At 43.6% G+C, this 126,377-nt stretch overlaps 11 protein-coding genes across 15 annotated transcripts; 5 read left to right on the top strand and 6 right to left on the bottom strand.

The window, feature by feature from the left end:
* Positions 1 to 9,579: 9,579 nt before the first annotated feature.
* On the bottom strand, positions 9,580 to 23,379 carry ranbp3b (RAN binding protein 3b). 3 transcript variants are annotated; one of them, XM_030115561.1, is made up of 17 exons: positions 23,296 to 23,376; positions 20,275 to 20,330; positions 19,997 to 20,033; positions 19,833 to 19,910; positions 19,651 to 19,722; positions 17,075 to 17,140; positions 16,230 to 16,322; positions 15,465 to 15,565; positions 13,337 to 13,453; positions 12,626 to 12,726; positions 12,461 to 12,536; positions 12,271 to 12,367; positions 11,984 to 12,108; positions 11,770 to 11,890; positions 11,192 to 11,334; positions 10,893 to 11,088; positions 9,580 to 10,673 (listed from the first exon to the last, which is right to left on the bottom strand). In XM_030115561.1, the coding sequence occupies exons 1-17, from the start codon at positions 23,354 to 23,356 to the stop codon at positions 10,630 to 10,632; spliced, it is 1,584 nt and encodes a 527-aa protein (XP_029971421.1). In that variant the 5' UTR covers positions 23,357 to 23,376; the 3' UTR covers positions 9,580 to 10,629. The 3 variants fall into 3 exon arrangements, with proteins under 3 accessions (XP_029971421.1, XP_029971422.1, XP_029971423.1); XM_030115562.1 differs by having other exon boundaries at positions 20,275 to 20,288; positions 23,296 to 23,330; XM_030115563.1 differs by lacking the exon at positions 13,337 to 13,453 and having other exon boundaries at positions 23,296 to 23,379.
* Positions 23,380 to 40,894: 17,515 nt separating this feature from the next.
* Positions 40,895 to 42,587, top strand: ccl25a (chemokine (C-C motif) ligand 25a). The gene is made up of 5 exons (XM_030115611.1): positions 40,895 to 40,982; positions 41,402 to 41,473; positions 41,654 to 41,771; positions 41,859 to 41,970; positions 42,047 to 42,587. Exons 2-5 carry the CDS (start codon positions 41,410 to 41,412, stop codon positions 42,050 to 42,052), a joined length of 300 nt encoding a protein of 99 aa, XP_029971471.1. The 5' UTR covers positions 40,895 to 40,982; positions 41,402 to 41,409; the 3' UTR covers positions 42,053 to 42,587.
* Positions 42,588 to 44,980: 2,393 nt separating this feature from the next.
* LOC115405834 (serine/threonine-protein kinase NIM1-like) lies at positions 44,981 to 49,522 on the bottom strand. The gene is made up of 4 exons (XM_030115572.1): positions 49,248 to 49,522; positions 48,878 to 49,153; positions 47,836 to 48,104; positions 44,981 to 46,983 (listed from the first exon to the last, which is right to left on the bottom strand). Exons 1-4 carry the CDS (start codon positions 49,315 to 49,317, stop codon positions 46,228 to 46,230), a joined length of 1,371 nt encoding a protein of 456 aa, XP_029971432.1. The 5' UTR covers positions 49,318 to 49,522; the 3' UTR covers positions 44,981 to 46,227.
* Positions 49,523 to 52,760: 3,238 nt separating this feature from the next.
* On the top strand, positions 52,761 to 57,209 carry pnhd (pinhead). Its single transcript, XM_030115593.1, has 7 exons — positions 52,761 to 52,898; positions 53,393 to 53,488; positions 53,682 to 53,824; positions 54,047 to 54,323; positions 54,635 to 54,816; positions 55,504 to 55,562; positions 57,031 to 57,209. The coding sequence occupies exons 1-7, from the start codon at positions 52,838 to 52,840 to the stop codon at positions 57,179 to 57,181; spliced, it is 969 nt and encodes a 322-aa protein (XP_029971453.1). The 5' UTR covers positions 52,761 to 52,837; the 3' UTR covers positions 57,182 to 57,209.
* A 1,315-nt stretch (positions 57,210 to 58,524) lies between these two features.
* Positions 58,525 to 60,236, top strand: admp (anti-dorsalizing morphogenic protein). The gene is made up of 5 exons (XM_030115019.1): positions 58,525 to 58,795; positions 58,884 to 59,020; positions 59,108 to 59,230; positions 59,311 to 59,500; positions 59,827 to 60,236. The coding sequence occupies exons 1-5, from the start codon at positions 58,525 to 58,527 to the stop codon at positions 60,234 to 60,236; spliced, it is 1,131 nt and encodes a 376-aa protein (XP_029970879.1).
* A 987-nt stretch (positions 60,237 to 61,223) lies between these two features.
* On the top strand, positions 61,224 to 63,272 carry cib3 (calcium and integrin binding family member 3). The gene is made up of 6 exons (XM_030115609.1): positions 61,224 to 61,274; positions 61,809 to 61,843; positions 62,043 to 62,154; positions 62,579 to 62,726; positions 62,984 to 63,179; positions 63,251 to 63,272. Exons 1-6 carry the CDS (start codon positions 61,224 to 61,226, stop codon positions 63,270 to 63,272), a joined length of 564 nt encoding a protein of 187 aa, XP_029971469.1.
* A 1,770-nt stretch (positions 63,273 to 65,042) lies between these two features.
* Positions 65,043 to 69,069, bottom strand: LOC115405857 (ras-related protein Rab-8A). Its single transcript, XM_030115607.1, has 8 exons — positions 68,895 to 69,069; positions 68,320 to 68,380; positions 67,100 to 67,160; positions 66,925 to 67,002; positions 66,754 to 66,843; positions 66,611 to 66,676; positions 66,343 to 66,393; positions 65,043 to 66,011 (listed from the first exon to the last, which is right to left on the bottom strand). The coding sequence occupies exons 1-8, from the start codon at positions 69,016 to 69,018 to the stop codon at positions 65,922 to 65,924; spliced, it is 621 nt and encodes a 206-aa protein (XP_029971467.1). The 5' UTR covers positions 69,019 to 69,069; the 3' UTR covers positions 65,043 to 65,921.
* A 2,847-nt stretch (positions 69,070 to 71,916) lies between these two features.
* Positions 71,917 to 75,272, bottom strand: ube2v2 (ubiquitin-conjugating enzyme E2 variant 2). The gene is made up of 4 exons (XM_030115610.1): positions 75,226 to 75,272; positions 73,107 to 73,252; positions 72,792 to 72,914; positions 71,917 to 72,711 (listed from the first exon to the last, which is right to left on the bottom strand). The coding sequence occupies exons 1-4, from the start codon at positions 75,239 to 75,241 to the stop codon at positions 72,565 to 72,567; spliced, it is 432 nt and encodes a 143-aa protein (XP_029971470.1). The 5' UTR covers positions 75,242 to 75,272; the 3' UTR covers positions 71,917 to 72,564.
* Positions 75,273 to 75,948: 676 nt separating this feature from the next.
* On the bottom strand, positions 75,949 to 84,725 carry mcm4 (minichromosome maintenance complex component 4). Its single transcript, XM_030115553.1, has 17 exons — positions 84,635 to 84,725; positions 83,868 to 83,945; positions 83,408 to 83,569; positions 83,081 to 83,244; positions 82,849 to 82,947; positions 82,665 to 82,760; positions 82,471 to 82,566; positions 82,246 to 82,384; positions 81,940 to 82,160; positions 81,735 to 81,855; positions 78,536 to 78,795; positions 78,051 to 78,416; positions 77,392 to 77,519; positions 77,105 to 77,312; positions 76,775 to 77,003; positions 76,538 to 76,671; positions 75,949 to 76,348 (listed from the first exon to the last, which is right to left on the bottom strand). Exons 2-17 carry the CDS (start codon positions 83,929 to 83,931, stop codon positions 76,253 to 76,255), a joined length of 2,583 nt encoding a protein of 860 aa, XP_029971413.1. The 5' UTR covers positions 83,932 to 83,945; positions 84,635 to 84,725; the 3' UTR covers positions 75,949 to 76,252.
* Positions 84,726 to 87,743: 3,018 nt separating this feature from the next.
* Positions 87,744 to 89,105, top strand: cebpd (CCAAT enhancer binding protein delta). The gene has a single exon (XM_030115596.1). It carries the CDS (start codon positions 87,881 to 87,883, stop codon positions 88,772 to 88,774), a length of 894 nt encoding a protein of 297 aa, XP_029971456.1. The 5' UTR covers positions 87,744 to 87,880; the 3' UTR covers positions 88,775 to 89,105.
* A 589-nt stretch (positions 89,106 to 89,694) lies between these two features.
* Positions 89,695 to 126,144, bottom strand: spidr (scaffold protein involved in DNA repair). Of its 3 annotated transcripts, none has more exons than XM_030115550.1 (20): positions 125,979 to 126,144; positions 125,590 to 125,751; positions 125,082 to 125,145; positions 124,200 to 124,331; positions 123,577 to 123,725; positions 119,121 to 119,329; positions 118,460 to 118,563; positions 116,271 to 116,478; positions 107,619 to 107,820; positions 106,740 to 106,984; positions 98,915 to 99,073; positions 95,687 to 95,774; positions 95,421 to 95,561; positions 95,289 to 95,348; positions 94,276 to 94,483; positions 94,007 to 94,171; positions 92,950 to 93,043; positions 92,547 to 92,661; positions 91,463 to 91,519; positions 89,695 to 90,229 (listed from the first exon to the last, which is right to left on the bottom strand). In XM_030115550.1, the coding sequence occupies exons 1-20, from the start codon at positions 125,991 to 125,993 to the stop codon at positions 90,104 to 90,106; spliced, it is 2,703 nt and encodes a 900-aa protein (XP_029971410.1). In that variant the 5' UTR covers positions 125,994 to 126,144; the 3' UTR covers positions 89,695 to 90,103. The 3 variants fall into 3 exon arrangements, with proteins under 3 accessions (XP_029971410.1, XP_029971411.1, XP_029971412.1); XM_030115551.1 differs by having other exon boundaries at positions 92,553 to 92,661; XM_030115552.1 differs by lacking the exons at positions 123,577 to 123,725; positions 124,200 to 124,331; positions 125,082 to 125,145; positions 125,590 to 125,751; positions 125,979 to 126,144 and adding an exon at positions 119,916 to 120,041.
* Between the last annotated feature and the right edge of the window lie 233 nt (positions 126,145 to 126,377).

Genomic DNA, 126,377 nt, shown 5'->3' with positions numbered 1-126,377 from the left:
TCATGGTGTTTTCCTCAGCAAAGCATAAAAAAAGGAGAAAACTCAAAACTTGGATTCCCCTCAGGAATAATGGAGTATTTATCCATTGATGAAGAAGTTCCTGTGAATCTTGCTTAATCAAAACTCTGGCTACATCTTAAAGCAGATTTTGTTATTGTCTTCGTGTGGTTGTTGAATTTCCATAATTACAGCCAGATTTCTGGCTTGTATTCTTGTCGAAAGAGCCCTGGAGCCAGGATGAGCGCCGATTTTGACACCATCAAAAGTTTTATCACGTCCACTCATTGAGAGCTCATCCCACAAATGCAGGTTCCTCACAAAGGTGGCACCACTTTACAGACTTTTAACGGAATAACTGAATAAAATTAAATCCTAAGACTATTTGAAGCTATCTGGTTGCTATCAAACTAGCCTCAAAGCCATGCTGTCAGGAGAAAAACATGCAGGATGTATGTTTTGTTGACTTTCAGTGTCTGTTTACGCGACAACAGCGCTCTGAGCCAGAGAAAGAAAACAATTTCTTGAGAGCGCTCCCACTCCGTCTCCATGTCGGGGGACTTAATTTAGCAGCGCCGACTCAAAATAGGACTTGATGGCATCACTGTAGAAAATAACAGCAGCCGTTCTGCAGGCTGGCGTGAGTCCGTCCCGACAGAGCAGCTCCTGTTCTCCGACTGGGGTTTGTCCTCAGCTGGGAGTCACTGTCTTTCAGAGTCTTTCAGAGTCTTTCAGAGTCGCTGCTCGCCTCTTGGTCGAAGTGACTGATCTATGCTCGGTGCTGTTGGCGCACGGTGTAACACTCGTCTGTTCTGTTTTTGACAGCATGTGGAGATACGTCGGGGCTCTGCGCTGTAATCTCCGTTGTCCCATGCTTCCTTTTGTGGTGCGGTTTGTTGCTTTTCGTTGCTCTCAGCGTCTCGTGTGTGTCAGAATATTGAAATGTTGGAACCGCAGCCCTCCCAGTTCTTCCCACCAGGGCTCGGCAGTTCAAGCACGGGCACTGAGGAGGTGTTTTAAGTTAAAATGCTTTTGATTTGAGTCACATATGCCTTAAACAGGGCTGTGCGTGCTGGGGTGTTTATTTTCTCAGCGCCGGTGGGTGTGTGAGTGTTTGTAGTGTGTATGAGTGTTTGGTGGGGGCTTTGACGTAGGGCGATCCCTGGGTGTGGCGGGATTAGATGAAGAGGAGGCGGGGACGGCCAGAATAAGTAATGATAGAGCAGATCACCTCTGCCGTTCCTGGAAAATCCTTCATTTGTAATCATGGATTTTATTACACACCATGATGTCAATACTTACTCACACATCATTGTTTTAAACATAAACATGGGAGGTTTTGTAATTTTGAATATCTTGTTACTGGACACGTTTGATGGGAAACTGAAATCGAAAATGAAATCTGGAGAGAATCTACAGCTTTATCAACCTCAGTGACTCTTTATTACTGTTTAAATCCAGAGCTTACAGCTTAGAGAACGGATACAAGAATTGAATCAAATTTAGGGTAAAAAAAAAAACCTTGATTATTGAGAGCTGACAGCAGAATCACATGTTTCTGTGAGCTACCAGAACATAAATGAAAGCATCTTCTCGGCTGACTACTCCAAATATTTTAAAGATATTTTAGATATTAGGTATTTGGTTTGTTCTTTTCTCCACTACAGCTCCGCCTTGTGGATAGATGGAAAACACCAAGTGAAAAAGAAAGTGACCTCAGGTTACTGTGGGTCAGGAAGATGTCACCAGCTTTGAAAAAAGTTAATTAAAGATTTATTCCTATTATTAGACAGTAAAAAATATATTCATAAAAACAAGTATTGAGTATAAAATAAGTAATGCAGTAAAAAGATACAGAAGTCTTCAGACTCTTTCAAGATGAAAAGATTCTTGTTCTCTGTAATGTTTTTCCTCCTCATAAATCATAGATGTTAAAAATGGTAAATTCTTTAGATTAAAGCTATCTAGTAAGTCTTTATGTATATTCTGCAACTTTTGCAATTGTCTCAATAGTGATGCAAGAAAATCGAAAAGGAAATTTAAGACCCATTTATATGAGAATGCTTCAAGTGAAAATGCATCATTTTCATTTTCCAAAAGTCACTTTTACACAGATGTGTTTTGAAAATGATCTCTGTTCGCACAGAAAGATGCAATTTTCAAGTTGGGCCACGAGTGGGTGCTGGTGTTTGTTTTTGTGATAAAACCGAACACTGAAGAAGACTTTTAGAGCTTTTTTCAGCAGTTATTAAAAATAAGTTGATAAGGTATCTCGACAAACGAAATAAATAGGTACAAGCATGGCTAATTATTGATGTTTACTGTGTTTTACGACTGTTCTAAACGCAGTGTGTTATGTGAAAATCTTGATCCATTCAACCTTCCCATCCTCCTCCCATCCATTTTTACAATGCGCTTGGTGGTTTTGGCCCGCGGGCCTCAGGTTAGACCACCGTCTAACTGTGGTGTCGATGAATAGGATAAAGGTGTCATCTAATCCAGCCGCTGCAGAATGAAACTAGTTCTTACACGCACCGCATCCTATTATACCTGCTGTTAATAGCCGTGTTTAATAATTACAGCACACATATGAACATTACAGGTTTGTAATCGTTCTTTCTGTCCTCCACTTTTCCATGCTGGAGGAGGACGCATCTCTTAAATGCCTCATCAGTCACGTTGGAGTGATTTTTATTTTCCCAGCCCTCCCAGGAACGACTCGATTCCTTGTATGGGAAACCATGACACCTATAAAGAATCACACGGGCCTCTTTATGGAAGACGGCTGGGTTTGATTACTGTTGTTTATGTGGCACCTGATGTTTAACTAAGAAGATCGAGAAGACAATCGTAACATCGCCTGGATGGATATTCACTGATGTGAAACTGCAGCCACCCCTCCTTTCGAGAGAGCGTTCCTTAAATTCCCAATTAAGTATATTCATGACAATCTTTCATAAGCTTTAATCCTCTCTGACATGACTGTCCTGAAAGCACCACAGAGGCTTCCTCCGTGACTCATCCGCAGATCTTCCCCTTTGGAAACATACTTCAGCTCACAGGTGATAACAGGTCTTAAAAATGTGGCGTCCTGCTTCAAAGCGAGCGCTCTCCGGCCGCCGGTCGAGAAGAAGAGCAGCCGACGGAGAGTTTAGCAGGTGTAATTTGTTTTGGGAATTCTTAGAAGAAGCTCCTTGAGTCATGACATAAGAGGTCAATTCCTGGGCCTTGACTTTTTTAACAATGCATATTAGACGCTTCTCAGTCTGACATCATGGCATGTTCGGGCTTGAACGGCGTCCAAGTCGGCTGATATTCAGGAGCTGCTGCAACCGAGAGGGATCGCTTTACGACGGCTCCCACCTGCTCTCCAGGCACGGCCTTCTGCTGGACGCCATTTGCATTTAATGTGTGTAAAACCGCAGCCGGCCGTTGCAATTGAGCCAAACGTAATGCAAATGGATTCAGAAACACATGAGAGGATTTCAGAGGCAGCTCTCTGTCTGGTCAGAGTCCAGCGCCGGGTCAGGGACAGCTGGCACAGTCATTCCTCTTTCAGAAAAATATGTTTTTTATCATATTTGTTTAAAAAAAAATGTTGAGAAAGAAAGAAAAATGTCCCGACTGAACAGTCTAAGCTTTGTGAAACTTGAAAAAACTGAGGCTTTTTGGGGGAAGTTATTTATTTTGAGGGCATAAAGTATTCGCAGGCAACAGGCCAGAAGTCAGGAGGTCACTCAAATTATGACAGTTCTCTGTATAAACAGTGAGTCTGAAAGAAACTTTGGAACGAGGATGTCAAAGATAAGGCCTGTGGGCCAAAACAAGGCTTTAATCCAGCCTGACAAAATATATATGTTTTCATCACGTATACTCTACACCACAACAAAGTTAAAATTTAAAGGTTAAATGACCTTTCACCCCGGCTTTAGATGGTCGTCTAAAGAAAGCCCCACTGGGGATCCTTCATGTAGACATTAAGAGACTTCCTGTGTTTTCTATGACAAAATGTTAGTAACGATTTCTGGACGCCATCAATATTTACTATAACGTGTTGCCTAGCGTCCAGGACAACACGCCATGATTATACCATTACTGTGATGATTATTATCCCTTTACAGCCCCGACGCCTAAAGCACACAATAAAACGGAAAGACAAGATTCACAAAAACAGATATGTCGCAACATGCTTTTTTGCTCGGCGGCTACCACCTTTGATATTAACTCCACGTATTCCTGGTTTGTTTTTTCAGGGAATATCCTCCAGTGTCATAAATCAACAGAGATTGCAGGAGAGGGGAGTGTTTTCTTCTGTTTTTGGAGAAAGAAAAGCCTCCATTTGACCCCTAATATAATAGGTAAAGTAGGATTACTGCGCTGCATTCAGACTCACTTATACCTGGCTACATAATGTACAGAAGAGACGAGCAAATGATCATTTCATGAAGGTGTGATGACGCATGCCGATCTTTGAAATACACAACACTCAAAAAATTCAACTTTAATTAAAATTGTCACATTGACACATTAATAATTCATTCATTTCCATGACATCACTATTTGTCACGTCCGGTGGAAAAGCTGCTGCAGAGCTCATGAAACTGTTTCCTTAACTGAGCGATTTTGTTGGGAAAAAAACAGCTTTTGTGCTGCATGTTGTTTATATTCACGAATAAGTTTCTTCCAAGATTACAGAGCATCTTCCATCAAAACATTGCTACATCGTGATCGTGATCTTGATGAGTGAATTAATCCAATTTACTATCTCAAAGGGGACTTTAAATTCTAAAAATACAAAGGGAGAAACTTCCAGCGGACTCAGGCTCCATTTACACGACAGCGCTTCAGGTGAAAACGTTTCTTTTTTTGTATCACAATCGAAAAGTTTCGCACTTAAACACGTTTCGAAAATAAAATCCTTTTCCATGGAAACACAGAAAACAATGTAGTTTTCATTCACAACACTGATGTAATTGCCTATCTACTGCCTATCTATGTGTAGAGGAACTTTTTACTGTGGCTGTTTTAAAAAACTTTCATTCTACACCGTTTCAATGAAGACAGACTCGGAGCGTTTTTAGGATTTCAGTTTTTCCGAGCATCGTTGTCATGAAAACAAACACCCAATACACAACATTTTACGGAAACGAACCGTAAATTTATTTATTTATTCTTGAACCGTAAAATCCATTTAAGTTCCATATAAGCCAAATCATGCTTTATATTGGGCTAAGTAGGAGAGTGAAAATGTTTGTTACTTTACATAACAGCTCATTTACAGTCATTTTGAATACAGCAAAGTGCAATATTGTAATAAAAATGTTTTCTTGCTTTTTTTTGATTTTCTCTGTTAATTTTGTGAACTATGGGTCATAAAAAAAAATCCACTCTCGAACTATTTGGCCTGAGGACTAAAGAACTGAGCTGGATTGATGTTATTTCCACAACCATGTTCGGCTTTGACATTTCGGATATGCTTCTAAAAATGAATGAGGGGAAAATACAGGAGAATTAAGTTAATACGGGCGTATAAACATGTATCCTGTGATGTCTAAATTAGGGCGCTGCAGGCTAAAAGTGTGTTGAACCCCCGACTTCACACCAGCTCAGTCGCAAGGAGGAACACGCTGGATGCTGGATGGGAAATAAATGTGACACCTGTGGAGGATCAGCAGGTTCTCCACGAGGAACAGCTGCAGCGCTGAAACACGGTATTTACAAGGATGTGTTTGATTTCTGGAAGGCAGCAGAAATCACATGTTAATGTTTTATTTCTGCGCTCAGGTTATCAAAAAGAAAAACACAGCTGTGCATCGTGTGTGATTAGGTAAAGTTAGGCTTTGGGCACTTTGAAAAGTCTGGAAAAAAATGTCCTTCTGTCGAACAAACACTTCTTTTAACCCCTTACAGGACGCTCTTTAACATATTTGAAAAAAGACCATTTCAACAGCATTGTTAGGAAATACTTTTACATTTGTCATTTTTTTAGAGTCAGTCTTAAAAACACAACACAATTTTTTATCTATAACAAATAAAAAATATTCTGAGAGAGTTTTAACTGAATAAAAATTATGTTTTTGTCCTTTTGGGTTCAGATCATTTTTACTTTTAGAGATTCTGTTGGAAAAATGCAGCTCCTTTCAGTGCTGTCAAAATTATGTAGCTTAAATTGAGATAGTAAGTCACATTTAAATTTAAGAATATTATAGAAAGAGATTTCCAAATGTCTGAAATAATACTTCAGTATATAAATAAAGGGTGTGGGGTTCCCTTTGTTGCAGCATGAATACAACTAAAGCAACAACTAATATTATCAATAAAAAACAATCAACAGAGGTATGATACGAACCTGAAGTACATAAACTCATAGAATTCAGTTGCAGCATTTTTCAGTTTTCAACATATTTTTACAGTTTACTTTTTAAAAAAATTTTTCCCCCAATGGAGATGACATTTGGTTGCCTCGTTCCATAGGAAATGAAAACGTTTGAGCCTGTGTGAACTCACAGTGAAATGAGGCTATTTGCTGATGACACTACTTTCTACCAACTCATCTCTTTTCTCTGTAATTTTTCTGTCTTCTCCTCTTCCTGCAGGATCTCTGGTTGAGCAGCTGGAAGGTTGTGATCTGGACAAACTGACGTCCGTTTATCTGCTGCTTTTTGTGTCGAGTTTATTTCTTTTTTTTTTTTTTTTTTTAAATATATGTAATCTCTGAGTGCAGCTGATGTGAACAGGAAGTTTTTCAATCCGCAGAGGTTTGTAATGTTTTACTTTACTGCCGTGGCTGTGTTGGTGCAGAGAAAACCCACTGTGTCGCTTCATTTCAGTCTTCAGTCAGACAGAAAAATCCCAGTCAAAGCAGAACGTAGAGTGCCAAAATACAAAACAAAAGCTACAGTAACCAACCCATGTGTTCCACCTGCCCTCACCCCAACAAGGTCAGAATACATTTAGTTTTGACTTTGACTCCACAGCCGTGATCGTTTATCGGAAGACGACTTCCCGCAGAGTCGCCAGAGACCGTCAGATAAGGCCGGCGAGCCACGGCAGTTATGTTTCTGCTCTGGATGTTTGCGGCTGCGCTGAGAGGTACATGAATCAAATATTTATGACCTTGTGTCTGATGAATACTGTATATAAACAAGACTTAGTCTGATTCCTGTTGGGTGCAGTCGGGGAACAGCATACATCAACCTGCAGGCCACATTCAAGGCGAGAATACAAAACAGATGAACCACTCTCCACTTGTAAGCTCACTTCTGCCCAAGGTTGAAATTCACTCTCCACCAGGAGCTGTTCTCACTGCACTGGAGACAGAATTTCAATGCTTTCTTTTTTCTTGCCTTATTCTGGAGAAAAATTGACTGGTTCAGGAGATCAAGATTCTAATCACCTGTTAAAGCTCAAATATGCTAAACCCACAGATGGATGCTGATGGAACCTTCTGTTTCAACGCTGCGTTCAGGTACATCTACATGTTCCCTGGACATCAGGATGACGAAGCTTCAGATGACGATCCACCGGCATTGAATTGTCCCCCAAGATCAAATTTTAAATGCTGAAAATACTTCTTTAGAAATTGTTGAATAAATATTTTGTTCAGAAACATCACACAGGAAACCAGCAATGTATACTGCCCTCTACTGGATGTGCTGATTAACAACACATAAAAAAAAAAACACATTTGGTCCATTAGGATGCAGCGTCTGCTAACATCCAAGTCTGAAATTCAAGTGTCAGCAACGTCAGGAAGAAGAAAACAAAGGAACTCAAGAGGCACTCAACAAGAGGTAAAGCCCTGGTGTTGACAGGAACAGACGAATTCGATCTCGTGAACGGAGAAAATTCTAGATTGGTTCGGTTCTACGGAGAAAAAAAAAGAGAGTCTCTCTTTGGTCAGTAGGTGGCAGTATTGAGCTACTTCAGCTTCAGCTGATCCTTTGATTCTTTCCAGTTTTGGCTCATTGTCTTTTCGTTCCAGAGTTTAAGATGTGTATAACTGATCATCTCCAAATGCCTTAATCAGGAGTGACTCCATACACCACCTAGTGGTACAAACGTGTACTGCAGGGCCAAACCAGTAAAGCTACAGCAGCTGCAAAAGGTTCTGGTAGAAACACATCACAAAATGGATTTTCAAATTAAATCTGAACTGTTTCTTTGTTCTATTCTGTTCATTATTTCAACCTATATTGATTCATATTAAACAAAAACATTACAGCTATCTTACTTTATCTTGAACCCCAATTTAAGTGTGAAAACAAAGCTTAAACATATTTATGTATATACACAAACTAGAATAAATAATTATCTCCAAACTGCTTTAACACTATTTTTCTCCAAATCTGGAGTTTAAAATATCATTTGCAGTACAGAGGTGCTGAGTAGGCGACACAGATATAATTCAAAGTTTAGGTGACAAAAATACAATTAAAAGAAGACAGCTTTCATAGATTTTCAAACTGATTTATCTGTTCATATTGATTAATTCAAGCCACAACCTGGAGTATGCTTTCAGGAGGCGTGTCCCTCTTCCTCCGTTTGACCCTCATGATAATCCTTGTATATTTGCTCGGGATTCATGTCTCAGAGCTGCTCTAAACACCTATCAGATGGTGCGTTCGCGGCAGCACGATCGGTGCAGAAGTTTCTAAACATCTTGCATAACTGCTGAATCTCTCCGCCGAACAGTCTCAATAGTTGCAACCCCTTCCAACTGGCTTTCAGAACTGAGTCAACAGCACATCAGGGGAGTTTTGACCATTTGTTTTAGACTGATATATTTTAGGCACATGCTGAGATGACAGTGATTGTGATTAAGTGATGTTACAGATTATTTTCAGTTGGAGCTAGATTGGTTTTCAATGGCTCAGCCTATGGATCAATCCATTGATGCTTTGCAGTTTTACAGTGAGCATCGAAGCTGGATTCGTGAGCGTCTTATTTTTTACTTTTTCCATTTTGAGAGCTACCGTAACGTGACGATGTTATGCAACAGGCATGCACACGCAAAAAAAAAACTATCTGATGTGCCATTTACACGGACACCAATCTAATCAGATTAAAGTGTTCAGTTTTAATCTGATTAATTATGGTTCATGTGCATATTTCAGCTCGATGCAATCTCTCTCAGAAAAAAAAAAGATTTGTGTGACTCAGCGTAAACAAGAGTCCATAAAACTGAAATACCCACTACAGTGAAATACGGGCTTCACAAGCCGCTCACATTAAGTGAAACACTTTCTGGCAAAAATTCATTCACATTCACACAAATATGTGAACAAATCTGACATCTTGTATACAAATACGAAACTGTAAACAGCTCCACTTTCAGTATTAACACAATGAAAACTAAAATATTCAACTAAAATGTAGATTTTAGAATCACGTTTGAGAGGGAAAAATTGCAATCAGTCCAAAATGGTTTATTTTTGCAAAGGGGGGGGCAGTTGGAGATGAGAAAACATGGTGCGCTACTAAAATGATATATTCAAAATGTACATGACATTCACAGGGTATTACAGTTAGCACTCAAAATGTTCCACACATGAAGTTTAATCTTCATTCCAACATGTTTTTCCAAATGTAAATGAATAAAAAGTTCATATATTCTCAACATAAAAATATGTATCAACACAATAAACGCATGGGATGTCAAAAAGGAAAAAAAAAAAAAAGTTACATGCAGAATGTAGCCTGATGAGTTAATTCCTCTCAAATTTGGAAAAATAAAAGTACATGGTGAAGAAGAATACATCTTATTAATTTAGACAAAAAAAAAGTTGAGGCGAATCCTTCTGCCCTTTTGTCCTCAAATCACTCACATTTGCAGAAACCGTGTTGTTTCAGTCTTTTATTCACTATAATATAGGTCAATAGGAAATATAAGAAACTGCTATTAATGACAACTCGAGTGGTCTTGGCTAGCCATTACAAACAGCACATATGTGTTGAGATGCCTCATGAAAATGACAGCCCAAAATAAATTACAATTTGCCAAAAACCTAACACACGGACTGGTTGGGGGAAGGGCGAGGGGAGGGGGGACCGGGGGGGGGGGGGGGGGGGGGGGGGGGGGGGGGGGGGGGGGGGGCAGGGTGTGGATTGATGTAAGGACGACCGACTTGGATGACTAGTCAAATACAGTGTGGATGAAGCTCCTCTGGATGTGTGGCGTCCAGAGGCAACGTCTGTTGAGTGAGTATAAAGGTCCCAAAGTAGAAACTGCAGTCTTAACATGTGCCATACTTTAAAATGTAGAGGAGAACACCCTTACACTCATCAATATGATGAGCAGAAAAGTCCCAAACCAAAGCTTTGAAGTCTTTATTTTTGCTATCGGGGAGAGGAAAAAAAAAAAAAAAAAAAAAGTACTGAAAAAAAAAAATAAAACACAAAACAGGAGAGGGAAGGAAGAAACAACTCCAGATATTACGCTGAATGCAGAAGAAGATGAACTGCACAAGTTGGGTGAGACACTCCGGCACAGGGGGTTATTTCCTGGAGCTAGACTTCTAATATCCAAAAGTACTGGTCTGGGGGACCCATGTTGGTCACGGGGTGTCCATGGAGATGCCTACAGCAAAATGCTTCGACAGCAGCATCTTGGCAGGCTGTCCAACAGAGACGCTATGTGCTTCCCGCTGCCTGGCCCTCTCCGCCCTCTGAATTACCTGCGGGGACAGAGCGGAAGCAGGTTGGCAAAGGCGGCGCAGCCGAGCGGAGTGGGAACAAATCACACAGCAAAGCACATCACCTCTGAAACCGCCCTGCGTTTCTCTGGGACCCACAGAGAGAATATAATTCTGCTTTTATTGAAAAATAATTCAGGTTCCATCTTTTGCCGAGAGATCATTTTGGACATGGACTGAAGTGATAAAGAGAGCACTGACTTGTAGCAGGAGTGGAGGCTGAAGCGGAGGCCGAGGCGTTGTCTTCCTCGTCGCTGTCTTCCTCGTTGGACTGCGGTACCTCGGCTTCGGGGATGGTTGTCGCCGGGGCCTCGGGCTCCTGCTCCGCCCGGCTCTTCAGGGCTAGGATACGGTGGTGTAACGCTGCAGCCAGCTGACCTATGTCTTTAGAGCTACCCTGAAGGAAGGACGGGGGAGAGCGGACACCGTTCAGCCATGCCAGGACCCTCACTGGACCACCGTTCGGTATTCAGAAGCTACAAGACGAACGTCGCACACACCGATATTAGGAAGACCTTGACCCCCTGGTCCTCCGTGTCCATGGCAGTGATTCGTACACTCTTCTCGCTGGCCTTGTCCACCTGCATCTGGGGCCAGAGTTTAGTGTTGAGGATCAACCGGAGGCTGCCCTGGGTCCGCATCACTGCACAAACACAGGAAACCAGCAGTGAAACACAGCTTCAACAAACTGACTCGGTACCGACACAGAGCTGTATTATAGAAAGAATTCAAAATCAATTTATTTCCTGTTCAGTTTAATCCAATCCCAGGTTTTACTTCCTGCTACTTCACAGGCTTTGAAATTCAGGTAAGTTGACAAAAGTGCTGGGTAGAGGAATGGGCTCCCCCTTGTGTTCAAAGTCAGGTATTGTAAAAATAAAGAAAAAAAAGCAAACCAAAGACAGGACGTCATTTTTACTGAGAGAATCTCCCATCAACCCTTATCGGGTACAAACATCAACCTGGAATGTTTTTTCCAACCCAATCATGCATTGAGCTGTGAGAACAGGATCCATCTTGAAACCCACGCTGTTTATTTTCCTTTCCATCCCCGAGAAGCAGCTGCGACTTTACGTACCTAGACGGGACTGTAGCGTGCCGTCGTCTGTCGACGCCATGTCGTTCAGCCTCAGCGAACCTCGACCTCTCTCTATCCACGACTGAGCCGTCTTCTCAAACACGTATAACTTGCACTGCATCTGAAGCCGGAGGACGACACGCAGTGAGTCGGTCGGACATAAAAAACAACAAAAAAAAAAACGACACGGCAAGTCGGTTTCTGCGTCTCTCACCTGTAAAACGTTGCTTTCTGATTCCTCTCCGGTTTTCACGTCGACCTTCTCTAAGATGCACTTCTTGGCTGTGGCTTTGGTGTACGCTGCTGCAGACTCCTCCAAAGACTCCGACACGCTGTTCACTGGAGAGACGGAGCAGAGGTGAGGAGGCCGCTTCCACTCTGGCCCGAGTGTCGGAGAGGCCAGCGCCTCGTCGAGGGTCATTCAGGGCTTCGCGTACAGCTAGCGGCGTCCGAGCCAAACAGCAGGCACGATTCCAGAAGGCAGCGGGATTGTGTTCTTACCCTTCTCTGGGGTGGGTTCCTGTGATGACGGCTGTGAAGCAGGGGCAGCTGAAACCTCTTTACTCTCCTCTTTTGAAGACTCGCCCTTCGGGGGACTCTGCAGACACAACAAGCGCTGCTCGTCACCGGTTTTCTAAGCACGGCCCAAAAAGTGAGCGAAATACCACTTTGCAGATCGTTTTTAACTCACCAGAACTCGTTCAGACATATTCTGGCCAAAAACAAATTTTGATCCGCTGTCTGCGCTGTTCGTGGCATTTTTTGAGCTGAGGAGGAAAAACAAGCCGTACTTCAAACCAGACTTAAACAAAGGGAGAGTAAACAATGCGAGGAACGGCAACAACGGCGGCCTCACCTGGGGGTTGAGATGTACTGTAAGAAATAATTAGTGCCTTCTGATTGAGAGTCTGGAGGCACACTATCCTTTGAGTTGTCTTCTGTACTGTTCTCTTCCAACTGGAGGGAAAAATAAAAAACAGGAAGAGATTGTGAAATCAGACGAGACTCTTCCATTCTCCTGGATTATCCATTATCACAATCCAAAACTCTACTCTATTGCATTCCTATCCTGGAAAAACTGAAAATACACACATTTCTTTAGAAGAGTTCATCCTGCTCATGTGATTTCTTTTTGTATATTTACACAACGCAAGCTTTTTTTAAGTAAAAACTCCATGTTTCCCCCTCAAGCCCTCCCTCCAAGTGAGAGGAGTTTCACTTTATTCCCGGAAGTGGAATATCTCTCTCTTTAAACCGGATTAATCAGCTTCAGATTTAACCAGAGACGCAGGAAACTGTCACAAAATAAAGTCTATAATGAGGTGAGACATTATTCAGAGTGAAGCCTCAGAGCGAGGTGTTAAAGTCGCTCTGCTTGCTGCCACATTTTCCTCAAATCTAATGTTCCGCTTTCTGATTCAGTGAGTCCGTTTACATGACCATAAAAAGCTAATAACTCAGTAATCAGACGACTGCAGCACCATGATCCGATACGTTCACATGTATCTGAAAAATCTGGTTCAAACTTTTGGTTATCTGGTTCATTGTCCCCAGACAATCCACCCACCTTTGCTCTGTCTTTGATATTCTGACCAAACACAAATGATATTGCTACATCCGAGTCCTTCTCTCTTCTGCCTCCATCTTTGTTTCCACTCGCTCCGTCGTCCTCATTTTCATGTTTCTGAAAGGGGAAACCAAAGAAACGCAGCAGTCATTATTGCTGTAATGCGTCTTTTACGATCCAAAGCACAGCGCTGCAACAATGTATGGCTTTTATTAAGACGTTAAAGGAACTTTAATAAAACTAACTTGACTTCTGATGCGCTCCTTTTTTTAGATCGCACCGAGTTTCCCTGACATGCAACGCGGTTAATTATTGCGCACGGCGGGCAGATGACTGGGGCTGGAAATAAACGAAGGGGATCCAGCCACACGCCACAAACCCACAAAAACACACACGCAGTGCGACGTCAGCCGGTCCAACGGACAGCGTTCTTGTTCCTTGATTTGAGAACTTACAACTACAAGAGATTCCTTTAAGCTTCATCTTTTTTTTTTTTTTACTGTATGTCAACAAACGACGACTCGCCAAAGGTTGCATCAAACAATAAAGGATGCTGGTCACTGCTCCTCCATCAGGCCGGGACCTATTGTGATCGTGGTATGAATGCAATAATCTGAAATCCGTTTGTGCCTGTTTGCACACACCGAGAAGTCTGTGCCGGGACAGTTTGTGGGGAAAATAAATATTAGAAGTGTAAGCATCCACCAATGACGCAAGCATCAACCGACACGCACAACGTGGCCTCATTCCTTTGTGTGGCAGTTGGTGCAAGTTTATGCAAGCGAAAGCAGCATCTGTGCTTAACTATTCCTCAAAGTGATCACAATTAATCCGACACGTAATGTTCGTAATTCCAGAATTAATGCGGCAGAAATGTCTGCTGCGCTCACACAAACATTTTGCTAGGGAGTGACTCAGTGGTTTGGACGCTGGTGGGGTGCTGACAAGTCAGACCATAACTGCTATTTATTCATAATTAATATCTTACAAGCAGTAGCAGCAGGACTTTTTGTTTTGTCTGTACATATTCATTAAATAACTGCGGCTCCTCCTCGTCCTGATCACCGAGAGTCGGAGGAGGTAGAGACGCTGGCCTGTGCTTGTTAGTTAAATTGTAATGGTTATTCTCAATGACGCTGAAAGATTAGCTCATTTGAAAAATAATAGTAATCATGGACAAGCTGAGGTGTGAAATATATGGCCCGAGGGCCAAACCTGGCCCACTGGAGGGTCCAATTTGGCCCACTGGATGACAATAATAATGACGACTCAATCCTATTATTATCTTCAAAAAATGCAATGTCTGAGTTCTTTATTTATTTATTTTTTTAACATCAATGCTCACATGTACTGATGGTTAGAGGTTATTATGCCATCATTTCAAAAAAGAAGCCAAACTACACAAAGTTCAAGATCCTTGTGCTACAGTGATCTGATCCTAACAATGATAGAATAAAATAGAATGAATAACTTCATGAATCCCAGAGGGAAACTCTTTGAAAATAAAAATGAAAAGAATGTTTTATCTGCAATTTCTCATCTTATTGCTTGAATGAAATTTGTTGACAAAGTTCATACGCCGATATTATTTTGATTCATACACAAAAACAGAGAATCGTTTGAATGAAAACTGGCTGCGGTGGTTCACAGCTACAAAAACAAAACCTTTCATTTTCGATAAAACAATGCAATTTATTTAGTTTTACAAGGACTACTAGACAACACTGACATGAGAAACCTGAGCTAAGAGATGAGGGTTAGCAGGTAAAGCGAACTCCTCACTGCTAACGGGCAGTTTGTGAAATCAGGCAGATTTTAGCAGCATGGGCCTGAAAAGAAACGACTGCTATTGGCTGCTAGGATTACAGATCTTTACACAGATTTTGACAGATAAAACAAATCTCTAAGTTTGTTGCAATTTTGACTGCTTTTAAACATTTCTGTGCAACTTATAGGCAGAATGTTGAAACTGCACTCATCAACCTGTTCAGGCCTTTAAGTGTTTTTTTGATTTAAACTAGACCATTTTTTTTTTTTCCACAATGTACACCGCTGCTCTAAATCATGGCAGTACGATCAGAAAACACAGAAATTAGCAGTGCTGCGCTGAGAGCCGTGGCCTCCTCACCTGTGACTTGGCTGAGTGCTCTGTGTTGTTCAGAAACAGCGACTGGGTCGACGGCGCGCCGTCTGATGACTTTTTCACGCCGTTGGTTCCACAACTGGAATCTGAACGCACAAACACAAGGCAGGCTGATCATTTACTGCGATGCAGACATTAGATGAAGGAAGCGCGACGATCAGATGTTATTTATGCAGCACCTTTCATGCAGGTTGCTGCTATTTAAAGTACACAAGAAGGCTGCGGCGACAAAACGACGAAGCACAAGAAAACTGAAGTGAGAAGGATGTGCGGGGGAAGGCACAAGATAAAACATTACAGATAAAAGCAAGGTCAAACTAAAATAAACCTGATAAACATTTTAAAGCAGATAAAATATCAAAAATGAGAGATACGCGTCTCTAATGAACCATATTCAGGCATCTTTATTACAAATACCACATTATGTTGTAGAGAAATAGGACTCAGAAGTCTGTAGGTCGGTATTTTTGTGGGAGATATGGGGAAATATATGATTTTGTTCAGTTGTATTGTTTTCAAATATTGTAGTGGCTATAAAAACTATTATACAAATAATGAAATGTATTAACAGTCTCCAGGTTTGAAAATTCAAAGCCAATGAATTTTCTCTGAAGGGTTGGGACAAATATAAAATATACAAATGCAAGTAGTAAGGAAGGGGTGGGAGAAAAAAAATAACAAAAAGTAAGATAGAGATTGTAAAGGGCAGATAGAAGTATAAATAATATCAGGGAGACGAGCCGGACTTACTGGACTCTATATGTGATTTAGAGGCTGGTGCCTGGAGGACTGCAGGACGTAGTACACTGCGCTGCTGCTCCTTGGGTTTTTGACTCGGGACACCTGCAACAGATACTCACACTTTAAAACACCACCCGGAAAGAGTGTGTGTTTGTGTGTATGTACCATAATTTCCGGATTACAAGCCGCCGCTGCTACTCCCCCCCCCGTTTTGAAGCCTGCAGCCCATCTATGGATGTCTAAGTTGCATACTATTCACACGGGAGTCACCTGTCGACCTCTGGTACTTTGAATTTCCCCCAGACGTCTGTTTCTTTCACTGCATTCTCACGGGACAAGTCAACTCCGTCTTGCTGGAATTTACAGACATTTCAGCCAGATATGATCTCTGATGGACGTGTCCATTCTGGTCAAAAATATTGTTTTATTATATTTATTATTGATATTTAGTCGGCCAGGATAAGGCAGAAAAAGATACGAACTTAAAAAAAACTAAATCTAACTAGACCCCTCCAAGCACTGAGGTGATTTTGGTCTGGTGAATTATGGTAGGTAATTAGCGTTGGAATTACTACTCCGCTGAGTACTGACATGGCTCATTCAGACGGGACTAAAATCAGACGTCCTCCGTAATTATTACAAACCATCAGGGCTTTTCCCGACAATCCCCTCTGTTCACGAACCCTCACATAATAAATTACACATTAAAATACCTGCGGCTTATAGTCCAGTGCGGTTTGTCTTTGTACACATTGAGGAATTTCCTCTAAATTCAGCTGGTGCAGCTTATAAACAGGTGCGCTTCATAATCCGGAAATTACGGTGATGTGATTTTGCTGTAATCGGTGTCCGACCTGAACTGGGGGCCTGTCCGTGGATGAGAGTCGGTGGCTTTAAACGGAACCCCACAGGCTTCTCCTCTGTTGGAGTGGAGGGAAAGAAGCAGCAGACGTTAAAGAAATCTGATTTGCATCAATATTAAATGGATGTGATCTTCTTTTCTGACCACAGCAAACCATTCGGAGCAACAAGCAGTGGCGCTGAAACCCAGTTTTCCTGCAGGGGCCAGACAGGCTCGATCTATTCCTCCACCTCGGTGGCTTTATGAGCCCGGCCTGACCGGTCCTCTACGTCTCTGTCCTGCATGTTCACAACTAGAATCTAACTTTAAAGCATGTGGGAAAATGTGCATTACACAAGCACCGGGGGACGCCCAGCCTCTTATGATGCCTTTAAATATTTGGGGAAAGTTGTGCTTTTATTTCACTGGAGGGGAGAGGAGAAACTTGAAATTGAAAACAAACCAAATTGTTTCATTCTAAGCAGATGATTGTTGTGCACCTTTAACTAGTCTGGACACATGTTTTTTTCTTTTTTCTTTTTTTTGAAGAGCAAAAACAAACCTGAGTCTGATTTTTGTTTTACGATCGGCCCATTTTCAGGATATGAAGGGCAGACTCGGCCGTATTCAATGAGGAAAAACAACCGCACGAGCAATCAGACCTGGTTTTAGAAAGTCACATTTAACAATCCAGCCACCAGACCCGGCCACCCACTCACAGACTCTCAGCTCCGCCAGGCGTTTCACCACTCATCTCCCTTCCTTCTACTGTACACACTTCAACTTCCACATTCAAGCAAAAGCACCTTCCAATGTGAAATAGGTGGTTCGATTACAACTCTTCAAGTCTTTTTAACCTTCGACTTGCACCACTTCATTCCTTTATAGTGTCTCGCAGAAAAACGTTATTTCAGTTTCCCTTTGTAGCAACAGCCTCAGGAAGATTGAAAGGACATTTATTGGTAGAAGTATAAGACAGAGGACTAATTAAAACAAAAATTTAGTTTTATGTGTACACTAGGAATTGAAAAAAAAAAAAAAAAGATCTAACCACATCGAATGATGTAGTTCTGTCAACCTTATCAAAGTAAATTCACAGCTCTGAAATAAACATCAAAAGACTATTTGGTTCTGCCCGTTTCACAATTCACGCACCACAAAATAAACCAAAACCTGTCAAATTGAGACGCTGCTCTTAAACTATTTAGTTTCGTGTCAGATAAAGTCTGGCCCAGTGACAGACAGAAGTGACAGCTGCTGGCGTCTGCAGCAGAACCTCTACTGGAGACTCGGTGAGTCAGTGCGGAGCCAGGCCAAGCAGCTGGAGACCACAGAGCTCGCTATTCTTCATATTTGAGGGGGGAGAGCATTCTGAAGTGGAAGTTTGAAACATGTGACTCAGCTGCTTCCTCAATTCTGGCCAGTCCTTCGACAATCCTCTGAAGTTGCTTATATTTGAGCTATGAAAACTGAAGACGACCCACTTGATTATGCAAATCAGTTACGTAACCATAAAGAAAACACATAACAGGGCAAATTACTCAGTTCGCAGCCAACAGTTTTAATAATCAGGATTATCTAATCTCACACAGTAAGGAATGAAAAATGCTACAGAGGGAGGGAGCAGAGAGTCTGAACAACGGATCGCTTCAGAGCCAAAACGGTCCAGTTCACGTGTGAAACCTTATTTAACCTCACGGAGCAAACGACCACTGCAGAAGACCCGAGGGCAACACTCCTGTCAGCTGTTCTGTTTAGGTTGAAATAACAGCTTTTCTCTGAGTAGTTTCTCACACAGATTAAATATTAATTTCCCTAATGTTGATAATCACACTGATGAATACCCTCGACTTTTACCAGCGTCGGGCTCAACCTCACAAAACAAGCTTGGTCACCACAGGTGAACGGGATGTTGAGAAGCTTCTTTTTCAGTTGAACAGCAACTAGCTTCCCGGGTAAATGTAATAATAAGGTAATAATTTACTGAGTGAACTGCATGGCAAGTTAGCAGCAGATAGAACTAGCGAGCAGCTCATTGGTGCTGAACGAAAACAGAATGAGGAATCCTAAACCACCGAGTCAAGAAATACAAGGAACATTCAATACAACCCTGCTATATTGACTTAAATACTGCATTTTATTGTCAGTTCATTATATATTTGAACACATTCAGTGTTCAGTCACTTGTATTTAGTATTCCTAAAACAGAAAACTCGACTGACAGCGAGCTTCAACATTTTTTTTTTAATCCATGAATAATGTGAGTCTCCCACAGCAGAAACTTGAGGTACTGGCTAAAAGTAAAAAATAAATACCACATGGAAGTTAAACACAGTTGGTTACATTTGCAGGCACGGGATATGCAAGACATCACGAGAGTCTTATTGGCAGTAATGACTTAAGAAAATTAAGCCTCCAGTTAGACCAGCAGGCCCCTAAATGTTATTGTTTCCCGGTTTTAGCTAGCCTCCAGAGCTTATTGCCTCAAACTGTGGACATAATGACAAGTTTGACCTCTGAAACTCAACAGTTTTGCTGCAGGGGGCTTTGAGCTGTGGAGCTGAACTACTGGTGGTGGAGATAGCTCACCTGGCTCCGAGTCAGAGTTCCCAGTCGGGGACTGGCAGAAACTGGAGGGCATGAATACATTGTTCTTGGGAACTGCAAAGTAGCAGACAGGCATTGCGCTCAGCATACAAATCAATGTGTAAACCGCCAGAAAGAACCAAAGAAAATAAATGTCTGCTTAGTCACCACGTGTCCTTCCTTACCAGAATGTGGGGGTGGGAATGATGAGGTCCTTTCCCTTTTCACAGGGGGGCAATAGCTTCCCTCATCTTTATCTGAATCTGAAAGAGGTAAGAAAACATTAAGGCATGAAAAACTATTTAGAGTTAATAAGGACAAAACCGGCTGGTTGAGAAAGTTAATTTACCTTCTCCATCTTCTGCACTCGAGCCCTCTGCAGATCGCTGCAAAACAAGAAAAGTAGTGGTCGTGCAAATCATTCCACAATGAAGAAAAAGCTTAAAGCAATTTAAATAGTTTGTGCAGTGATTGTTCCAGTGATTGTTCCAGAGCCAACACTAACAAAATCTTTCAGAAACTAAATTTCAAGTAACTGTTTAGATTTTTTTTTTTTTTCATTTGTTTTTAGTGCAATCGGGAATTGCAAAATTTAAAGAAACAAACAGCGTCTTGATATGAACTTACCTTCTGTGCTTTATCTTTTTGGAAAACAAACACAGGAGGTGCTATGGCAGGCTTGTCTGTTAAGAGAAGATGTAGGCTGGTCATCCAAGTACTAACACGAGCCACAAAGCAATCGCTTCTGAACAATACTCATGATTTACTGTCAAAACAAGAGAAAAACCTTGCAAGACATGCGTTCCTCTTCAGTGCATGGAATGAATACAATCAAACACATTTTAATTCTGGGGCCACACACAGCCTAATCTCATCTTGAGAGGGCCACACAGGTAAAACAGTAACATAACCTTTAGATTCAAACTTTAAACTTTTTCTTTAATGTAGCACAGAACACGTGAAAATCTCTATATTTCTGGAAAAAAAAACAATAACTACAATCTCACATAAAGTCACAGTGAAATTTCCCAAACCTGTATCCCATCGCTGTGGAATTAAACATGTTTTTTTTACTAAACCCCCCCCCCCCCCCCCCCCCCGACAACATGGCTGTGAGGCGAGTTTGACAGTGATTAGGTAGTAAGCGTTCACAACAGCATCCCTGATTTCTCAGCTCCAGTGTTTTGTTCACTATGTCTAAGAAACCTGTTCAAAAAAAGTTATGTTTTTAAAAAAGTTTAACAATTTGCTTGGTGGTTTGGCAGACCGGACAGGAGCCTGCTGCGAGCTTTAGCCTTGAGTTTGACGCTGCTGATCTAACACCACTACGACGGTTGAAGTCTTCACAACACTAGAGCATTTGTTAATGTTACACTAGCAGAGCGTCTGTCTCATACGCTGTGTGTGTGTGTGTGTGTGTGTGTGTGTGTGTGTGTGTGTGTGTGTGTGTGTGTGTGTGTTTAAAGCACCACTCTTTTAGGTGAACTAAAGAGAAGATTTGAAAGGCAAATGTAGGGTTTTAGGTGTCGAGGAAGGAAATGGGAAAATAAACTGGCTCCAAGTGAAGGGCTGTGCTTGTCAACCATGCTCAGTTTCAATCAGTGTAAACCAATGAAAAGATGTCAGATTTTCTCTAAACAATCTTGGAAAAGTCAAATTAAAAGAACTGAAGGAATAAAATCACAGTATTTTCAACAATACAGAAACAGGTATTAGCAAAGGTGAGAACCACACAAACATACGATCTGTACTGGAGGGTCAAACTTTAACAGATTATAACACTCTGTATGGGAATTAGTGCTACTAATTCAATGTAAGGAAGTAACCAAATGGCTTTCATTCTGCTTTTGATAGCTTTCACTTAATGCATTTGAAAATAATTGAGGAATAATATCAGCAGGGTTCACATGCAGTTATTTTATCATCTTCCTTATATTAACATTACTGGAATTTATCTTGAGGCTTCAAAAAAGACAATAGTGAGGCCTTTATTAAGTCATAATATCTAAATCTTATAATAAAATTTCACCTCAAGGAAATCTGTACATCTGTCATCACAACTCATTTGTTTTATTTCATTTAATCACTATCAGGCATCTGCAAAAGCTCATCCACAAGACTGGAGCCTGCATTTTATCTAGATCCACATCTCACCCATCCTGACCTCTCCATACCTGTTGCTTTTAGACATGACTTCAGGCTATCGCTCCTTACATACGAAACTCTGAGATCAAATCTTTATTCTTCTGCTCTTTTTTAACTGTACATATTCCATCTACAAGGATGTGAAATTCTATTCATAAGAGTAACTGGAGGCTTTGTAATATAAGGTTGAGGCTGCAGAATCAATCTGTCTGAAGAGAACAAGCCAGCAAAGCCAATGGCACCTTTAACAAATAGTTTTTATACTTATGTGTGTACTGTAGGTTGTGCCTTGTCTTTTGATCATTATGATGGTATTTCAATTAAAGAAAATGCATGTTGTATGCATTTTTCATTATTATTATAATATACAAAAGACAGAAACCACCAGGGGAGAGTAAACAGGTAGGTGTCACCTCGGGCTGCCAAACATCTCTACCTTCAGAGTGTAACCTCTGTAAGAAGTGTAATCCTATAACGCAGGCAGACAAAGGTTTTCCTCTGTCTGGGTTGGGCCTATTACACTGAGCAGGTGTTAGCATCTCTGTCGGCGCATGAAAAGCATGCAACAACAGCCAAATTACATCCACCTCACAGCCAGAGCTGGTTCTTTAAAAAGCATTTCCCATCCGGACACAAACCCTCGGTTGTGCTTTGTATATGAAACCTCCTGGAGGAAGAAAAACGTGGGATTGCTGAGTGACCTATATTTAATTGGCACCACTGTGTCTATGTGCAGCTTGCAAACAGTGTTTCCTAGCAGGAGAGATCAAGAATGTAACGATATTATTCTCTTCAGATGTCCATGCATGTCACGATGTTGTGATAACCTGCCAGATCTTCCACTATCTGACCCTCTCCAGGAAATAGCCGCCTCCGCCGGTGTGTTTCGTTAAGCCGAGCACAGTTTAGCATTATGGCTATAGTTAGCATGAGTCATCCGGCTGACCAACAACGCTACAATATTTTTAATAGACGTCCCTGCAAAAAAATATCGTTACTATCCTGATTAGAGAAGAGTATAATAATCAGGAAGAATAAGGAAACAATGATTACAGTCTTTAGCTTGACGCTGTTCACTCTACGCGCCTAAATGAAGCAACGATGCAGCTAACTACATGAGAAGCCACTGTAAACATCTACTAGGACACCATTCCTACAGCGTGATAGTTCGCTCTGTTCGTTTAGCCACTATCCCCATGTGTTTGTGTTTGTACACATAAAGTTATTTAATGGACTATAAATAGCAGGGAGCTGGCGCTAGGAGGTAAGCCGGGCGTTCCGAAGCTTCTCAGGAATTAGCCGCCTCCACCACCGCTAGCATCGTTAGCCTTGTTGCTAACGCTGTAATCTTGTAAACGCAGCCGAGCTGGAAGTCGCTCGGAGTCGCCATTAACACACGGCCGAGTCGCTTCGTCGCACTGGTCAAATATGTCGGCAGCGGACATGTATCACAGACACGGACGCAGCAGATGCATTGTTTTTCTCACACTGCCACTCACTCACCTTCGTTTGCCAAGTCCGCCATTTTACTTCGACGCTCACACACCCACAACCCACCGCGCATTTAACACGAGCCGAGAAGCGCGAGAGGCAGCGTGCAGCGAGGGGGGGCGCGAGCCCTCTGCTGTGCCCCACACGTGCCCCAATATACTACCAGAACCCCAGTATACCCTCCTAAAGTACGCGCTACTCTACCTCCACTGCCCCAGTATACCCTCTAGTATCCCTGTATAACCCCATGCACCTCAATATAACATCATATACCCTCCTGTACCCCAAATATACCCTCTGCTGTGCCCCATGCAGTATACCCTCATGTACCCTCCTGTACCCCAATATACCCTCTAACCCTCCCAACAGTCCCTATAATTAAAAAAAATTCAACTCTTCAAGTTTGTTTCATTAAATTAAAATGCAGTTTCACCAGTGAAACAACTAACTATCCACATCAAAACCCACATCTCATTTTCTTCTGTGTGTCAGCAGTGCTACATTGATTTATATCTTAAGATTTCCTTTTCTGTCCAGTCAAAGGCCGGCGACCCACTTTTTGGGTCACGACCCACCAGTTGAGGTCAAATGGCGTCATTCAACATGGGGTCACGCAGGGTCTTTTAGCTGGGAGAAAGCGTGGTGCACCCTGAACACCACAGGACACACACACACACACACACACACACACACACACACACACACACACACACACACACACACACACACAAATGGGAAAATTACAGCCAAATTAGTTCAAAACATGTTTTGAAGTAACTGTAGAAAAACCCATGCATGCACAGGGAGATCATGCAGACTCCACAGGTCAGGACTTGTACCGGGGACCTTTAACTATGACACATGCTAACTACAACACACTACTGTGTGGTCCCTTACTGCAAATCATTACTGCTATATCACCTTATCTTAAAAACAAAACAAACAAAACAATCATGGCTTTTAATGAAGCTGTCTTGACATTAGGTATTGTTCTATTTTGTGAAATTCTTTTTAAAACTCTGCCATTGCACTGCCGTCTCTCCACTGCATCATATTCCTTGTATGAGTAACACAACTTGGTAATAAAAATTATTCTTATTCAGAAACAACTAACAGTAGCTAAGCTACACTGTATGTGCAGAGTGCTGCACATATATGTCTTTGCATGAAGTTAGTGAAATGGTCTTGGAAGTGGAAGGTCAGAGATTAAAATAGTTGAAGAGATAAGAAAGTTACACTTCATGCACAGACCACTTATCTATCTGATAATCATTTTCACTTGAGCAAGGTCCCTAAACCCTCCAGTGCTGTCTGTGCTTCTTTGTTGTGGATTAAATTCAAAAAACAAACTGAGAAAATCCTTGTTCCTTTTTTATTATTAATTTTTGTATATTAACTCAGATTTGTTTAATCGTACACAGAAAAAAAATAAATCAATTTCACTGTACAAGAAAACATGTTTGCTAATTGAGAGCAAACACACTTTAAATAGATTTTACAGATTCATGACAAAAGATAAAATAAGATATGAACAACGTCTAACGTGCATCCTGAAAACTTAGTTAGTTTTTTATTACAATTAAAACAAATAATTTCTTCAAAATGTAGCAGTTACTTTAAGTAGTTGAATAAAAAATAACTTTTACGTGGATTTTTATTAATTAAAATGCCCTAACTATGTGCTCATTTCTGTATTCAGAGTGCAATTTGTCTAAGAAACCAGAGGGAAACTTGTTTTCTTTGTTGTACGTGGAGTCAGTTGGTTCTAGGAGGATATAAACTTCACCTACACCAATTAGTTCATTAGGAAGATGCTCTGTAATCTGATTTAGCACCCTGCTGCTAAAAGAAGTGACACCGCAGTAACTCCTCGCTCTGACTGTGATTTACACACCTGACACCTGGAACGATTCATACGGCTCAGATGTCTGTTAAAAAGTCAGCAAACTGATCAACCTTCTGTCTGCGCCTATAAATAATAATTCATAATTGTCAAGGTGTGTTTTCAAAGGGCAAAGAAAAACAGACAGGCAACACGCATCAAATACATGTTTTGGGTCTGTGGAATAAAACATGCATGAAGAGAACATGCAAACTCCCTTCAGAGTCCCAGGAATGGACTCAAACTCAGGAGATTCTCAGCATGAAAGTTCAAACCACTGCACCGGCGTGCACTCTGGGAATAACATCTTTAACGACATGGATTGAAAATCTGTCAACAGGTCAGGATTATCATTATTATTTTTCGCTTTTGTGGAATTAGCTCTAAGGTGAATCTCTCTCTTTGTCCCTGGAGGTCTTGTCTAGTTTTATAAGCTCTCACTTTTCTGACTTCAGCAGCATTCTTGTCTTTTCTTTTGGAAAGTAGTCCCACTTATCTCTTTTTTTTTTCCTGATATAGTGTGTTATTTTTCATTTTTAAAGGGCTACAGATTAATCTGAGACATGGCTGCACTGTGTCTGACAGGAGATCCAAACAATGTCACGATTCTGATTTAAAAAAAAAAAAAAAAGAACTCTGCAGCTTGAAAACACACTTCACCGTGCTGCTTGTTTGTTTAATCACTCTCATCCTGACGCAGTTTAAAGGGGAACCACATGGCCACAAATTAGACTGGAAATCCTGTGTAGTTCGCTCCCGACACACGTCTCTGTTTACCTTTGGTATTCGTGTCTCCACACTGCAGGAGAAAGCGATAGTCAGTACTACCAGTAAAGAAAGTGAGGGTGAAGGAGAATATATTCATGCAGTGTGTCTGTTTCAATCATCATGATCATCAGCAAACACAAAAGCAGTTATTCAAATTTAGACTGAAAACCAAAACAAAAGGCATGCTCATGTTTCGCAGCTATGTCAAGAATGAGCACTTTCACTGAACATAAACAGTGAGAATAAGCCTGGCAAACATGCTGAATGAATTTCCAACCTCATGAAACGTTTGGAAAGCATTTTTTTCTCTGATTTGAAACCACAATTGTTTACACCAGCTTGTAATTGCTTTCTCTTCTTTTATTGGCGCATTGGTACCTTTTATGAAGGCCACATTCAGAGTGCTGTAAATCAAACATGAAAGCGTCCTGGGCTCTTCCGCCGTGTTGATTGGTTCCCAGAACTGTAAACAGAAAACCACAGTGCTCTGATTCAGCCCAGCAGGACCACTTGCTTTGGGGATTTGGGGACTCAAGTGAAAAGCAAACATGAATCTGAATTCTCACCATTCCCACCCTGTTTTTTTTTTTTTTTTTTTAATTTTATTCCTGGCTATTAAAATGGCTCCATGTGGATGCTTTTACGACTTGCTGTTTTGTACAGACTGTGAGACAATCTGCTGGTCTCCTGCCTCCCATGAGTCACTTCCCAGAGTGAGGTTGATGCAGTGCTCATCATCTGCCACCAGAGGGCAAACTCTCATTAAATCTGAAGCACCCACTGCAGCAGGGCTGACAAACACTGTCTTTTATTTCACATCCAGCGTGATTTCATCCGGAGTGGGCCCGACTGTTGGAATAGTGCCATAATCACCTTTACATTTAAACTATAAGGATTTTCTTTGTCGTGACTCAGAGTATACTTGATGAAAAGTTTTCCAAATCCGAGAAATTAGGACCAAAAATGGCTACAATCTCAAAATATAATCAAGTTTAATGATACTATGTGCTGTAAAATACAGTGGAATGTTAAAAAAAAAAGAAAAACTTCTCCTGTAGCTGTTGCATTATGTATATTTTTCCAAACTAACCCTGACAGCATGACTGAGGCGGGTTTGCATTTTCACAAATAAGGTCAGATTTGTTTCACAAATCTTTAATGGCAGCACCAGCAGTATCCTAACTCGGGTCTAAGTTGTGTTGTGTCCACTACTCTAAAGAAGTGTGTCCAAAAATGAATTTTTTCTTTTCTTTTTTCTTTTTTTTTTTATTCTTTACAATTTTCTTGTCATTTGGTAGGCACCAGATTGGAGCCTCTTGCAGGCCGGTTTTGGCCCACGGGCCTTCTGTTTGACACGCCTGCACTAAATAATCCATACCAGCTCCTGCATGATCTTGCGTATTCACTGTTTTTCAGACCAGGGCCTAGGAGCCATGAAGCCAATGATGCCTCAGCTCAGGAATGGGATCATTCCCACCTGCTCGATCCCAGCTCCCAGTATAAAGAGTCACATGACAAAAACAAACAACATGAAGAGCAGCTTTATGCTGTCAAAGTCCAGAAAAGAGATGCACAAGCTCTTTTAATTTATGCGTACTTTACTGTATAGGTTCCTCACAGATTTGTCTGATTTACTGAGGTGATGTAAGGGACTGTTAAAACTTATGAGTCCCAGAAATAAAACTTAGGCAGAGCGACTCATGAACTGCAACCATCTCTGAAGTTCCAAGTTTGAACACATCAGGATGTGCTTATCTCATGAGGGAGGGGGACCTGTCCCACCATGTCACAGACAAACACGCCAACATTCAGGATTAGTATCGATTCTCACCTCACACTTGTTTTCAGAGTCACAGATAAACTAATACTTCCACTAAAACGTGACGAGTCTCAGGTGAAGCCACGCGTTTGGCAGAAAACTGCCCGAATGGACGTAAGCGTAAAGCATTTGTTTGTTTTGTTGGTTTGACTTTGTTTGATAAAAGCTGGGCAAAAGCTCATTTCAGAGCCGTCTGAACTGAACCGGTGTTGACCAAAAGTTTTCAGAAAACTTCACGCTTCAGATTTCCCTTCAGGCTCAACTCAAACAAGCCGCTGCATGTGTTTATGCTGTCTGCCGCAGACAGGACTCATTTGTCAGAAGAGCTCGGCTCGGGCGTCGAGCCAGAACAGTTTCTCTTCCACCTCTAATCTGCGAGTGCAGCCGATGTCCATTGTGTATCTCAGTCAACATATTTGTGTTGGTCGCAGGCCGGTGGACTGGACCGCTCTGAAACTGTAATTACACTGCAGCTAAATGTGTGCACAGTTTTGTGGTGCCTGGCTTAGCGGTCGGTACAGACTTAAAATATTGTTCAAATGGTTAAAATAAGTGTATCACAGATAGAAAAACTGACATTTAGCTTCAGGATGTGTCCCAAAGACATGAAGTCTCTCAAGAATTCAGACATTTCTTACATAACAGACGTCTCTATTTCCATGTTATTGTAACAAACACCTAAAGACAAAATCAAACGAGGACACCACAAGAAAGCAGTAATTGTGATTATATAATGCCTCCCACAAAATCCAACATCATCCCTTAGTTTTGTGGTAATATACTCGTATTTCAGCTCATCACAGCGGCGCCATTTAAAGAACAAAGCTTTGGGAGCTGATAAAATCTAAGCAACTGATTATGTTAACGACATGGTAACAAATGAAGAAACGCCGCATGCACAGAAGTGCTTTGATGCAGCCGACAGTGTGAAGACATCACCAGAATATTCCCTGTGTGTGATCGAGTTAAGCTGGACAACAGATTTTTGGGTCACGATCAATCCAATCAAAGTAAAGCGAATCCTCATGCAAACACTGTTTGTCCTGATTATATATTTGTTTGTCTTTTTTTTTTGCAATTTGATTAAAGCATCAACACAGCGTGGACAAAACACTCCGATATTGACCGGAAAATGTTAAATCTGGTCTTTCACATTTGGTTGAACCTGAGCCGGAGAACGGGCGCCAGTGGCAAACAGGGTGTCAAACTAGGCCACACAGAGACGATAACACTGTTCTCTCATCTGAAACTTCGATTATACACCCACCCGGTTTTACTGACATGCATAAACATCTCATCTCGTGATTCACCGCCTATAAAAATGAATTACGACAATTGCTCCTCTGTATTTCTGATGCCATCATTTTACTTTTGTTTTTACTTTTCTGGCGAGCTGCGGTTTACAAGCGGACGGACGGCTGACACACGGGAGTGGATGTCGAATCGGCGTCATTATTCGGCCCACACTGCGTGAGCTCTCTTCCTCTCTGTTGCCAAAGATGGGATTCTGATGAATGGCCTCTTCGACATGTCTTGATGAAGGGATAAAGCAACATATCAGATGATCTGAAAGGCATGCAGGAGACAGTGCAGTGTATCGCCGCGCGGATCCAGTCCAAGTTCCCTTGGCAGTGGACCATCATCTTCTGTCAAATACGCACTGTCATTAATCTATCAGCACTTTCTTTTTTTCCGACCTCAAATACTCAGTCATAACCAGGAATAGAGATCAACACAGCCAAAAAAAAATTTTCTCAAGGAGTTACAGAATGTTTTGCCAAAAAATGTTCATTTTATTTGTAGTGTGATTAAAGCCACACAGCCAGCAGGAAGCAGTCACAGCGAACACTTTAGAAAACACTGAGGCAATCTGTGGATAAATCATGGCTGTAGCTCAGTGTACTTGAGCTCCTTTAGAGTCTGGGTGGTACAATAGGCTTTAGGCCTTGCATTGCTATTTCATTTTTTTTTTTTCAGTGTAAAGTAATTGCAATGTTTTTCGCTGAGGAGTCGTAAATATCCAAAGTGAGCAGCAGCGTCCTGCGGGTAAAGAAAACACAGAGAGCGGGCCAATGAAACGCCTCACCGGGTAAAGCTGATGTGAGAACAAGTGGAGAGTATAAACAGAGCACGGTGCTATCAGATGTCCGCCCAGGCACTCAGGACCCATTAGTATCTGTCACCCGGTGTTAAAAATAATCGTCGCCAATGCAACACGGCGGCCTGTTTTCGGGGAAAGCGTGGAGTGGATACGCTGCACGCACGGCTTCGGTACGCTTCAAGGAAGCACAGCCACAACTGACCCTGAACCGCCGACCGAGGTGCTTTCATCAGGCTCCTCTGGGAACGAGGAAAAGCAAAAGCAAACAGTGGATTTTCACCATGTGACACTTTGAGGGTTTAATTAGAGCCAAAATGGAAAAACCAGCTTGGATTCATAAAGGAGCTGCAGTATTTTCATCACATCAACTTATTCAAGTGCAACAGATTTACAAAAGTAATGTTTCCCAAGCTATGGGCCGGGACCAAGAGTAGATCACAGGCTGAATGTTTTGGGTCATCTTGTCTCCATGTCAGTGAAATCAGGATGAAATTTAGGAAATCTTACTGCTGCTGTGCAACTGTAAAAGAGATAACTTCAAATTACAGCAAACAGAGAAATAAATATGCCACAGCAGACAAACTGAACACTGTGTCTTAGAAACAGAAATAAAATAACAACACAAGCACCTTCCCATCACTTACAAATGCTTCTAAGTCCAACTAATATTACCCAATAATGTATTTACTGCCGGCGATGTACTTTGGACATTTTGAATGTAACAAATAGAACAATAACTTTTCAATAATGTCATAAAAAAGTGCTGAGTAACTACAGCATCCACTACTACACAATGCCTGCAAAAAGCCTCTATTACTACAACATTAACTGCTGTTTTAAACATTTGGATTTTTTAAAATGTAATCCTTAATGGGAAAAAATGCTATTACAGTGACAATTCAGATATCCTCATCACATCACTGGTAAGGAGCTACATGTGTGAATATTACATTTGTATTGTGAATAGTTTTCCTTCACCCTCCCCTGACTCGTCTCATATTAATTTTAAATTCATGGTTTGTTGTGTTATCAAAAAGTAGTTTATAAATTTGTAACTGATTCTCTGTTTTCCAGTCACTGTGGCAGTGGAAATAGATAACAGCTGAACATGGCTGATCCAAAGACATTGATAAAAAAAGGAATAATACTAACTGATTTCTTGCTGTCCATCCAGAGTGGAAACATACAGCACACTGTTTCCATCATCAAGATAAGCTGTTACATCTATGAACAGTATTGATAAATAACTTGATTAGTGTCTGAATATTTTGCTCATTTTTGCCATTCTTCTTGTTTCTAAGTCAACTGAACCGCATTGATTCAGACAAATAACTTTTAAATCACATTCAGATCATCTTAGTGACATTATACAGGTGCTCATTAAATGCATGTGAGTAAATGAATGTTGGTTATTAATGAAGAGTCTCTTTATTTCTTGAGCTTAGAAATACTGGAAGACATTGCCGCTTCAGCATGGAATGTTTCCTATAGACTGTTTTCCTCCTAACTACCTTTAATAAGTCTATTTTATTGATCATTTCTGTTTTATCTTTCTTTTGTTGCGTTACTGTTTTGATGTTTTCAACATTTTTCAAATCTGTTTTGAACGAGTTTTACCTTATTTAGTTCTCTTTAGTTTTTAATTCCATTTCTTTTTATTCTCTTCAGTTTTATATTTGCTTGTGAATAGTTCAATAAAGAAAGTTTCATTGACTGACTCCTTGATTGACATCAACTGAGTCAAATATGCAGCTAACATACATGTGCATATCTTTAAAGAAAAAAAAAATGAAATTGTGTGTTCCCTCCTGTCTCCTTTACTCTGAGGGGTGATATCGATCCTCTCTACTTTGTACTGTCCAGCTGTGGATTCATGATCAGCAGATAAAACCTTTATGGTTTGATTAAACCTGTCAGTGTTCCTTATGGGGGATTTCCACACTATTAAAAAGTAAATGAGCAACACTTACACCTCTATGCTGGGAATCATTATCCAAACCTCTCAACATAAGTCTTGTTGGTGTTCTACACAACTCAACATATTGTAGCATTAAACATTAAAAATGCTCCAAACAGTGTGATACTGCTGACATGAGCTTCTTAGTGATGACAGGTTAAAGAAACGCTTCTTATTAGCTGATTGAAAACTTTTTATTTTACATTAAATCTGTTTTTAATGGTAAAAGCATCTAATATACTTTATATTAAAAAAAAACAGCTTTAATAATGAAGAAATAAAATAATATAAGATTAGAGCGTAAGTCTTGGGCTTTTCAAATCTTTGTGCATGTTTAAAATGGTTGGATAAGTAAACAGTGTCACTTAATTCAGTGTTTTCAACCAGTTATAACAAAAATCGCAATCTGAAAATTGTTCACTGAAAGATATTGTAATGTATTCCTTCTTTTATTTCCAGCATTCAGCAAAATACATCAGTTCAGATTTCAGAATCGATTCGCTTGTGTTCACAAAGGAGTGGGGAAAAGAAAAACTTATTTCATGCCACCACCGCCCCCTGACCCCAATATGAAAATAAATGCTTCATCAGCATTTAGGTGACCTGCCAGCTGCCTTGAGGACCCCTGAAGTTCATCGATCATAGAGTCAGGGGCTTCAGATGCAAATACTGATCTACATAAATGAGTAATATCCTGTATGCATGATCGGTGTTTTGTCAGCACTGTGTGGTGTGAGTGAGTAACACACACTCACTCACACCACACAGTGCACACACTGAACATTCATGCCAACATATAGGCTACCGTGATATAACTACATATTATGCAACTTACTCTGTTGGTCCCTGATGCTCTTTATTCCATATTTTGTTACTCTGTCTTAACATCAATGCTCGGTGTAATTGTGTTAATCGGTGTCTGTTCCCATTCGCTGTCAATAAAAAAAACTGACTGAAACAATAATGTACTGTGTGTGTTTACAAGCACTTCGAGCTCTAAAACGATGAAGCGATGGCGCCATCAGTGTCGCTGAGCGTGCATTGTTCTTATCTTCAAAGATGCAATATCCTTAAGACCTTGACACTGTGCTGCAAAAAACACAAATGAATACTGAATGGCTGCAGCAGAGTTGCAGTTAATCTTACTAAAACCCTGTAAGAAAATAACAGATATATTGAGCACAACTTAAGACCTTGGCCTAATTTTTTCCATTCCCTGTTATCTGAAACTGTGGTGGTGAATATTCTAGATGAGAAGGTCCAGATTGAGTTTGCATATTCTCCTTCAGGATGAATGGAATTTCACTCACAGTCTGAAAACATGCACGTGAGTTTAAAGGTGCATTAAGGAGCTTTTCAACTTTAAAAATACTTATTTTCCACCATAAATATGTTACAAATGTTCAACGATGTGTAATGTGCCCTGTCATATTCATTGCAAGTACCGCTAACAGCGCTAACTTATCACTTGAATAGTTGCACTGCCGGTCCGGCAATTTGCATTTCTTGGGGAGAATTTGAGAGGATGTGACGTAATGCGCGCTCCCGCTGGCCTGACTTTTAGCTTTCGCTTTGTCCGCCATTAGATGATTAACAAGCAAAAACTGAGCAGTATTGAGGATGGATCTTCCAGAAAGTAAGAAAAGACTGGCTTCTAGCACTGCCACAGCTCCAGCACAGACCCCACCAGACAAAAGAAACTTGAATTTGACTGGAGTGCTACTAAAAGAGCGAGGAAGGAGTTCGCCTCTTCCGTGTACGTACATGGATGCAAGCCACAGGCAGGAGCGTTTCATTAAGCTGCAGTTACACCCAAGGCCTGCAGGGGCAGTTGTTTCGCATGAAACGTGCAAACTCCTTAATGCACCTTTAAGGCCCTATGTGCACGGTGAAAATGCTAAACTTTGTTGCATTCTGGGGGTTAGTTTACACGAAAACGGTGCTGGGAGCCACTGAACACTCCGCCACCTTCACATGACAGTTTTAGTTCCTTTTTAATTCCGAACATACCTTAATCCTGCTTTAAAATTATTTTGTGAACACTGTATTCCAAATAAAAACAATTGTACCAATCTACTTAATGAAAGTCAGTATGGCTTTCTCTAATTGATCTCATAGAGGAAGTGACTGATAAAATTGACAATAAATTGCATTCCATGGGCATCTTCGTCAATCTACAGAAAGTATTTGACACTATAGACCATGAAATACTGTTAAATAAACTACACAAATATGGGATCAGAGGGGTGGCATTTAAATGGGTAAAATCATATTTACATAACAGACAACAGTATGTGCAGTTGGGGGAACGTGCATCAGAATTAAAATTCATATCATGTGGTGTACCTCAAGGATCTGTTTTAGGGCCAAAACTTTTTCTGTTATACATTAATGACTTGTGTAACGCAACAACAAAATTAAAATTTATATTATTTGCAGATGATACAACAATTCTGGGTTCTGGCAAAGATCTGCAGCTATTACTGACAGAAATCACAGTAGAATTACATAAAATCAAAAAATGGTTTCATAGAAATAAACTATCATTAAATCTATTGAAAACAAAAGTGATGTTATTTGGGAAAGGTAGAAGAGAACACAAAATTCAAATCCATATTGACGATGTAAATATTGACTGTGTAAAGGAATATAAATTTCTGGGAGTGATCTTGTGTCACGACATTAGCTGGAGATCACATATTGCCAGTATATACCAGAAAATAGCAAAAAATATTGCAGTAATAGGGAAATGTAGATATATACTACATCAAAAAACCCTTGTTATGTTGTATTGTTCATTAATTCTGCCTTACATGACTTATTGTTCTGAGATCTGGGGAAATGCCTCTGTTAGCCACTTATCACCTCATATTAGATTACAAAAAAATGGCCATAAGGATTGTACACAACGTTGGCTTTAGGGAACATACTCACACACTGTTTCAAATATCCCAAATTCTAAAACTTAATGAGATTACAAAGCTGAAAACCCTACTAATTATTTGTAAGGCCGTTTATAGTAAACTTCCTGGAAACTTCCAAAACAGGTTCTTAGAAAGAGAAGGTGGATACAGTTTTTGGTGGAAACATAACCTTAAAGTCCAGTGTATGCATACAACCCTGAAGAGCCAATCACCAGAAAAGGCGTGCACTTATGGAATGAATTAGACAACACCTTAAAAACATCTAGTAGTGAATCACAATTCAAAAAACTATACAAAATATATGCACTTAAAGAATATGCTAAAGAGCAATGAGTGAACTATCCATCCATTTTCTTCCGCTTATCCGGGGCCGGGTCTCGGGGGTAACAGTCTCAGCAGGGATGCCCAAACTTCCCCGTCCCCAGACACTTCCTCCAGCTCCTCTGGGAGGATCCCGAGGTGTTCCCAGACCAGCCGAGAGACATAGTCTCTCCAGCGTGTCCTAGGTCTTCCCCGGGGTCTCCTCCCGGTGGGACATGCCTGGAACACCTCCCTAGGGAGGCGTCCAGGAGGCATCCTAACCAGATGCCCGAGCCACCTCAGCTGGCCCCTCTCCATGTGGAGGAGAAGCGGCTTCACTCTGAGCTCCTCCCTGGTGACTGAGCTCCTCACCCTATCTCTAAGGGAGCGCCCAGCCACCCTATGGAGGAAGCTCATTTCAGCCGCTTGTATCCGGGATCTTGTCCTTTCGGTCATGACCCAAAGTTCATGACCATAGGTGAGGGTAGGAACGTAGATTGACCGGTAAATCGAGAGCTTCGCCTTTCGGCTCAGCTCCCTCTTCACCACAACGGGACGATACAACGACTGCATCACTGCGGCCGCTGCACCGATCCGCCTGTCAATCTCACGCTCCATCCGTCCCTCACTCGTGAACAAGACCCCAAGATACTTAAACTCCTCCACTTGGGCCAGAGTCTCTCCACCGACCTGGAGAGGGCAAGCCACCTTCTTCCGGTCGAGGACCATGGCCTCGGATTTGGAGGTGCTGATCCTCACCCCTGTCGCTTCACACTCGGCTGCGAACCGCCCCAGTGCATGCTGTAGGTCCGGGTTCGATGAAGCCAACAGGACAACATCATCTGCAAAAAGCAGAGATGAAATCCTGTGGTTCCTGAACCGGACCCCCTCCGGCCCCTGGCTGCACCTAGAAATTCTGTCCATAAAGATTATAAACAGAATCGGTGACAAAGGGCAGCCCTGCCGAAGTCCAACATGCACCGGGAACAGGTCCGACTTACTGCCGGCAATGCGGACCAGACTCCTACTCCGGTCATACAAAGACCGGATGGCCCTTAACAAGGGGCCCCGGACTCCATATTCCCGGAGCACCCCTCACAAGACACCACGCGGGACGCGGTCGAACGCCTTTTCCAAGTCCACAAAACACATGTGAACTGGTTGGGCGAACTCCCAGGAACCCTCCAGCACCCTATGGAGGGTAAAGAGCTGGTCCACTGTTCCACGACCAGGACGAAAACCGCATTGTTCCTCCTGAATCCGAGGTTCGGCTATCGGTCGAATCCTCCTCTCCAGTACCCTGGAATAGACTTTCCCAGGGAGGCTGAGGAGTGTGATCCCCCCATAGTTGGAGCACACCCTCCGGTCCCCCTTTTTAAACAGGGGGACCACCACCCCGGTCTGCCAATCCAGAGGCACCGTCCCCGACCGCCACGCGATGTTGCAGAGACGTGTCAACCAAGACAGTCCCTGCACATCCAGAGACTTAAGATATTCAGGGCGAATCTCGTCCACCCCCGGTGCCTTGCCACCGAGGAGCTTACCAACCACCTCGGTGACTTCAGCTTGGGTGATGGACGAGTCCACCTCCGAGACCTCAGCCTCTGCTTCCTCCACGGAAGACGTGGCGACGGGATTGAGGAGGTCCTCGAAGTATTCCTTCCACCGACCAACAATATGCCTCGTTGAGGTCAGCAGCTCCCCACCTCCACTGTAAACAGTGTTAGCGGAGACCTGCTTTCCCCTCCTGAGGCGCCGGACGGTTTGCCAGAATTTCTTCGAGGCCAACCGATAGTCCTCCTCCATGGCCTCCTCGAACTCCTCCCAGACCCGAGTTTTTGCCTCCACAACCACTCGGGCTGCAGTTCGCTTGGCCTGCCGGTACCTGTCAGCTGCTTCGGGAGTCCCATGAGCCAACAGGGCTCGATAGGACTCCTTCTTCAGCTTGACGGCAGCCTTTACTTCCGGTGTCCACCACCGGGTTCGGGGGTTGCCGCCACGACAGGCACCGGAGACCTGACAACCACAGCTGCGGACAGCAGCTTCGACAATGGGGGTGGAGAACATGGTCCACTCGGACTCAATGTCCCCAGCCTCCCTCGGGACATGGGAGAAGCTCTCCCGGAGGTGGGAGTTGAAAACCATGCTGACAGAGGGTTCCACCAGACGTTCCCAGCAGACCCTCACAACACGTTTGGGTCTGCCAAGTCTGTCCGGTTTCCTCCTCCGCCAGCGAATCCAACTCACCACCAGGTGGTGATCTGTCGACAGCTCTGCTCCTCTCTTCACCCGAGTGTCCAACACACGCGGCCGGAGGTCAGACGACACGACAACAAATTCGATCGTCGACCTCCGACCTAGGGTGTCCTGGTGCCAAGTGCACTTATGGACACCCCCGTGCTCGAACATGGTGTTTGTTATGGACAAACTGTGGCTAGCACAGAAGTCCAATAACAGAACACCACTCAGGTTCAATGAGTGAACTAATTCCCAAAATAAGTAAATCCATCCATGAACAGACACTTATGCACTACAGTGTGTACATGGCTGGGATGGAAATTGTGGGATCTGGTTCTATGTTGTAGGTTCATGTGCATGTAAAATGTAAATATATTTTCAGTTGCAATTCTCACCTACGTCTTAGTACACATAGCAGCACTATGAGACTGTAATGACTGTAATGTCTGGGGTAGGCATATATAAGCAATAGCTTCAGCCTACTCCTTTTGAGTTATTTGACTTCTTTTCTTGTTTTCTTTTCTCGCTCTCTACTTTTTGTATCTTATTAGTTTTCGATTGTACAAGTTGGTTTAATCAAATATTCAAATGCTCAAATAAACCTAAACAAACAAACAAACAAACAAACAAACTTCATTCCAAATAAAGTGGCTGCTTTGGTTTTTCTAATTTTGGATCGATCTTTAAGTTAATTCCGGTCGTTCTGCTTCTTCTTTTGTTCTGTCACAGTGACACACAAATTCCAAGATGGCCGCCTGAAGCGAGTGTTGACCTCGGATATGATTTATTTAATGGGAGTCTTAGAAGACATGGATATAATGAAAAGAGCAGATGGACACTAGAATAAAAAAGTGAACCTATTTAAACCTGTAGCATCAAAGTTAATTGAGAAAGGAAAAAAACACAGGAACTGGAGTTTGTTTACTTCCAGTAGATGTAAATACGTCACTTTTGCCTGCTGACCAGAGATGAAGCAGAATTAAATAATAATAAACATGTTTTCCATGTAAAACCTCAATTCAGAATTACCATTCCCATCTAAACACGAAGGGCAAAACTTCAAACTCTTTGCCCCGTGACGGACTGGTGACCTCTCCTTGATGTCTCCTTCCTGTCAGTCAGCTGGTCCATATCAGTGACCTATGACCCTGAGATGAATCAAGCAATAAAAATCTGGATTAATGGATTATCTTCTGCCAATAAAACTATATGAGCTGCCTGAGTGTCCAGCCTGTTCGACTCCTCTTGGTTTATAACAGTATAAACCAGCCTCTCCACCACCGTGGCCAATCAGAATTGAGATTTGACAAGAACCACCGGGGTTATTGCTCATCTGCTTTTCAAGGTGTCTCTCCACACTCTTCCATTTCTCTCTGTTTATGCTTTAGCCTCGTAGTTAAAGACTTTTATCGAAAGCTGAAATAATGTTATCGGAAGTATCTGGACTTGTAAACCGGTTATGTAAATAAGGAAGTAAGAAACAGCCTCATTTAGGAGCCGCTGTAAAACACGGAGTATTTCTCAACCTGCCATCATCAAATCCTTGAACTCGTCAGGCTCCATAGACCAAAGGCAAAACAAGAGAGTATGATTGTAGAACTGTTAGCAGTTCTGAAGGTGGTGTTTCTCTTGGCCAGCAACTGCCGTGGGAGAGAAACACCGCCTTCAGAACTGCTAACAGTGAACTCTACAGCACAGCTCGAGGCGACCTGAAGAGAGGCATCAAAGAGGCCAAGGCAGAATACAGGAGGAGGATCGAGGTCAACCTGGACAGCAACAACAGTCGGCAGGTGTGGCAGGGCACCAACTTACTCCAGGCCCACGCCAGCACATTCCTCACCCGCGCCCTGCGGTCCATTAATCCAAGGAAAGCAGCGGGACCGGATGGCATCGCTGGACGTGTGCTGAGGGACTGTGCAGACCAACTGGCTGGAGTCTTCACCAGGATCTTCAACCTGCCTGAAGTCCTCCACCACTGTCCCCGCGCCCAAGAAGCCTCACATCTACAGCCTCAGTGACTACAGGCCAGTTGCACTCACCCCTGTGGTGATGAAGTGTTTTGAAAAGCTGGTCCAGAGTTATATCACAGCAGCCCTACCCCGCAGTCTGCACCCCCACCAGTTGGCTTACAGAGCGAACCGTTCCACTGAAGACGCAGTAGCCACAGCACTCCATCCCACCCTCACCCATCTGGAGCGGCAGGGGAGCTACGTGCGGATGCTCTTTATGGATTACAGCTCTGCATTCAACACCCTCCTCCCACATAAACTGGTGGTCAAGCTGGGAGACCTGGGGCTTCCTCGGGCAACGTGCACGTGGATTAGCAGCTTCCTCTCTGGCCGAAGACAGAGAGTCACGGTGGGCCATCACACATCCTCGGCCCTAAGCCTCAGTCCTGGCTCTCCCCGGGGCTGTGTGCTGAGGCCCCTGCTTTACTCTCTGTAAACATATGACTGCACCCCCCCCATCACAGCAACACCATTGTGAAGTTCCCAGACGACACCACAGTGGTGGGACTCATCTCGGGGGGTGACGAGTCTGCCTACAGAGACGAGGTGGTGCGGCTGTCGACATGGTGAACATCTGAACACCTCCAACACCAAAGAGCTGATCATAGACTTCAGGAGGAAGAAGACAGAGACTCCTCCTCTCACTATCAGCTGTGTGGAGAGGGTAGCTGACTTCCGATTCCTGGGAGTCCACATAAAGGAGAACCTGGCCTGGAGTGCTAACACCTCTGAGCTGCTGAAAAAGGCCCAGCAGAGACTGTATTTCCTGAGGATCCTCAGAAAAGAGAGCATCACAGAGACTGCTGGTGTCCTTCTACAGAGCCTTAATAGAAAGCATTCCAACATACTGCATATGCATCCGGTACAGTAGCTGCACAGTAGCTCAGAGGAACGCACTCCAGGGGGTCATCAACACCGCACAGAAAACCTGCACAGCTCCCGTTGCCAGAAGAAAGCTCAAAATATCACAAAAGACACTTCACACCCTGGTCACTCACTGTTTGAAATGCTGCCTTCTGGGGAACGTTACAGACAAATGAACACAAAGACAAACAGACTCAAACCTAACACCAACAACCATCCTCATCCAAACGAGGAAGTGACCTTGTTTTCTTCATGACTGTGTGTGTATGAAGTCCTGTGCTGATGTCTGCGTGAATGTGTCTAAATGTTTATTCTTTTGATTATGTCCTAAGTTTTCTGCTTTAAAAGTAACTTTTTAGGACTTTTAGCTTTTCATGAATGATGCGCTGACTGGAGAGCGCTTTAAATTTCGTTGTACCTGTGACAATGACAATGACAAATAAAGATCTATCTATCTAGAAGATGAAATGTAAATACCCAAAAAGAGAAAGCGAGTGAAGACACGCGTGTGGTCTCCCTCCTTCAAACATCTCCGAGTACAGATTTTGACGGTTCGCATCGTAAAATGTGAAGCGTCAACCAAACACATTAATCAAATGTCTTTTTTAATGATGCACTTGGGAAAAAAAGGGTTGAGAGAAAGTGACTGATGTGTTAAAACTAAAAAAAAAAAAAAAAAAAGTAAAAGAAAGATGACCTGAGGTACAAAGGTAGGCTGAGTCTGAAGAAATATGATTCTGGCGTTGGGCCAGACTGGCTGTATAAGAGCGTCTTGCTGCTGCAGGTAGGAAGACAGAAGACAGACAGAACAGTGGGAGCAACAGCTGCATCCTCCAGGTGAGTAATGGCTCATTGTTTCAGCACGAACTTCTTCTTTCAACGGCTTTTCATTCCGGACTGATTACTTGAATGTTTCTATAGGTGGTAGGAATGTATTTTCTGGACTTTATCGGGCCAATAGCAAGTTTTCTTAGAGGTTATTCCAAAAAGGTTTTGACATTTTTCCACAGAATTTTGAAAAAAATGCAATATGTTTGAATTATTGTAAGAAACCAACAGTCTGAATATCATATTAGAAGAAATAAAGGTTCATTCATTTAGAATCTGTTAGATGCATATAAACGGCTCTAAGATCTGCTCAGGGTCCAAAGTTTAAGGCGTGCGTGAGGGAGGAGCCGAGCTTTATTGACCTCTGAGCGATAAGGCCGAAAACAAAACGCTCACGGCTGTTTCTCCTCGTCTTTGTCCCTCTTCAGACTTCACCATGCGGTTCAGCGCGACTCTCTGCCTGCTCGTCCTCTCGTGTCTCTGCCTGGCACTGGCACAAGGTAAGGCAGCAGAAACACCTCACGTTCGAAACGGAAAGCCGTGTTAACACATATAAAAACAGAGATTATGATGCTTTATTTTGTGTGGGCAGAAAAATTGCTGCTTCCTCATTGCCTTCTCTCGTGATCATCCTGCACGTGATGTTGAGCTGCATCGATGTTTTGCTCTTTTTTTTTCAGTGTCCTACCCTGACTGCTGCCTGAAATACGTGACAAAGATGTCCCACCGGATCAAGAAGCACGCTGTCGACTACACAGACCAGAGGCTGACCGGAGAATGCAACATCGCCGCTGTCATGTGAGTTTCCTCGAGGACGCAGCTTCCAGTTCGTCTTCTCATGATCTTTGTGTTGATCGTCACCTGACTGTTTCCATGAACCTTCAGCTTCACCATGAGGAGGGGCCGCAAGGTCTGCACCGACCCCCGAGAACAGTGGGTACAGAAGCTGAAGAAGAAGATCGACGACTGGAAGGAAAGAAATTCCAGACACGGGAAGGTAAAGCCAAGGCTTTTCACTGGCATTGTGAAGGAGAATAGTGACGTGACACTAAAAGAGATTTTGTTCTTCACAGAATTAACTGTCGTAAACTGGGAGTGAGGCTTCCGCAACTCTTCCCTCCGTCCCCTGCAATCTTATCAAGAAGAAGATTTATGGCTGCTTTATGCTGTCTTACAGGAAAGCAAGCGAATTCTACCATCGAGGCAGCTTTGCAGCGATACTTTTGCTTTCTCTCTCGACTGACTTGAGGGTCCGACGCTCGTGTGCAGCGTTGCACCAGGAAGCATTTTGGTTTTTCAGGCTTGGACCCTCGAAGCTGAGTGGCGACCGCACACAGAAACCCTTCAGTGTGCTTTGATGAAAGTGTCTTCTTGCCTTCACTGAGCTGTTTAACCGTGTAATAGGTAATGGAGTGTATAATATAACCTCTACATGTAGCATTTGGAAAAGTTATTTCTTCTGAGAATTTTTCTGTAAAGTGTAAAAGTTTTAGTTTTCATGTAAATAGCAAAGAAAAAACCGGTGATTTCTGAAATCTCTGAGAAAGCTGATCTTTGCTTACATTAGAGGGTTTATCAACATACATTTGTGTTAATAAAAAAATTTCAACTTTGCATTGTGGAAAACATTTGTTTTTGCACTGTCACTTACTGGTAAGAAAGTCTTCGGTTTGAGTCCATGTTGGGCTTGTGCAGTTTGCATGTTCTCCATCCATCTAAATACTCCACAGGTGAACCCTACCTTCACCCGTCGTTAGCTGGGACTTGACCCAATGTCCCTCCGACTGGATAGACGGATTGATTCTAGTTTCACAGGATTGATCATCTTTTTTTTTTTAAGCAGGAAAAAAGAGAATTGCTCCGATCGCTCCCTAAAGTTGTATTTGTTCTTTTGCTGTTGTTTCCATTAAATTCACTCATCTTATATAAATATCGTTGCAATGTCATTTCTCTGTATTTTTTTTTTGCACCACCCAACCAGAACAAATTCCTGGTATTATGTGAAGTGCACTTGGCAATAAATCTGTTTCTGATCTTTTCTATGCAGTTTCACAAATGTGGATATAATAAAGAACTGCAAGCTTCCTAAAAATCATTAGAAAAGTCTAGGGTTGTGCTCTCATACGCCTGACATAAAACTACATATGAAAGCAATTGTTTTAATATGGAGCTTCAGATAGTCTTTCTTAAAGAGGCTTAATGAGCTGCTCTTAAAACCGCTTAAATCCTTTCATTCCAAAATAATCAATAAAATAGCACAATTAGTGCATCTGGATATCTGATGAGTTACACTACATTTGTGGAGTTAAAAGGTTTAGATTTAAGTGACATTTCACTACTTCATTGCACCCTTTGTGAGGCTGCTTTTTAGTTTTTTTTACTGTTAAAATCAGATCTGCCCACTGCTGTGACTTTCATGTGACTTTCAAAAAAAGCTGATTGCAAAAATAAAGATTGCAAAATTTCAGCTTAGGTGTGCTACAACTGTGCAGAAAGAAAGAAATACTGGGATGAGGGAAGCTGTAAAAGTGATTTGAGAGCCTGTCAGGGCTGACAGACACACTGCGCCGGATGCAGACTGAGATCTGTGTGTTTCTCCGTCTCATCTCCTCGGACCTCCACAGGAACTGCCGGGGCTTGCAGCTGATAAAAATCTCCTGGTGACTAGCACGGTTTGACTTTTTTTTTTTTTTAAACATGATTAATGGCTTTCAGACACGGGTGACTTCCTAAAGTTTCATCTGTGCAAACCTTTTGCAGTCTGTCATCTGAGGCTTTGCACTCCAAATGCCCAAACATTGTTTTTTTTTTTCCCGTAAATGTACTTAATCCAATTTTCCGGAAAGTAGTGTAATCGAGGTTGAAACACAGACAATGCACATATCAAAAGTGTTTTCATACGGTGCCAAATTTGCTCAGAGGCAAAAGTGAGTCAATCTGACAAATACTTTAATAATCACCAAGACATTAATAGCAAAATAAGTACTGATGATCATCCAAAATCAGCAAAGGTAATAATACCAATCCACCTTCCAAGGTCAGAAAAGTAGGTTGCAGAAGGGTTTTGAAGAGAAAGCTTTGTTTCTGTTGCTGAGAAATGCGCAGTGTTCTTTGTGTTTTGCAGACGACTGCAGGAAGAACATGTCAGATTGGCAGCTGGAGCCGAGAGTTCAGACTCGGTTTTCATCAAAACTTAGACACTACAGGAGAGAAAAGCTTTAAATGCACACAAAAAGACTGGAGAAGGAGAAAAGACAGGCAGAAAAGTATTACACAAGCTTCAAAAAACAAGATTAATAAAGTAAGGACAGAAGATTGTATCTTTCCAGGTTCTGTTCAGTGCCAGTGATTTATGAGCATGATTGATTATACATCTTGGTTGCTAGGAAAGTGGTTAAAAACCTAAGTGAATAAAAAAGACAGATGAAAGCCGTTGTTCAACAGGGCGCTTCACAAAGTTATTTAGAAATGACACATTTATTGCTGACATGAAACATTATATTAATGCAAAGACCTGCCTGGACATAGCTACTCGTTTTCACCCCGAGCAGTGAGCGCAGTCAAGTTAATCTTTAAAACAGCACCAGATATGCCCACAGGTACGCTTTAACATTACTGAGTGTCATTATTTATTTTGAGACAGGACACTTTATCACTGGCTCATTTAGTCCTTCAGTTAAAAGGGAAAAAAAACCTTTTTTTCACATTTTAAAGCTATATGGACAGAATTCATAATGAGATATTGTATAAAATTATTCATTTGTTCTTCAAAATTCCCAATTCAGTGTAAATCATAAGCAAAGAATTCAATCTTTTCCTCATATTTATAGTTTTAGTCCTCCTTTGAGAGAACGCCCTCGGGTTTACTTTGGAAAATGACTACAATCTCAACATAAAGCCAATTGTAATGAAACTTTCTGCTACAAAATGCAGTGAAATGTCCCAAAAAATGTCAGTTGCTGAACTATTTATGTTTTTACAAAGTCACCCTTACAGTGTGGCTTTGAAGCCGACTTTCACGGCAGCGTCAACAATTTCACAGCTCAGGTCTCCGTGTTGTTGCTCCCATTAAGAAACTTCCTTAAAAGAAAAAAAAAAAGAGAACATTTTCATTGAAATGTTTGCTTGATCGCTTGACAGACCTGATCGGAGCCTCATGCGTCACAGTTTTGGCACACAGGCCTTATGTTTTACAGCCCTGATGTAAAATATAACGCAAATGAAAAACGAGAGTATTACAGCAGCCGTTGCTTTATTTCTCTGTTACACACGGTTCATGCTTTTGGATGTATTTTACACACCTTTCCGGTATTAATAGACCGAACCAACATCAGACAAAACCTGCATATAAATACGACTTAAAAAAGATAAACACTCATGTTGTGCAAAAATCCAGCAGAAGTTGTGGATCAGCAGCAGTTTGTGCATTCACCCGTTAATATTTTACTGTCAAGAAAGAAGTCGACTGCTCTGTTCACACATTACGAAACATGTTATCATTAGTTAAGAAAAAAACAATCCAGCTTTAATTATACTTTGCACATCTCAGGGTCATTACAGAACTCGGCAAAAAAGTTGAAGTACGCAAATTGTTGGATCATGTTTTATCTTTTGACACGTTAATAAGAAAACGTGGTTTTGGTGTTTTCCCGTCGCCCTCATTGCACGGATAGAACGTCAGTCGTCACGGGGAGTTTCTGTCACTTGGTCTGAATGCAGCCCAGGCAGCAAAAACACTGGGTGTTATTTCAGTGGAATAGAGAGTGCCAAGAATGGTCACAGATTGCGCTCCAACAGATTAGGTTGCATGACACGTGGCTTTTCGCAGCCAGATTTTAACTCAAAACTGTGTTTTACACTTCTGGAAACCCCATGTGACAACAAAACGGCTCTTACACAATGCCATTTTCCAAAAACTTTTGATCGCACGGCTGTGTAGCGATTACACAACTTGGCTTGTGAACGTGTTGAAGTGAGGTGAATGATTCCTGGCGTCACTGCACCAGTGATGCTTCAACTCTCAGGACGGATCCCTGTGCTAACCTGCAGAGATAAAGGTACATGCATGGAAATATGTGCAGGTTACAAGCAGTCCCGGTTTTACCGTTCACACCACGTTTATTGGGAAAACACATTGTTTTTGCATCACATTCTGCAGAGAACAATATGCTATCATGAGAACAGACCCTGAGAGAAACAGCTGCCATGAGCTGGTTATTTTCATCACACGGTTGCGGCTTCAGGCTGAACTCCATCACATGATGATACAAACCACAGTGTGCTGTGTGTTCAGGAGGCCGTCGGAGCCCGCCCTCCACCTGGCTCTGTTCTGGGACTCTCCGTTGCAGGTCTGGACGTAGCCCACAGCCTCCACCGACCGCCTCTTCTGGATCCGGTGGAGCAGGATCCGATAGGTCCCGGTGACGGGACTCCTCAGGTCCAGGTTGTTGTTGAGGAGGTGTATCTCGGCGATGCCGAGGTCCTCCAGCACGGCCTTCACGTTCAGCTCCTCCGAGGTGAGAACGTAGTCGGGTTGGGTCAGGTGAGAGGGCGTGGGCCGGCAGGCCGGGTAGGCCTGGGGGTACTCGATGCCTCTCATCCAGTCGCTGGCCATGATCTGCGACATGGAGAGGCGGTCGACGGGAACCGGCCTCAGGAGGCCCTTGATGATCTCCTGGCAGGACTGGGGCACGTACGGAGGGATGGAGTAGGAGCCCTGCAGGATGCAGCACTTCAGCCTGCCTGTGTTGGTGGCTTTGAACGGCATGGTGGCCGTCACCATGAAGTACAGCAAGATCCCCATGGCCCAGATGTCTGCGTACTGACCCACGTAGCCTTTGTCCTTGAAGAGCTCGGGGGCCGCGTAGGGCGGAGAGCCGCAGAAGGTGGAGAGGACGTCACTGGGGCAGCAGCATGTGCTAAAGCCAAAATCACCCACTTTGATGCAGTACGTGCTGGTGTAGAAGACATTTTCTGCCTTCAGGTCCCTGTGGACGATATTACTATCATGCTGCAAGAAAGAAAAAGCACAGGTGTTCGATTAGTGTTCCTTTGTTTCACATAATTATTTAAAATTGTGCTTTAATCGCTGATGAGCTTCGTCATGTGACGTGTATCGCAATGAAAAGTGGTGATTTTAGAAGAGGTTTTATTTAAAAACTGTTTTATTTTGCACTGTGAGTCAGTTTAGCTGTCCATAGGCCCCTTTTTAAATCTGCTGTATAAATAAAGCTGACACTGATAGTGAAATGCGGTGCTTCAATAAATCAGTCATTACTATAGCAGTTTCTATCATTTGGAAACAAAATGTAATGTTCATAATACTCCCGCAAAACCTCATTGCTAAATTTCTGGCACATCTTTTAAGTCACTATGATCAAGTGCAGACGTGAAGAAAAGCCAATCAGTTCCCACACTTTAATAATTACTGATTTCAGACATAATGTAAGAACAATCAAGCAGACGAAGCAGGGATCAACTGAATTTAAATCATTTTCTTGGGTTTATTCGGCACAAAACAACAAATTAGCCAGAATTAGGTCATTTTTTTCTAGAAAAGTTTGCTTATATAATCCTCATAAAAGCCTGTGGTGGAAATGCTCAGGGATAATTTAGCCCTCTGGAGTTGAGAATGCTACAAAGGAATATTATGTAAACTTAGATATGATTGTTTGAAACCAGGTCACTTCTAGCAATAAAACTGAAGAGTTATCATAAATCTGCCAAAAAAGAGTAATGGAGCGTGCACCTTTTGAAGCTTGTTGACATGTACTGTGGCTTTACTTTCTCTTGTAATTGCAGCTTTTAAACCGAGTTCGGCTTCAGAAATGTTTCCTTTGCAGAACAGACCGTTTTCCCTCACCATGTATCTGACGGCTGAGAGGACCTGAGAGAACACCAGCTTGCTCTCCAGGTCTGAGAGTCGCCCTCTGGTGCTGATGCGGGAGAACAGCTCTCCCCCGCTGGCGTACTCCATCACCAGGTAGAGCCTCTTCAGCGTCTCCACCACCTCGTACAGGCGCACGATGTTGGGGTGGGTCAGCCTCTCCATGCAGGAGATCTCAGAGGAAAAGAGAGCCTGCGACTGCTTGTCCAGGCGCACCTTATCCAGGATTTTTACTGCCACTCTCTCTATCGGGCGAAGACAGACACGGGCGAGAGCGGTGAGGCGACGAGAGACAGACACACTCGGCTTGTTTTCATTCCCTCTGAAATTAAATCCCCCTTCTTGTGGTCTTTTTTTTCCTCCCCTCCCCCCCCCCCCCCCTCGTCTCTGCACTTTGATCAATCCCTCTTATTAAACTGAGAGCGTCATGAAGCGCACCGGCGGTGAGCCGTGAGGCCTGAGAGCAGCGGGGATTACTGTCTGATGAGATTACTCATGTCTTCTGACATCTGGAACGACCCAGACTGGACTTACATCCCGCAAAACGCCGACTCAGCCGTCTCCCACGAGCTCCACCTGATGTCTGCGCAGTCACTGTAAAGCTGAAAGCCTCCGTCTAACACGCGGATCGGAGCATACGGCAGGAAATAAAACTCTAAACATGAAGAAACTCCTTATAAGAGTCATGCAGAAGGAACTACTTTGCATGTATATTTTACAGTTAATTGCTAATAAAGGAGTATTTGATTACGAGAGTTTCTGTATAAACAAGTCTTACTGTTTGACTTGATTTAGGATAAAATAAACGTTTCTGAATGTATGTCTCACCTGTATCAATCATGGATTTATGGAATAAGACATGCCTTCTTTTTTTTCCCCAACTTTAAATCTTTATATCAACGGAAAACACTGTAATTTACACATTCTACATAAATGCATCACGGCCATGATTTGAGCCCTACCTGATCGTTGATGCTGTGAAAATGAAAAAGGTTAACAAAAAGCGACGCATCCTCACCTTTGGTCAGGTCATGAATTCCCAATCTAACCTGGGAGAAGTTTCCGGAGCCGATCTGCCCCCGCAGCTCGTAAAGCCCCACCCTGCGTCCGAACGTCAGGTCGTCCACCACCTTCTCCGAGTGAGTCAGATCGTGCAGGGCCTTCCCGAACGCCGTGCGCTGCACCGCCTCTCCGTCTTCTGTCAGGTTCTCATTTCTCTCCTCGTTTCGCCCGCCAGACGTCGAGGTCAGGGCGAAGATTTCTTCTTGGCGCTGAGTTGTCCTCAAGTGAGCCCCTGAGATCACAAAACCAGAAAAACAAAGAAATCCATCAGGATGCATCTGAAGCGACCCGGAATGATCCGCTCTAATCCAAAAGGATGAACTCACATGTCTTTCCTTTTATGTTCTTCTTACTCCTCTCGGCGTTGACTGGATTGTTTCTGTTGTTTAAATACATCCTTCTTCTCTTTTTCACCAGGAAAACAAGTTTTCAGAAAGAAACGGAAGCAGAAAAGGTTTGAACTGAGAACCATCTGCAGGCATCGGGAGGAACGCTCCAGATCTGGGTTTTTCCCTCGATAATCTGCCGTCCGTCCAGATGCTGCTGCCGTACGCCTCACCGCGCCTCGCCTCGCCGGCTCTCCTGGGTTATGCTGCACAGTTGTCACCTAATCCACAACTACAACACAGCGGCCGCTAATCCCTCAGTGCTGGACTCCTCCCATGCAGACGGACGCCAGACAGGCTTTACGGGCTGCTTTAACACCTTGACGGGAACACCTGGATGCAGGTCCTTGAACAGGACATTCCTGAGATGACCTCTGCAGAACACAGCAGGGCTCAGCGGGTCGCCGCCGCCGCTGCTGCTGCTGCATGGGATTTAAATATGCTGCTGTAATCCTACATGAAGGAAGAGATTAGCTACATGTTTACGTTCTCCTTCCACGTCAACTTATTCGATTGCAAAATTCTACTTTCCAGTAACTCAGAAGCATAAATTGACCTTCCGGTTCCCTCAGAGGGAGGGAGAACATGGAGGTGTGGTGAGCCCCGGGCCGGCAGTGACCCAGACGCTGACCGTGACACCAGACAGACACACTGATGTCTGGCGCCCGGCACGCCGCTCCCACCCAGACCGGACACCGGGGCCGTCCCGCAGCCGTCATGCTTAAGCCGTCTGTTCGTGTCGGAGTGACTCACTGTAATCCCATCAGCCCGGCACGCGCAGCGCTGCAGGAACAGCTCCAGCACGGAAAGCTTTACTGGAGCGCGGAGAGAGACTTCCCGGTGGCTGAATCCACTGCGTTAAGAAAGCATTGCACCGTTATGGAAAATCAAATTATAGACCGATAGATGAGGCAAATGTTGGACATGTAGGGCTAAACAGCAGACCTTTGAGGGGATATATCTTTATTTTATTAACTGTGTGAAGGATTTAAATCAAACTGATGAAGGAAATTATGAATTTTTGTTTTTTTGCCCTCTTTTTAAATCTCTGTTATTCACCTCTTTATTCATTTCTAATTTTTGTTTTGGAAGTGTGGGAATCGACGGTGCAGTTCGGAGTTTTGTTCTCTTCTGAATGTATCCTTACGATCAATCGCCGTTTGATTTAATCTAGATGGTTTGATGTTATTTGTGTGTCTGGCACAAGGCAGCAACATTACACTGTGATTTATCTCATTTAAACTGCAGTGGTTCGTAGCTTTATACCAAAATACTGTGGGTAAAACAGCTGTTTTGAATCTACTGTTTCCAGCATCTTGAACTTGATTTGTAAACTTGTCAATAAGACACAGAAGTCCATCTTTCTGACTGTCATTTTTATCCTCTTCATCAGTTTGAATTGTCTAGCAGCTAAAAAGGGCTGAAAATGTATTACTCCTTGTCTTTTCTTTTAAAGTAAGTTTCAGGTTTGGTTTAACCTGAAAAAGAAAACTGCTGCATCACATAAACAGGAACAGCAAAGGCTGGAATTAAGTATAAACCTCTGTGACGAAATGAGTAAAGATTGTGAATAAATGTATATAAAATGTGCAATTAATATAACAGACGTGCTTTTGACTGGATGTTTACAGATTACCACACCTTGTCGGGACCTTTAATCCCAACCTGTAACCCAGTTAAACCCTGTATGCAGTTAAAAGTTAATTATGGGTTGAAAGAAGTCTATCTGTGCACTGAATTATAAAAAACAATTGAAAAAGTCACATTTTCTTTGCTTTTCTTTCATCTTCCTCCAACAAAGCCGCCTCTGATAGTGGATCTCACTGTGTCTGCTCTCTTCGTCTCTTGCTTTAAACCACAAGAAGCTAAATAACTCCTAAATTTAGGGATATCGCTGATCATGAGGAGAGTCGATCACTTTCGTTAAGCACTGACTTCAGTTCTGCTTCACATCAATGTGTGTAAATGTTGTGTAAACGAGGTTTGGATTAGACACGTTCCTGCTCTGCATGTTGTTTCTGCCATTCAGACTTTCATTTTCAAAAACGGCAAATAATCTGCACCAACAGGGCACTCAGTTTCACTTTTAACATTAGTACATTGTGTTCACTTTGGTATTTTTCTTACTAAATATGAGGCAACAGGTTTTAGAGTTTAACACCTCTGTCAGCCAACACAGCAAAAATAAATAAAGGTGCTCAGAAGCACAAACTTTGAAAAATGTATAGCGAACTGCTTGAAAATAAATTCAAAGCCACTGCATCCCTTTTTTTTCACGATTCATTCCTTCTATTTGACCTTTGGAGAAGACCCACATGTGGTCAATGTAAAGCAGAAGATTTCTGATTCAAACTGATTATAAACTCCAAACAGACTGAATCAGTTATCAAAATGTAAATCTTGATACATTCATGCATATAGGTAGATGTGCATTGTTTGGCTGTTTTCCTCCAGTGACGTGACATAAAATATAATTTCTCATAAGATACACAAAGCTGGCAAAGAACGAAAAAACATTTTCTGGGATTTTCATGTTCCATCAAAAAAAAAAAAAAAAAAATCACATTAAGGACAATAAGCACAGGCAGAAAATTCTGCTTCCATTATACGATTCAGGGAAATACTGTAAATCTTTATATTGTCCACATTTATCAAAAGCCTATTCATACTTTTATAAGGAAAAGATAAAATTGTATATATCCTGAGCTGTACTCTGTAACTGTGTGATTCTTATGACTGGTATTCAGACTGAGAAAGTGGATCTGATGGAAATTAATGAAAAGGATGAAGAGGAGCGACTGCAGTCTGCCTCATTAGACAGTCTGAGCGAAGCTCGGGGAAAATGAGGAAATCACATTAACACATCAGAGAAGCACTGGCACCTTACAGAAGTAAAGCAGAAGACAGGACAGCCAAACGTTTTTAACATAACTGCAGAAATAGAAAGAGAAGTGGCGATATTTACTCATATTTTAGGGTTTTCAGTTTTGTCTTTTCTCTGAACTAACCTCTGCCTGAACTGAAGCGTTGTAAAAGTAGTTTTGAGAGGTAGTTCAGAGGGGCTTGACCATTTGGTGCCATGTTAAGAGAAAAAAAAGGTGGTGAAGTTATTTGGAGGGGGGGTCTCGGGCCCCCATGCTGGCCTTGTTTATGTGTTTAGGCCGGGTCTTGTTTTAACTCGGAGGTGCTAAACACCTTCCCACTGAGATAAAAGATGATTAATGCCTTTGTATGAGCGACACTTTAACGGCTCGGGACTATTTAGGCCCTTCATGAGTGTGAGCTGAACCCGCCGGACACACTCGAGCCGCAGGGGAGACAAAGGAGCTCCGCAGACCGCCTTTGAAGTGACCCCGGCCTGGGAGGCATTACACATGAAAATCTGATTAGCTCTCGCTTTCTCCTGCTTTCGCCTTCACACCGCTGTGAGGCCCCGTTCAGGGTGACATTTGGGCCTGAAGTTTGCTCCCGTATAAATATCCGCGGCAGCAGAGAGCAGAGAGGGACACTCTGGATCCGGCAGCTGAGGGATGAAAGCCATGGACGGACCTCCACCTCTCCTCCTCCTGCTGTGTCTCCTCCATTTCAGCCGTAAGTCCTGTTTGCTTCTTCTCTTCTGCGGTCGGGAAAACGCACGACTACCTATGAATTCATCTGAGTGGCTCTTCAATAGAGGAACAGGCATTCATTTGAATTCAAAGCTCACAGTGATATGAATAAAATGGCATATTAGTCTGTGCTGACAGAATGACAGACATAAATTCATTAATGGAAACTGTGCTGATTGATTTAAATTAAATGGCGTAAAAATACTCAATACAACCAAAAAAAACATTTCTTAATTCCAGTAATCTGAGTATTTATCTGAGTATGTGTATCAGTGTATTTCACCATGCTTTGATTTATACCAAGCAAACACAAATTCCTTATAACTGCACACTTGAGTCTCACTAATCTTAATATTTAACCAAACCTCTCACCTGAGGGTGAACCGTGCTCTACATTCAACACACTCGGCTGCTCATTTCTAAACTTTCTGATCTTCGGTTGCCACTAAAACATGCTTGTCTTGTATTTTTTTCCAGTGACTGGCGCGTTGAGCAAACACACAGATAATAGAAACCTGTTCACGCAGAGAATGTGTTGCAAGAGACAGAGTCACTTTGTGTATATTGGACAAGGTAAGACAACACATCAAGTCCAACAGTGAGTGTGGGTTCACGCCGTACCAACATGCTTCTCCTTAAAATGTCCTATAAAAACAAAAATGAGGACTTCTTCTCACGTGTTGCTGCTCGCACGCTCAATATCTCGATAGGTTTGGCTAGAAATGGTCACGCACACTGAAATCTGTGTCTGTCTTCGTGCCGTCAGATATATCTGGGAGTCCGGTCAGCGTCGACGTGGGAGTGTGCAGATCGCACTGCGGCAGGACGAGGACGGGTCCGTCCCCCGAAGCAGGGCAGGAGGATTACTCCAAACACACCTCCATGCTGGAGTTTCTCAGGAGCAAAAAAGTAAGTGGGGGCCGTGATGGACACTTCCCCAAGCTGCCACAGGAGGGCAGTGTGACGGAGTGACGGCTGAACAATGATGCTTCACTGATCAAGTTATTGATTCAAAAACAGATTTCAGCCTCAAATCCAAAAGCTGATTCACAGCTGAGCTGGACAAAGCAGCATACTGAGAAGACGTTTCAGTCACATGACCCAGATAGTGAGTCATTTTCTCACCGACAGACGAGGATGCGCAGACCGGCCGCCCCGTCCGGCCTGGAGCCGCCGAACCAGCTGCCGTCGTGCGGGGCCAGCCAGGTGTGCGAGCCGGCCGGGATGCGGGTGGAGCGGGTGCTGCTGTTCGAGGGGCCCCGCCAGGTGGAGGTCATCCAGGAGTGCCAGTGCGAGATCAAGCTGACCCAGTGCATGCGCGTCCCCGCGCTGAGGACCTACTACGCCAAGACGCCGTACGAGACGGTCATCGACGCCGGGGGATGCTCCCGGTCCAAAGGACCCCCGGGTGTGTGGAGACGAACACAGCAGCTGCACGACACACACTGAACACACAAAGAGAAGCTGCATCGAGCTCAACTTAGGTTTGAACTGCACTCAATCAAAAAGGACATTTCTCAAAAACTGCTGTGAGGCATTCAGATCTATTACAATTCATAACATTTCTGATGAGTCTAGATGGGCTGCAACAACTTCTGAATCAAAATGGTTAAAATTTATTACCCCTGAAATACTAATTTTAAATATCACGGTGTGAGCTCTCTAAATGTCGTCTCAGAGTCGAACTTTAACCCGTCTCTCCCGTTTTCTCGCTGGCAGAGGGATTCTCCTGCGTCCCCACCAAGTTCGACTCGGCCTTGATACAAACCCCAAACAAAGTGGAGCTGATTCAGACGGTGCTGGCCTGCGAGCTGAAGGAAAGCTGCTCCAGGGTCAAGCACGTGGACTACTACTACCAAACAGTCCAGCACGCCGACGGCGTCGCAGAGAAGAGGCTCAAAGTAAGAGCAATCCACAAACACACCCAGGCCCATTCCACACAATTCACATCTTCCAATCAGCACTCCGGGCCGGAAGAGGGCCTCCTTTGTGAGGCCAGTTCGGATATTCAGGAGGAAGTCCGGTGCCAGTCGGTTAACAAAGCGTTTCTATTCATTAGACACACGTGTTAAAAGCAGCGGCGACGCACGGCTGGCACGACGCATGCTGGGCGACAACTTTAGGAGGTGTCGCATGTGTATTCCCAGCATCTGCACAAGCCTCATGCGCTTCCAAGATGCATCGAAACATTTCTTTAAACCACAACTAAACACTTTGAGCCTCCAGCTGTAGAACGCTCTGGAAAATGGCATAAAATCTTTAAATATACTTGTTTGTGAGGCCATATTTAAACCTGACAGGGCTTAAAACAAAAATCTCACTCAATAAACCTCTTCACACAAACAAGATGATTAAATGGAAGAAGATTTGAGTGGAGACTTGTCAGCGGAGTGCTGCCGTCTCCACGCCGGAGGTGTGAGATGAGGGCAAACACAAATGGTGCGTGCAGGTGTCGAATGAAAGCAGATCGCCGGCAGCACGCCGCCGCCGCCGCCGCAGAGCGGCAGCTGTTCTCTGCTCAGGTGGGTCAATATTTGTGAGCAGCTGCGTGCTGATTGCCCTCTCTCTGTGTTGCTAATTCTCCTCAGGAAATAGATGTGGGCAGATGTGTGGGAAGCTGCACTGCAGGAAAGCGATGCCTTCTCAGGTATGTATGAATCAGACTCCCCCGTCCGCACTCCTCCTCACAACTGCCCGCGAGCTTCGACGCCTCCGGCTCTCCGACACCAAATGCTCCTCCAACAAACCAGTTCTTATTTTTAGTTTTGCCCGTAAAATCCCGTTTAGAAGAATTATTTTGGACACAGAGGCCGTGTGAGGGGATCTTACAACTACTTTGAGAAGTAAATATCCATAAATACCTGATCAATTTCTTTCTGGGATTATTATAACTAATATTTAAGGCAAAAAGCAGTAAAATTAACTAAAGTTTTGAGGATTAGGAGCTTTTTAATGGTGTATTTAAAGTTGTCAGGAGTCAATAATTCCTCAGCATGATTAAAAAAAACAAACTTCTAACATTTTAAAAGGAAAATGTTAAAGAAATTTTGTCATTTGATTTGATTAAACTCTTCTGTAAAACGGTGAATTAAAGGCTTTTTTTCTAATCAGGTTGTTTAAAACCTTGTTAAACTGATTTTTCACAGTTTAATCCCAGTTTGATCAAACATTTAAGTCACTTGAAAATAGATCAGATTTAGGTGAACTTCAGGGTTTATCCAACATGATCGTACTCCTAGAAGTGCTCCTTATTCAAAGAAACAATAAAACACTACAATTTCATCCAACCAGAGGAGGAAAGAAAAAAAAGCAGAAACTCCACAGTGCTTTATGTTCTCGGATATTTGCTCTTTACTCGAGTACTGATTCATTTTAAGCTTTACAAATTGTACGTTACTTCATGCACCTTCAGTAATTTTGCTGAAGAATCAACACAATCGGGACAGTTGAAGTACAGCCCTGACCCGACACTCCTTAAGTTTTGGAAATGGGTTTATTTCTTCTCCAGATCGCAATTACTGAAATGAAATTTGGAAATTATTAAATATTAAATTTAAATGAACTATGTGATGGACATACAAAAATGAAAACTATACCAGAGCAAATACATGTGAGCATGTATCAACATGTAGCTTACAAATGTATCCAAATAACACTGATAACATTGCACATTAAGCTAATCCCCAACACATTTCATTTAAATAAAACATTTTTGAAATGGTTCATTTTTATTCCAGTGGGTAAATTTCCTCTACTGTCTTCTTCCTGCTTTAATCAGAATTATAATGAATTATCTGCACATTTACTCAACCTGGTGTGGATGTTTTCAATATACATTTAACTTAAAATATACTAAATTGCTGTCATATAAATATACTAAATTGTTATCATTTGGATTATATAATATAAAACTAGTCAGTCAGTTTACCTAATTACATATGGACATAAGATGGGCTCAATAAATTTGTTTCAAATAGTATTTTTTTTCCATTTGATTGTTTTTTCCTGCTGCATATATCCCTGTTCTGTGTATTCCTTTGTTATTTTGGGAAAATGTCAGAAATAATGTACATTGTGAAGAGAAAACTGTTTAATCTGTTTTTTGTTTTTTTAAGGAGTCCAACCAATCCAGAAATATGCTACTTGTGGTCAGAAGGACAGTCCAGCTCCTGTGTGCCTCAGGACTATGAGAGCCACAGCTTCCAGGACCAGCAGGGACAGACCAGGACGGTCCTCTCCATCACATCCTGCTCTTGTCAAAGCTAAACATTTAATTCACCCATAAAGTACTGATGTATCATATGTAATATATGTTAAAGTAATATTATGTAAATAAATGTAGTTAAACAATCTGTAATAAAGTGTTATGCCCTGCTGAAAAGTGTTTTTTATTTTAGCATTGGCAGTTTAGGGTGGGAAAATCGACATTAGAAAGATTTATGAAGCAAATGAATAACTGAATCTGACAAAAACAGTAAATGTGTATTGTGTGTGCGTCACCGCCACCTTCATGAAAGTGTGGCGGTAAACTTTAGGATTTTACCTTATTTAAAGAGCTGGCCGAATTCTTTGCCTCGTGTTGTTTCGAGGTTAGAGGGAGCACTCCAAGAGGAAGGGGCAGGAAAATCAATTAACTTTATACCCGCCTTTGAAAAACACACGTGCACGCAGTTAATTGCGCCCTCTGTTGATGGCGGGGCGTGAAACGACGCGTTTCTGTCAGTTTTCTGTCATCTAAAAGCGGTAAAAAAAAAAAAAAAAGGCCTATGGCCTACCACTGAGGTGCCACAGAATGAACAACTTTGATCTCTTAACTTTTCCAGCCACAGTTTGTCTTGCGCTCATGCGTAATTGTGCGTAAAGATCAAAGGCACCAAATGGCACAGTGCGCGTTTTATTTCACTTTCCTCAGAAAACAGTCAAGCAGAAATCACTTCTCCGCATCCTTAGTTGCTTCTAGACCCACAATTTAAGATAAAGAACATTTTTAAAACGGTCATTCTGGTGTTTTTAACTGAAACGCAGCTCAGTACTTTCCAAGTGCTCAGACATAAAAAAAAAAAGGGGGGGGGGGGTCTTTACAGAAAACATGGCAATCGAGCTGTGAGGTCGCCAGCTATGTACACAACAGACGTGCCAAAGGTGACACTTTCCTTTTAATCCGAATGAGTGATTTCCTCTTGAGACAACGCGTCCATTAATTGAGATAATTTGTTTTATTCAGACGCAGTGAACGCCGCAGATCTCAGGTTGAGTTATTGGCGTGCGGCTTAATTCTGTCAGAAATATAACAAGACACAAAGAGAGAAAACATAACACCTGATATTTATTTAGAATACCCTTCTTTTTTTTCCCCCTTTTACTGCCAGATGCGGGGACAAAGGCCTTGCATAAAGTCCACAGTGGAGCTCACACCTTGTTAACGCTGCCATTAGTCTTTCTTTACACAGCCTCAATTGCTGATTTACATTTGTGACCAAATAGAATATTTACTGTTGACCAGAGGCCGAAGGGGGGGAAACAGGAGGGCGTTTAATATAAAGAGTCGACCTCCGAGGACTCCACATTCACTCCAGTTCAGAGCCTGGGGATCTACTCACAGCTCGGAGATGTTGTTTCCCGTCGGCCTCGTCGTCTTCGTGTGCAGCGCAGCGGCTCGACCCCCGCAGGACTCCAGCGCGCAGCCCGGGGAGGTGCGCTCCGCCGCCATCAAGAGGCTCCTGGAGGTGTTCGGCATGGAGGACCCCCCGGACATACACGGACACAAGCAGCCGCCGCAGTACATGCTCGACCTGTACAACGCCGTGGCCGACGTGAACGGCGTGACCAGAGACCCGGATCTGCTGGAGGGCAACATAGTGCGGAGTTTCTTTGACAAATGTAAGCTCTGATTTGCGCATGTGTTTTGCTTATTTATTGCATTTTTTTTTGTGTGTGTGATTTCTAATGATTGCCTTGCATCCTGCAGCGCGGAGTGAACAAGTGGAGTTCAGGTTCAATTTGTCATCAGTAGCCAGAACAGAGAAGATCCTGGTGGCCGAGCTTCATCTTTTCAAGCTTCGTCCTCAGTCAACACAAACCGTCAACAGGCATCACTTCTGCCAGGTATGGAAGAAAGGTCACTGAGTGGATCACACCCTCCCCCATGCTGCTGTCTCGGATGATGAGCAATATTTATCCTGTTTCTTATAGGTCAGCATTTACCAGCAGCTCTCCGGAGGCCACGCCAACGGCACCCAGAGGCAGAAGCTGCTGGCCTCTCGGCTCATGCCCGTCCACTCCTCAGGCTGGGAGGTGTTCCATATCACAGAAGCAGTGAGTGATCGCCTCCTGGTTCAGGTCTCCTGGACCGTTTGGGAAGTGTTTCCTAACATCAGATGAACCCCTCTTTGAAGGTCAGCTCCTGGATGATGGACGAAGGCGGGAACATCGCGCTCCTTGTGGTGGTCCAGAACCTGGCAGGGGGACCGATGGATAAGAAGCTGGTCCGCTTCGCCTCAGGGCGCAGCCACCACCAGAGTAAACAGCCCATGATGGTTCTCTTCACTGACGACGGCCGCCGATCCACCATCCAGAAGAGCACAGGTCAGATTTTTATCAACTTTCATGACTTCTGATACATCAGGACATCGATCAGGGACGGCAGAAAACAGATGCAGACGTCTTATAAATGCTGATGAAGACTGGTTTTCTTCTTGCCATTTTTATTCAGTTCATGGGGGAAAAAAATCATTGTGTTGATCAGCACCAGAAATATACCAAAAACAAGTAGATTGAATTATTTCTAACAAACACTGCCTGATGGAGCTCAGTCAGGCCAACACACTCTCCGGTGGTACACTCTGTAAAAACCACTGCTTCAAAGAACACATTTCATCAGTTCTGACCTGAACCTTCCCTCCCATCATCAGATCTGAACGACACGGCGTCCAGCCTGCCTCAGGCGGCCTCGCCGTCCCGCAGCGCCCGCTCTCTGGGCCCCGCGGCGAAGGACGGCGGCTCCACGCACTGCCAGCGCCGCCCTCTCTTCGTGGACTTCGAGGAGATCGGCTGGTCGGACTGGATCGTGTCTCCCAAGGGCTACAACGCCTACTACTGCAAGGGCTTCTGCTCCTTCCCCCTGGGCCAGAGCATGGTGGCCACCAACCACGCCACCGTGCAGTCCATCATCAACGCCCTGAAGCTGGTGGAGGGCGTGGGGATGCCCTGCTGCGTGCCCGACGAGCTCTTCTCCATCAGCCTGCTGTACTTCGACGAGGACGAGAACGTGGTGCTGAAGCAGTACAACGACATGGTGGTGGGGACCTGCGGCTGCCACTGACCTGCGGGCGCCCGGCGCGCGCGCGCGCGTGTGTGTGTGTGTGTCAGTCAGGTTTAGGAACCGACACACACGTCTGAACTGTGACTCTTGCTTACTACTAATGTGAAGTGTCCCACTTTCTGCGTGTGACGTTGTAATCTATGTAAATATTTATAAAATATAATATATGTGAAGGATGAAAGTGATTTACCTTGAAAGATGTAAAAAATGTATATTTTATGCTGTTTTTCTTATGAAATAATGTAATAAAGAAATAAATCGAACACTAAATTCTTTATTTACAGAAGTTACGATGATGGAGTAACACACACACAATGTGTATTTGGTTTGAATTAAATACAAACAATACAGAATACTGTATATATTAAACTTATTTGTTAAGTTTCCAGGTTTCTTTCTTTTCTAATCTGAATAAAACTTCATACTGACTCCTGTAATTGTCTATAAATGTAACTTATTTTAAACCTAATTTAAATAATAAGCAGGGTAAACAGGTGAATGTACTTACTGTTTAATTCAACATCACTACTCTGTATTTCCAAATTCCCCGTGCATTCAGTGACACCTGACCTAAAAATGAATGGATAAATGTATTTAAATATACACTGTAATTGATTTCTGGGCTGAAACAGAACTCGTCTTCCCTCGAAAACTCTGTTTGCCCACTGCAAAACCCCGTCTGTGGAGAGTGTAACCCGAGCGGGGATGGAGGCGTTGGCCATGGAGTGGCACTAAAGGGGGTTGATACCGCTTGGCATCATGCTGGACGACAGCCCTCATTCATTGTCAGAGGGGCCGCTATTCACAATGGAGAAAACGATGAAATGCTGCCATTATGGCGGGGACCACAGGGCCCCGCCGGCAGCCCGACACCCGATCCCCCCTTTGGCCCTGGCCTCCTTTTGTCAGAGCATTTCATATCTGCCATAGCTCCCTTCAAAAACATCTCCATGCTGCCGCGGCGGCGATGGACCTGAGCCTCCGGCCATGGGGAATAAGCAGACCATCTTCACGGCGCAGCAGCTCGACGCCTATCAGGTCTGTGCTCCGTTCTGCTTCTTTACTTCCAGCTAGAGATGCTTTCCTCAGCAGAGCGGCTCAGAAGCATCACACAAGGCCTCCATGCCTCGTTTTATTTTATCCCAATCCAGAGGTGTATAAAAGTCTGTTAGTTTGTTCTGAGCAGTTGCTGAGCACGTCTCCCTGACCCGAGTGCCTGTTTGGGTAATTTGGAGAATGAATACTATGCACACAGACATGCAGTGATCATCCTGAGGAATCGGCACAAGCCGAGAAACTTTAAAAGCAGTTGGAGTCATGGCTCTCCTGATGAAGTGCAGCACCGCAGTAGCATGGCCGTGCATGAATAATGCAATAATAACAACAACAGAGAGAGAGTTCATTCAGTGAAATGAGCACTTTCACTTTTCATACTCTCACTACATCACACTTTTCCCTGCATTGCCTTAAACCAAATCGTGTTTTTATTGTGCTACGCTGATAAAACTGAATGATTTGAACCTCCTTCATTATTTCCTCCAACCTCACGGGATGATTTGACTGTATTTTCAGGACTGCACTTATTTTACAAGAAAGGAAATTCTCAGGTGAGCATACAGTGATCGTTTTCACACTCTCTTAAATCTGGAAAATTTAGTGTTTTAATCAAAATAACGGCTGTAGTGAAATAACAGGAGTTTGCTGTACTAAGTCACAAGACGCTTCCTCAAACTTGCAAAGCTAAATAACTTTAAGATGATATCTTGTAACTCAATATTGAAGGTAAATTTTTTAAACCTCCCATAGACTCTTCAACCGCTATCGGGATTTGGCACCGCAGCTCGTTCCTCTTGACTACACCAACCAGCCAGATGTGAAGCTACCATATGAGCTGATTGGCAGCATGCCAGAGCTGAAGGTAGAGCCGCCGGTCCGCGCACACACCCAGCACGCCCCGCGCTCTCCCTGTGTTTCCAATCCATAATTCATGGCCAGCTAATCGACAGAATTCTTTGAAAGGTTATATGTTACCCGACTCCTTTAAACTTGAAGGAGGCCGGCCGGTCCCAGAGGGCCCGCTCGTTGGAAATGGGTCAATTATATGGCTCTTTACACAGCGACAGAGGGGTAAACAGGTGTGTTCACCTGCTGTTCGGCGAGGAAAGGGAGAGTGATCCGGTCAAGGTTATGGTTGCCTTCTGAGTCGACTCATAAATGTTGCAGAGTTTGGGTTTGTGTCACATTAACAAAGATCACGAAACACCGATGGCAGCAGATGTCAGACGCCTGAACGCGGAGCGACGGGCGGCGCCGACCCGCTGACGGCGTCTCCCTCTGTTCAGGACAATCCGTTCCGTCAGAGGATCGCCGAGGTTTTCTCGGAGGACGGGGAGGGCAACATGACCCTGGATGACTTCCTGGACATGTTCTCAGTGCTCAGCGAGATGGCTCCGCGAGACCTCAAGGCCTACTACGCCTTCAAGATATACGGTGACACCAACACAGGAGTCCAGCATGCTCAGAACACACACCTCTGTCCACTTCACACCGTCATCTCCCGGACCCGATTAGACACTCTCACGGCCTGGTTTCTGCCCTCGATCCTCATGTTTGATGACTGAGAAAGGATAAAAGATTAAAAATTTCTGGTTCATCGGTTTGAAAATAGTTTCAAAAAGTTTACTTCATTTCACTATAATTTTGAACATCAAGCTTTTTTTTTTTTTTTTTTCTTTCCTTTTTGTAAGACTTCAACAACGACGACTTCATCTGCAAGTCGGACCTGGAGAAGACGCTGAACAAACTGACCCGCAACGAGCTGACGGAGGAGGAGGTGAGGATGGTGTGCGAGAAGGTCATCGACGAGGCCGACCTGGACAACGACGGACGCCTGTCGCTGGAGGACTTCCAGCACATGATCGTTCGAGCTCCAGACTTCCTCAGGTTTGTCGTCGACCCCATTGAGATTTTTCTCCTTTATTCATCTTTGAATGTTTTCTCATTTCCGCCCACAGCACCTTCCACATAAGGATCTGACGCGCTGAAAGAAGAATGGACTGGAAATACTTTAACATCTTGTATTTCCACCTCTTCATCTCTTTGGCTCGTTAAAAAGACAAAGCTCCAAGCATCAGCCAGTCCATCGAGACGCGGCTCATTAGTTATGCCCATCAACAGATTTGTGTTTTGCATGGAAAGGGGTTCAGTTACAGCGGAACAGAAAAACACGTGGCTGAATGTTCCCGTGGGTCACGGCCGTCGGTCGACAGGTCAACCGATAAAACCACAAACTCAGACTTTTACCATTTTATTAAATCAAAAGTACACATATCTACAAACTGTAGATACATTTTTTTTTTAATATGGGTTTAGAAAGTACAGTACAATTTAAGTAGATCTCTCTTATTTAATGTGACATTTACATTTTTTTTTATTTATTTTTTTCGCTTTTCTTTACTCTCCCTGTGTTCGTCACAATATGGATGAAAATATGGCTGTAAAAAGGGATGCTTGGTATATTATGACGTGATAGGAATCTTAAGAAAAAGATATGTTTTAAAAATAAAAACCAAAGAGGAAGTAAATTTTCAGAAAAAAAAAGAAAGAAAAACAAAACTGAGTCCCACAAAAAGTCTGCTCCCGAGATTTTCTGTTTAAGTCTTAAAGCTACAGTGTCACTCCGAATCCTGCGCCAGTCCTCCACCGCGCTCCACGCTTTTTCTACAAACAGAGCATCTCCTCTTTTTTTTTGGCTCAGTGAATGACAAACACACACACACACACGCACACTGGAAAACAACCCCATACATTCAACTGCACAGGTCTACAAGTAATGTCTGGAATTTATATGACAAGAAGATGCACAGGTCCAAGATTCACGATGCATAGCTCGCCTAGCGACTGAACTGAGAGCGGTTAAGACAAATGGTCGTGGTCGTCATGAGGTCCCAAATGAACTGTTTAACAATAAAAGAAAGAAAAAAAAAAGAAAGGTGCAGGCAAGCAGAAACGGACCCCCTCTTCAGTGATTGTGCATGTAGGAATGTGTGAAGGATGCAGGGAAACACGAGGCGGGGACTTCACAGAGCTGTCGCACTTCCTCAATTAACTCTGGCTTCTTTTCTTAATAATAAAAAATACTGACTCAAATGTGACTTTCTTAAGATGCTTAATGTGCCTCTGCCGCCACCTACAGGTCTACGCACGGAAACACAGTCTAACACAGAGATCCGGAGGACGAGGGAAACCATCACCCCATGAAGAACCGTTTGGCAGAGAAACAAGCCTCCATATTCTTTATACATACAGTAAAAAACAGGGACACTTCTTTAAGTGCGATAACAACAGGACAGTGGATCACTAGCACTGAAATATCAGGTATAAGTGAGTAGGTGTGGTATAAATTTTGGTATATTATGCCCGTTATATTACCGAGACTCAAAAGGTCGAACATCTTCAGGGTATCTGCTTCGTTGTATTGCGGAACTACCACTTGGCACAGACTACACACACAAAACACAATTTACTGGTAAAGTGCGAGGAGAGCTGCATGGGCAGGGGGCGGGGCCGCGCAGTGTGGAGCCCGGGCACATCCTCACTGCCGATCGCACAACCAGAGGCGTCATTCAGCTTCGTCTGTGAATCGAGAGGCGAGACGAACGCTCCGGAAAATCCGATCCAAAGCTTGGACGTGTCATTTCTGCCACGTGGTAACTGTCCAAGCATTTCATACTGCCGGTTGATTAAAGTCGGAATCTGGCCGAACGACGTTTTAGGACATGAGGACATATTTTTAGAAGGATTTTGTTATTTTAACTCAATGAAGTCTCATTCTGTTCTCAAAGGAAACACTTTTTTTTTTTTTTTTTTTTTTTTTTTTAAATCACAGAGTAATATTTCACTTGCAAAAGAATAAAAATACAGTAGTACATCGACGTTCTCCCATGAATACACCCGACACTTCCTCACAGACGGCCTCCACACCCAACGAGCTGCAGTTTCTGTGCAGATGGAAGAAATTAGCGCCAATATTGAAGGCAAAACGAAAAACTCGGCCTACTTGCAAACCCGTGCACAGAAATCAAATCCCAAACCTTCCGATACCTTTCTCTTCCTCCACTGCTCTCGGTCGTACTCTCAGCTGATGATATGAAAAACAAAGCGCATGCCGCTCCGTTTCACAGCAGCTCCAGCCTGTCGGCCTCTGGTTGACAATTCTCACATAAAAAGGGAAAGCGCTATTAAAAATAGACCTAAATATCACATCTGTATTCCAATTCCAAAACTATTCTTTCAAGCGATTTCTCATTTCTTGCTGTTGTGCTACTGTGTGAAGACGTGAATGTGTGGAACAAAGGAACCGACGTTGGAAGTAAGAGTCTGCGTTTTGTGTGGAATGGAACATCTGGATAATGCTCCTGGACCGAGTCCTCCGCCAGCCAAAGCGCCGTGACCCGAGAAGACGACAAGATCTCCTTAAAACGGAAGAGATGCAACCCTGGAAGCTTTCAGAAGAGGAAGAGGGGGAAGGGGAGTCCTCCGCTTACTGACAATATAATGGTTTACGTGGACCGGGAGGGCAGGTCGTGGGTGGGAAGAAAGAGGAAAAGGGGCAGGAAGTGCTAAGAGTGAGCACAGTCCGTGTCTGTCCAGCCAGCAGGCGGCCAGTGTGGAAGGCCTCGGTCCTCAGAGTAGGCTGCAGCGGAAGAAGCTGGTCTTTTTCTGAGGCTCTGAGATCTTGACTCCGTGGCTGCTTCCCTGGGGCGTGTTGCCCTCCTGCAGAAAGACCACAAAGACCTGGTTTCTGCTCTGTCCTGTGTTTGGTGGTCACTCTCACGCGGCTCTCTGTGGCTGCGATTAGCAAATTCCTTTCCCTGGATTGCGTTCACATTCACAAGCTGGACACGCCCACTATCGCTAATGTCCAAAAGCAGGAGCCATCGACTGATTCCTCTGCTCCAGAGTTTCATGACTTCAAGGTCCGTTATTGTGGTTTTTCTTGACATGCATAAATCTAATGTTGATCCTAGGTTACGAAACTCATCCCTGAATGAAGCCTTGTGCATTTTTCCACAGCATAAATGTTATCAAAGAAGATTTTTCTTACCAATTTTGTATCCATTTTTGATTTGATGTCTCTGGCGAGAGTCAAAAATGCCTGAAAACCAAAACAAATGAAAACAATTATCCTTAAATATCAGATACGGATCTGTCAGCACTTTGCCAATCGGGGAGAAAGATGGTGAGAAACATCTTTCTGACATTTAACGAAAATGTTACGAGTAAGTGAAAGGTTCATGCCTGTGGAACTTAATAAAATACTGTTTCAATTGGAGAATAATTGATCATCAAAGACTCAAACACCAACAGCTTACATTCTCCACATTGATGTTGGACTTTGCGCTTGTCTCCATGAACTTGATGCCATACTCGAGTGCCAGCTGAGAAGAAATGAGAGGAAATCACATTAACTATATATTCCTTCACGTTTCTTTGCTTTACTTTTCAAGCTTCTCACCTTCTCCCCTCTTTCTTTGGACACCTGTCGCTTGTCATTGATGTCGCATTTGTTCCCGAGGACCATTTTCTCCACGTCAGACGATGCATGCTGGATTCACAAGAAAATATTTCCATGTTAACTGCACAATTAAAAAAAATGAATGAGCTTACATTAAAACCAAGGCCATACCTCTTCTATGTTCCTGATCCAATTCTTGATGTTATCGAAGGACTTCTCGTTGGTGATATCGTAGACGAGCATGATGCCCTGAAAAGAGTTGTGAATCACACTTATCCTCAAAAATCAAAGAAAAGAAAAAGAGTTTTAACACCTGAACCGTTTCTTGGTCAGTATGAAAACTCACCATGGCTCCTCTGTAGTAGGCTGTGGTAATTGTTCGGAAGCGCTCTTGACCTGCTGTATCCCTGAATTCAACAAAAACATTATCAGCAACAATTACACCCGAGGTCAAATGACCATGTTAGTGACTTCTTTTCAGGTCAGAATCTCAAATGCGGCTTTTTATCAATTCATTCACAGAGAGTCAAGAATGTCTGAGCACCTTCAATCCACACTGTAACTGTTAATCAAGTTCACCATCTGGAAACACCTGGGTTGTTTTTTTTTTGTTTTTTTTTTTTTGGACTAAAGTAGCAGACTGGGGCTTCATAAGGCCCGGGGGAACATATATGGCCCCAGAGTGTCACTGGGAAACCCTTAATAAAATTAAAAAAGTCCAAGATTTATTACCTCTAAAATGGTCACTATGTTAGGGTGTCTAGCTCCTCGGGGAGCAGAACTAGCCTAGTTCCTAGTACTAGTCACAATTCAAAATTAATGTTTAAGAGTGGGGATAAAAAAAAAAAAGAACAGTTCATGTAAAAATACAGCTTTTATTTACTGAATGTAAAATTTAGGCAAAACAATTCAACTAAGATATCGAGACAAAGATTGGGAGGAAAAAATGATGCAGAGTAACAAAACAAAAAGCTTTTTATCAAGACATGATTACTATTGAGCAAAAATGAAGTCACCAAAAGCCTCGGCCCTCAAAAGCAATGCACATTTTTCATGTGGCCCTGTGGGAAAGTTAGTTACCAATCCCAACCACTTCATCACTAAGTATGACTAAGTTCATCACAAAGTCCATTAAGTGCTTTGTATTTAGCCTCCTCTCAAACTCCTCCTTTATACATTGCTTCTCCCGATTACATAAAGGTAATGGGTGCAGCCATAAAACCTCCACTATTATATAACCACTGAAAGTAGGTGAAGGCTCTTTAAAAATCTCTCACTTCGAGTTTCTACAGATCTCAAATCTACTTTGAGGACATTTTTATGATTATCATACTTTGTAATTGTTTTGTGTGAATAAAAATCAATTTACTAACTCACTATGGCTTGATGCATTTCACTTTTTCTCAATTTAAAACATCATGTCATTACATAAGAAAGCAAATTATCTAGAGTTAATATGAACTTTATCTTAAGTTGAGTTAGATCTACCCGGACTATATCAAGTACACATTAACCTAAACCATTATCGGGGTTTCGTATCAGGCACTAGAGGGAAAATGAACTCACCATATCTGTAACTTTATCTTCTTTCCGTCCAACTCTATTGTCCTAATCTTGAAATCGATGCCTGGACGGATAAAGACGGATCAGGTGTGTCAATCATAACGTTAGCAAATGCTGTCAAACCGAGCTAACCCGTCGAGGACAGCACAAAAAATACACATGTAAGCTGATAACAAACAACAGGAGGTATTATAAATACATTTAAAATAAAGACTTTCGGAGTTTCGTGAATATTTTCGTGGGTCAAGGGTAATACATGTATGGTTTTCCGGTCCTTTACCAGAGTATAGACGAAGCCTGACAGCTAACAGCTAATAGCTAACATTAGCCATCCGGCATGCTCCGCTACGAGCCCACGAAACACAATGATTCATCTCAAATCTCACGGAAACCACAAATTAACAGGATTTTCACTTGTGTGCTGCGTTGTCCATCAATACCCTTTAAAAAAAATAATAAGCAACCAATAGACAAAGGCGAAAGATGTCACAGCGTACATGCCAGCACTTAGCCGGATCCCGGGAGGCATCCCGTACTGTAAACACAGAGAAAGAGTTCACATTCGGAACTAAACTCACCTATCGTGGAAATGAACGTCGAGTTAAAGGCGTCTTCCGAAAACCTGAACAGGACGCAGGTCTTCCCCACACCGGAGTCACCGATTAGCAGTAGTTTAAACAAATAGTCGTACGTTTTCGCCATACTTGATATTATTGCGGAAATCCCGCCCGGCGAAGCAGCTACGTGAAGGGAGAGGAACTATGCCTCCTGCTGGCCCGGAATAATACAGCGGCGTCCGGTGGGACGAGAACCGGAAGCTGCGCCCACTGAGCTGCAGCGCTTTTTACAGACAGCGCCACCTACCGTGCACAACTGAGATGACTCAGGGAGTATTCACTTTCATTTTGGCCTCAGCAAGTATGTTTTTTCTTCTTTTTTAAACTTTATTTAAGAAATCAAAATCATTGCAGAACGAGATACAACAAGAAACATAAAAACAACACAGAAAAAAAATCGACAAAAAAATAACTTAGTGAACATCAAATGAGCTACAAACAGTTGCTGTTCGGATTGTTTTTTCTGTTGTCTGAGGAAGAGGTCGTCCTAATGTACTGCTCTTTTTCCGAATTAAATCCAACTAATTCAGGCTTTTAGTTTATGCCTTTGCAATTGTGGATATGACATTTTGCAAAAAGAATTAGATTGAGAAAGAAGGCTTCTTCAGATTCCTCATGACATCCACAATCTCAACTAAATGTGAAATGACAAGACCAAACTGCACATACCATCAGTCCCACAGCCGGCAAATAATTTCCCCGCCCACAGGAGGAGACCCCTGTCTTGGCCAAAAGGTCGAGAAGAGATTGATTGAGACCGTCTATTTTTCTAAAAATCTCTCCGTTGTCTCCAAGTCTTTGACAGCCTCCATCATGTTACTGAAATCTTGATCACGGCACTCATCCTTGAGCTTGGTGTATCGAACTCCAACTTGCTTCTTCCAGCTTACATAAAGCTTAATGAACTTATTCTCCTTGTGACAGATTTCCAATAGTTCCCTGTCTGGAGAAGAATTTTCTGGATTTAGCTCACACGCTGAAGTAAGGAATATGGGGTCTATTGCCAAGAAAATCTATATTGGCATAGATATCAGTGATAATCTTTATCAGTTTGTGATTTAACCTGTTCATTTTCCCTCTTTTTTAGATTCATCCAAAGGCTAATTTATGAACTGTATTATCCATCATTTTCTGCCATTTTCCCAAAGATACATTGTGATAAATTAATTCATTATGAATGAATGAATGAATGGTGATAAATATAAATAATAAATGTCACACCCTGAATGTTTACACATATGAAGCTAAAATATCTTTACTTCATACTATCTGCAACAAAATTCTCATTATACATTCAGGAACGACTGCAGTCTGTTCATGCCTGTGTTTCCCACTGTAGATTACCTTTTCATGATCGAGGTTGTGGAGAAAACTTTTTCTGATTTGCAGTTTTTGCAGTAAGTCTGTTTTTCTTGTGTTTAAACAGAACCTTAGAGTGGAAAGAATGTTGCCAGAGGTCAGTAATCAAGTGAATTATCACCTAAAACAGGCCCAGATTGACCTGCTGGATCAAGACTCTCATGTCACGCAGGATAACAGGACCAGATTTTGTGTCTGAAACCTTCCCAGTCGACATAACACAGCATGTCCTGCAGAGTAGCCTCTGATTGGTGGCCTGAGCGCCCGACCGGCCTCGTCATAACTCCTTCCTGGGTCATCGGTTGATCGCATTTCAGCACCAGGAAGATGGAGGCAGGGGGATTGCCTTGCAGTCATCTGTGAATGCAGTGCAGCAGTGGACAAGTGTCTTGTTCCTCCTGGAGGAGCAAGTGATGTGTGGATGAAAATTTGGGTAACTTTTTTTCAAGGTTCTGCCTCATGAAGGCTTAGGACGTTAGTTTTGGCTACCACCTCATGGTCCTTGGTGCTTTCTCTTCCTATGGCCATTGTTGGCCCTCTCTCTTACACCATGTCAGATCTCAGCTGGGCACCTCTGATCGCAGAGAAAAGGGTCAAAAATTTCAGCCTCACCCTTTTTTTTTTGTTGTGATAAAAAGATTTAAACACAACAGTAATTGCTGCTGAACACTGACCGGCATCACCATCTTAGAAATAATGCATCGAGGCGTGACATAACTGATTACATCCATGCATCATCCCAGCACTTTAAACATTTCACAGAAACAACCAATCAGAATTTCAAATCTATGGAAAGCTGCCATCCCTCACTGACTCTGTTAATTTCACCTTTAAAGAAAATCGGCGTACAATTGATTTTACGAATAATTTTTCTAAAACATTTCTAGTATTTTAAGGGATTTTTTATATAGATGAAGTAAAACCATGTTTGGACACTGAGCACCTGCAGCTGGTTGAATCAATGGTGTCAGATTACATTTCTCCAGTTCTCAGATTGAATAGAGAAAACAGAGGCAGAATGACTCACCACACCATCTGCTGGCCTAAAGTGGTATTACAGGAATAACATGGTCGGTTTCATGATTTTAAGGTTGTTTTTAAAGGTGCTGTAGGCAGGATTCCGCATCTCCGCCATCTTGCTTAGGGTTACCTAAGTAAGATGGCGATTTGACCCATCTAAGATGGCGATTTGAAACCCAGCACAGCCAATCCTGTCCTGTTTTCTCTGACATCACGCCCTTATGCAATTTAAGAACCTCCCACAAGAACGTACGACGAGCGCCCCTCAAGCAATCACGGTTAGAGCCTCAGGGGCTCTTCTGATTGGTCAAAGATACCTGGAGCTGTTGAAATTCCTTTTCAGTTCAAAACAGAGACAGATGGAAACGCTAAGCCCTCGCGGTAGTGCAATTATGCTACACTCCTTCAGGATTATCAATGGATACTCTAACATTTAATCCAAAGAAAACACAGAAAAATTAGCATTGACTAGCAAAATCCTGCCTACAGCACCTTTAAATGTTTTTGCTGAAAAAAAAGAAAAGAAAAAAAAAACATTCAAATTCAGCTCATTGGACGGTTTTTCACACAAATTCTTCTTACAGAGTCAAAAAAGCTGGACTTCTTGAGGGGTTCTTTGCAGACAGTGATTTTATTTTCAGAAAATTACAAGTTTACACACCTGTGATTTTCACTAGGAGTTAAATGCGAGGGTTTCAGAACAGAACAGGCTTCAACGTCTGTTACATGTCAAAGAGCCGCAGAACAGAAACATATTGGTATCGTGTCAAATACAGATATATATTTATATACTTATATTCTTAAAAAAAAAAAAACTCATATCGTGACACTACTTTTAAACTACAGCCACAGTTCAGAACTCAGCCATCCGCTAACATTTCTCCTGCTCTAGTGTTAGTTACACAAGCGGCCTGCAGATGGCGTCCTGCTGCTCTGACTTCAGTTAAACTGTCGGGGGTCTGGTACAGTCGCGTTGTGGCCTCATGCTTCCCTCCACAAACAAACTCCATTAAAGGCAGATCAGAATCAGAAGATAACTGTGGTCTCAGTCTGCTAACTATCAATTCAGTGCGGAACTGCGGGGACATTGTTTTCTTTTTTGTTTTTTTTTTCTTTCTTGATGAGCAATGGAAGAAGAAAAGTCCAAAGTTGCTCTGGCTGACGATACTGATGTGTTGAAGTGAGCCTCTGGATGATTTTACACATTATTTCTAAGAGAGGGAGCTTTAAGACAGAGGGTGGAAACAATCCATTAAGTGCTGTAGGTATGTCCTTCTGGTGGCTGAGGAAGCTTCATATTTTCTTTGGACGCCATTAGACGCCGTAACTCTTGAAGAACAATTTTAATGCTATAAGAATTCTGCCATTTTGCTAATACTGGTATGCTACGTGAATCCACCTGCCAGACAGAGAAAGACAAAAGAGGAGTCAGAGAGAGTGAAATTCCATCTGGAATGATTTGAGAGGGCCGACACTCACCGTCCCGTTGGAATTTATCCCGTTCATGCTAATTTTTGTTGTAAATCTAACAGTTGGTGCTGTCTCTGGGTATCTAGGTCCACATTCCACCTTCAGGCTGTATATCCTGTTCTCATAGTTGGTCTGAAACAGAAAAAAAACCCCAAAAAACTTTTTTTTAAAACATGAGAGACACAAAAGTAGCTGGCTGAACCATTTAAAGGTTTGACCAAATAGTCTGATGAGTCCTCGGAGGAATTAGCCACCAGGAAGTATCTCAACCATACAGTAAATCCCTGGATTTGTGTGTTTGTGTGTGTGTGCGTGGCAGCGTACTCTGGCTGGTCCGATGATCATGCCTGTCCATCGTGTGAGGGTCATGTCCTCGTCGTCCTCCAGGCCCCAGCTCACTGTGCCATCTCCGTCACCTTTCTGACCCTCTTCAAGTTCCTCCAAAAGGCGAAAGTTACGTGGGACTTTAACTGAGGACACACACACACACACACACAAGGATTTGTATAAATAAGTGCTCGTCAGTTTGACTTGTCATACAAATAACCTGCTGCTGTGGGTCCAAATAAAGAGTTTTCAAACGTGTTAATCTGATTTTGAAAGCCTGAGAGATAATGAAACATTGAACCTCTGATCATCCCTCCTTGTACAACTCAAGGAACATTTCATTGACATACCTCAAATTGTAAATCTGAGATGTCACTAAAGCCACAATTTTTTTACAGTGTGTATTGGGTCTCTTCTGAGGGCTTTTAGAAGGAACAGCAGCAGGAAACCTCAGTGGCATTCAGTCTGCCCATCATCTCCTTTAATGTGTATTGAGCTCAAAGCAGATTCCAGTCCGTCCTGCGTCTCGTCTCCTGGTAGCTGCTGAGCGTCTCATTCACTTTCTCTTCCTCATGGACGAAGGACAGAGTAGAGGCCAAAATAACTGACCACACCTCCATGTGCTATAAATAAGTTATCTGTAGATCCCAGCACTACATTTCTGACCTCCCGTTGTCCCATTTTACTCATATTTGGACGATTATTTTTGTTTTAGGAGTAAAATTATCGCCTAGAACCTAAATTTATCAAACATAATACCACTTCAATTATTATATTGATCTTAGATCAATTTACATGCTACAAAATGAAGCATCAGATATTTCTAATGAGAATTTTTAAGAATAAACTTGTATTTAAGATTGTTTTTTGTTTTTTTGGAACAGCCTTATTTTTTTTTTTTAATTAACTGGAATACTTTAACAAGCATTGATATACTAAGCTAAACAATTTTACTGATTAACCTCTGTTGTAGTTTACTTTCATAATTTAACAGATAATTTTGGTTTTGTTCAGTGGGTTGAGCTCGCCGTCTACATTTTTAAAACTTGCTCCTTTCTCATGGGCTCCGTCTATTTCCCGAAACACAGCGTGCAGCAGCTGCAGAAAGCAGTGGATATTGTTTCTGGGTATTATTTTGTATAGGTGCAGTTTTCGGAGCCACGCTTCCTGCTGCAGGGCTCCGTCTATTGCCTGGACCAGCGCGTGCAAAAGAAAGCAGTGGATATTGTCTCTGGGTGTTATTTTCTTTAGTAGCCACGCTTCCTGCTGCCGGGCTCCGTCTACTGCCTGGACCACAGCGTGCCAGCTGCGGTGTTTTCTGAGGAGCGCTCCGCCCTCTGCACACTAATAACTATAACTAATAATTATAACGGTTCCGCACACACTTCCTGAACCTCCACTCCCATCCCTGCTGCAGCTGTAAAATTATATGAAAAACAAAACATTCATATCAATAAAATCAGATAAGCCTAAGATTCAATTCTATATTGCTATTTATATCAACCAGAGACGCTAAAACCCTCCGCACTGTGCCCGGGCTCGTTTCCACCTCAGTAGGTTTCACTATGAGCACAGAACCGGCTCACGGGGCGCAGAGGCCGGGCCTTCACACCGCAGCAGGCGGCCCTTGGAGCACGGAGCCCCGGCTGCAGGCGGCCCGGTGTCAAGTGACCCGCTCCTGGAACATTCCAGCAGCCCCGTTAGCCTCGTTAGCTCGGCCCGTCTTGCGGTTGTTTACATTCCTGATGTTAACATCACGGCGCATATTCCACCGACAGGTTCTAGAATGTTCTCCTCTCCGCGGAGGATTTATTCTTTTCACATCGGCTCAACGCTCAGAGCTAAGCCCGACAACGTTCACCCATTGCGGGCTGAACTCCCCCCCGCGCCTCGCTGGAACGGCTAACGCTGCAGGACGTAGACGGGCCCGCAGCGGGATCGTGGCTGTACCGAGCGGAAGGCGTGATAACGGAACGAAGTGCAGCACGTAGCTGCTGGGTAAACACCACACGGGGGGTAATGGTTGGGTTCGGGAGGCGGAATGAGGGCGCGGATGACCCGCTGCGACCCGCGCGTCGAGCCGCTGGAGCGTGTTTCTGAGTGAAAGCTGACTGACCTGTGGAGCTCGCCATCTTCTCCTGTCCAGAAGCGCAACGGCGTGTGACGTCAGCGGCGGGGTTCAGCGTGCAACGTCACCGACGTCAAAACCCTTTCACATTACGTAGACACCCGCTTGAACACTTCAGCCACAGACTGGCCCGTCTTTTGTTTTGAAAGGGTGTCGGTCCCTTGACTACCTGTTCATCTGCAGGTGTTTGCAGGCCTTTGAAACCATGGCCAACACCCCTTCCGGTCACTTAAAAGCAGACCGACGTCGATTATTATGTGAAATTATATCGAAACCCATGAGTAAATATTCACATCTAAGTGAAAACACGCAACATTAGTAGAAAAAATATGTATGAACATATAGAAATAGACAAATGCATTTATATTTCGGTCTGAACATATCCAGCACCTCCCTGATCTTATCAGTTCAAGTGACCAAACCCTACACAAAAATACACATTTGAAAAATAAACCATGAAAATATGTTCATCTAAATTAAATCTATTACATGTTAATAAGAGTACAGCTAAACTTTACCAGTTGGTGAAGGAAGATTTTACTTCACAAAAATCCCACCTGCAAGAATTAAATAACTTCTGTATGGCTTCACATCCAAATATCTCAATTTGTGGCACAAGAAAAAAACTCGATCATTACCTTTATTGTAGTACGTCAGAATGTTGTCCTATGTCTTGTATTCATAATTCACACAGAATGAAATAAACTTTTAGTAAGCATTTTATTATTTTTTTTAATTCTATTGATCTACAAACCCTTGAAGACCAGTAAATAAGTAACAAGAAAAAAATGACTAACATCAAAATGAAAGAAACTTGGGCAATAATGTACATGTTTGACTCAGTTTTTACCATTACCGTTTCCTAAACAGGAGAAAACAGAATTATTTTAAATAATACAAGTCTTTTAATCTGCATCAGGTAATCTGTGGCCAATCTGAAGGATTTAAAGACCAAAAACTTAAACAGAAACATTGATCTGAGGACAGAGAGACTGTACAGAGGTGGAGCAGAGCTTCAGGCCAGCAGGCGGACGGTTTTCCCCGTCACCGTCAGGAAGTCCTCGTCGGCCAGGGCCCGCAGCGCCTCGTCAAACAGCTCCTTGGTGATCGCCTGAAAGCACAAAAAACTGCTAAGTTGGCACCGAGTTCTCGCATTATCTGTAATCTTTTTCCTTTTTGATTCCTGTTGTTGAAAAAGTAAACAGCAGACAATTTAATAACACCAAATTCAGAAAAAAATGTTTAAAGAATCTTGTAAAAATGCTTTTTTATTTAAATATACTGAAGTAGTGAGACTCACGGTCTCTGACTGTCCTCGCAGGTCGTCCAGCAGCTGCTGGTATTTCATGGCGGGGGTCTTTCCTTTGGTCTGGATCAGCTTCTTCAGAGCCTGGGCTGCTTCCTCTCTGCGTTTCCGAGCCGTGGCGCTCATACCTGCCGTCAGAGTGGGGGGGGGGGGGGGGGGGGGGGGGGGAGTTACGATGCAACATTCACTCTCACGACTGAACCCTCCCCCTGGTGTGTGAGCGCCCCCTACCTGTGGTGAGGATGGAGATGTCCACGAAGCCTGTGCGGGGGTCGGTGGCCGACTGCTTGAGGGCCTCCCGGTGCAGGCGCTTGGCCTCCTCCACGTCAATGGTCTCCACCTTCTCGGAGAAGCGCACCTTGGCGTGCGCCTCGGCGAGCCGGATCAGGGCCTCCAGCTGGCGGGGGTACGCCGACACCATCCCCCGCCCGCTGCCGATCTTCCTCATGTCCACGTACGCCTGACGGAGCAGAACGCACACACCACGACACACGGTCAGAGTGGTTACCTGGTGGAGGTGTTGAGGGGTCTCACTGTGTCGGGGGGGGGGGGATGTCGTACCTCGATGAGCGCCTGGCTGGCCTCCTCGCTCAGACGGGGGCTGATGTACGTGCGCGCGTAGGCGATGTAGTCCTTCAGCATGGCCATGTCCAGGAACTCCTCCTCCATCTGCTCCTCGCTCTGGTAGTACAGCGACACCAGGTGGTGGGCCAGGCGCCGGTCGTACGCCTCGTCCTGAGGGTCCAGCATGAGGAAGATCAGGTCGAACCTGACGGGCGGGAGGAGAGGAGGCTGAGTGTGTTTCAGAGAACTTCGCTGTGGGCGGACTGATGGCGCCTCTCCTCTACCTGGACAGCAGCGTGTGGGGCAGCTGGATGTTCTCGATGGTCGTCTTTTTGGGGTTCCACTGAGACTCCACCGGGTTGGCGGCGGCCAGCACGGCCGTGCGAGCGTTGAGCTGACAGATGATTCCCGCCTGGAAAAATCAGGAAAAACACACCTGATCCTTCAAGAACTTCACTTCTGACTCATTTCTACTCACAGTGTTGCGATGTAAGATGATTTTAGAATAACCGTCTTCAATTAGTTCATATCTGAGTTTTAATTTCAAATTAAAACTCTACAGTAGTGATTTTATCATCAAGAAGCTTTTCTGTTAAAACGGGATCTGATGACATCATCCTGCACGAGGGCGTGTCACATCCTGCAGCCAATAGAATGGCTTCATTTCTAAGCCCCACCCCTCCAATGGCAGCTTTCACTGACCCTCATTCAAAACTTCAGTTTCACACAATAACCAGTCTACTTAACACCTTTTGGTTGAAGTTCCGAATATGCTTTACCACTTAAATTGTTCAACCCAAAATCTTCCCAAAAGAAAATGTGTCAACATTAAACACATATTACCCTTTGACCCCGACCTAGATGGATCCATTTTAATCTACCTGAATGTGGGACTGTGTCTACGCCGACAGTTTTCAGCAAGCGGATCTTCTGCAGCCGTTACCTTGGCGATGGAGAGCGTCTGCTGCTCCATGACCTCGTGCAGCACCGAGCGCGTGCTGTCGCTCATCTTGTCGAACTCGTCGATGCAGCAGATGCCGTTATCGCTGAGCACCAGCGCGCCGGTCTGCAGCACCAGCTGCCGCGTCTCCGGGTCCTTCATGACGTAGGCGGTGAGGCCCACGGCGCTGGAGCCCTTCCCCGACGTGTACTGGCCGCGCGGCACCAGGTTGTAGACGTACTGCAGCAGCTGCGACTTGCTGGTTCCCGGGTCGCCGCACAGCAGGATGTTCACCTCGGCCCGGAAGTTCCCCCGACCCGTCTGGCTGAAGTCTTTGCGAGTGCCGCCGAACAGCTGCAGCAGGATTCCCTGAGCGAGAGACGGACGAGACCATGAGACACGACGAGGACCAGTCTGATGCAGGACGCTCTGACTGCACTGGATCGTCTCCAGGTGAACGCTGGAAAGGCGCAGCGGCGCCTCCTCACCTTCTTGATGTCCTCATGCTCGTAGATGCTAGGCGCCAGCGCGGAGGCGAGGCGCTCGTACACGTCGGGCTTGGCGGCCAGCTCCTTGAGGCGCTGCACGCGGTCCTCGGTGAACAGCTTCTGCTCGGCGTCCTCGTCCAGGCCGTGCAGCCGCTTCTCGTCCGTCTTCCGGAAGTGGATGGCGTCGATGTGCGTCTTGTAGACGGACTTCACGTTGCTCTGGCGTGGGTTGACGCGCATCGGGACGGCTCGGTAGATCCCTGCAGGGGAGATCAGCTGACCTCAGGAACAGTGGTAACTACCGTATTGGCCCGAATATAAGACAACATTTTTTTCCAGAAATGGTATTCTTAAAAATGGGGTTGTGTTATAATCGAGGACTAGATGGAGCCAAAGTACCAGTGACCTGTACTGCCTCTGCTTGCATGCAGTGGCTCAGCTGCCACGTTAGGGGGAGGTAGTGAGTTGGACAGAGTGTAAGCCTACAGCAGTGTGAGAAGAAGACTGAGCAGTGTGGCTGCTGTTTGTTTTTCTAGGGTTCATTTCAAACAGCACATCGAAAATATCTGCCTGTAAGTACTCGAATATACTTAGTTGATGTTTATGGAATGAAATCCCTATCAAAATTCAAGAGCATTTTAAATTGATTTGAGAGCAGCATTGATCGATTTCATTCTCGGATTTCATGATATTGTCTCTCAGAACTCTGCTCTCGCGCTCAAATTTGCTCTGCGCGTGCTCAAACTGTGTCCTCGCGCTCGGTTACGACGCTGCTCGCGCAGATTTTGTGCGCTCGCACTCAAACTCCTCCTCTTGCTCTCACGGAACTTGTGCTCACGGATCTCTGCTCTGCTCTCGGATTTTTCGTGTATCAACGCTGTCAACCAATAGAAAGCCGGCTCGCTCTGACCAATCAGATTATCCCTGTTTGTATACGGGTGCGTTCGCTGTTTCTGAGGAGCGTCGCATACGGGCGGACACCCTTTCAACGGGTTTTATTCACTTCCTCCCTCCGGGGCTGTAATAAATGTGATTTCTTTAAAAAAAATTTATCACTGTTGGAATAAATATCATGCAATACATACAACAGCGTCCAAGCTTCTCATTACAATGGCTGTATTGTATAATAATAGCCGCATCGAACACTGCTCTTTGAGGTGTGCTGGTGGAGAAAACAATGTCACCATCCTGAAGGGACGAGGTACCTTTTGTCAGTTTGATTTTCTGTTAAATTGACATAATCACATTCCAATAAACGGGCCAAATTCAACTCGTTTTCCCGTCCTGACTGACAAAATGGATTTTCCGCTCATTTCCCGTTTGACAGGTGGGCGGGGCTTACGCCGCTCTCAAAGTAAAGCTGTTCTTAACACAGCGGCAAATGTCTGACTGCTGCTCAGCCTGCTGTCAGGACTGTAAATAACTCATAAAAGTTGTATTAGTGTTACACGAAGAAGCTCACTCTGTGCTTTGCTGCTCTTTAGTTCTCATTGTTAGACGCTAAACTGCATTTTTTCGACTCCCAACTAAATGAAAGTAGTTAAAAAAATGACCAGCAGGGGTCGCCCTGTATTGCTCTCCTCATCCCTCCGAATTTACACAGTGTACAATGAGATTGTAGAGAAGGAGTTAAACTCCTTTCGCACGCAACTAATACGCCAAAGGAGTGAGAGAAAACAGAGAATTTATTGATTTGTTGAATGTTTACGTGATTAAAAACATGCAAACAATAAATAAACCCATGCTGTACAACAGCAACAATGATAAGACCATTCTGACTGTAATGGCTCCAGTTTCAGTGTTCATGTCATATGTGGAAATAAATTATAATGCGTCTCTGTCAGAAGTACTGTTTGACATGTGTATTGGAGCCTGCATGTGTCCTGGTTTTATGATACTTACAAGGTAAAAACATGAAAATAATATAACAATCTGGATAACTCCACTGTGTTTCTCCACTGATCACAGATGAGGAGAGCAATACAGGGCGACCCCTGCTGGTCATTTTTTTAACTACTTTCATTTAGTCGGGAGTCGAAAAAATGCAGTTTAGCGTCTAACAATGAGAACTAAAGAGCAGCAAAGCACAGAGTGAGCTTCTTCGTGTAACACTAATACAACTTTTATGAGTTATTTACAGTCCTGACAGCAGGCTGGAGCAGCAGTCACACATTTGCCGCTGTGTTAAGAACAGCTTTACTTTGAGAGCGGCGTAAGCCCCGCCCACCTGTCAAACGGGAAATGAGCGGAAAATCCATTTTGTCAGTCAGGACGGGAAAACGAGTTGAATTTGGCCCGTTTATTGGAATGTGATTATGTCAATTTAACAGAAAATCAAACTGACAAAAGGTACCTCGTCCCTTCAGGATGGTGACATTGTTTTCTCCACCAGCACACCTCAAAGAGCAGTGTTCGATGCGGCTATTATTATACAATACAGCCATTGTAATGAGAAGCTTGGACGCTGTTGTATGTATTGCATGATATTTATTCCAACAGTGGTAAAAAATTAAAAGAAATCACATTTATTACAGCCCCGGAGGGAGGAAGTGAATAAAACCCGTTGAAAGGGTGTCCGCCCGTATGCGACGCTCCTCAGAAACAGCGAACGCACCCGTATACAAACAGGGATAATCTGATTGGTCAGAGCGAGCCGGCTTTCTATTGGTTGACAGCGTTGGTACACGAAAAATCCGAGAGCAGAGCAGAAATCCGTGAGCACAAGTTCCGTGAGAGCAAGAGGAGGAGTTTGAGTGCGAGCGCACAAAATCTGCGCGAGCAGCGTCGTAACCGAGCGCGAGGACACAGTTTGAGCGCGCGCAGAGAAAATTTGAGCGCGAGAGCATCGTAAGCGAGCGCGAGGACACAGTTTGAGCACGCGCAGAGCAAATTTGAGCGCGAGAGCAGAGTTCTGAGAGACAATATCACGAAATCCGAGAATGAAATCGATCAATGCTGCTCTCAAATCAATTTAAAATGCTCTTGAATTTTGATAGGGATTTCATTCCATATGTCTTCAACATATTTTTATTTTCACAAAATGATGTTTGAAAAATAGGAGTCGTCTTATATTCGGGCCAATACAGCAATACCATAACCGGGATGGAATATAACCGGTCAGATTCTTTCAACATTTAGATTCCTTTTACTTTGCCGTGAAGGGTCGGGACAGGAAGTGCGTCTGATTGGCTGATCTTACCGGTGATGTTGACTCTGTCTCCTGGCTGCACTTTGTCCACCAGGTCATTGTGGCCATAGACCACGGTGGTGTGCGGCGTCTGACCGGCCGGCATGTCCTCCGGAGACTCCTGGACTTTAATCTGAGATAGAGACGAAGATGATTATGAAGATGACACCTCCACCTCCGCCATCGCCATCTCCCCTCCCCACACCGCCACACTCACCATCTGCTTGTCGGAGAAGACGGAGCGGTTGTGGACGAGCGCCATGCTGTGGGTGGTGTTGCAGTGGCGGCAGACGGCGGGCTCGGCGATGCGGCCGCGGTCCACCTCGACGCGCGTGCTGAAGCTGCAGACGTGACACTGGAAGAAGGCCTCCTGCATCTCCGGGATGAGCTGCGACGTCCGGATCACCATCCCGCTCAGCGTGATCAGCTGGTCAATATCTGCGCGCAGAGACCGTCCCATCATGCACCTGTCCGCGCTTCATTCCCCCCGGTTCCCTAACCGCCGCCCGCCCCCCCACCTCACCCTCTGGGTTCAGGCTCCTCATGTTCCGGGTCTTCTGCGTGTTGTACGGTCTCACTTGGATCTGATATTCCAGGAAGGAGTCGGGGAAACGCTCGGAGAAAAGGTCGTTCACCGCCATGTCAAAGGTCGGGATCACTTCCTGTTACACACATGACACAGTCACAACAACACACACACAAAAACCCGTACAGTAGGAAAAGTGTGTGAGGGGGAGGGAGAGTTTACCTGAGGATAACAGACGAGCTGCCTGTAGAGCTCCGCATCGAAGGACTGAATGTGACCACAGTTCACATTCAAGACGGGATCTCCAACCACACTGATCTGAAACACACACACACACACACTCAGTAAAACTTTTCTTCTCTTGGTATATCTTGAAAAGTTGCAGGCCGATCCCACTCGTCTCCTCGTTCCCTCACCTCCTCCAGCTTCTGCATGTAGAGCGGCTCGTTCAGGTCCAGGCCGGCGTTCTCGTCCTCGGTGGAGTTCGGGTCCACGAATCTCTGCAGAAACCTCTGAAAGCACAACGATCCGTGTGAGACGGCAGCTCGCCGACGCTAATGGAAGAGACAGCGGCTCAGCGACGCGTTTCCTTCTCCGTACCTGGAACTTCTCCTTGCAGGTGGCCACGTTCACGTCCGTCCCCCAGATGACGAGTCGCTGCCCGGCGCCTGCCTCGCTGGCGGCGGCGTCCGTATTGGCCTGAGAGACAGGAGAGGGGGACTCAGTGTGGTGTGTTCAGGTACATATGGTAAATGCTCCCTGATAATCAGTAATACCACTGGATATCTTATGGGAGCAACTCTAATCAAACAGTCTGTCCGTCGCTGCTCACCGGGTCGGACTGCAGGTCCACCTGCGGCGCCTTCCTGACCGAGCCGAGGTCAGGACGCTGCCGGGCCGGCGTCCCACGCACACCGCTGCGAGGCGTCCCCTCCATCCTGGAGCTGGGCGTACCATAGACCAGCGGCGAGCTCATGTCCACGTCGTGAGGCAAAACTGAGGAGAGAGAGGTCAAAGGTCATGAGGGCCTAATGCATCAGCATTAACACACACACACACACACACACACACACACACACAGAGAATGCTTTCAGAGTCCACCTGCAGTTCTCCTCATCACCACCAAGTGGCACCAGTCAAGAGACGCTCTCTTCAGTACCTGATGGACGTGGGGAGGACATCAGAGACGTGTCCTGCGGCGCTGCCGGACTCAGCATGTCGGTGGGCGGGGAGGTCGGCATCGGCATCAAGTCCCCGGTGGACGAGTCCTGACCTCTGCGGCGCTGAGACGGAGGAGAGGTGACGCCCTCTCCGCCGCTGGCTGAGGACCAAGTCAGCAAGAGGACGAATTTTACTCCAAAAAGTTCCAAGAAAGACGTTTCTCTTTAAGCTGAGTCAGAGAAATTCTAACCTTGAAACACGTAGGCTGCTATCTGACTGTTTCAAGTCAGATTTAATGGAGTTTGTAGAGAATTTTAGTTTGCATCTGGGTTTGACTTTGAGAGAAATCCTGCTGGGGGTTTATTAATTTAAAATAACTTGATATGTTTAATCTGTTTTCTGATTTAATATTTCAACAGATTAGATTAAGATAATCTCTCCAAACAACGTGAACTCACGAGTCGAAGGGTTGCTGCTTCTTCCACGTTTGCGGCCTCCAGGAGAAGAAGTTGGAGAAGACATAGTTGCTCAGATATCTGAGAGGAACAAGAGACAAAGAGTGAAGAATTATTTCAAAACAGTGTTAAAGAGTTTTCTTCACATGTATGATGACACTGGGATTTGAACCTGTGTCCCATCCAGTGAGCAAGCTGAGTGAAGACAACAGAACTGTCTAGTGTGATTCAACACACCACCTGCAGGTACAAACTGTTGCTGCAGGACTGAACAGACTCATGACTCTATCTCTATAAATAAACCAGCAAAACATCAAATAAACCGTAAAAAGACATCAAATGTTTTTTATGCACTTTAAACAGATTTACCTGTGAATAAGAACCACGAAACCACTCTAGAATAAAGAAAATCAATCAAGACCCAGTAAGATAAGTTGACTATGCGCTTTTGATAAAGAATCCTCTCATTCACAGTGAAATCAACTATGATAAAAACCCATTAAATGCCTTCCCAGCCAGGATGGATCGATTTCACATCGTTTTGTTGTTTTCGGGTTGAGTTCAGACTTATGGTGACATGTGGCTGCAGGAGACAATAAGATGCTGCAGAGTTGTACGAGTTCAGCTAATGTCACACCAACCTCTCAACATGACCGCACTTACACTGTATCTGAATATCAACATGAAGCCGTCAAACACGCTGCGCGGAGAGAAAAGTGAAGAATGAGGCGGTTTGTGGCAAAATTCACCCGTAAACGGTCTTTTCTTACCTCCGCGTAATCAACACGTCCTGAAGCTGCTGGAGATGTGGCGCGAAACTCAGCGTGACGTAATTTTCGCGGGGAACTTCAAGCCAATCAAAAGCCGCGATGGCTTTTCCTGAAACTGAGGCGGAACAAGATTCACTATGTAACAACGATATTTTTGTTTTAACACAAAACGGACTAATACTGTCAAACACAGTTGAATTTGATTTCTAAAATACGCAAATGTTTTACATTTTGTAACTGGATTCACGATGTATAGCTTCGCTGTTGTGCTTCTATAAACTGAGACCCCCCCCCCGCGACACTTGGTTTGGTCCATCACCGGAAACCCCGTGGTGCTTTGACTGAAATCAGGAAATAGAAAACTCCTCGATTTAGGAGTCGTGTCGGTTTAATAAACAAACAAACAGACAATCGGAAATCTCTGAAATCCTAACGCCAGTCAGTTATAGATAGAAAGATAGATAGATAGATAGATAGATAGATAGATAGATAGATAGATAGATAGATAGATAGATAGATAGATAGACTCATTGCATGTTGTTTTAAAATCACTCAGCATCCAGATAAAATTGAGCTTTTACAGGCTCAGTCCCAAAGAAGAGATTATTGAAGTCTATACAGTAGTACATCATGTGCTTAGAGCCACTGTATCCAAACAAGCAACCAACCATTAAATTATGTTTGATTAAAGAATCACGTTTTCTTTAGTTCAAACTGGTTTTGCAAGAAGACTGAATCAATAAATACACATTTACACAATCAAATACATTTATTTAGTTTTTTTTATTGTGTGTGGTAACAATCTAACAATAACCCCAGTGGTAGTTGCTAGACCTTTTTGGTGATCTGTAAATTATCATTCATATTTTGCACACAGTCGTGCTCCCAAACACCCTTCTCCACTACTCTTTAAACTTTTAATGATCTAAGAACCTTCCCGTTTTAGAGGCCACCTCTAGATTAAATGCGTTTTAGCAGGAGAACCAGCCTTCTGGATGTTCTGTGCTCAGGTCTGTGCTCCTCATTGTGCTCTCAGTGTTGGATTGTCCCGCAAATGCTCACTGTGACCACCAGGCGGCACTGTTTGACTTCAAGAAGCTGCACCTGAGCGGAAAAGTACTGAAAACTTCCTGAGAGGAAGTTCTGGGAACTTTTCCGAGAAATGTCTTTTCAGGAGGAATTTGAGGACACGAAGAACCGGAAACGGAAGATTTAACGATTTCTGATTTACTGTCACACATCTTGAAGCGATCACTGACTCACATTTATACTTTCTCTTTGCTCTAAATAGTTAAACTTTCTGATCATAAAACAATTCCAACTTAAAAAAATAAACTCGTTAATGAAATCAATAATTTTCAGCAGAGACTGACTGATAGTATGAAAAATATAAACCTGAGTACATGACTGAAGAAAGCAGTTTATATTTTGCTTTGCTGCTTAAATTGATCAAACATTTGTTGATTATAAGCAAAGAAAACAATCCCTAAAATTGTGACACTGAATTATCAGGGTTTGTATTCTGTTACTTTCACAGCTGGTTTGACCTGACTGGGTCAAATCAGGTCCCTCACTAACAGAACCAGTTCCGAAACTTAGAACCTGAAGGGAAACCAGTCTGATATCAGAAACCATCTCGAGCCCCCACAGTGAGAACAACCGTCTGAAATGCATCAAATCACCCTTCAAGAAACAAAACTCTAATCCAGGGCAAGCTGTTAAAATGAAACCAGTCAGCAAGTCTCCAGGGATGCAAAAACTCCAGAATTCGCCCTAAAATGTTCACATATTTGAGTTCACGTGGAGAAAGGTTCAGCTGAAATATTTGGGGAAAGTACAGAATCCTAAAAATTCTCCTCAAGCTGGTTGATCCTGATCTGACCCACCGAAGGGTCAACAGCAGAGCCAGAGGACAAACCGGTCTGAAACCAGTCCGGAGGTCATTTGCAAACTGAAACACATTCAGTCTGCTTCTCCACAAAAACCCTGAGTCTGACCTGAAGCCAGACGAGACAGAAAACCGGTTAAAGCAGCATATTTCAACAAACCAGAAATAATCTGAACAATGGCCTCATGAAACAGAAGATGAAACTGAGATTCAAACAAGAAGCAAAAAAATCTGATTAAAAGGATCAGCAGCAAAACTTCAGTATAATAAACGAGATTATAATACTTAATTTGTTAACTTTATTATTAACATTTTATTTGCCAATTTAATCCTGAAATATAAATTAAACCCAATGTTATCTTTCATTCCAACAGTTCTGTTTCATTCCCAAAGTAACATGTAATCCCAACATCCCATTTAAGATTAAATCCAAACATCAGTGTTCAATCATTATTCTTTCATTTTCTGATTTAGAGTTGATTGATTCGAAAGTGTAATTCAATCCCAACATTTTGATGTCGATCTGATTTTTTTCTTTAATCCTGATCTCAATATCAAACATTAATCTTAACATGTAGTCTTGTATCTTGACATTTCATATTTAATCTCAGTATTCCTGATTCAAGCATGACTGCTGTGATCTCATCAGTAATATAGAAATCTCTGTTTTCAGGTTTTCACTCTGAACATTCCACCAGTGACTCATATGTGATCATCAGTTCCAGACCTCTTTTTCACTGATGCTGACTGAATTCTCCTGAATTCTCAACAAACCCTGAAAAAATGTTTAATCCCGTCATCCCATGAAATATTCTCAAATATCATCTTCTTAAATTCATCCTACTTCAGTTCCAATCCTAATGTTTCAGTGTCCCATTGACTTTAATTGCAGTGAATGTTGCCTTTATTCTGCACAGATTACCCTTCAGATTAACGTGACGGCATCAGATCGTCTGAGTGTCATGATCACACTTTGTAATTTCAGATGAGAACGAGGCTAATGATGTGCGCGCGCGCAGGTGTAAACACCGCGCGCCCATTGATGCAGTGGGAGCGCACGCGGGTGGGCGGGACGTGTGCCCCCGCTTCCCCACGCCCATTCCTCCCCTCGAATGGGACGCGACCCCGCACCACGTGACCGCCGTTCACACTCGAGTGGCCCGCGCGAGGGCGGTGAGCGTGACGTCAGCGCTGGGACGATACAAAACAGAGCGCGAGAGTAAGTCCGCGTGAGAGAAGTGACAGGAGCCTGACGCATACACGCGCGCACACATACACAACATTTTAAGTCCACGGGTTAACCTGCACACACGCGCACCTGCCCCCTTTTACCTGAGGCACACCTGTCCGCAGAGTTCATGTGCGACATCTACAGCCTGGACCCCCACTGCGTGTCCCCACCATGCGGCATGAGCTGGGCCATGGAGCCGGCTAACTTCTACGAGAACTCCAAACTGGGCGGCCCGCAGCTCGGGTTCTGCAAGCCGGGGAACGCGGCGGAGGAGGGCGGAGGCGGCGGAGGCGGCGGCGGCAGCCTGGTGGAGCTCAGCAGCACTCCGGCCATGTATGACGACGAGAGCGCCATCGACTTCAGCCAGTACATCGAGTCCATGACGGCGGTGCCGAACCTGGAGCTGTGCAACGACGAGCTCTTCCTGGACCTGTTCAACACGGTCAAGCAGGAGAAGACGGAGCTGTTCGGGCTGCACGGCTCCGCGCTGCAGCCCGCCGCCACCGCGCAGCCCTTCCCCGGGGAGCGCCGGCCGGACGCCGTCCCGGACAGGACTCTGTTCCCCGCTCCCATCAAGCAGGAGTCGGACTGGAGCGACAGCGACGTGTCGTCGTCCCTCCCGTCCCAGATCGAGACCTGCGCTCAGACCTCCGTCAGCCTCCCCACCGGGCAGCCCACCCCGCCGACCAGCCCGGAGCACGGCGGCGGCGGCGGCTGCCCGGCGCGCGCCCCCTCCAGGAAGCTGTCGCGGGACAAGGCGGGGAAGAAGTGCGTGGACCGGCTGAGCGTGGAGTACCGGCAGCGGCGCGAGAGGAATAACATCGCGGTGAGGAAGAGCCGCGACAAGGCGAAGCGGAGGAACCTGGAGATGCAGCAGAAACTGATCGAGCTGAGCGCGGATAACGAGCGGCTCCACAAGACCATCGAGCAGCTCAGCAGGGAGCTCAGCGGACTCAGAGACTTCTTCAAGCAGGTGCCCGGCGCCTCCTTCCCGGCCTCCGCGGCCACGGAGAGCCGGTGACCCTCCGGACAGGACTCAGCTCCGGGAGACATACCTCACAGACCCTTACCATCTGTACCAGATGTATCTAAGCTTACCATAATGGCACTGGAAATTATAGGAAAACACTTACGTCGTTGTTTTTTGCCATATTTTTTGTGGGATTTTGTGTATTAAATTATTTTACCACTGCATTTACAAGACGTTATTATATATACACACCTGACATGGTACCTGTTTTTATAATTCCAGACTTTGTATAAGAGCCAGAGCATGAACTTTTCTATAGTTTGTACTGAACCATTTGTTTATGAATGTGTAATAAAAGAAAAAAAGCTGAAAGCAGCACAGAGACTCTGATTTATGATGTGGAGAAGTAAACTTGAACACAGAAGCTGAAACACACCCATACATACATTTCATCACATAAAGACAATATGGTGACAGATTAACCATGCTTTCTCTTCAGTTGCTTCAACTATCCTTCTGGAATCACAAAATTGATATTTGATTCTGAATATTAATCTGATACCTTCATGTCAACCTTAATGTTTGGATTAACTTTGACATTTTAGTATTCATGGCCATCCAAAAAGCTTTTCAAGGAGTTTCAATCTTACATCTCAACTTCATAGCTGCCTAACTGGCTATTGTTAGCATTTCAACTAGAATTTCTTTCATTATTTTAATCTGACAAAGGATTTTATCTCTGCTTTTCTTTAATATCAAAATTGTACATTAATCTTTAACTTTTTGAAAAGCATTAAGGCTTTAACACAGTTTGACAACTTCAATTCTCATGTCTCAAAAGTTTCATCAGAGTTGAACTAATCCCAATTTTTCTGCATCAAACTCATAATTTCATCTCAAACTGACATCTTTTAAAGAATCTCAAGTTTTTCCAGCTTCAATCAAAAGTTCTTACACTTCATTTTCAAGATTTTACTTTATTCCAGTTTCTTGCCTTCAACATCAACATTTGAAACATTTTTTTTTAACGTTCTCTTCTCCATCAGCATATTTCCTTTTATCTTCCACATTTCAAACACGTGAACAAGTCTTCCTCTTCGTGTGAATCCAGAGGGAGAACTCGTGAACGGCGTGTTTACAGTCCTGCTCGTGGACCACGTGGGTCTCTGACAGGCTGCAGGTCTCAACTCGACCCCCCCTGCTGTCAACCGCCGGCCTGCAGGATCACGTATCACCACAAACCGCCCCGCCTCCTCCTCCTCCTCCTCCTCCTCCTCCAGCTGTCAGAGAGGCCTGCAGAGGGGGGACTGGGGGAACCAGCTCGTACCGGGGCCCGTGGGCCCGGGGTCAGATCCTGGAAGACTCACAGGACTGATAGGATCAGCTCTGCAGAGGAACCTCGTCCAGGCCGATCCACAGCGAGGGCGAGCGGGTGACCACACGGACGTAGGCGGCCATCGGACCCACCTCTTTACCCAGAATGCTCTCCACGTCCAAGCCCGAAAGCTGAACATACACACAGAGGGACACACACACATAGATTTTCTCTTCATGATAAAAATCTTTACGGTTCTTCACTCAGAGACGACCTTTAAACTTATCAGCCGCTATCAGAGCAGGTAAAAGTCCACCCGGCGCCCGCTGCAGTACAAGTACACAGGATGAAGTATTTAAGAGCCATAAAAGTCCAAAGTACACGGTGTGAAAAGCACGGCGAGCTCCAGAGGGAAAAGTCACAAGTCAGACATAATCAATCCACAGAACGATAAACACGCCAGGAAATTCACGCAACCAGTTAAAAAAAAAAAGCAAACAAAGAAACACCAAAAATGCAATTCAGACAAAAGTTAATCAGCAAGTATTTAAAGGCCAGACTGAAACAGTCAAATGCAGATCAATCATGTCTGTAAACCAGTCAGAAACAAGACTAAACCTCCTGCAAATAGTCAGAAACCAGTTTGTCTGCCCTCTTACTGACAGTTTTTTTTTCCTTTTTGCCCACCATGAAACAAACTTGAGGATTCACAAAGGCTGCAAGCTGGAAAGGACGGGTCAGAAACCCGTCAGACACAACCAGAAGGCAGGTCAGACAACTGAATGCATGTTAAGAAATTCAAACAACACCCAGAAACAGGTTGAAAACGGAACTGGTCTCGCCTAAACTCAGATGAAAACGGTCACAAGAAGTAAATCCTGCAGACACAAGACAACGACTCCATAGAGAAAGCAGTCATTGACAGTCTCTAAATCCGCTTAAATCAAGTCTGAAACAAGTCCAAGTGACAGGCAGAAACCGGTTTAATCCAGTTTAAGCATATTTAAAACCTCCAAAAATCCAGAACTTATTCAAAAGTCAAACTCGGACTGAAACTTGAGTTTCAATCTTTTATCCAAAAACATCTGAGAACCAGTTCAACAACAAGTCCACGACTGTTTGAAACCTGATTCAAATAATCAAGTAGAAACCCGGCGTGAAACCAGTATGAAACCAGTATAAAGTTTTAAACACTATTTAAGAACTCAGTTAAAACCAGTATAAATTCAGTGTGAAACCAGATCAGATGGCAACAACAAAAATCAGTCGTCATGTTTGACGTGTCCGAAGATCTAAAGCCTCCAGGTCTGCACTCAAAGTGAAACTGAGATTCAAACTTGAGTGAAGTAGAGAGTATTTGTGCTTTGTTGACTCAGTCAGATTGACCGGAACACTCTGCTTTATGTAACAGTCTGTAAACTGACCTCAGATCTGTTGGACGTCGTCACGTTCAGGAGGGAGCAGATGGTCGTTTGCTGCAGCTGTGAAGGAACAGTCGCTTTAATCTACTCAATATAATGAAAAAGAAAACAAAAAAACAAATGTAACTAAACTCAATTCAATTCGAATGAATCAATATCAACAGTAACGTGTCTCTTCAGATGGAATTTTCAATTATATTTACACAAACTCAACTTAAATTAGTTTGATGCAAATCTATTCTGATTTTAATTTACTGAACTCGATTCAGTTCAGTGAAATTATTTAATTCTATCGAGTTCCATTCAGTAAAGCCAATCAAATTTGCTGAATAAATGAATTAAAACTCCAGTTAAAAATTGTATTGTTACTTAATAGCCCTGAATCTACTAACTCAGGAGTAATCCAGGAGCCCCAAATAATCCAAAAGACCGAAGTACTCCAGTAGATTTGAGTAACCCAGCAGGCCTGAGTAATTGAAGCCATGTGAGTAATCTAGTCGTCTTGAGTAATCCAGTGGCCCTGAGTAATCCAAAAGTCCTATGAGTGACCGAGTAACAGAGTAATTCAGCAGCCTCAAGTAATAGAAAAGACCCGAGTACTTTAGTAGATTTGAGTAATCAAACAACCCTCAATGATCCAAAAGCCATGTGAGTAATTTTATAGCCCTGAGTAATCTAGAAGCCTCAAGGAATCTAGTATCTCTGAATAATCCAACAGATCTGAGTTTAGTTTAGTTTAGTTTATTGATTTATTTGACAGGGACCATGTACAAATACATTCATCTTTCAATAGAAAAGATGCTTTGTACCAGATTTAGCAAATGCTAATTTCCATCTGCAGTAATCCAAGAACTTTATGTAATTAACTGTTACATAAAAATGAAGTTTGTTTGAACTGATCTCACTCTATTTGATACTATAGCTGATTTACTGTTTGCCTCTGAATACTATTTTGATGTCACCAGGACAATGAGACTGTTTGCTAAATGTCGTATCCAAAGATAACCTGCTGGATCTTTTTCTGCTGTGAAACTAACTACAGTAAACTAAACCAGCCGATGCTCACATGACTCCATGCGGTTCTCACCTTCACCTTCACAGTGGCTTCTTTTAATGAAGAGCAGGTGAGAAAAACCTCCAGCTGGATCTTCATGTCGGGTTCGTCCACCACCGACCGGCAGGAGACGCACAGGAAGCTCTGACTGAGGACGCAGAATAAAAACTCAATCTACATTACAGCATTAATTAAATCTCCCCCAGAAATTTAACTAAACAACTTCCTTGAATTTGCCTGTTTCCCCACCAAAGACCTGGAGACTTCTTCAGACTGTCATAACGGGTTTTTATCTGGTGGGGTTCCTCAGGGTTCATGTCTGGGCTCTCTGCTGTTTAATATTCATCTCTCTGCTTGTGCACTTTATAAACACACACTTTATACTAATTCAGAGACTGATGTGGAAATCAATTCTTTTGAATAAGGAGCACGTTACGGTGTTTCAGGCGGAATCTCCAAGTTGTCACTTCCACAGTGAGAGCAGGTCGGCCACGAAAACGCAGAATCCTCGTCAACGCCCACGATCACTCCTGCGTGTACACACACACACAGACACACACACACAGACACACACACACACACACACACACACACACACTCTAAATCACCTCAGGACACACTTGAGCTGATTTCACATACTGACACAGTTACATAACTTTTATGTGAGGTTCTCGGTATTTTATGACGAGGTAACAAAGATAAATGATCAGAGAGTGTCAGAGATAAACACATATATATAAACACACACACATACACACACACACACACACACACACACACACACACACACACACACACACATACATACAGAAGGATTCACACAAATATAAGATAAACACATGCACAAAAAAGAAATCATTTTTATCAGCGATGACAGCGATAAACAGACACACACACACACACACATACACACACATACACACACACATAGATAAACACACACGTACACACTCCAAGCGCCAGACACAAAGAGTATGCTTTATTTTTTTGGACCACCTGAACAAACACAAGGCCACGAGCAGAGACTGACGGTTTGACCTTTGACCCGGGCCGGCAGATGCTGCTCCGCTCCACATTTACATAACGAGGTCGAGTGAAGAGAGGACGGCTGTTATCACCTGAAGCCAATCAGATGATAGCTGCGCCTGTGTGTGTGTGTGTGTGTGTGTGAGAGGCTGCCGCTGTTCAACAAGAGAATGTTTTCACAGACCGATTACTTATAAAATAAAACCTGAGAGTAACTGGATGGACGCAGCCTGGTGGGAAGCAGCAGCTTCTTTCTCTTCACCAAAAGACAAGAACCAAACAATATTTCATGCGTCTGCAAACAATGAAGACTGAAAATAACAAACAGCTCCGAGTCGCGTCTGAGGCCACATCTGAGCTGGAAACTCAGAAATACATTCAAAAAAAAAAAAAAAAAAAAAAAAAAAGCTTGTGGTTTGCTTCCCTGGAGAGAAGAATCACTGCAGGTCAGAGAGGCTAAAACGAACCTGAGAGGCGGACCAGGGAGCAGGGCCAGGCCTCCGCACGGAGGGGGTCCAATCTCACAGGCCGGGGCAGGGTGGAGGGTTCGGCTTCAGGCCGGGGCAGGGTGGAGGGTTCGGTCTCAGTGGAGAACAGCTGAACCACAGACTGCTCCACACACAGTAAGACACCTGCACAGGTAGATAATGATGAATACTGCGTGAAAGCTGGTGGACGATTCCGTGTGACGTGTTTCTGCTTTCCGGTAACGTCTGAATGACGAAGATGAGCGCACCGTGTTCTCTCAGGGCGTCTCTGAACGCCATGCGGCAGGCGGCGGGGGATCGGAGCGCCGTGAGGACGGAGGGCGTGAGCACGCAGGACGGTTTAATGCACAGGGGCAGTGTGCGGCGCTGCAGGGTGCTCGGGCGCTCGGTCGGATCCTCCTGCAGGCTGCGGTCCGTGAGCACCAACCAGAAGTCAGGACGGCCGCCATCTCCACCCTGAGAGGAAAGGCAGAGTCACATGGACACACCGAGAGGCAGAGTGACCCAGAAAGACAGGAAACCAACACAGGAGGAAGCGACTTGTTCTGAGGGACAGTGAACGCCTCAACGCGTCTCTGACGGCATCGTCAGCGTCATTTGCACGCACACACACACACCCGTTTCTGGTTTGCATCCGGAGTACCAATAAATGCTCAACGTTATCAACATATTTCAAAACTTTTTAACCAAACTCGTCACTTCCGGCTACATTGTCATCATCCTGTTTTCACTTTTCCTACTGCAGCTTTATTTTAGAACTCTTAACTTCCTTCTGAGTTCGTTCTTATTTTTAGTCACACATCACAACTTATTCTCATTAGCACAACGTTCCATTGACGGTTTTCATTTTAATCCTCCTCGTGTTTTGTCATCAGTTCTCTGCAGGCTGACTCTACATTCACGCTCATCTGATTATTTAAAACATTTAGTTTTTATATCTGAAGTTCAATATTTAGACATGAACTACTTTATTTGTGACAGCTTTGACCATTTTTCAACAGTTAATCTCAACAGTACAAGCTTTTTCCTATTATTTTGACATTTTTCTCAACATCATCGCAAAACTATTTGAAGATTTTATGTTTATTTTCAACATTTTTCCGTTTGTATTGACATTACAACTTTATGTTCAATACTCCCATCTGCTCCTGAGATTTCCTCAATGGGACTGCTTCTGAAAATCTGTCGTCGGTGGCATTCAAAGTTGTGTTTCTGGCACTTGTTCTTTCAGTTTGTGTATGTGGAGTAAGCTCAAACCTACCTGGATCCTCTTGTATAAAACCGTGGCGACGAAGCTGCAGCGGCAGGTCTTCGCCTCAGTCTGACAACAAGGCAAATGTCTTAGTGAAAAAAGGAATCAGTGTGTGCGTAAAAGCAGCACTGTGTGTGTTACCTGCAGGATGTCTCTGAGGTGTCTCTCTTCAGGTTGGATATAAAGCGGTGACGCCGTCTGAGGCTCTGCAGGCCGAACCGAGCTGTTCTGACCCGACAGCAGATAGCAGAAACTGGGAGGAGGAACAGCAGAGCCGCTCTCCTGTCAACACCAGGCAGGTCAGAAATATAAATATATCTACATACAAATATATAATCACTAATTTGTTCAGCAGCAACCTTTGGATGTGTGTGTTTGAAATCCAGGGACAACAGCATGGGACTTACTGTTGGGGCCCTCAGGGAGCTTCCATGGTGTTTCAGAGGTACTTTCGGAGGCCACAGGCTGTCAATGAGGCTGAAAAGCCAGCAGCTCCTGAACAGAGGAAGAGGAGGAGGAGGAGGAGGAGGAGAGAGAGGCGCTGAGATTTCAGAGGGCATGCTGCGAGTGGGAGCAGAGAGCATGCTGGTACAGGCAGAAGAAACCTGCCCACACCCTCATCAGGTCTCTGCACAACACTGAAGGGTTCACAGGTTCACGCCCCCACAGGACAAACGTGGAACTGCAGGTGTCAGCGACACCCACATGTCAGCTGCAGGCTCTGGAGCTGCCAGACAGCCTGTCACACACTGAAGCTTTGTAAAGAACCAGTTCTGCAGCCCGGTCCGGTCTAACCAGAACACTGGCTTCACCCCGTCTGCACACATCCTCATAACTCTGTTCGGGTGTCTCGGCCGCTGTGGGGTCTCTCAAATCACATCTGTCTTTTACAGCATCATAACCGCATTCTGAGCGAAAGTGATGGGAAATGAGAGAAAACACACATCAATTTGACATGTCTGTTTTGCTTTAAAATAAACTGCTCAGGAGGAACATTTGGAATTAAGCAAGTTTTGCGGTATGCAACAACCAACCAACATGTGAAAAATGCTGTGCTGCACAAAAATGCACGGAAGTGAGTAAAACAACAGAACAACAGTTCAATAAGTCAATGAAAGAAAACACGAAAGAATCATGTCTGTTTTAATGTGAAAATGAGTTTTTTTCAGACTAAACAAGGGCGATTTAAAGAGACGGGTTTGGATTTTCATTATATTTCATGGATGCCATAGGTTCTCTCCCCTCTCTGAAAGCAAAAACAGGAAACAGGAAAAACACTTTCAAAGCTATGATGTGATTTCATCAAGTCATAAGGAGAAGTGAGCACTGTTGGAAATTTGAGACCGACTTGAGAATAGACAGATTTCTGAGAAAAAAAATGACTGTGTGTTCCTTCAAGAAGGGAACTTCAGTTCCAACACGTTTTATTGCAGCGCCAGGCGCAACAAGTCGATAAAACGGGTTAATGAGTGAGAACATGAACTTTGTGTGTTCAGTCTGTTCATGATAAAATGAGCAGTTTAAAATGAGGCCTTTTCAAGTGGAAACGCAAAACCTTCAGTCCATTTTGGGAATCCACTTATGTGACAATGGTGGTTAGTCGCTGAAAACACAACTTTTTGAAAACGCTCTGACTCTGTTTCCATCTAAAACAGGCAAAGACACAACTTTGTCAAAGTACTCTATCTTTGTGTAGATGGAGGAAAAACACTGCTACTGACATATTCTTCTTGACTTGGTAGTTTTAGGGTCATCAGTCACCATAATAATAATCGAAGTTGTCGTGTAAATGGGGTCTTAATCATGAGGGGTCTTTACAGACAATACCTGCATGTTTCATTCCTGCTGTTGGTTGTCTTGTCCTGATCTCTGTTTGATGTGCATGAACCACAAGGTAATGCGTGAAAACATGATTTCGATGTGTGAAGTGTGTCTGAAAATTTGTGATTTTCGTGTTGAAAGTGAAAAAAAGCTGCTGGATGGAGCTCTGTTAGCAGTTTCTCTTCACATTTTGTGGGTTCGTATTAGACAGATTTACACCCTGGTCAGTGGAGCAGAAATGAGGAAGTGTTCCTCCGAGGTTTCTAGGATGTCTGCAGAGGTGAAGCGGCTCCACCTTCTCAGAAAACAAATCAGCACCTGATTTACCCGGAGCCACCCCACGTGTTTTTCCACCGCGGCTAAAGCGAAAGATAAGCCCATCCATCACTGACTGACCACAGAAAAACCGACAGGCAGCGAACGCAGCACGGTCGTAAACAGAGCCGGCCGCTGTTGTGAATGTTCCTGTGTCACTTCTGCTAACTGATGCTAATCCTGGAGCTGAAGCTGGAAACGGCCACAGAGCCGCAGGCTGGGATCACTTTACATGTAAACACTGTGGCAGCCTCGCTCAGCTACAGGCCATTGTGTTGGAAATGAGGCTGTTTGTGCTTTATGGGGGCGTCCGGGGGGGCACAGGACATTCACACATGAGGAACTAAAGACGAGATGTTTGTGTGTTTATTCAACATGAAGCTCAGAGGAGGCTCCTTCAGCAAAACTTCACATCGGGGCCGTTTACCGCAAACATTTCAGTCCAAACTGCTTCTGAGCAGCTGAAGAGCCACAAAAATAACTCAGAACACAACATCTCCTCAAAAATAATCCAAAAAGCCATAAATAAAAGTTATTTTCATTGTGTATTGAGACATGAATAATGAATGCAAGGCATTTTTACCTGTGACAAAGATGAAATGTTAGAAATAAATAGTGTCTTTAGTCTTTCATTATTCAACTAGAATTTGGCACTCAGAGAGCGCAGACCTCCGCCACAGGTCAAATCAGTCACCAACAACAAGAACACCATATATAATAAAACAGCATTGTGATCGGGGGTGTGATCGGAGCGGAGCGCTGAGGCGTGCGGCGCACGGAGCGGTGCGGCGTGCGGCATGCGGCGCGGTGCGCGCATGCCGCACAGGCCTCCTGTCGGCGGGCCTGCCCAACTATGTGAAAGACTGCCCTATCTCTCAATGATAAAGAATCCTTTAAAAAAATTCCTGAATCCAGACAGTGATCCGGATCACTACCAAAATTTAATGGATTCTAAGTTAGCCCAAGACCCACCTTTCCACAAAGTTTCATTGCAATCCGTCCATTACTTTTTCCATAATGTTGCTAACAGACCAACCAACCAACAAACCGACGTGATTCCATAACCTCCTTGGCGGAGGTAATTACTATCAGTCAACTGTCCAGTGCTAATCTGTATGAAAATAAACTGAAGAGGGCCCAGAAATCAGCCTTGAGGGACACCACCATGAATACATTTGAGAATGACATTTTAAAACAGACCTAATCAAATAGAAAAGAGTTTTTTGGAAGAAGACTTTTTACCTGCAACAAAAACTGAAACAACAAACATTTCGACAGAGGGGAACATAGGACCCGGGGAACATAGGGATGACCCCGTATTTAGTATGAAAAAGTGAACGGAAGAGGATCCATCACTGAACCCTGAGGAACACCAATAGTGAATGAAGCGATCATCACAGGTTGAGGGGAGGGGTGGTGAGGTGGAGTGGGTGACGGAGGGATTCTGGGATGGATAGAATTATGGATGCATACATAAATGGACGGACAGTGTTAGTCACCTCTCTCTGGTGAGCCTCTGCACCACCTTGATGCCCCTCAGCGTGCAGTTCCTCCCCTGCCACAGGAGGCAGTAGTGATGGAGAAGGTCTCTGGAGGGCAGGAGGTGGAGCTGCACCACACTGAATGTACCGTAGTTATCCTGGACCAGCACACACAACCTGCAGCAACAAGAGGCACAATGTTTCAGTTTCATTTTCAGGCAGAAACAAGTTTAAAATGAACCCGACAGGAGGTCACAAACAAATCTGTATGCAAATCAGGACACAATTTTTGGCATGTGTTGTTAACAACAGTGTAGAACAATCCTAAAATTAACCCCAAATTAGTCTGAAATGTATCTAAATTTGTTCAAATCTTACCAAAAAGTAATGTTCAGTGTTCACTGTTAAGAGTTCAATCCGTTTACAACAAGTCTGGGAGAATGATTAACCTGCAGATCACACCACATTTTGATGTGGATATATCTGCAGAAAACTGTTTCAAAGTTTGTCTTTGATGGTCAAAGTTTCCCAGTATTGTTTTTCCTCCCTTTCAAAACTGTGGTGCCTGCGTGTTACAGACTGTCAGCCTGGTTTCAGAGCTGTAGAGGATTCCCAGACCATTCTAATGAACGCAGGAGTCGGACCACATCGGGTGAACCCTGATCACAGGCTCCGCCCCCTAAAAATCAGATCCTCGGCGAGTTCGGAGAGCCTTTTCCTGAAACCAAATTTAACCCCTGCTGCATATAAAACCTTGAAAGCAGCTTCAGGTGTGAGCAGATTAAAGTGAAGAGGAAACAGGAAGGTCTTCATGACAGGAACACCTGGTCCACCTGCAGGTTTGTCCTTCAGACCTTCACCCACACTGTGATGTGACCGTGTAAATCAGCTGAGGAGACTTCCAGACGTTTCTCTGGGTTTGTGCTGCCGGCTGTTTGACGGGCGGCTGCTGACAGAGACGACCTTTGGCCTACAAACCAGGAGCCACTTCTGACTTCCTGCTTTCTCCTCTCAGCCCGACCGGTCGAGTCAGACTCTCAGGCTGCCTGTGTCACTGTTTTTCCACCTCAAGAAATTCAACTCAGTGCTAGTCTACAACTCATCTAAAATAAACAACAAATTAGTGTGAAAGCAGGCTGAAAAAAAACTGACAAAACAAGTCTGAACTCACAGCAAATACACTCAGAAGTAGCTCGAAAACCAATCCCAATCTCGGATGTGATAAAGTAGAAATTACACTTAAATCCCAAATCAGACCAAAATGAATCTAAGCTTGTGCACGACCATGCAGCAACTAGTCTAGAACTCACATGAAGTAAAGAAAGATTAAAAAAAAAATCAGCAAACCAGTCCAGAACAAGTAAAAAAAATAATCCAAAAGTGAAGTTAAGTTCAAATCAAAACTGGAACAACTAATACAAATTTATAACCAATATAAAATAGAGTTTGAAAAAAACTACGAAATGCTGTTTAAAAAAGTAAAAAAAAAAGGCAAATCGAAAAACTAGTACATGACCAAGTTAAAAATCTGTTGAAAATTGGTTCAAAAGTACTTTAAAACCGAGACTAGAAGTACAGTATTCCAAACATAGACAAAAGTGGTCTAAAATCCATCTGAAAATAGACAGAAACAAACGCAAATAAATCGTAACACAAACCTGAAGTGCGAATCAAACAAATAAAATTAAGAATGAAGTTTTTCTAAAATAGACGTGTGTGAAGAAAGTGTGTGCGAACATGGTTTAAACCTCGTCTGAAGATGATGTGAAAGGAGTTTGTGATGAACAGGTTGCCTTTGCTCTCTAACGCTGAAAGACTCGACTGTCGGGTTCAGAATGAGCCCAAAACAAGCTTAAAGTTAACCTAACATCGCTAGTTAGTTTAATCTGATTGTAAATCTAGCATAAAGCTAGTCTTATTACAGTCTAAAGTGTTGGTACAATGAGTCAGTGTGAAGGACAAAGCATTGGTCTGTACAGTTACAGTCTGTACGAGTCTAACTGGTAAAAAATACTTTGATGATAGTCTAAAACCTACATCCAGTTCATTCTTTAGGATGTTCAAAGTCCAGTCCGAGAGCCAATCATGGTCCGAGGTCTGAATGGTTACGGATTGCACCCTCTAGCACAGTAGCACAATTCCAAAATCTGTACGAATCACAGCCTTTGCTGTGTGGCATGCATTAAATTCTATGTTATGAAAATTGCATAAGTCAACTGCCAAAAAAAAAAAAGTTGCCATGATAGAATAAAGTTAGTGTTAAGAGCAGGAAAATGTTTAACAGTGGCAGGGTCGTGGCCTCGGTGATCTAGTGCAGCAGCAGTATTTCAGAAATGTTCAATTTCCCCCCGTTTCCACGGAGATCGAATTGGAACATTTTCAAAAAGTTCACCACCTTGACAGCCGTTTTCAAAAAGTGGCTCCGAGCACTGCTGTTGTGCAACTGGACAGTTCCAAAGTTTCCGAGATTCACTTGAAAATGGCGTGTAAACAGGGACGACTACAGTTTACATAGAGCGGGACTGATGCGGGCGTGGAGTTCGTCGGAAGCTGGTCTGGTGTTGGTGTGATCCAGGCCTGTGATGGGAGGAGGAGGAGGAGTGAGGAGGCGACCCGACCCACCGTGTGACTCCACTGATCTGATGACAGTGTGGAGGCTGCAGGAGCCTGAACGGGCTGTCAGGTCCAGACAGGCCCGACCAACCCAGAGTAAACAGCAGAGTTCATCCACGGCTCAGACAGGAGGAGGAGGAGGAGGAGGAGGAGCAGGGATGTTGGCCTGCCCGTCCTTCCTCGCCTCGTCCCACCACCTGATGGACCTCTGAATGTTTCCTCCTGCTAAACGCAGCAGCCTCTGTGTTTGTGTCTGTGTTGGAAATAGATCAGTAAATAACATTCCTGACGCGTCTCCTCTGACCAGGTTTATTCTCAGTTGTTTGCTCGATTCAGAAATAAAACAGGGATGATGTTCGTGGAGAGGAGACAGACTCACGGGAGGAAAACGTCTCTGTAAACAAGGACTCAACACATCAAAGTTTAAAAATGAAAAAAAATTCTGCCGAGTTTAGAGTCACAAACAGGAACCAGCAGCTCTCCATCACCCCATCTGATTGATCACCTGGATAACCGAGTTACTTCACACAAACTCAACCATCAAAGGAGCTCTGTTTAACTTCAGTCTGAGAAACTGAAACCAGAAGATACTTTAACAACATTTCACCAGTAAGCACAAAAATAATGAAACACAATACCACAGGCCATTGCTTGTCAGTCAGGGTAAACCGAACCAGAATCACCATCCAACATAATAAACACTGATTTAGCGAGGTACCAGGTCTCATGATGCCTTCAGGCTTTGATCCAGGCTTCTGCAGACGGGTAGACCTCCAAAGTGGACCAAAGGGGACTGAGTCAGACGCTGTGCAAGACAATCACTTTGTACGTGGAACCTTATGGTGTTTTTATACTATTTTCTCAAAAAGTGTGCAACAAAAGTTCCACATGGTTTGCAAATAAACCGGTGGACTCAGCTGACCCGCCTGAAAAGCAGGCCCCTGATCGTGTAGTGGACCGGCGACCACACCAAGGCAGCGAGGACCTCGAGTACTGCACAAGTTTGTGCTAAAAAGGCTTCTGCAGCATGATGAACGGTGCATTGTGGGTAGTTCATGACCCATCTGACGTGCAAGAGTAAAGAAAACATACATATTACTCTCACTGGTGTAGAAGAACATTTATTCCCCGAGTCCAGATGTAAGCGTTGATAATTCTGGTCCAGCAGCTGCCGCTCCAGAACCTTCTGTGAATTTTAACCCATGATTAGCCCTCTTTGTTTTCTTCATCACAGTAACAATTTCTTTTCTTCAGTCCCTCACAAATTTCTCACACACGCTGCACATTTATTCATTTTTGCTTTGAATTCAGCTGCGTGGATTTTTTTCCTTCCATTTTTTTTTTTTTTTTTACATATTTAGCATTCGGTTGACAAACACTTAAGCAATGGCAGATTTCGGTGGGACATATTTCATGTACCACTATATATTAATGACCAGATAAATAATGGGGGGAAAAGGGCGACTTATTGGCAAAATCACGGTACTGAATTAGTTGTAATTGTGATAGACACCCGATATAATGACCGATTATCTTCTCAATGGATCCCAATTTAAAAAAAAAAAAAAAACGGTGGGAATGGGCTCATCCTCCTGGTCCAGACTGAGTGAAACCAGCCTGAGTGAACAGAACCAGTGAAAGAACAAAGAGTGGGTCAGTGGAGATCTGTGACTGCGAGCTGAGCATTAATATAAACTTTCACTTTGAGAGCCGCATGTCTGAACGTGAACAGATTGCAGATTGAAGTGTGATCAGACACCTGACAGAGGGGAGAAAACAAGACTTCCTCAAACAGGGACCCCTCGCTCCCGCTGCCTCCGCACCATTGGTTGCTTTCAGGAATTTGTTTTTGCGAACGATCGCAGAAATTCTCGGCAGCTCAGGTTTTCTTCCAGGAAGTACGATCCACTGCTCTTTCACACACACACACAGACATACACACACACACACACAGACACAGGCGCACACAAGAGACAGAGAGGCCTCATTGGTGGGGGGGGCCGGAGAGGCGGGATTCCTGCCTGGTCACTGTGCACCAATCAGAATGCTCGTAGCAGTAAACAGGGCTGAAACAGGATCCCTGCAGCACATTGTGTTCCTCTGAGCTGCAGAAAACACACACACACACACACACACACACACACACACACACACACACACACACACACACACACACACACACACACACACACACACACACCCTCCTCTCTTCCTCCTAACACTAAATCTTCTTGTTTATTCTCCTGAAAATTTACGGGAACTTCACATCTTCTTCAGGCACAAATATCAGGCGGGCCCCAAAATGCTCCACAACAGCAGGACACTGAGTGACTGAGGATGGATGGACACACACACACACACACACACACACACAATCCTCAGCCCTACACACAACACCACACTCTGTACACAACCACTGAAAAAAAAAAAAAAAAAAAAAACACAAAAGCTTATCAATACACAATCAAAAACCTGCGAACAGGCGTCTAACTTTCACACAGCCAGAAAACTTGTCTACGCACAACTAAAATACTTCACATTCAGCCAGGCAACGCATCTCTCCCTGCAGAGCCAGAAATCAGCCTACATGACTTCACATCAACTTTATCTGTGTACAATTAAACCGCACAAATGAAAAACAAATGTATAAAACCGAGCACAAACGCGGGTTTCAGTCTGTTTTTCAGGTCCTTTCTCACTTTGCATGTTCTACCTGTACATCAGAAATAAGATGTTTTGCCGAGAGACCAACACTTCACAGAGTTTTAACATCAAAAACAGGAAAGAAGTCGGAAAATGGGGAAAAATATCAGCGAAACACCTTCCTGTGAGTCTGGGATCAAATGATCTGGAACCACATGCTGATGTTCTCTCAGAGGTGCCTGTTTGTCTACACGAGGGTGAACGCTTCAGTTTGAGCAGTCCGCACACGCACCATCTACAGATCTGTGGATTTTAGTTTCTTTTCGCTGGATAAACGAAGATTTATTGGGTTTATTGATCCCAGAGGTCCTCTGACAGAGTGCCAGTGACCTCCTGACCTCCTCCCTCGGAGTATGGGGCAGTTACGGAGGGGCAGCGGGGCAGTTTCCTCTCAGGGGGCGGCATTTGTTTACCAGCATGATTGGAACAAGCGTCAAGTTACAGGACGGTCAGCTGACCAGAGTGCAAAGCCCCCCCACCCCGGGCCCCTCAAGGCCTCTCGGCTCGGAAAACCGCCACTTTTATTACTCAGCAAAGGCATCAACAACAAGCTGAGAGGACCTGGAGGCCAGGAGGGCTGGATCAGATCCGAGAAGATCAGATAAGAGCCAATCAGAGTAGATCAGAACCAATCAGAGCAGATGAGAATCGATTTTTATTCATGTACAAAAAGAGTCTTATTTACGTTTTTAATGTTGCTGTTTGAAAAAAAGTAGATGAGTTACTTTATTAGTTACTGGTTAATATAGTTACTTGTTAAGTTATTGTAATGTTCCTTTCTTTACAAATTGTTCATTGCTGTATTTGTGTGTCAGATTCATTCATTCACTGTGTACGGTCAGATTACAAGTACCTTTAAGTAAGAGGCAGCTTTTACAATTCTTTGATTTGATTAATTATTTGGTAAAATATTTCTGTTATTATTCGACAATACTACACTGCTGAAGAGTTTAATGTTACATCAAGACTGAACATAAACTCTCAATAATCCACTTCAACAACTTCAACAACATCAAACAGCCCCGACTACATCCATGGCCATTCAGCATTATTATAATTTCAGAAATGGTGAAAGGAACTTTGAACTGGATGTGTGTGAAATAATTCGTCAAAAACAGGAAAAACAGGAATGGAGACGTTGTGGCTTTGCTTGTGGATAAACACAGTCTATATGAGTAAGCAGAAATAATGTGGCTGATAACGTGCGAGAATGGGTTACTGTTGGAATTAATAACGAAAATAAATAAATAAATAAATAAATAAATAAACATTCCATCACTGAAACTGAACTCTAGGATCCAGCTCAGACTCCTTCAGTAAGGAGTCATAAACAAATGAAAAAAGTGTATTTATCATTGCAGTTTTCAACATGAACGACAGAAAGATTCCTTCATATCTCAAACTGTTTTGTTTTGAATTAGATGAGGAACTACTTGGAGTGTGGCGTCCCACAGGGCTCTGTGCTCGGACCAGTGTTATTTAACCTGTATATCAAAGATATAAAGTTTTACATTCTCAATTACCAAAATGGTTTTACAGAAACAAACGAAGTCTAAATAAAAGAAAAAATTCACATGTTCAGAAAGTGCAAAGCAAATGATGTTTGGGTACAGGTAGAGGGGGTAAATTTGGAAAGAGTATGAATTTATTGATGTACATTTTGTGTAACAAGTCCATATGTGTATATACATAGGAGAATAGGTCATCAAGTGGTCTTTTTTACTGGATATGTGTATGAAATGTAAAGTTTCAGCTTATTTTTATCTGTATTATTTTATGTAGCGCCATGTATTAACCAATGAACAAATAACTTTTTTGAAATTTATATAGTTAGATATGGTTAGAATACAGAACTGCTCATCAAGACTTGTCATATATAAGCTATTAGTTAATATATGACATAACAATATAAGTATTGATTATTGTTGATTTGTCAATATGAGTCAAAAGACAGGATTACATAAGTTTGAACTCCCTCCTGCTTCTCTTTGCTCGTGTGGAAACAGAGAAACTAACTGATCCCGTTTCTTTCTGCTTTCAGGTGTGTTTCTTTCTGTCCTTTGTGGGTCGGTGTTTTGTCTTGTCTCTGTCGTGATTCACATGTTTGGGAAAGGAAAAATGGCATCTTCAGAGTCGTGACGTTACTTCATCAGTTACTGCAAACAAAAGGTTTGCACTAACTCTGCAGTAAAATGATTGTGAAAGTGCATCATTTTTGTCTTTCGGTTTTATATAATAAAACACTGAAGCGTCCAAACGAGTCCATCGTTGGTGTTTTGCTCACTATGATGAAACTGAAGATGGAGAGCAGTACGGTGTAAACATTCAGCTCTTTTCCATCTAACAGATCCACTCAGAATCTGAAAGAAATGTGTCTCCATGTAGTAAACTGTGAGCTGCACAAACACTCATTACTGCTGTTTATCTACATTCAGAGACTCGAAACACTAAGTAAACAAAGAGAAACTGGAGGAGAAGAGGGCGACGGCTCCAGACAGCAGAGATTCAAACAATGAGACAAAGTTACCTGGTCTGAACTTCACCAGCAGGAGGAGGAGGAGGAGGAGGAGCTGAGGGCCGGCTCCCAGCTCTGGACTTGAGGACGGACACAGGAGAGCAGCTGGACACGGGGACGGAGTAAACCCGCTGCACCACCACCTCCACTTCCTGCTCCACGCAGCCGGCCTGCCCCAGGCCTTCGATGGCCTCCAGCAGGGAGACGCAGGGTCGGCCGCCGAGCCCGGCAGGGAGGCCGCAGGCAGCGTCCGGGGACTGAGACGGACAACAGGAGGAGGTCACATCTTTAAGAATCACAATCAGATTTAGAAACCAAACAAAAATCTAATTCAGAATCCAAATTATTTCACGTTCAAAATCAGTCAGACTGAAGAATGTTTTACACGTTTTCAAGTGAAAGTGGAAAATTCTGTTGCATTTTGGGTTTCAGCTTGCACGGCAACAGTGTTCAGAGCCACTGAAAATCAGATTTTCTGATAATCAGAATTAAAATTTGGAGCACAAATAGTTTCCTCATGGCTTTCTTTTACAGATGCAGCTCAAACCAAATGACTAAAGTCTGGAAACCAACAAACCAGACAGCTTCGCAAAACTGAAAGTAGGTTTAAAATCTGGGGATAAACGTTGGTTCCTCTTTCTGACTTACATTTTTTTTTTACTTCTCAGATGTTTGTTTTTTAAAATGAAGCTGAGCTTTTCTAAAAGTGAAATCACACGCAGAGAGACACCGCTTTAGGGAAGCCAATCTCACGAATCGAGCTGATTTTAGGCGTGATATTCAGGAAACCAGCGCGGAGACGGAAGATGCGCACAACGCCGGCAATTTTCTCAACAACCGCTGAAGCCGCTGTCTGAATGTGGGAATCGAACCGCGGCGAAGCGGACCGACCTGCTGGGGGCCTCTGTCCTCTGTCGCCCCGTTCGCCTCCAGCCGTCCGAACAGTTTACCGAGGTGATACGGCGCTCGGCTCGGAGCGGGCAGACGACCGGCGAGCTCGGCTGACGGAGAGGCGGAGGTGGAGGAGACCTTCTGGCTGAAGTGTGTGTTGAGGATGACGGGGCAGCTGAAGCCCTCCACAGAAAGACTCTGCCTGCACACAGTTCAGACAACCAGGACTCATTTAGAAATAAATACACTGTGATTCAGTCAAATATGGCTGCTGGGAAACAAAACATGCGCCTGGTACAGGTTTCAACACACAAACTGGGGGTTTTATTTGATTTATTTACAATGACAGGTGTGAGGCTTCGTCTGCTCTGAGGCTGTTAAAATTACACTCATAAATGTCAAAAGGTTGAAGATCAGCGTCTTTAAGCACTTGATACTTTACATTTCAGTAACCAAGAACTGAACTTTGTCTAATCCAGTGTTGATTTTCAGTAACTGAGAGGATGAGGCGTTGCAGTGCGTGTGTGTGTGTGTGTGTGTGTGTTAAAGGTCAGAGAGAGGAAGACTTTCAGTTAGTTAAGTGTGTTTGAGATCTGAGCTGTCAAAGAGTTTCTGACAACAACTTTAAAATAAATGGAAAATTCGAATGCCATCGAAAGATAAGAAGCCATCCTCCTCCACACACACACACACACACACATACACACACACACACGCAAAGATACAGCTACAAGATACACACAGATATAGAAAGACAGACACCCAAACATACTATTGAGAACACAAACATACATAAAGATACACTATCACACGGACAAAAAAATGCACACAAATAAGAAATAAACACACACACAGCTGCATTAAATCTCTGTACGAAGCATGGGCCTGTCGTCTGGGGTGTGTGCTCTAACAGTGTGTTTTGTGTTTAGAGTGTCTGGCCTGAAAAGCTCCGAGCTTTAATCTGACCGAGAGCAGCTTCTTAGGTGATCCTCCGCAGACACCTTACACACACACACACACGCACACACACACACGCACACACACACACACACACACACACACACAGGTGAAGGCTGTTCAGAGCTGCAGGCTGGTTGCTGGGAGGTTGAGTTATGACTTGATTTGCTCCACATGCGCTGACGGCTGACGGCTGATCCCTGAGCCGGGTTCAGTTCACCGTGTGACTGCCGAGCTCTGCGACAAGCCCCAGCTCGCCTCTGAATCACCTCCATCCCACAATGAGGACGAGCTGGGAAAATATTTAGAAAACCACATTACTATAAACACCCCGTCTGACACCTGAACGCACCACAACTGACACACACACGCACAAATACACACACACACACACACAGCTGTCGGCTTCCCGTCCAGCGCCCATGCTGCTTTAACAACAAACAGCAGACCTGCACGTGTTTCATTTCCACAATAGACACAATGAATGCAACATTTAATAGTATCTCACCCTTCACTCACTAAACAACATCAGAGATTTTATGATGTCAAATTTAAAAGTTGTAAAAGTTGCGTGACGGCAAAAAAGAAAATAGAAATGTATTTGTTCTGTCTTGAATCACACGTGAACTGAAATACAAAACTACAAACACGTGAAATAAAACATTTGAGATTTCACAGTTCTTCTATGAATGCTAAAAGGAGAAAAGTGGGCGTTTTTAAAATATTGGCACAACCACAAGAAAGAGCAAATCTTGAATAGGAAGGTAAAATGATATCAAATATAACTGAAATTTGCTGATTCAGTCCTGAATCAGATCAGATTATACTTATCGTTTCACCTCCAGGTGTCGTCATTTCAGTGAGCGCCTCATTAAAACTGCACAGATTCAAGAATGTTTGCAGCTTTTCTGTAGATATGACGAGGAGAATCGAATGGAGGCAATTTACCGAGGAACGGAGCTGCAGTGGAATCAACATGCAGGATTTTGGAATTTTCAACAGTTATTAAATAATTACGGAGCGTTTCAATAACTTGTGCTTAAAACATCTTTAAAACTTTAAATGTCAAAAGTTTTGAGAATTTTAATCAAAAACTCCAAATATCCGATCATGATATAAAGAACGATTTTACACCAGCACCATATTTTGTTATCACGGCAGAAACTTGAGTTTCTTTATCTTTTTTCACTTGTGTGATTTTATGTCCGTCTGTGGTTTTTTTCTTGAGCCAGATTATTTCCTCAGATTAACGCTTATTGGTTGTTATCTTATATACTAAATTCAAACCTTAGAATCTCTTCCTGTTTGGCTTTGCCACTTTTTTGTTTTGAATTAATGTTTTTAGAGTATTTTTTTTTAGACTGTGGCTGTTTTTAAGGCTTTTTTGGTGATGGATAATTCTCACATTAAGGTTGTTTTTTTATATGTAATCTTTCTCTTTAGGTGTTTGGTCTTTTTAATCTTCTGTGGTTGCTTGTTGGTGATTGCATTGTGTAATTTTTGTGTCCAGTTATGTTAATTTTAAGTTTTTTGTGACCGATGGACTTTTTGGGACTCGTTTTTGGTCACAATTTTTCTTTTTTTTCTTTTCTTTCTGTGATTTGTCTCTCAGATTTTCATTACTACCCAAATTAGAACGCTTTTGTTTTGTTCCATTGATTTTAAATGTGCATTTTGGCTGATTTTTTTATCTCTTGATTTGTTTTGCACCTCCGATTTAACTTTCATTGCTTGAATTATTTGCGCATACAACTTTATATTCAGTTTTCTATATGTGGTTTAGGTTTTATGCATTGTGTGGACACACACACACACACACAAGCACGCACTTGCTGACACACAAACGGTTTCGATGAGATCTTGAGATAAAATGAGGTTTAGAGTTTTTCCTTCCTGCAGCTGGAGCGACGCTGCGAGCTGACATTTCATCCACCTGTTGCAGATCTGACAGGTAGGCGGAGGTCATGATGAGGTTGCAGACTTGAGGGCTGCAGCCGCGTCGCCACACCTTTCTGTCACCTTCTAATCAGCGCTCTGTGATTAAGCTCCATTCAGCTCTTTATTATGAGGTGTGATTGTTTTGGACTGAGTCAGATGGGACATGAAGTTCCTAGAAGTGTTTCCAACTTCTGAATGACGGAAGCATCCGGAACAAAGAGCTGCTGCATGACTCACGCAGCCTTGAAACACAATCAGGTCATTTTATTAGGCACAGGGCTTCATCCCACTGGGACTTCCGGTGCAGGTCTTTACTGAGGGCTTCTTCATATTCTGATCAGGAGCACGGTATTACAAACACATTTCAACTTTCAACAGGATTTCAACCTGGAGCAATAATAATCGACAGAGCTGTCGGACTGGAAGAAATCACACACGTGGGCCAAATAAAGTGGATGCACATCAGCACCTGTTATCACCACATGACGCCATTCATTTCACGTAATTGAAGCCTGAATAGTCAGATTCTGTTCCAGGATTAGAATACAATAGAAAAGACTTTATGAGCCCCAGGGGGACATTCTGTAATCAGTGGGAGTAAATAAATAATTAGTTCATTGTGAATTGAAGGACTTAACAGAACTACCAGATCCATTTAAAAAAGTTGACCGATTAGCAGCAGATCAGAGTTGGATTCAAATTAAAAGGTTAGTCATGTGAAGCAAAAGAAATTAAAAATGATAAAAAATAAAAAAAAATGCTTTCAAATCCAAAAAATGAATTCTGGAAAGAATGGCAAACCATATCATTGATAATAATAATAACAATAATAACAATAATGATTAAAAAAATGGGTAAACCTTTCAGGAAGCTGATTATTTTGTTCATTTGATGGCAGACTCATTCTGATTTGACCATTTTTGCAGGATTTTTATAGTGTTTTCTTCGTGTCATCCTGCCGAGAGAGATTACAATCTGGATTAAAACAGTTTCTCTGTGTGAACCGCGCGCTGCAACACCATGAATCAGCGCGGGGGGCACGGCAGGACTTCCTGTTCCCGTTAGCAGGTGAGTGGGCCGCCCCCGGCCCTCATTCAGGTATCCGGCAGATTAAGGTGCGGCGGCGGCTACTGGCGTCACGGCTGCCGCGCCTGCAGGTATTCTGCTCTGAGCCGCGGACGGGGCGTGGGAGGAGGGGGCGGGGCCAAGCGTCCGGCGGCAGGAATGACGGGGGAGGTTATTAACCCCTCGCTGTCACACCGGAAACATGCGGCGGGAATTTTACCAGCTCTGAGACCGGGTTTTTTCCACTCACACGGTCACCCAAGCGTCATCAGCATACACACAAATACATTTAGTGTATTTACCAATTATTGATTTGTTAAATATATGTCTCTTGAAATCCTGGAAAAAGTGTTTTTTACTCAAAGAAAATCATTTGTGGATGTGTAAAATATGGAGATCTTCCAGTCCGGTTTCACAGCAGAGGGTTAGTTTTACGAAGGGATTTTTTGGGGGACTGTGTGACTCTTGTTCAGCTTTACTGCAGCCTTCGATATTGTGGACCGCATTTTACTACCTTGTTTACAGCATCTCGGGAACATCTGTGGTTCTGCTCTTGACTGGTTGATGTTCTGTCAGACAGAACCATGTTAAACATTGTGGATTCTGAGTCCTCCTCCGACCCCCTTTCATGTGGAGTTCCACAGGGCTCGATCTTAGGGCCCCTGGTTTATTCTCTTTGTTTGCTTCCTATGGACTCCATTCTGAGAAGCTACAGTATTTTGTTTCATTGTTTGTATCTCATAGTTTTATTTCCTATTTTGTTTTATGTACTGCACTTTATTTCAACCGTGGTTTGTGAAAGTTCTTTAAAAAATAAAGTCGGTGTTTTATGTTTCTACCTTCTAAACAAGATGTGTTAAACTGCGACTGCATTTGTATCTCAGCAGCGAGTGTGGTTACAGGGTGTTTTTAATTCAGAATTGGTTTATTCTGAATTAAGTAATTCTGAATTACATTTATGAGGTTTGTGTTTACATGGGGAAAACTAAAGATTAAATCTCTTTTAACACTGGGGGCTGCGAAGCGTTCTGATTGGACGGGGCAGCCGTGATTGCCGCCAATTTTTCTCTCTTTTGTTGCTCAACAACCTTTGATGCTGCAGCTTTGATAATGGCTTGGCTATGTGCCCGTCCATCCGCTCTTGTCATGAGATCCATTTCTTCTAAGGCTCCCAGTAAATGTACCGTCTCCGTATGAGTTGAACTGTGGGCCGCAGGCCGCCATCTTGGCATCGCGACGGACGAGCATGCGCAGAATGACCGGAAAAAAGTCAAGTCCAATTTATATAGAATTGCGATCGTCAAGGAGAAGAAACTGGCCTGTTTATTCATAATTAAACTTAATTCTGAATAAAGATGTCAGGTGTTTACATGGTCATTTCAGAGCGAAATTAACTTTATGGAAGAAGTCACCAAAATCAAATCCCAACATCCAGCTGAAGATGTATTTAATAACTGAAAATCAAGCCTTCACATCAAGGCAAATCTGACAACCAAAATTATAATTGAATGTTAAAAAACTACTCTACATGAGACTGCGAACAGCTGAAACTTGTCAAAAAATGTGACTCCACAGGATCTGAAGTGACCAAAACAAATAATAAAACAAATGGCAAACACAGTTTCCTCTAAATCAGACCACTAAAGACACTAAGTAAATGAACTACATTAAACGTAAAACACGTCAAAGAGCTAAAAAAAAAAAAAAAATTCATTGAGCCACCGAAAGTCTCCACAATGTGTAAAATAAATGTGACTTATGGTCGCCTCAGGGGATCTAACACGACCGAGTGTGCTGTCAGAAAATCCCAAAAACTAGAATCAGACCGCTAAACAAACAGACCTGAACCTCAAAACTAAATCAGAGAATAATCAAACACAACACCACAAAGACATTTCAAAATGAAAAAAAATGCCGTGACCTACTGACTGCTTTCATTTGACTTCATTACGAGTTTTACGAAGAGTTTTCGAAACTCGTCCTTCACGTTGGATTCGGGCTGCAGTTTGGTTTCATTTTTAATAAGACTCCCTCTTTTTCTCACAGGAGGTGAAATTCTTTGAAAGAGGAGCACAGAGGAGTTGAGGTCACACATCCTTAAACTGACATGTGGTTTCAATCTCAGCCTCCGACTCCCGCTCCTCCTCCTCGTTCCTCCTCCTCCTCCTCCTGTAGAAATAATCTCTCTGTGCTTGCTGGAAATGACCTCACTGCTGCCAGGAAGAGGAATGCGGAGCGGTCCCTGGAGCTGCGGCTGACGTCAGAGCTCCGAGGAGGCCCCGGCACCTCCTCCAACCTGGATCCTCCTCAGAGCGCTGACCACCACCACCACCTCCTCCTCCCTCCTGCTCCAAAACATCCCCCCGAACCGCCCCCACACCGCCCGCCCCGCTGCCAGGGGGGCCGCTCTGCACATCTGGGCCCCCGGTGTGACTGCAGTCGGAGAAAAGTCAACTTTCACAGTTTCTGAAGAGGATTTTTACGCCTGAAAACCTTCATCTCCACTGACAGCCAGTTAATAATTCGACAAAATCTGAGAACGCACACATTCCTGTTTCCTCCTTATCGCAGCCGACAGAAAGTCAGCATCCATTATTCATTATCCACCATAATGAAGAACCAGAAACCAGAAAGCGGAGTCAATAAAAGGAAATTCAGTACCAGCGGTAACAGTGCTATCACATGCTGTTTAAACACTGCAACTTCATTTACTGCTCAGGTATTTGATAGCCATTTTTCTTTACTCTGTGGACATTATTTTCCATTTATTTTACTCAAATATGTGAGAATCAACAGGTAAAAAAAAAAAAAAACAATAAAAACTTCGAGACAAATTGAAGACGGGTAAAAATTCACATTTTGCCCGAAAAAATTATTAAAAATGTAAAATTCCGCAGACTCATTGCAAACGTGTGAACTGAACAAATGCTTTGAGGTTTACTTGCAGGTTTTTCTTTTTTAAAGCACTATTGGCCGCACGTCAGTGGAGACGTCATTAAATGGTCTTTTCAGGTTTTTCCGCTGGCCCGCCGTGACCTGGTTCCGCTGCGCTGCCTTTTCCGCTTCTGACTTTCACCGCAGCCCAGAAAACATCCACCGGGCTTTTATTGTGAAGACAGGAAGCGCACGGTGCTTCTCCCCGAGTTAGCCGGGCTCCGTTTCAGTTCTGGACACAGTGGAAAAACACTCGCAGCCAAGCAGAGAGGGTCGAATGCTTTCAGCTGTTTGTAAGGCAGCACGACACAATGAGCCCCCCTCAGAGTGGAAAAACCCTAAAACACTCAGATTTAACTGGGCCCAGAGACACGTCCCCCCCACAGGAGACCAGAATCTGAACCAAACACACAGAGCTGCTCAGCAACACGGACACGCCTGCTTCATGAGCAGAGCGGAGAGAATCTGTGAACAAACAGAACCGAACCAGTCCAGCAGCAGATACTGAACCCAGTTCTTCTTCTCCTGTTTCATCCAAGATGTAAAAACAAACAAGCATTCAAGAGAAAATGTGCTGTTTCAGAAAAGTTTTGCGTTTACACGGCGACAAAATGGATGTTGGAAACCAGGGAAAGGGCAGTCATGACACACTGCAGGGTACTACAGCAGAGATGTACAAGCTCAGAAGCAGCATTTTCAAAAAGTTGTTTTTTTCCATGGAGATGGAGTCAGAGCGTTTTCAAAAGTTGCACCATGGGAGCCAAAGAAGTTGCATTTCACAAACTCCGAGCCAAGTTGTCATATCGTTCTCACATGTCATTGCTGTCGCGTAAACGAGGCCTTAGTGTGTAGGAGCTGGATTCAGGCTCAGGACACTTTATAACTCATCATCTCGTCATTCCTGCTGCTCAGCGTGAACTTTGGACCAGTTTATCGTAACACTGACTCACACAGTCTTCTCTGTCAAAGGGCTCAGTGACGGACGACGCAGTGAACGGTTCTGGTACCAAAGGCAATCAAGCAAAATACAAAAAACAGAGGAAAAAAACAGTGAAATTCAGTACCATAGAAAGCCAGGTAGACCTTGAAGCGATAAGTACAGTGTGGTAACCTGTAAACCAGTAATCTGGATTCTTTAAAAAGATGAACAAAACTTTGCGCTTTTTATTAAATACTATAAACTGTACTTTTTTATGTCACAGTAAAGGTTGGCATATTTTTGTGCATTTCTTTGTTAGTTTATCTAATTCTATGTAAGTTTCTGTATTTTTTCATATTTTTGTGCTTTCTGTATATGTTAGTGTATTTCTGGATGTTTAATTTGTATATTTAACCTTGAGCAGTAATGACTTAGAAAACTTCTTAAACAACAGAATTTTAATTAACTATTAGGGATAAAACTGGAGACAAACTCCCCAAAGTGGTCACAGACCAATCAACCTCATCCTCAGATCTGTCAGTGGAACCTGATTTACATCTAACCAGCTTCCATCCTATAGAACTCTCTGAGTTATCGTTAATTGTGGCCTCATCTAAACCTACATCTTGTATACTGGATTCAATTCCAACTGCACTGTTTAAAGACATTTTTAGCCCTGATTGGTAATCAATATTAGATCAGATCAACCTATTGTAGTAACAGCTTCTGTACCACAGGCCTTTCAGGTTGCTGTTATTAAGCCTCTTCTTCAAAAGTCCACCCTTGATCCAGGTGTTCAGACACGCTACAGGCCAGTATCTGTGTGTCAGTCCTCTCACCATGGCGGGTGGATGTGTATCACATCTCTGGGTGCAGGCATCAGCTGGGCCGCTGTCTCTCTGTTGAACAGCACCAACACGTCGGTGCCGGCGTGCCGGCGGTCGTCCCCGGGGGACGGCGGGCCGCGGCGCTCGCAGCGGGCCACATGCATGCTGCACTCGTGGTGGACCTCCAGCACCTCCAGCACCAGCACGCCCGGCCGGTCCCCTGAGAGAACAGCGACAACAACAACACAGATGGTGACTGACCTCGAACGCCCCCGGGGGACGCATCACGCAGAGACATTAGCTTTTAGCATCACGGTGAGTGCAGCTACAGAACTGCAAAGCTGCAGAGCAACTTGAGATGCAGAACAGCATGGCAGCAAACACAGGAGGCTACAGAGCTACGTCGTTACAGAGCAAGTTGAGCTGCAAATTTACATACTTGCGGAGTGTAGCAAGCGTTAGAGGAGCACACCAACAGACACGCAAAGCTACAAACTGTGTTGAGCTGCAGTTTGTCAAGCAGCACGGCTGCGTAGATGCATGACTGCTTATATATATATATATTAATGCAGAGCTGCATACATGCATGATTGCAGGGCTGTGCAGATGCATGACTTAAGGCTGTATAGATGCACGACTGCAGGGTTGCAGAGATGCATGACTGAACAGGTGTATGATCGAAGAGATGCATGCATGCAGGGCTGTGAAAATGCATGAATGCATAGATGCATGCATGCAGGTCTGTGTAGAATCATTACTGTGCAGATGATTGACTGCATTTCTGTGCAGATGATTGACTGCAGGACTGTGAGTAGCTCTGGCTGAGCTGAAATGCTGACTTATGACTGTTTGCGGTTTCAGACGCGATATAACGGGGCTATTGGCCCAACATTAAAGCATGTGAAGATAATGAGGAGGAGCAGATGAGGATGATATCCTGCAGCAGTAAATTCTGCAGAGATGCATGTTCACCCTGAGCATGAACTGAAGGGGGCAGACTCACAGAGGTTCTGTCTGACAAGTGTGTGAGAGGCCTTAGGTGAAAATTTTATGTGAGATATTTAAATCTGTCCAGACATGATGGTTGAAAACAGCTTTGTGGTGCATTCAGGGCCCGCGTGGTGAAAAGCTTGTCAATAAAAGGCAGCGAGCCAAAGCTGCAACAAGACTCCTATTCTGCTCTGATGGTATCAGTTCAGCTGTCAAGACAAACATTCATCATCTTCTACACCGTGTCAATCAGCATTGACCCATTACTACGGTCCCACAATAGTAATAGTAATCAGATTACTATTAGACCACACCAAACCCTCTTCAAATACGCAAGTCCCCCTGTTTCCGTGGGACAGAAATCAGAATATTGTAGGGCCACAGCAAAGTTTTCCGACACGCTGCAGGTAAATGTCTGACATCATTACCAAGTCACAGATAATACATACCTGGTTCTAAGTGTAATTAGATACAATGCAATACCAGCTAAAATCCAATCAGATTGTACTTGGGCCATCAAACCTCAGGTACAAAGTAAACAGAGGTGATGCAATCACATTACAGTTGGTATAAATGTCAGATTATCAACCATTGCAAATATACGCAGTCTGGTATGGATCTGGAGAGATTAGAATGACATGTAAATGTAATCAGATTACAGCTGAGGTACCATGTACTACACTATCAGGGTGGTATTTATAATGACAGACTGTGACCTGTTTCTGGCTCTGGACATTTATGTGATCGGTTTTGGTTTCTGCTGGTCTTTATAGGTCCAGACAGTGTTCGGGTTCTGGTTGTGACCAAAAACGTAGCTCACAATGGTGGTGTCTGCTTCATTTAAAGCAGCTCGAGCCTGTTTCAGGACTGCTGTGTGTTCACTGAGGTTATAAAGGAGGCCTTGCACTAAGACAGAAGGTGGTCTCCTTCAGACTGAAATGTAATCTGATTACAGTGAGACGTAAATGTAATCAGGTCAACCCAGACTGAAGCTCCATAAGGTGGAGGAACCGTTTCCTCTGAGCTGCTTTTCAGTTCACCGACCGCGGAGAGGAAAGAGAGCGAGGCGAGCGGCTTCCTGTCACCCACATCCTGACCTCAGATCAGATCCATCGACCTGCAGAGACCAGTGCGCGCGTGTGTGTGTGTGTGTGTGTGTGTGTGTGTGTGTGTGTGTGTGTGTGTGTGTGTGTGTGTGTGTGTGTGTGTACCTGATGAGGTCACAGAAACTGAAGAATCTGATTGGTGCTTCCAGAAGCTGACAGCTGATCTCTGTCTGCTCTGAAGGCAATTCAGCCTCTCTGCCAGGCCTCCACTGCAACAACCACAGCAAAAAAAACAAAAAAAAACCAAACAAACAAAAGAAGAAACACTTCGATAAAACGAAAGTGGAAAATGTCAGACAACAAAACATCTCACTGACTGATGGTGTCGGTGAATGCAGGTGTGAAATCTGAAATAACCCAGAGAAAAAACTCCTACTATGTGAATTCCTATGCGCTCGTCAGAAATTGTCACAAAAAATTAAACTGAAAACAGCAAACTGTTCAAAAATGATCAAATCTATAAGCACTTCTTATGTTTTGTAGGTCCTGTCATTTGTGGGAGATTTAAGTTACGGAGTTGAAGAATAACATTGAAAGTTGATATAAATGACAACGAATAAAATCAATTACATAAAGTGAAAAGTCATTAAATTTAGTATCAACTATTTAGTGTGAATCACATTTGGTTTAAAAGTTTCTGAAATATTTGAGACGTTAGTTCACCCTGATGTCTCAGAGTCCATGATGTCCTACACTCAGGCCAGTCCCCGAACGCATCCTGCTGACAGTAAATGACAATAAAAAATTCTCAGGATATTTTCCCAACCTCAGAAGCTTTCTCCGTTTCCTCCCAGAGTCCTCGGGGGTCTTGGACTGCCTGTCCATCTGTTTTTGAGGCGTCTGCAGCATCGCCTGAGCAGATCTCACCCAGTCGCTGAGCGAGCGACGGCCGGCCTGAGAGGGCGCCGAGTCCGGCCGGGTGGAGGCCAGCGAGCTGAGGACGTCCTCCGAGTCAGACCCGCACTGAGAGATCTTCTGTGGGACGGAAATCAAAACACTGAGAAACCCACCGGAATAGCGGAAGTTTTTAAAAAGGACATAGACATTGGTTGATGCAAGATCTTACCCTTCATCATCATCATCATCATCATCAATTTGTGTTTTGAAGACAACAAATACATTCTTAAAATTTTTTATATTTTTTTGTTTGAATACATATTCGATCTATATTAATTACATTTTGAAACATTTTAAAACTTTTCGGGACATAAAAAAATTATTTAAAAAAAATAAATAAATGAAGAACATATATACATATATATATATATATATGTATATATGTACACATATATAAAATCATCCAATCTAAGGATGAATTGTTAAGTACTGTGGATGAAAACGTAGATATTGACAGATGACAGTATCATGTCTGAGCAATAAAGAAACCAGTGGTTTAGTAATAAATGGCTAAGGTGGTTGAGGCAGTGGTGCATTAATGTTGAGTAATTATAGTTTAAGCGATGCTGCTACAGTGGGTGGATACGGTACACTGGGACACTGACAGCCTGATTAATGCTGCAGATATGGAAACACAACAATGCGTTTTGCTGTCTCACTGCACCTGAGGGAAGCAGCTCTCATGGAAAAATCCACAAGAAACTCCAGTTCCTGTCATGTGCAGACACGACCAGCATACCAGCGCCGTCAGCCAATGGGCTCGCGCTCCTCCATCAACTTGACCCTGCTGGGCGAGGAGCCAGCAGACGTCACACTGCAACCAGCTCCAGAGAGAGAAAAAAAAAAAAGGAACACTATGTTCCTGGACTCTGCTCAAAAATGTTTTCACCCACCGCTCTCAGCGACGAGCGCGCGCGGCTCAGAGCGGGCTCGTGCACGCTCGTGCACGCTTGCAGCTCTTCCTGAACAAACAGTAGTAAAAGTGTGTTTACAGGCTCTGATGTGGTGCATGTTGACCCTTTAAACGCCGGCGTGAGGAGGAGCCGGCCCCGCATTTATCTGGAGTAATAAACTTTGCTTGGGACTGGATCGTCCTCGCTCTGCATCCTGCTAGATCCGGTTTGATTTACAGCTGGCAGAAAAGCACGGAAGCTTTCCGGGCAGCAAATAAAAAGTCCGGCTCGGTCTGAACACAGTGTCTGTTCATCAGATCAATGTTTACCCAAACACTCAGACACGAGCAGGAACACATCCATGCGAGACGTACACAAGCTGCGCGGCTTCCTGCTGCTCCTCCGACCGGTCATACACAAACATCGATTTATTTAAGTGGGCGACCTCCAGCAGTCCAAACCCCAGCTGCTTTCTGAAGCTGCAGCGGAGCTTCGGACATCTCAAGCGGGCCGACGTCACAGCTCGGCTCAAGCTCACACATTTGGATGCTGAAGGTTTGAATGACCTCACTTAACCTGATAGGACACTTTCTCTCATTTCACGTCCCAGAATGATCGCAGACATCGGAACCGACTTGACAACACAACTACGTCAAACTCAGACCCGGTGTCCAGAGCTGGTCCTGAGACCCAGTGCAAAAAAAACCAGAGAGGAAACTAGTCCAGAACTTCTGCAGAACTATTCAATAGCTCGAGGACAACTTGTTCAGAACTCTGTGAATCTCGTGTGAAAACAAGACGAAAAACGAGTCCAGAACACATCAGGAACAAGCCCCAAAGAAGTCAGGAATACATCCAGAACAAGTCTAGAACCCATCAGGAACCAGTTCACAATAAGTCTAGACCAATACCAGAATACCAGAAGAAGAGAACTGGTCCAGAAGACAAATTGAAATAAACTTTTAAAAAACAAAACACCAGGACAAGTCCGAAACTTTATGATAACTGGTCGAGAAAAAATGCAGAATTAGACGAATAAAGAGTAAAAGGGCAGAAAAGAATGTCCAAAGTATTGAAACCATCTGAAACATGTAGTTGAAATGTGAGTCCAGGTTCTGCAGAGTTAACTTTTCTCACTTCTCTTATTTCACATTTCTAATCTGGAAAGACAAGAAGAAAATGACTCAGCATGGTTCACAAATGGTCCAAAGGTAATTCAGCCCGGAGCTGCTCTACAACCAGAACCAGTTTAACAAAGTGTAGTCAGGACTCCAGAACCAGACCGGGTTCCTCTGAAACCAGAAACCGTGCAGCTTTTTGACACCTCTTGATGAGTCTGAATCCTGATTGAAAACCGGCAGTGAAGCAGTGAAACAGCAAAAGGTCAAGAACTAGTGAAAAGTAGTGAAAACGGAGCTGATTGAGGAGGATAGTTACTGGACCCCCTCGGAGAGGTGTGTCTGTTTGCACTGTGGAGCTTGACTGAGGAGTGACTCCTTCCACTGTGTGTGTGAACAGATTAACTCATTGTGCACATTTCCACTGTGATTATATGCGTTGCGTGTTGACTGTGTGTGTGTGTGTGTGTCGCGTGCGTGTGTATGTGTTGGCTGTGTGCTGTTTGTTTGTGTTGCGTGTGAGTAGTTTGTGCATGATGTCTGTTGGCTGTTTGTGTGCACCGTGTGTTATATCATTATTTGTTTTTTTTTTTTGTGTCATGTGTGTGTTTTTTGCACGTGTTGTAATATTTGTGCGTTGTTGTGCACACAGTGCTCCATGTTCTTCTGACAGCTGCTCCACAAACGGTGGACCAGCGTGTTATTAGCGCCTGTGAGCGTCAACGTTGCTCCGCGGTGAGTGTCAGACCCTCACACTGAGACCACAAGCCTCCTGCCGGCTGGTTTCACTTCGCTCTGACCCCAGAAAGCTGATAGCAGCAAATTAAAGTGTGACAGGAGGAAGCAGCAGGGTCTGCGGCTCTGATGCTAATCTCCCCCCAGGTTTCCTTTGCAGCCTCCAACAATGCAAACTGCAGCAAAAAAGTGACTCTGAAGAGGACGGGCCGACCTGCTGGAGCATCTGAGCGTCAACCTGAACACTCACCACTCCTCTTGCATTCCCTCCATGCCAGCCCTGCCTTCAGCAAACAGATCCTTAACAACCAGGCAAGACACTGCAGCAGCAGCGCCTTGGAACACACCGCTCCATTCAGGAACAAAGACATAAATACTTTATGATTTACTTCATTTGATCAGAAGGGCAGGAACATAATCAGAAGACCTCAGCAGACCTCACAGCCTCACCAATCCAGAGAGGAAACCAGTCCCAAACTGACTTCAAACTAGACCACAATTACTCCCATAACTTCTGCATAACTAGTCTAAAACTAGAGATAAACAAGTGAAAACATACCTCCAACCAGCCAGAAAACTGGACAACAAATAATCAAACAACTTGTTAGTGAACAGATAGTGAACACTCGTCTATAATTACTCACAACCTGTGATTAATCTAATCCATCACTAATCGAGATAGCTAGTCCCACATAAGTCCATAATCAGTCCACAATTACATCCAAACTGCCCCATCACAGCTAAAATACTAATAAAAAAACAGTCTAGGACTAGTCAAACAGTGCAGAAACCAGAGACAGCTGGTGAATAAGTCACCAAATGTGATCAAGAGAAGAGTCGGTGCAGAGAGAGACTGAAATCAGTCCTGAACTAATCCTGCAAACTGAAACTAATCCAGGACGTAAACCAGGAAATCATGATATCAAACCAGTGAAGCAGCTGAAATAATCTCTCATCAAATTAATCTCTTCTCCTCAGGTTGTTAATTTTTGGTTCTATTATTTTATTTGATGATCTGAACTTCCTGAAGTGTTTCTTTTTAAAAAATATCTTCAGTCTGACGCATCAGGACCTCTGGACAGAGTCACTAACCAACTAACTCTCACTCTGATGTTTGACAGCTGGTGTGAATGTGGGCCTGTACTGAAGCTGGACTCTGGCTGCAGAGCGCCACCTGCTGCCGGGACGAGGAATGACAGGAAGCGTCACCTGAAGGTTTTCAGGCTCCGATCGAAGGTTCAAGAGGGGAGAGAATTGTGTTACTGACCTCCAGGAAAAGTGACTCATGTTTATTCGGTGGGAAAACGCTCAAGCTGCTACTCAGCCGTTAATGAAAAACACTCAGAGTGAGAAGAGCAGCTACAAGGAGAGTAAGGAGGTCTACTGCGCCACCTAGAGGCCACGAATACACATTACAGTCTGAAGAAGAGAAAACACTCTTCAGTTAGACATTATGCACAATTTTCTCTCTTTTTTTCCTTAATCCATATTATGTGCTTTCATTCCATATTTTTCCCTTTGTTGTAATTTAAAAAAATTTAAAAACACAGAACAACGTATCAGACAGTAACAGACTCACGTCTTCAGTATGAGGCGACCGAGCAGGCTTCTGTTCTCCACAGGACTCCGAGTCGCAGTCAGAAATCTGCTGTCCTTGGTCTCCGTCTGCGTCCTCCCGATGCTCGTCTGATGGGTCGTCGCTGCCTGACTCGATGTCCGGGAGCTCATCTGACGACACGAAGGGCCGACGAAACATAACACTGTCAACTACCAACACTTTTCACAGGAAATCGCTGATTCTGACAGTGTCTGCAGTCAGAGGTTGAACAGGAGGCGGTCGGTTGTTCTCAGAATCCCCAGAACTGTACTGAAATGTGAAACATGGAATTTAATACATTGATTAATAAAATCTAATAAATACAGGCTCACCTCAGCAATTTTTTACTGACTCATAAATCTTAAAAACTTTTGTGTGTATGTAATAAAAAAAATACATGGAAGCTACACAGTTTAAATTCCACTGCATGAAATAAAGTCTTTTTTCAAAGTTTTCTGATGAAGTTAATGTGTGTCTGGGGTTAAAATACAGTTTAATAGATAAGAAGAAAATTTAATCTAAAATAAGTGTAAAATATTAAAGCTGTTATATGGACAGATGGAACTAAAGGTGGCTGTGTGGCAGTGTGTCTTTTCATTTGGTACCTCTCTGAGATGTGGAGGTAGGTGGTGCCCTGGGGGCCCGACGGGGAGCGGAGGATCTCTCGTTGTCGGACCGCTCACTGTCACTGGAGCTCCAGGCGATGTCAACCGGCTCCTCACTGCGACCGCTCTGCCCTGACCGCCACAAACATACCACACCCTGTCAGAGTCTCAGCTTACTGTACTTTTTCTACATTTGTGAGATAAACTTGGACCTGGTTTGGTCCACGGATCGTGTGTTTAAAACCGCTATCCCAGGGCAATTTAATAAAGTCTGGCACTCCTCAGGGATCAACTCTGGGTCCTCTACATTTTATTTTACTGTCTTTGAGTTAATAACCAGCAAATATCATACAGAATAGCCACGATATAATGCAAAATCAATAAAATTGTGTGTAAAATTATGATAAACACTGGAAACACTGGCTGGAAAGAGCGAATCCACAGTAGGCAAGCATGCAGCTTGGTGTGAAGAAATCCACTGTGGGAGCACTTACTAGAAAATGGAAGACATACAGGACCATTAATAATCTCCCTCAATCTGGGGCTTCAAGCAAGATCTCACCCTGTGGGGTCCCATGACCAAATACTTATTTTCAACCAAAATTTACAAAAAAGTTCTTCAAAAATCCCACAGTGTAAATTAATAGATATTGTTTCCACTTTCTCAGAGTTGAAGACCTCTGCCATCATTTTAAATGGGAGAACTTGATCAATCAGTGCCTGACTGAACACTTTTTTGCCTTATTGTAAATGTTCAAAATGGGATTGAAATTGAAGCTGAAATGTCCTTAAAAAGATGCAAAAACAGGCAAATTTTATGAACAGGTATCTAAAAGAAAGACATAACGCCATGAACTCATCTGTTTCTTTAAATGAAATTACCTGAAGCCTTGAACTGAGTCAGTTTCCTCACAGCAGAAAGTTTTCTCCCTGAAGTCTGAAGTTCCTACAGAGATATAGAGATTAGTGACGTGACTACTGCAACATTGCATTAGAAATAATCATGTTATTGATAGACTGATCAATAAGTACACAGTAAGAACACAGTTTGTTAGTTTCATTCTCATATTGCTTTAAAGATTGTGAAGATTCTATAACACAAACTTTAATTGTGTACATGCAGAGTACTCCACAAAATACTTATCACAGTACTGTGATGCCTGTCATTCATTTCTCCTGCACCCATTTTCTTAAAAATAATACATGACATTATATACTTGTCACAGAATACTACTTTTGATATGTCTGGCATTTTAATTTATCACCTGTTAAGTCAAATCAGCATGCAATGGTTGCTTTCTATCGGTCACGCAGATTGCACAACTGCTTGCGCAATCTATTTTGTTCATTTTACTCATTTTGTTTGGGTCATGATCGGTACCCTCTTCACCTCCATCACCGGAGTGTCCAGGAAGCTGTCCCCGCACCGCTGCCAGCTTCGAGCGGAGGACTCGGAGGACAGGACCGGAGGCTCGCTGCTCCTTCTGCCCGCCGCAGAGCGCACATCGTCGGGGAAGAGGACGCAGCGGAGGTCCCTGGAGGCTCTTTTCCGCTGCGGGACAGGTTTCATCCTGTTAGACAGCTTAAAACCTGCTTATAACTCACCCGAGCTGTGCATAAATGAACTTTAATGTGCATAAATGGACTTTAATGTACATTAATGTACTTTAATATGAATAAATGAAGTGACCCGGCTCCACTCCGCCTCTGGCGGGCGGGCAGCGCCGGTTTACCGGTGCAGCTAACGCTAACTACGCGCTGAAGTGAGGCGCTTCTTACCTTCCTGGACGACATTGAGGCAGGAACAGTTTATGGACTTTCTACTTTTCGTTTGTTCACAGCAGCAGCAGACACTGGAGTCTCAGTCGTAAACCCCTCCACCAGGAGCCGCCGGTGTGTTGTGTGATGAAAAGCTAACAGACAAACCAGCGTGTCCGCTTCCTTCATTTTCGGCAGGGGGGCGTTTCATTACTCTCACCGGCGTACTCCGGTTTAAGCAACAGTATGCAGAAAACATTGAATACTTTGAAACGTCTTTAAACACTTTTCCAAATCATGAAGCATAAATTCTTCACCTAATTATTAAAAGTGGGCAAAAATACTCTGTTTTTTCTTTGTTTTGCATCTCTTTCTTGTACTTTGAATCACTTTGTATTTGTTGAAATGTTGTTTCTTTGC

Source organism: Salarias fasciatus, chromosome 18 (genome assembly GCF_902148845.1).
Source record: "Salarias fasciatus chromosome 18, fSalaFa1.1, whole genome shotgun sequence".
Taxonomy (NCBI): domain Eukaryota; kingdom Metazoa; phylum Chordata; class Actinopteri; order Blenniiformes; family Blenniidae; genus Salarias; species Salarias fasciatus.
The sequence above is the reverse complement of the archived record's forward strand: the minus strand, read 5'-3'. Positions and strand labels throughout refer to the sequence as shown.

Coding starts and splice junctions, on each gene's coding strand:
- ranbp3b (XM_030115561.1), bottom strand. CDS start 23,356: ATGCGCGGTGGGTTGTGGGTGTGTGAGCGTCGAAGTAAAATGGCGGAC. Junction 19,911..19,996: donor GAGTGCAGAAGATGGAGAAG/GTAAATTAACTT, acceptor TACCTCTTTCAG/ATTCAGATAAAGATGAGGGA. Junction 12,368..12,460: donor ATATGTCTGAACGAGTTCTG/GTGAGTTAAAAA, acceptor TTGTGTCTGCAG/AGTCCCCCGAAGGGCGAGTC.
- ccl25a (XM_030115611.1), top strand. CDS start 41,410: ATGCGGTTCAGCGCGACTCTCTGCCTGCTCGTCCTCTCGTGTCTCTGC. Junction 41,474..41,653: donor CTGCCTGGCACTGGCACAAG/GTAAGGCAGCAG, acceptor TTTTTTTTTCAG/TGTCCTACCCTGACTGCTGC. Junction 41,772..41,858: donor TGCAACATCGCCGCTGTCAT/GTGAGTTTCCTC, acceptor ATGAACCTTCAG/CTTCACCATGAGGAGGGGCC.
- LOC115405834 (XM_030115572.1), bottom strand. CDS start 49,317: ATGTATTTAAACAACAGAAACAATCCAGTCAACGCCGAGAGGAGTAAG. Junction 49,154..49,247: donor GAACATAAAAGGAAAGACAT/GTGAGTTCATCC, acceptor TTGTGATCTCAG/GGGCTCACTTGAGGACAACT. Junction 48,105..48,877: donor AATTCATGACCTGACCAAAG/GTGAGGATGCGT, acceptor TTCGCCCGATAG/AGAGAGTGGCAGTAAAAATC.
- pnhd (XM_030115593.1), top strand. CDS start 52,838: ATGAAAGCCATGGACGGACCTCCACCTCTCCTCCTCCTGCTGTGTCTC. Junction 52,899..53,392: donor GTGTCTCCTCCATTTCAGCC/GTAAGTCCTGTT, acceptor ATTTTTTTCCAG/TGACTGGCGCGTTGAGCAAA. Junction 54,324..54,634: donor CCGGTCCAAAGGACCCCCGG/GTGTGTGGAGAC, acceptor TCTCGCTGGCAG/AGGGATTCTCCTGCGTCCCC.
- admp (XM_030115019.1), top strand. CDS start 58,525: ATGTTGTTTCCCGTCGGCCTCGTCGTCTTCGTGTGCAGCGCAGCGGCT. Junction 59,021..59,107: donor ACAGGCATCACTTCTGCCAG/GTATGGAAGAAA, acceptor TGTTTCTTATAG/GTCAGCATTTACCAGCAGCT. Junction 59,501..59,826: donor CACCATCCAGAAGAGCACAG/GTCAGATTTTTA, acceptor TCCCATCATCAG/ATCTGAACGACACGGCGTCC.
- cib3 (XM_030115609.1), top strand. CDS start 61,224: ATGGGGAATAAGCAGACCATCTTCACGGCGCAGCAGCTCGACGCCTAT. Junction 62,727..62,983: donor CTACGCCTTCAAGATATACG/GTGACACCAACA, acceptor CCTTTTTGTAAG/ACTTCAACAACGACGACTTC. Junction 63,180..63,250: donor CGAGCTCCAGACTTCCTCAG/GTTTGTCGTCGA, acceptor TTCCGCCCACAG/CACCTTCCACATAAGGATCT.
- LOC115405857 (XM_030115607.1), bottom strand. CDS start 69,018: ATGGCGAAAACGTACGACTATTTGTTTAAACTACTGCTAATCGGTGAC. Junction 67,161..68,319: donor AAGATAAAGTTACAGATATG/GTGAGTTCATTT, acceptor TGTTGAATTCAG/GGATACAGCAGGTCAAGAGC. Junction 66,844..66,924: donor GGATCAGGAACATAGAAGAG/GTATGGCCTTGG, acceptor TTGTGAATCCAG/CATGCATCGTCTGACGTGGA.
- ube2v2 (XM_030115610.1), bottom strand. Junction 72,915..73,106: donor TGATCATCGGACCAGCCAGA/GTACGCTGCCAC, acceptor TTTCTGTTTCAG/ACCAACTATGAGAACAGGAT. Junction 72,712..72,791: donor GGATAAATTCCAACGGGACG/GTGAGTGTCGGC, acceptor TCTGTCTGGCAG/GTGGATTCACGTAGCATACC.
- mcm4 (XM_030115553.1), bottom strand. CDS start 83,931: ATGTCTTCTCCAACTTCTTCTCCTGGAGGCCGCAAACGTGGAAGAAGC. Junction 83,570..83,867: donor AAGCAGCAACCCTTCGACTC/GTGAGTTCACGT, acceptor CTTGGTCCTCAG/CCAGCGGCGGAGAGGGCGTC. Junction 77,313..77,391: donor CCCCACACGCTGCTGTCCAG/GTAGAGGAGAGG, acceptor CCCGCCCGTCAG/GTTCGACCTGATCTTCCTCA.
- cebpd (XM_030115596.1), top strand. CDS start 87,881: ATGTGCGACATCTACAGCCTGGACCCCCACTGCGTGTCCCCACCATGC.
- spidr (XM_030115550.1), bottom strand. Junction 119,330..123,576: donor GGTCGCCTCATACTGAAGAC/GTGAGTCTGTTA, acceptor TCCGTCCCACAG/AAGATCTCTCAGTGCGGGTC. Junction 94,172..94,275: donor AGACGCCCTGAGAGAACACG/GTGCGCTCATCT, acceptor CTACCTGTGCAG/GTGTCTTACTGTGTGTGGAG.